Source organism: Mytilus californianus, unplaced genomic scaffold (assembly GCF_021869535.1).
Source record: "Mytilus californianus isolate M0D057914Y unplaced genomic scaffold, xbMytCali1.0.p SCAF_8, whole genome shotgun sequence".
NCBI lineage: Eukaryota > Metazoa > Mollusca > Bivalvia > Mytilida > Mytilidae > Mytilus > Mytilus californianus.
Genome location: NW_026262734.1, coordinates 43,799,973 through 43,921,868, shown reverse-complemented (window position 1 = coordinate 43,921,868; position 121,896 = coordinate 43,799,973). Strand labels below are relative to the sequence as shown.

The following is a 121,896-nucleotide window of genomic DNA, read 5'->3' as shown; positions in this document are numbered from 1 at the left end:
TGTCATCTGTAACATTTACATATAAATATTTAAGTAATTAAGTAAGTAAGTAAGTAATTTTTATTGAAATAAAGTCCAGACATTGGACTATCATCAAATACAACAATTAAAATGTATACATATAATAAGATCTAATCTTGCTGATTTCATGTTATGAAGATTTTATATGCAGTAAGGACCAATATACATACATAGGGAAAAGGTAGAAATCATGTGTAGAAGATAAATAATCATATCCCCAAAACGGGTTTATAAATTAAACAGATGAAGCAGCAATTAGATAAGAAAAGAATAAATAATAGAAAACAAAGTAGATGGGGTAAACTTGTTTGAAAATGTAAGACTTTAAGTGAACTAATGATTTCTAGATGCATCTTTGTTATTTTCTTTTGCTGGAACGCTGTCTCATTGAAGTATACCACAAGCCTAATTTTATCCATTGATAATTTGTAAATAATGTTGTATTAACTTGTATTTTATGGTCTATAAAACAGTTAGAATATGGTTAATTGGACATTATTAAAAGCAGAATGAATAGGGAAAACAGAACTAAATATCCGCTGAATAATCGCTAAGGCATCTTGACAATTTCTTTTCTTCCACCACACTTTTATGCAGACATTGAACGATTGGAAAATAATTTGATATAATGAGCTGATTTATCAGTTGCTGTGGTCTTTATTTGGTGCGAAATACTCAGACAAATCGCCACTTTGTATATAAACAAAAGAAAAACAATTATATCTTTTTTTTATAAAACAAATGAAAGAAATAACGAAACACCTAGATTTTCAAAAAAATATCTTTATTTTCTAACTTGATACATTTGTGAATGAAGAAACTGTTGTTAATGTGTAATTCGATGTCAGTGTAGCGTTGTTAAGTATGGGTTGACTGAATTCGTCATAAAGTAAACCTGAAACAATAAAAAATGTCAACTATTGAAAAGTGCTACCAATGAATACTAATAAAAAATTATGTTAAAATTGCACCAAACCTAAATTGTAGACGCTTTTATCAATTATTCAGATGGGAAGAGATCATATTTCATACACGGAATTCAATTGTTGGTTTCCTCCGCAGAATACATTCAAGAAAAGTCACTTAATCAAAAATCACAACGATAAAGCAATCCACATTGAAAGATTCCTTCTTCCCAAAGAATTGTGAGCGCAGATACCAGCTCTCTGTTCTATGTCAAGAAAACTTAATATTGGTACAATGTAAGAACCAATTTGATTCACAAATACATAGAAGAAGGTATTATCAAAATACATAACATTTTTCTCGATAAAATTTGGATTGATATTCCAAAGAAGTAGTACATACTTGTTTGATCCTGCTTTACGACATGCACTTGTATTCGTACGAAACGGATTATTCCAATACTGTATTAAAGAACGAATAAAATCGACCCTACATAAGATTTATGGTCACCATCAAGATATTGGTTGGTTGATATGTCTATGTCTCAACTCACATCCGGCATGTTGTCGCAGTCTTAGGTCTTTAGGTACCAGAAAAGTCGTCTTATCTTTAATATTACCGAGTTTGTCCTATTCCCAAATGTGACATTTTGACTGAAGTGTAGATTCGTATGGGGGACGATGTATGTATAGAAGGAGATGCTTATGCTGTCGACGCTTCCGGTCTCGCTCCGTTATGCGATTCCATCAGTTTGTTTGTTACCTTGCTTTGTCATCGTAACAGCTTAACCAAATAGTCGCATCGGATTTCACCTAGTGTGGAGTTTTACGAAATTTCAATGGTAATCACTCTCACACATGTATTTGTCTGTTTATACTTGGACTAATAATACATACTACGTAATAGTCGGTATAATACTTTTAAAAATTCTTTCTTTATATTTTTAAATACCATTAAGAGTACTTACCGGCAAAACACGCCGTCATAAAACATGCAATACACCCAGCTATCCATGTGCGTACTACAATTTCAGCCACCAGATTTTTTCTCTCCGGTATAAGTACACTCAATCCACCAACAATTACTCCCATAGTCATTGGATTAGAAAATCCACATAACGCATATGTAGCAATGACTTGGCTCTTGGTCTTAATAAAACATATAAGTTACAATCATTTATATGTTTTTAGAGTTCTTACAACTGAACTTTTTTCTGTATTGGAGTTTTTACCAGTGACTATACATTTGCACAAGTGTTTTTGTCTGCAAAGTGTTCTCTTCTGAAAAGGCAACTTCTAAATTATTTCCTTTTCGTGCATAAAGGGATATCTATTGATTGTAAATATTTATTTTTTAAAATGCCAAGAGATTTTTATACAATTTTCTGTACAAGCAATCAGTATCATAGAAGCCTAAACAACTTTGAAGAACTTTAGTATTTTTGTGAACAGAAAATTTACTAAAAATGATGTATCAATAATATTGCATGTCAGCGCTTATTTGCTGGCTACTGGGCTGTGATACACTCGGTGACGAAACGTCCAAAAGTAGTCTCTTCTACCCAGTGGTTGTTTCAACTCATTAATGATACCAGGCTTACAACTGTGTACGCAATACACGTGTTTCGTCTCAATAAGACACATCAGTGGGGCTCAAATCAACTGGAAAGTTAACGAGCACAAAAAAAAAAAAAAAAAAAATTCCAAAAAAGTGTCGCTTAAATGAGACAGAAAGAACATAAGTACTTAAAAAACGGATCCCACAACATTAATACTTATAGTCAACGAAGGTATGAAATAAATTTGTAATATTTAAACAAGAAATGTTTTTAAACTATATACTTTTAATTTTTTTTTCATCTTATGTAAATTTGGGCTACAGTAGTTAACCGTTGTTCAAATCTCGTAAATCGATTAAGAAGAGACAAATCAAGGCAACAAATAGTAACTGATGGACTAACATGAACTCCAAAAGAAGTGAGACCGGATGTGTACACAGGGTAAGCGTCTCCTGCTATGCCCGTGTAAAAATTGTTTTTAGTTTAATGTTTAACGTTCATGTCAAATTGACCCAAAACTGAAACAGGCGTCTTATCCGAATTTTCCAACGAATAGCAATCTTTATAATGTAATTATGTGACAAATGATTAAGGCACATTCTTTAAATGTACCACGCTCTTTCAACTGACCACTGGTTACTGACTGGTATATAACTATTTAGAACACTCTGCATATCCATATACCGGACGTTTCTTTAACTGAATCATTGCATTGACAGGGATTTATTTTACTGTACCAACTACTGTTTACGTGGACGGTAAAGTCTTACACTATGATTGTTGTTTAATTAGTATACTAGTAGTTGGTGGCAGCTCATCGGAAATTACCAAGACCTAATAGATAAATATTGAATGTCTTCTTCACAAATAGTACAAGATGATCTTGAGTTATAAATTCTAGGTGCTGAAATTATGTATCTTTTTATTTACTTAACATTTTTCCTTTATTTGCCTTTGAGCTATTATGTTCCTTTTAGATGAATGACTCTTGACATGACTCGGTATATATGCATCCAGCTATCGAGTTTTTGGCTTTGTGCGTTCCTTGTCCAGGTCGGACCAGAGATGCGTTTCAGACGCAGAGGTTTTACAGTGTTGTTTTCATTTTGTTAACCCTTGAATTTAATTTTTTTTTAAATTTGTACTTTATCGACAAATTTTATACTATATACTGTATGTATCAACTACAAAACTTTTTTGTTGTCGTCTTGGTCAGATTTACTATCAACTACAATAACTTTTTTGTTGGTGTCTTTGTTAGATTTATTAGGTTGTTTGAGATTTTTAGTCACTTGTATTGTATGTCTGTGATGAATGTTTACACAGTTTTGGCTGCTGGATCCCTATTATTGTCACATTAACTTATGATGTCTCTTTAAGTTGCTCGCCCAATATTTTTCAATATAACATTTAACCCACATTTTCTTCGGAAAATGCCTATATCAAGTCAGGAATATGACAGTTGTTTTCTCTTTATTATGTTGGTTGATAAAGTCTAACGTTTGAGTTTGTCAGTTTTTTATGGAAAATAATTTGAAATGCAAACTCCAAAAGCAACAGAAGACTTGCTTTCTATTGTGGAGACAATATTACTACCATGTACTTTATACTTTCGATTGAAATTCATAATTTCAATAGATTGTTATTGCACAAATACACCATACGCATAAATTAGAAGATAGTAATTGCACATTTATTTCCTAAAAAACCGACCTATTCATACTTTAAATTTGTGTAGTATATGTTTATTTATATACTTACTGATATAGCCTCGATCTTAATAAACTCGCCAAGTCTCGTATAACCTACAAACTCATTAACTACAGTTTTTAAACCAACAACTTCTCCGACAATTTGACAGTCTTCCCACGGTACACCCATCAAGAATACTAAGGGCATCATCACGTATGAAAGTATAAGCTACATAAGAAATAAAACAATCTGATCATATTATTTACAATATGATATAAGTGTTGTACATATTGAGCAAATACAAATTACTTACAGTGCATTTTGTTCCAAAAGTTCATTACTTTGTTATCTTTTGTGGATTATAGTTTTAAAAACAAATAATTCATTATTTTTAGACAAATATCAATTCGCTTATAATCTGAGATACGACTAAAATGTTTCTTTAATTTCCTCTGCATTTAAAATCTTTACATATCAATGTTGCCACTGTACATGATCGTCTCTTCTTTCACTGTTTATGGATGTTCTGTGTGAAATCTACTTCAAAGTAAAGTCACCGAAATTAGAGATTTGGCCGATATGATTTCATATCGGTAAGTTAATTACATTAAGCTTGCTTTTAACACTAGGCACATTCCTTGCTACGGTATTATTCCTAACTGATTTTTCAATTTTCAAAATGTTCTTCTATCTGCTTTGTGTTATTTTAATGATGGAGATTAAAAAGAGGATTCGGCGCTAAAAAAAAAGGTACTAAAGCCTCCGATCCAATGGTTTTAAAAACTCATGAGAGACACCAAAGGCTCCGATTCAGTGGTCTTATAAACGCGTCAAAGATACCACAATGTACCAGCTGCATCGAACAAGTGGTTTTGAAAACTTATCAAAGATAAAGGCTTATACTTTTGAACGCAGGACGTGCGTTTCATCTACACAAGACTCATCAGTGGCGCTCAATTCAAAACAGTTCGGAGGCCAAGTCAATTAGGAAGTTATAAAATGAAATTCCAAACAGTACCTATGCCTTGCGATAGAAAAAAAACTTAGTATCAGGGGTATTTTAAACCAGCAACATGTAAATTGACTGTCCCACATCAGGAATGTATTAAGTAATTATCATTAGTCCTATCATCATTGTTTGTCCTTTTGGAATCTATAATATTACTGTAACCCGGATGATTTTTAATTTAACATACTGTAGCTCATTGCCTATGTTGAACACCGTATAGCGACTCCTAGATGTCATTTGTTTTTTTTTGGGGCTACTGTTTCGTTGGCGTATAACCCATTTCCTTTCGTTCATTATACATATAACTGATGTGTATCATGAATTAAATGATGCATTTTGATTTTAAATTTCAGATTTTGAATAACATAATTGAGTTTAAGCTAAGCCTACAACTACCCAGGGCAAATTCGACTTAAGACGGGTTTGACTGTTCCTATATTTGACCTGTTGTTGGTTTTCCTCACAAAAGTTTTATGTATTTGCATTCCAAATACTTGGTTTCGAACGTATGTAAAGAAAGTTTATTCAGATAACCCTTCGTGCTCACTTAATCGGTATCAAACTGTTTTTTAACATATGCATTCTTAGTAAAATTCATCACACAAATTTTCTTAAAATGACAAGTTGTCACTATTGAATAAAGATAATATGTAACATTAGCGGAAAAATAAACTTACATTTAAACTGAGATCTGACAACCCTACCAGACTACCTAGATAAGCCAACACAGCATTTATAAAAGATATAATACTGAGAAATGATATGAGGCAAGCGATAACGGTTAATACAACAAACATGGCGTCTTGTGCACCTTTTGCTGCTGCTTCAATAACATTTGAAGATTCTGATCTGAAATGTAAAACTCTTTTTGTTTAAAAGTTCCCTTATTTTATTCATTAATGAATGATCAATATATTTTTGCAAGAAAGAGAACTCTTTCATATTTTGATCAAGGAATCACAAAAGGGCGTTCACGATACTGAAAACTATTATTATGCGCTACCGCGACGAAAATATTCAACTACCAACTATTTAACAAGTATTGCAGTACCTTTCTTGAAATAATTTATTGATCGATTGGAGCTGCTGAATGCCACATCAGCACACGAAAGCTAAATCACAGCAAATATTAAAAGGAAAGAACTTGTCAACTTAAGTTTTGAAAATGCATTGGATGTTCGTTTCTTAATTAGAGTGTTATCCATTGTTTTTTTTGTTTCATTGATATTGATATATGATATTTTAGTTATATCTTTTTTTGTGTATGATTAATATTTGTAATGTTAATTTTTCGAGGATTTGTATAGTGAGAAGGATAGTAATCTCGTGGACCATTTGCATAGCCTGTATTGAAATAAGTTGCGTATGCTGAGATTTTGCGAGATTTACCGTGATACATCTCGTTTGTCGTTTTCGTCCACCATTGCAAATTGAAGTTTTGTCACTTCAAGATAAACTCAGCATTTTGATAAAAATCAAACAAAATTACATGATGTAATACTTTTAAGTGCAATTTTATGACAGTTCTGATTCAAAAAACAGTTTATATCGTTACAATACACATCTGCATTTAAATATACTATGCATTTTATTTCTTGGTCATCCTAAGAATAACGCCCAAATGGGCGGTCCAAACCACAACATTAATCTGAATCTCCTCCTTCAAAATAAGGATTTGTGTTTAGAAACTTGAATTATATGAAATAAATGTGTTTGGTGCGTGAATATTATAAATTATATAGTGAAAGGTGTTTCTGTTGTTGTCATTTTAATTGTTATTTCAGACAAGGATGTGTATAGTACTATAAAAATCCTTGTCTTAATGAATAAATGATAATAAACCATCGTGACGTATGTTCCATAAGTCTATTTGTTTAAAAATATTGGAAGGTTGGTTTTACATCACAAGTTAAATTTACAAACGTTTTATAAATATAGTGATACAATTGTCGTATCAAAACATACAAGAGAAGCAAAACAAACAATACCACGACTAAAAGAAAGAAGAATAACAAATCCAACAAAACGCTATGCAGTAAAAAACTAAAGACTGAACAAAACGAATCACACAAAAACCGGGGTGAACTCAGGTTCTCCGGCAGGGTAAGCAGTTACTGCTTCAAAAGTGGTACTAATCGTGTTGATCATGGAAAATAAATATCTGGTGATACTTTAACCTGGATAAAATTGGATCAACAAGTTTATTGGGAACCAAATTTTACATGGAGGGTGGTGCATGCAAAGAAAGAGACAGCTTACCAAGTCGACGTGGTTCGTATTGTTCCGTTTTTGGAGTTGTTTTTCTCCTGGTGTGTTTTTTCAAAAATGGTTTAACGAATGTTTAAAATTGATAAACTTATGTTGCCCCTTATTTTCACTTGGTTTGTATATCCAAAACGGAGTTTAAAACATCGGTTAACTACTGTTGCCTGTTATTTGATGTGAATTTTTCGTTGTGTTCCATTTGAATTTTGAAAATGTGATTCCGGATTTAAAAACAAAGTTTCTTAGTGTGATACATAACTTCTAAACATGAACTAACAAAGGCAAATTGCACTTGTGAACACCTCATCCCGATGTCCCAAATGACATTTTCTTTTTGTGACCGACAAACATATTGTCTATCAACCGATGATTTGAAATTTGGTAATGTCTTCGGATTACAAGAGATATTTTCCAATACGCTGTTTGCTTTATTACAAAATCCTTTTCATTGACGAATTTCAACTGGAACTACAATACAGGGGTAACAAATGCAAACAAATGCTGACCTTTTCGTAGAATCCCTGAGGTTTTTTGTTGGTGTTGCTTAGTCTTTTATTATAAGGTGAGTGTTCCTAGCCTACACGCATGCATATTTCTTAAAGGGGCTTCATACTAATATACTAATGTATGCACTCCTCTAGGGTCGCAAACGAGACAGGAAATGCACCTGACACCCTTCCAGTTTTAAGTTGTCTTCGTACTAATCAAAGCTAAAGCTTTCTTTTGTATGTGTTTGTTAAAAGGTTGTTGATAAAAATACGGACCAAGAAAAATCAAAGCAACGGGACATGTGTACGACTGATAAAAACAATGAATACAAACAACATCTCCATACAAAGTTTAAATAAACCCACAATGTTTAGTATTTACACAATGCAAATATACATTAATCAAAATCAAAATTATTTGTATATTTGTGTTCTTTTATTGCCTACCTACTATGTATGTTTTGTATCTGGCGCCATGTTTTTGTCTGTGATTCTTCGGTTTCTGGACAGATTATTTTTGATACAGCTAAACCAGCAGGTGCCGACATCAACACTGCTGTTAAGATGTCTGATGACGATATCTAGACGAAACAAATATCATTAGAAAATAAATGCTAAATATATTTATAAACTGTCTACTACTGATTGTTTTCAGCCTTGAACGCTAATGCATGCAGAAAGTAAATTGACAATTTGCAATTCTAAAATTTCCAGTTGATATCGCTTTGAAGTTAAAACTGTCGAACATTACTATTCGAGAGCATTCCATTGGTTATAAACCACTTTTTACTTTTTTTAATAAGAACGCAAAAGCCACTTTTAAGCCGAACATCTTTTCTACGGTCATTTAATTTACAGACTCAGTTATGTAAGTGAGAGGTTTAGCTAGCTAAAACAAAGCAGGTTTAATCCACCAAATTCTACATAAGGAAATACCTGTACCAAGTCAGAATATGACAGTTGTTTTCCCTTCGTTTGATGTGTTTGAGCTTTTGATTTTGCCATTTGATAAGGAACTTTCCGTTTTGGATTTTCCTTGGAGTTCGGTATTTTTGTTTTTTTACTTTTAATTCAAGATGAGAAACTGAACGACGAAACAAATGAGAATTAACTCATAACAAATAAAGAATTATTTTTGTTATCATACAAGAGTTATTTAACTTTATGTATTTAAAAGTAAACAGCATCATTTTGAAGAAGATAACAGTGCTGTAAACTTAGTCTCGTGTTTGTTGTGTGTGTAGCCTATCCCAATCTGTAACTTGTGTTGTGTTTTTTGTGTGTTTTTTTTTTGTATTGCGTATTAAATAATTTCAAACTGAAAAGGCAAACTAACTATTCCAGACATACCTCATACTTTACAAACTTACCCCATACTTTACGAACAACCCGAAAATGTCCGCTGATACAGATGCAAAACCAGCTGTCATTATTGCAAACAGCTCTGATTTAGTTAAGAGTGAGAGGTACGGTTTGATAGCAAAACTTGCTTCGGGCTGTCAAGAAAAAAATGCATCAGTTAGGTTTAAGAAACAAACAGGTCAAATTCAGTACTATGTTGTGCTTCACTAGTTTCAAAATGTAATAAATTATACATATTAGACCATATAGGTTGCTGCCTTCATTGATATTGGATCCCCAAAAATTAACCTTAAATATGCTAAACCACGGACATATATACAAAAAATAAAGTTTTGCAAAAGTATATAGTTATTTAAATGTTGAATAAAACAGAGACAGCAAATATCTGAAAGCATTTTTCTTTTAAATCCGAAAGTAAACTGTGTTCTATTTTATTTAAGAAATACAAAATCAAGAATGTGAAAATACACAGTATGTCACTTTTTATTACCAGATAACCCCAGAAAAAAAAAACAAAAAATAAAAACACAAAAAACCCAACAACTTGATTTTTTTTTTTATAAAGAACAAATTAAAATTGCCCCGTATGAATTTGACTAACGCTAGAAATGAGTTAACAATAGTAAGATTTGTTTTTTAAACGCCAGTTGTGTTGTTCGAGTAATCGTAAATATTCGAGAGAAAAATTAGGCTGCATACGGCCAGATAGTAAAATCATAAGACGTACATTTCTTTATTATCGACGAACATACTATTATCTTTCTAAGAAAGAAACGATAGATTGAACAAACTGTGAAGTTATCTGTCCTTGAACAATACCAATTGAACAAACTGTGAAGTTACCATCTGTCCGTGAATACTCAGGTTGAACAAACTGTGTAGTTACCTGTCCAAGAAACATGCTAGCTGCCGTACATACAGTTTCTGCAGCTGTTGTTCCCATTGTGAAGTGCATTACTACTGCAAATTTCTCCACCAACATTTGCATTAGGCCGAAATGATACAACACAGACACTACAGAATTGATGAAAATTACTGTTGGCATCAGCTGAAAAAAAACCAACACACACAATAAAATAGATGATTAGCAGCTATGAGCGAGTTTTAATTTTAAGGACGCGTGCACAAAATGCATCCGAACTTTCTGACGTGAAAGTAATATCAATGTAATCAAAACAAAATAAACAGACATGCCATGAGAACATTTAATTGTTAAAGTGCTAGCAATTGATTATTGTGTAATGTTCATACCATTAGTGTCCCATTACTTTGGAAATACATATTTGAAAACCCAAAATTAAAGGGGTTTCATTTACAGGTTGTACTTTCGTTTATTATTGATTTTTCCGTTATGTTATATGGATCAAGGCGAAGGAAAACTAGACTTTCTGTAAGATTCACGAGATATTGTCTATATTTTGATAGATAACGACCAATTACTCTTGCTCTGTATAATTTAATAAATCTTCAATATTTAAAGAAGGCTGGTTTTAAGGACCTTAACATTGAATGAAAATTCAAACAAATCGGTTGAAGAAAAATTTGTAATAGTTGGCTTTTTAACGAGAAAGTCCATATAACTCATTAACAGCAAATATGAAAATTGTCAAAATCGGAAGAGGATTGTCAATATAGAACCAAAGATCGATAAAATAAATTGAGATATCATGAGACATGTTATGAATTGCTGTTTTTTTTCATTTAATCAAATAACCCTAAATTAAAAATGGTTAAAAATTAAAGTGAATAAACTCATCATATATACCAGGATTAAAATTTTGTAAGCCAGATGCGCGTTTTGTCTACAAAAGACTCATCAGTGACGCTCGGAGCAAACAAGTTAAAAAGGCCAAATAAAGTACGATGTTGAAGAGCATTGAGAACCCAAAATTCCGAACGTTTTGCCAAATACAACTAAGGTAATCTATTTCTGTGGTAGAAAATCCGTAGTATTTCGTAAAATTCCACGTTTTGTTAACAGTTAGTTCATAATTATGAGCATGCCAATGATACTTCATGTCAACACAAAAGTGCAGACTACTGGATGAAATTGTGTTCATGCAGCCGAGCATGTTTGCAAACATACATTACATCAAACTGGAGTGAAGGAGATTCCAGAAAAATGAACAATGTGTAACAATAACAATCAATATACAACAGTCAAAATGTAAGTTAATTTGTATTTCAATGTTTGTGTCAAAATTAGTTGCTTTTTTCCATTTTTGGCCAATTGCTCTCATTTTACACACTTTTTATATGTAGACTGAAAAACGTGTATTCTTCTCCTATTTTGCATTAGTTAATTTCATTTAAATGTGAAAATACCTTAAATATGAATTCAAAATCGCCATATTTTTCTCCAAATACAAAGTTGACTCCTGCTAAAACGTGGCTCTGGAAATGTTCTACTTGCTTTCCTAGAAAAGAAAAAGTTTTCCGCCCAGCTTCTGTCCTTAGGATGAGTAATCCCAATATCATCTGAAGCACGATACCCCATATTACTGGTCTCCAGTTTATCTTGGCAAAAAGAATATAAAGACATGATTTTGTACAAGATAAAATTCAATCAGTAACGTTGTTCAGAATGAGGTTGCGAGTTAACTGCACGCTAAAAATTGTTCGCATATTGAACAATTCTGGTTCGAAATTTTCAGTGTTAGTTTGATTTGAATTCATTTTGATTTCGGTATTACGATTGCGATGTAATGTATGTTATTAACTTTGGTACACACGACACGAATTTCTGGAACACTATCTTAGTAAGTCAAGACCAAAAGTTTCAAAAACCTAATTGAATTTCACAAAACGCTGAAAAGCACCAAAATGGTCTAAACTTTGGTGGATAGTTGTCTCATTGGCAATCATACCTCATATCCTTATTTTTATATAAACAGAATAGCCTATTCCATCTAAAATCAATTTTGGGTAATGGAGTTGTTACTTTAGTTAAGTAAAATTACACTTCTTTTTGGAAAAGCTGATATGCAATTACAAAGTTTCAATTAAGTCAGGCTAGTACAAAAAACATTATCCATTGGTTTGATGGTACCCACCGTCGTTAAGTTCAGAAGTTTAGGAAACTCATTTTTTGCATGTCATAAAAAATCAGTGAAGATCTAACGACAACAATAAGAAATCAGACAGGATGACTCAAAAAGCCCCCCCCCCCCCCCAAAAAAAAAAAATCCACAAATCCGGCTACAGATGCGAAGTTTGGAAGATTCGCTTATTGTGTATCATAAGAATAACTGTCAATGAGGCAATGTGGACGCTCATCCTCCCAAACCTGGTCAAGTCTGATCAAACCTGCCATAGATGTCAAGATTAGGCATGAGTGTCACCTGTGATCTGTTATAAGAAATCAACCACCAGGTTGCCCCTATAAGTACCATCAAACCTGCTATAGATGTCGAGATTATGCCTGAGACTAACCTGTCGTCTGTTATAAGAAATCAACCAGGATACCCCTATAAGTACCACCAATCCTGCTATAGATATTAAGTTCTCTGCGGTATCTAAGTTACTAATTACCAAATAACATATACAGGCCAGTACAACTACTATGTAGGAACCGCTGCAACGAAAACATATTTGTTAGTTTTTAATCATGGTTGTACATTTTTAAAATTAAAAATAGCGTAAAAAATAGTGCATTTTAGTCTGAAGCCTTACCTTAAAAATGTAGCGTTAAATTTTTGCTATAAAACGGATTTCATTAAGAAATTCATATCATTTCTATTATTGGTAATCATTTTGATCAACATTATTCAGTATACACTGGTACATAATATATGTTAGTATAGTAATCCCAGGTATACCACATACACTGGTTTCGCTAATTTTGACAATAAAACAGACATACTTACATACAAGAAAAGAAGCAAACAACTTTATTACTACACGGTATGAATTTTGCCATACCGTGTAGTAATGAAATTTGGTGTGATTTATTTTCATTTTTTAAGCAGCTGGTATCATAACAAATATGTAAACACAGTCAAAATGAAAATTTAAAACATATTTAACGATATTGAATATTTCAAAAGATTATAGATTTCGAAGATTAAGAGAGTATAGACATCGTTTCATACAAAAATTAAGAAATATGCATAGACTTTTCGTTTGCTGTTTAAAGTCTTTAAATAACTTATCTATGGAACTATTAAAACATTTTTCATTCTATATAATAAAACAGTGGAAAGAAACGTAATTTTTAACTTGGTGATTTTTGCTAAGTTAAACCTAACAATTGTACGGAAATCATTATCAGAAACGTTCACCAGTCTAAATTTCCAATGAACAATCGATACCAAGTAACTTTTCACTTAACAAGATGTTCCCATCCCTGAGAAACCAGGGCCCGTATGCATAAAGCTACCTAAATTAAGATTTGTTCCGAACGGACGAATTTTTCGATATGCTCTACGATAAATTAGTATTACGATTGTATATCTTAATTTAAGAAGCTTTATGCATACGGGCCCAGAGCTGTTGAAAAATCATAAACTATATAGAATTATATCTACTTACATAGAAAACTTTCTTGTTTTCATCCACTTCATTCGAGTAGAAATTTTAGAAATTTTTTCAGAAACTTGGTCTCCAAACTTCTTTTTGATATAGTGATAGCATAGACAGAATACGACAAAACATGTGATACATATAAACGGCAATGCCTGGTGGTAATCTGGGACTAACACTGCCACACATACTGTATATGAGGAAATCAATACAAGGGCTATAACTCTGTATGAAATCCTTAGTACTCGGGAACATTTGTCTTCGTCCATGACCTCATATATCTGTAATCAAAAAGGAAACCAAAATCAAATAATTACATTACATGTATGTTTCGTTATGATACGTAATTTTGATTGGCTAACAGTAATCTCGCGTCATTCTGAAATTAACCTTCATTTCAAAATGAAATGTAACATTCATGATGACACAAGCTTCCACAATAAAGTGCACATGTAAATAAAAGAAAAATTTGATAGAAATCGTGTTTTCATGATCCTAGTCAAAAAAATGTAATTATAAGTATTGAATGCTTTTTTTAGTGATTTTATAGGGTTGTAAAAGCGTTGACCGTGCGCACATTTTTAGGAAGCGCTTCATAGAAAATATACTTCGGTCAACGCTTTTACACCCCAATAAATTTACAAAAAGAAGCATTCAATTCTTAAGTAGTTTTCTTGTTATTTAAAGAGTTTGAGTTTTTATCACTTCGATGGGTCTCCTTACATATGAAATATACAAACAAAATTCGCGAATTTATGGAGCTTAGGAACGCTTGACTAATGTTCTGAATAATCACGAAAAAGGAATTAGTTTTATAAAGAACATAATAGGATATAAAAAACACAGACAAAAGGTTGAACGCGTTAGGAAGCAAGTCTACTTGAAATTTAACTATTCTTTATATTACATGCTTAATATATCATTTTCATGCACCGCCTATGTGGTCTCGTGGTACCGTTTTCACCAATAGTACGGAAGTTACGGAAGTTCGTGGGATCGATTTGCGACCGGGACAAACTAAAGGCTTAGAAAATGGTATTCCCTGCTTCTCCGCAAAAGGCACGTGGTCTTTAGGAGTAAGACCAAAGACGGGTCTCTTCGCGGTGTCACAATGATATGCCTCAGCGTGTCGGTCTAGTACAAACAGTGTTCATATTCATATCCATATCACGTCAACGTGGTCTCTTCAGGGTCTGGATTGGGGGTTAAAAGGGGGGGGGGGTGCTTCAATTGTGTATTCTTTATTTTTTTAAGCAATTTTTCTCTATTCTTCATAAATTTTGCTCATTATTCTCTACTCTTGATATTTTAGCAACCCATTATTCTCTATTCTTCATTTTTTTTTACCTATTTTTCTCTGTTCTTTAAATTTTTTGCCCTTTATTCTGCACATTTTGTCCATTATTTTCTTTTCTGTAAACCCCATCCAGACCCTCATGCATGTAATATTTGCACCTAGAAGTTCGACACCAAAACATCCTTTTATGCATACGCCATTTTACAAGATGTTACAATAAAATTACAGAAAAGGCAGTACTTAACTAATGAAAGAATAATGATAAATTACATATATACCTCGTATATAAATTAGATCAGCTATCTGTTAATCTTCAATGGCATTCACTGAACACAACTACCAAAATATTAGTAGGTCAAACAATAATTTGTAGTTTTGCTCATAGTTGTAAACATTATTGATTTTATTTGCCGTTTGAAGGCTTCATCCTAGTATTCTCATATGTGTATGTTAGGAAAAAAACGTTGGCTAGCTTTTAGTGGAATTTTAAGCGGTTTAGTTTTTTTTAGGGAAGGGGGGACTACACTTTTGGTAGAATTAAACCGCATAAAGGATGGAATAAGGAGAAAAGCAACAAAATTCACCAACTTTTAACATGTTTTCGCAATTGCTTTTATGACCTCAAAAAAATTATATACGATATAAATTCTTACTGTCATTGAACTAATAGAAAAAGCATTCATTTTAGGAAAATAAATCTAGTCCTTACCTCTTTTTTTCAAATAAGAAATAAAAAGAAAGAAGGAAATAAGATTTTTAAAAACTTTAAATAAGATTTTCATAGAAAGATGTAGGGGCAATTTAAACTGAAACCTCTCACACCTCACTCTCTGGTCAACACCCGAAAGTTATTATTACTACATCACACTAATATTTGTATCCATCATCTGTGAGTTGAAATACTTACAACAAAATACAAATTAAATGTTACATAATATATTTGTAATGTGGTAACATTATCTCCGCATGTAAAGTTGTTGGCCCGAGGCTTACACATAAGTAAAATAAGACTTTCGTCGAATATTACCTCACAGATTTTTACTTACTGTAATTTGGCAATGGTTTTTAAATACACTTCCAACATAAAGAAGTTGTCCAACAAGAAGGGACCATTCCAAGGCAGGGCTATTCCAGAAAATAATGTATATGACGGGATGGAAGGCAGTTTGTTTCAGCACCCGCCACCCAGACAATTGCAATTGAGATTCATAGTGCATTATATATGTGAAAAGTTGCTCTGGTACCCACTTACCCTTTTTCTGTAATAGCCCTCATATGTAGACATCTGATTGGGTTTAAAAGCATATCAATCAAACTTTACATAATGTCGTTCAAAAAGTATCACAGTTGCAATGTTTCATTAAATAGGATGCACACCAATGTTTATGGTTTTTATGTTTAATATGAATATATTTTTCTATGCAACAAAAACGTGTATCCGCTGAAAATCCTCTGAAATATTTTCATAAGCTTGTAATTCAGTGCTTGTCGTTGGTTGCTGTCTGTCAAATTTGTTTTTCGTTTATTGCTTTGTAATGAATCAGACCGTTGGTTTTTTCGTTTGAATTGTCTCACATTTTGTCATACATGGGCCTGCTATAACTGACTACTCGATATGCGTTTCGCTCATTATTGAAGTCCATCCGGTGACCTATACCTACTTAAATCTGCGTCATTTGGACTGTGTTGAATACTACAGTTGTCTCATTGGCAATCATACCACATCTAATTTTATTTTGATAAAAGAAACTATTTTGAAAATGTATGAATAATTCGGTTATTCTTTTAATAAATATTAGTTATTGTGCATAGGGACAGGAATTATGTATAAATGATGGCAATGACAAGGTTTCTCAATGCCAACATTTCTCAAACATTTAATATACTTCATGTATCCTACAATCAAAATACCATTTGGCATGTATGTCTATTAAATTATTAAATTATTAGAAAATTTGTCACAATCTATAATAAAATCATTCAGTTGTAGCAATCTTCATGCCTTGATAACTTTATTATTATATTTAATGTTCAGAAAGGCGACAAATAAAGTGGTCAGAACCTCAAAGTACTTACAGAGGCAATTTATAAATTACTACCTATCACCTTTTGCATGACAATTACCGCAGGACCGAATAGAGTGAAAAATAAAAAGGCAGGACAGAGATTACAACTAAAAAAAATGCAGGATGAAATTTGAAAAAAATAGGCAGGACAGGAGTTTTGAGTAAAAAAAAAAGGCAGGATGAGACACTTGCAAAAAAAAAGTCAGTATGACAATTTAGGTAAAAAAAAGTCCGGATAAACTTTTTTAAAAAAGGCAGGACCGAATAGAGTGAAAAATAAAAAGGCAGGACAGAGATTACAACTAAAAAAAATGCAGGATGAAATTTGAAAAAAATAGGCAGGACAGGAGTTTTGAGTAAAAAAAAAAGGCAGGATGAGACACTTGCAAAAAAAAAGTCAGTATGACAATTTAGGTAAAAAAAGGTCCGGATAAACTTTTTTTTAAAAAGGCAGGACCGAATAGAGTGAAAAATAAAAAGGTAGGACAGAGATTACAACTAAAAAAAAATGCAGGACAAATTTTTTCATCCTAGCCCCCCCCCCCCCCCCCCCCCCATAGAAATCAAATGGTAGCTCACTTATGATAAAACAACTAGATTGAGATATAAAAAGTACATCCAATAGACTGTTCTTAAAGATTGGTTCTGTCCCTGATTTTAAATCTCATAGCCTTTGAACCCGTAATCTTGTGATACTGCTTGATCTCGTTAGTGTAAACAATATTTAATATACTATATAATAAAATATTAATTTTCGCGAACCATTTAGGTCATAGAAATTCCAAAAAATGGCATCAGTAAGGAGAGTTGTATGGCATCAGTAAGGAGAGTTGTACAAATGATGTGAATACACAGAACCCGGATCCAAATTATCTTTTACTAAAAGTATTCATCATTTTCTATTTTGTATGTACTAACAACATTTCATTTTTCTACAATTTCGATTAAAATATTATAAAATCTGCAGTTCAATAGGTCACATGCCCCAAATAAACATTCCCCGATTGGTCGAACTACTGTGGCCTCGGTGTAAAGCAACGCAAGCCTCGATGTAAAGATCACGCTTCCAAAAATAGAGGTATGTCCCAACTTAACATACCCCGATTGGTTGAATTGCTGCTCGATGTAAAGTAACGGAAGCCTTGATGCAATGAAGAAAAGGGGTTGACAGGATAAACGTAATCGTTATAAATTTTAACTGCATGGTTCTTATGCAAGCAAATTTAATAAACAATGATTTTATACAGTTGTGTTATTGTTTTCACCTTACATAGGGCTTTATTTCTGATCTTATTTCTGTGTACACAATTCTGAATCTACATATTTCACCTATATCAATATTAGGAAATCCGTTTGGACGATTCCATGTACTATTATGTTTTAGGGTTTTTTAGCTTCAGTGTCGAGTTGGTAAATAGTATTGAGGGCTGTCTGCGAGAAATAAATCTTTTTTTTTCTGATAGATTAACTAAATTCAAAACCAATATAAAAATAGTTAACACATATATTTTATTTAACTGAGTAAATTGATCGGAATGTGAATGATACATAAACCTAAAATTCGTTTTGGTCTATCCCAGTGATGACATTTGCGCGGGAATTTAGTCCATTGACATCGTAATATAATTTACTTTGGATTATAATTATCTTTAGATGTAATGTTACAGGATTTAATGTGAAATCATTTGTCTCTTCTTTTATAGTACACGAGTTTGACGTCAGGTTTGTACACATGAAGTCTCTAGTCTAGTATAAAAAAAGCTAGTGACAGAACGATAAACAGATATTGAGATAAGCAACTGTCTAGGGCCAAGTAAGGGAGGTGAAAAAGCCAGTATTACGCAGAACGATAAACAGTTACATAGACGGATCCAGGGGGTGGGGAAAATTTGGTTGATTTTATAGGGAAGCAGGGGCGGATCGAGCCATTTTATAAAAGGGGGGTTCCCAACTCAGGACAAAGGGTGGGTGGGGTGTGTGTTACAACTATGTGTCCCCATTCAAATGCCTTGATCGTCCAAAAAAGGGGGTTCCAACCCTCGGAACCCTCCCCCGGAGGCCCGGATCCGCCACTGGGGAAGCATGACGGGAGTGGGCAACCCTTAGGTCAGTCAGCGGCCACCCCCCTTTTATGAAAAGTTGTGAATCCGCCACTGAGATTTATATAAGCAGGTTTTCTTTGTGTAGATACCTTAAGATATCACCAACTGTGACTGAGTACACAATTTGATTCATTTTAGCTCATTAGCTGGGCTCACTCACTAAAAAGGTTCATTGCGGGCCTGCTCACTGGCTAACATTTTACGATATTCATGACTCGTGTAGAAAAGCCGATAATCTATACATGTGTGTGAGGAGTAGTTATCAAGCTTGCTTTCGTCTGTAAAAACTGTCTTAGGCCAAGTTAGGGAGGTGAAATAGCCAGAAATAGAACGATAAACAGATGATCAGGTTTTCTTCATATAGATCCCTTAAAATATCCCCCACTGAGGACACAATTTGATTCATTTTAGCTCATTAGCTGCGCTCACTTGCCATAATAGGTTCATTGCGGCTTACTGGCTAATATGTGTAGAAAAGCTGATAACCTATACATACATGTACATGTATATGGTCAGATCATATGTTTTCGTACGTCATATGAATTTGTACTATGCATGCATTTTCAATGGAAATTATGACGACAGTATGCATTCTCAATAGCACGAAAAATGATGAGAAGAGGATACATATGTCAACCAAAATTTTTCAGCAACGTCAAAATATGTGAGGACACCCTATCAAGATCTATCAAGCTTGTGTTCATGTTGCATTAAATCTGTTTTAGGAAGGTGAAAAATACCAACAATATAACAATAAATAGATAATCGATATTGTAAAATATCAATGTGTTGAAAAGCCAATGATCTACATATATACTTAAATATGTCAACCATAAAATAAAACTGATTTAATTTACACCACAACTGTTGAAAAAACCTTTATGTTTATATAACTTATCTCATTCTAGTCCATTCAACTGACAGAATCGGTGTACATTTCATGAACTCTTTAATAACAAGAATCATCATGGACTATTCTTTATAGCAATATCTGTTAGCCATTTAGGGGTCTTTTGCATTCAAAGTTTAGTTTTAGTGGGTTTATTTTGCGAAAAAGAACTCAATTTCCAGATCAAAGTTAACATTTTCTATATATTTTGCTGTGTCAAAATGACCTAATATTATAAATATAAAGGACAGTACCCATATAGACCCAAAAATGGTATATCACATTCTACACATGACATTTTAGCAGGAAAGACTGCTATTGGAGTATATAAATTTTAACCTGTGTATATATACTTAAAATACGATAATAAACTTCATGTCTTTTTCAGGACTTCTGATCCAACCATGTAGTATGGCATGTTTGTGAGATATGGTTTTGGTGGATAGGATGTTCATGAAGGACCTGTAGTACAAAGTATATCACTGGATTGAGCTCTTTGTCTAAGTGTATTATTAAAGTGCTTTGCTTTGAGCTCAGTTCATTGTTATGCAATGCATTCTTTGTGAAATAAAGATTTGACAGACAACTCTCATGTACAAGGATTTGTCAGGGTAGTATCCATTCTATGTACAATGTAAGTAATAAGGAGATAAAAGCATTTTATTATGATTTGAACCAAACATTTTTTGTCCATTAACCAAATTTAAAAAAAAGAACAAATTTACCCGACAATGCTACACTCGCTACTAGCAATATGATGCTAGGTTGTTTTAATACATCTGTACTGCCTACTGATGACTCGGTCTTGAGTGTAAATTGTCATCCAGTATGTTAAAAAAAAAGGGCAAAATTTATAAGGCCTATCTGGCCTAATTGATTTCTAAAACTATATTTCATTGTACATGTTGAACATTTTTCATTCATTTGTTTATTTCTTAATTTGTGTGAATTAACATTGTTACAGTAAATGTAAATTACTACACTTTCATACCACAACAAATACTGTATTGGTATCATTTATATTTGTATCCATATAACAAAAAAAGTTGTAAAGAGAATAATTTTGCAATACCTTTTTCATATTGAATACTATAACTTTTTTTATATTTAGACATATTGAGTAGATTTTCATAATACCCACTTGACATGCTTGAAATTCTATCAGATTACTTTTGGAGCAGTTATGAGTCTTTGAAGCATGCTCACAACGGTTTTTTTTGTTGATATCATTTTCATATTGGTCAAAACTTTTTTTTGCTTCGGCCAGCTTTGGAGGAGATGTTATCAAAGAATTGATAAAAAACAACACAGAAGTTTACTTTCTAGCTCATCTAGCCCCAAGCATCATGTCAGGCATTTTCATTACTAAAAACCAACAAATGTCTTCTAATCTGAGAAACAATTTCGACATTTTAACAAAATATTTTACTAATGATACTGACAATCCACCACAAAGTAATATAAATAGAACCATACAAATAGTGAGCAAATACATATAAAAAAGATGTGGTATGATTGCCAATGAGACAATTCTTCACAACAGACCAAAATGACACAGAAATTAACAACTACGGGTCACCGTACAGCCTTCAACAATGAGCAAAGCCCATAACACATAGTCATTTATGTTATTTATATACACAAAATAAACGAAAAACAAATATTATGTAACACATAGACAAACGACAACCACTGAATTACAGCCTCCTGATATCATGTTCTCAGATATCATCTCCCATTTAAAAAAAATCAGATGAAAAAATGAACCTATTATGTGTTACTCTCCTAGCTACAAAAGTATCCAAAATCAAAGATGTGGAAAATATTCTATCATAATCATTTGGTAATTAATGCAATTAGTGTCTCTTCCATGCCCGTCTTGAACATAAAATCTAAATATTAAATAAACAACACCTCATGCTCAGGTTGGTTGTCATCGTGCAAAACAGTTAATAACAACATATAGGAAAAACATAGAACTCCTTTTGTCATATAAAACACTGTCAAACATCCAAACATACTATCCACATTCATCTGTGTCCACACTTGTTTATTTTAGAAAATAATAACGTAAACATTACAAAATGACAATTTTATTGGGATTGGAAAACAAGTGAATTTTCACTTTTACAAATTCCTCTCCCAAAATTAACTTGATCTCGTTATATACTAATGTCTTAATTGGTGTAAAACTTCAAGTTCTTTTCTTTTCAAACTAGCGTGGTTTTCAAGTAACAGGGTTTTAATGAAGGTTTATTAAATTATTTTTTAAGTGATGTTTTATATCTTATATCAAATATTGATATAGGAAAATTTTCATCTGTAATTACCTATACAGGCTGAACAATTTAATTAGATCAATTGAAACTTGACTCAAACATATTTAGCTTAAATGATATCATGGTTACGAAAGCACCTTACAAAAGAAAAGATTTGTCTATTTGTAATTTTAGTATATTTTATCTGATTTTGACTGCTATGACCTTCTCCCCTTTATTAAAAAAAGTCGGTGGGCTCCTATGTCATCCCTCTTTTTCATAATCTCGATCCCCCACTGTTCAGGAATATAACCATATTTCTCAGTTTTATAACTTATTGACAATTCTGTAAATTAACCTGCCTCTCGACAATTGAGTATTGAATGTACGACTATCGTCCTTACGACATTTCAAAAAACAAAAAGCAGAAATTAATTATTCATTCATGAATGGCGGGAAAAGGTAAACATTAAAGAGGGCTTCTTTTAATAACTCATATAGGAAATCGACAAGGTATTTAGGTAGTATGTCTTAGTATTATGCTACGACTGATTTAAAGTTCAATTGCGCCCAATAGTAATTTAGTATACTAAATATGGATATATTTATTATTAATCAATGAGATCTTCGGACCATATAAGTATTTTGTGTTCAAACAATGCAATGAATGATTATTGTAATCAATCTCAATCTGAACATCGCGGCCTTTCAAGTGCGACTACTTATTCTACACTTCATTGGTACTACCATAATGTTGTTTAAAAACTAAAAAATAAATAAAAAAACGTTAAATCCTTTAATTTTTAGATCAGGGACTACATTAAACACAATATTTATTTTGTCTGTCATGGATACAAGGATAGAATGTCATTGATACACAGAAAAAAAATCTGATAATGTCGTCGACTTATCAACTTGAGAAAATAGTTGGCACTGAGGACGATTTTGATATTGAACTTTCAGATAGTTATGTTGTATTTATATTGACCGGAGCAGCGTTTTATGGTATAAATGCTTTTCTACAGCGTTACGAGAACCAGAAAGCATCAGCCAACGATATAGACCCATGGCGGTGGAGAAAAATAGTGGTATCGTGGATTCACGGATTCATCATAGGAGTTTGGAGCTTCGTAGGGTAGGTATAATTTGTTGATTACCAAAATCATCGGAGCACCTTAGTTCGTATTGCTAATTTATCTTTCTATATTGAGTTGTTGTTTGACTTCGCTGCTGTATATGTGTATATATTGGCACTCATACCACATCTTCTTATTTATATATATTGATCTTTGTATTTTTTAGATTCAATTTTGTATCATTTACCCTCATTCCAGTGATAACTTATCTTAAAAATATACACTAACGAAGAGATATTTGCCAATACTCCATTGGCATGACTATTCTAGTCCATTTCGAATTATAGATAAAATTATCAGACGAAATCATAAATTTGAGGCCAAAGGGTTGACTGAGGTATAGAAATATGATCATCCCTTGGTCTTCTTCCGACCGGTAGTAAAACCCTTGTCAAAGTGGGGCGTCCCTTTAACTGTGCGTGATGTATAAATTCGCATCCACGTCCGCCCAGAATGGAGTCGTTAATTCTGGTGCATCGAGTAGAGAGAGTGCCACACTCTCTACACGGTAAAGAACCCTTGTAACAACTTTCTTAAAGGTCCGTATGTGGCCTGTTGCAAAAACGAAATTTCTGCCCTTATCCAACATACCCTCATTTTCCGGGTGGTAGTTCAATTTCCCGCTCTTCATTCCGGTCGACCCCTATATGGCAGAACCTACTTATTGTATTGATTGCTAATGTGTTCTTGTCCTGAACATATATGAAATATTTGCCCCTGGAGTAAAGAAAACAACAATCAATCAATCAATCATATGCATCTGTACTGGTAACTAAATTCGTGTTTATTCATTTGTATTATATAAAGGGGGAAACCTTCATTGTTGCTCAGTCTTTAGTTTTCTATGTTGTGTTTTGTGTACTATTGTTTGTCTGTTGATCTTTTTCTTTTTTTGCCACGGCGTTGTCAGTTTATTTTCGACTTATGAGTTTGAATGTCCCTCTGGTATCTTTCGCCTCTCTTTTTCAATAAACCGAATCAAATGAAGAAATTGATTGTTTCATTTGTGCATATGTTAACTTTTTGTAAGCAATTAATCTTTTAAAATGCTTTGTATAGACGTATACGTATATATAGATTATTGATAAGTATTTGAAATCATCGAACTATATAGATATATTCTTTAATCGTTGATCTATTTGTGTCTCTTGGATAAATTAATTGTTCATTTAGCTCGTTTCTTTTGATCATTTCTAATTAATAAATAGTCATATATATTTATGCAAAGTTTGCACATTTTTAACTGATTTTCTGTATCTGTTTTGTGTACGGTATGTGCAATTTCCTATAATCAATTTGAATCGATTTTATTCAAATCAAACTCCACCTGAAGAATCTGAACCTCTTGAGCTCAGTTTACTCTTTTCAATTAAATGCTTACTGGTAAAACATTGTAAGAAGAAAAGGAAGTATTGATTCATAACAATTTAACAGTAACATTTACTGTCAATCTACACTTTATTTTGGTTACCGTTTGTGTTCGTTTAAAAGACATTTATTAAGTCTAACGTTGCGAAAAAAGACTGTTTGACAGACGTGCACACACCTTGTAGGGTAACCAAATGAAAAGTTTTGTAACTATACGGAGTATCGATCTTTTCCTATTACACGTACAGCTGATGGGAGAAGATACCAAGGAAGCAATATAAAACAAAAATCGAGAAAAAACTGACGTCATAGTGACAAAAAAGAAGCTGAAAACCCCCTGGAGTAGACAAACTACAATCCACAAAACATTACACAGAAAACAAAAGAACACAAAAAAAACAACAGAAAACAAAGAACAAAGAACGCAGAAAACAAAAGACAGAGCCACAAGAACTTCAACAATGGAAGCCGAGGGGGGGGGGGGGGGGGTAGGTAGTGTTTTGTTGGGTTTGTTTTAGAGGGGCTCAGATGCTCCAACAAGCAGTAAGCAGTGTTATCAACACATGTGTAACCATCTAAACATTCATTCTGTTTAATTTTGAAACACTTTCTGTATTGCCTTTTATTAATTTTCAGATTGCTGTGTTACCCGGAACTTTTAGATGACCCGTTACTGTTTGTAAACACTTCGTCATATATGTTGATTCTAGTATCTACAGGTACGATACTTGAACTGTTATTAAACAGTTGCTCCTACCTTTTTAGCCATAAAAGTATTCAAAAACATGGTTAGATTTTAAAACATTTACAAAATACTAGATAGTAATCAAAGTTGAATTATACCAAACCGACTATAACTCTAGTAATTAGACCTGACTAGGCTTCGCCGAAAAGAGACTTTCTGTCAAAGGACAGCTAATACTGATTCTGACAAATGAAATGTAATATCGTAGCTACACTCGATCCCCAGTAACGCCGGAGTCATGAATAGATATAAAAAGATGTGGTATGAGTGCCAATGAGACCAGTGGCGGATCCAGAACTTTTCATAAAAAAGGGGGGGGGGGGGGGGGGGGGGGTGCTGACTGACCTAAGGGGTGGGGTGGGGCTCCAGTCATGCTTCAGTGATTCCCTATATAATCAACCAAATTTTTCCCACGAAATTTTACCTAATTTGCAACAGAATTATTCGTTAGACTTAAGAGCGCATTTGGTTCTTATTTTGTTTTGTAATGAAAAACAAAACAGTGCTAGTGGAATATTAATGTGTTTGGTTTTACAGAGTCCTTTTAATATCAAAGAAGAAATGTATACTTTATTGCGAACTACTTTTAAAATTGTGCGCACACTACAATATCTTAACGGCTTAAATTTTAAAACTTATAGTGCACACAATTTATTCTTTCTTAATTTTACTGATATCGTCAGTTGAAACGGAATTTAGGAAATATGCTCTTCCCTCAAATATATCTGGCCAATTCTAGCTGGTACCAGTAGACATATTTTCAAAGTATTAATCCCAGTTTTAAATGCCATTATATAATTATTGCTTGGTATATTTTTCGCAGGGTATTTCTTTTATGACGCATTAGATATCATTGTAAATAGCCGGATACAAGAGAAAATGGGCGTATTTCTTCATCATGTTGTTGTAAGTACAAAATGTATATATTAATGACATTTCAAAGAATAAAAAATCTACAGAGAAACAAAACAACACCAAGATTGAGACACTTGAACGTTGTACGGAACAGAAGCACAAACAACATAAAACCACTAGAACAACACATATCACTAAAAGAGAGGTGAAAGATACCAAAGGGACATTCAAACTCATAAGTCGAAAATAAACTGACGATGCCATGGCAAAAGAAGAAAAAAAGTCCAAAAAACAAACAACAGCACATAAAACACAACATAGAAATCTTAAGAATGAGCAACAGGAACCACCAAAAACCGGAGTGATCTCAGGTGCTTATTGTGTTTCCGACGATTGGAACATATACGTCATCATCTGTGAAACAGATATTCCATAACAGTCAACCAACTCGTGATAGCGTCCGTAAAATGTTCGAAGAGATGGCTTCAACTTCACCACGTGGACCTCTTGATTTGATAGCTTCCTATAGAGCAGCAACCCTCTATCATGAAAATTGTGATAGAAAACGCAAGTCCCGGAATATCGTATCATCTGGGAGATATAAATTCCATATGAAGTTGCTGCTGGAATGTAATCTTTTAATAACAACGTTCAAATTATTTTTATTATAAATATTTATAGATTATTGATGGTTTTTCAAACGAGAGGATTTTTCTCTGCTACAATCACTTCGAGGGGCAACGGCACGAGCGCCCTTAGTTTCTAGCAATAATTTTCTATCTCAAGCGACTACTGTAGCATGATATGAAAAATTATCACAAAAAACAAATCCAAGCAAAAATACACCAAATAGCAATAATCTTTTAAAACAACATTCAAATTATAAACTGATTTTTTTTAAATTTCATTTTGTTTGATTAAGTACCATTACACTTGGCTCTCATGAGTGAGTGTTGAGGCAGGGATGAATTGCACTTAACCATTTCAAAACATTCATATGAAATATATATATTTAGAGTCAAGTACCGGCTACCATCAGAAATTCACATGGCTTTCTTTAATATTCTTTAACAGAAAGACTGTTTGGATATATTATTTCAAAACCATTCAATAATTCCGTGGACTCGTACTTTTTATCCTCCTTTTTTTATAAACGGAATGAAGTTCCAGCGGACCAGTTACCGACCTTTTATGGATCTATCCACTAAAAGGTAGTCATTTTCACTAAATCTGATTTTAATGTCACATTTTCTAATTTCTTAGCACACAGAGAAGAAGAGACAGATACAACGAGCGCATTTTCATTTATGTCATAAATGTGGAAGATATATTCCTTTTCAAATTCTGAATTTTCTAGAATTCATTGAAATAAACAGCAAGCTCTGTACTGTACATGAGCAGAAACTAAAATTTCATAAAATCTTTATATATCAATTTTAATTGTTTTCAAAGAAATTTGTATTTTAAAGTAAGCTGTAATGTAAATTCTTCGAAACAAAATCAAACACAGGTATATTTGGTAAAGGTCACTGTCTTCGTTCCTATAAGATATGAAAGACGTTTTAATTTGCAATTGCATAAACACGGTGAGATTCTAAAATAAAATACTTATATATGATATTCATGTTTTCATATTAACACGATGCGTTAAAACAGAATTTGTCTATTATTCTCTATTCTGTAAACCCTATCAAGACCCTTATTCACTGTTCCTTTCCAAAGAAAAACAAGAATGTGTCCATAGTACACGGATGCCCCACTCGCACTATCATTTCTTTGTTCAGTGGACCGTGGAATTGGGGTCAAAGCTCGAATTTGGCATTAAAATTAGAAAGATAATATCATGGGGGACATGTGTACTAAGTTTCAAATTGATTGGACTTAAACTTCATCAAAAACTACCTTGACCAAAAACTTTAACCTGAAGCGGGACAGACGGACGGACGGGCGGACGGACGGACGAACGGACAAACGGACGAACGGACAAACGGACGAACGGACGAACGGACGCACAGACTGAAAAACATTATGCCACTAGGTGGGGCATAAAAAAAAAGAATATGAAAATGAGTAGAATACTTTATAAATGTTAGCGCTTTTTCTAGATTTACCTTCTTCAGGATCGATAGAACACAAAAATTCTCAAAATTTTGAAAGCCAAGGATGCATCAATACTTTTATACTTGAGGATTTATATGATAAAATAGGAAACAAAATTGTAAAATCCACTTAAGATCATCTTTGCCTGAATTAGTTTCTTAATAATTTCTAAATATCCATTGAGAATTTCAGAAAGTCATGTTATAAATCTTGTCAGTACCAAAGCACTGACTGCTGATATGGTCATACCCTAAAGGACTAACAGTCTACCAGTCACGGTGTCGTACCAGTGTTAAAAACGACAATAACACATTATAAATTTGGATTCACCTTAATCAGAAAAGCTGAAACACCAAAACTTTGAAAGCCAAGGATGAGGCCAAATGAAAGGTGTACGATAGAGGAATACAGAAACATGATTTAAGCATGTAAACAAAGGTTACTGATTGATGCAGTTGAGGACTATGCAAGAAAATGGGAAAAGCGCGAACCAGACGAACCAGAACTGGACACTTTGTCTGAATGGATCAAAGCTATTCGATCATGCATTCAGAAGCGCATTCAGAAACTACGATGAACTATGAGCACAAGAGTTACTAACCCTTTCAAGAATCCGGAGGTTGTGAATGCTCTATCCTCTTTGCATGACAAATATGTCGATATTCCAGCAGATAAAGCCTCCAATAATATTGTCTTCATATGTAAAAACCATAATTTGCAATGTACCACAACAGAGCTTGGAATAAATAGAACAACTGGTAATCCTACATATTCTTTAACATCATTTACCAAGGATGAAATTTTACAAAATCACAAATCTGTCCTTCTTTCTTTTGGTATCAACATCAAAGAAAACGAAGAAAATTTACCGTCATTATACTGGATACCAAAACTTCACAAAACTCCATATAAAGAACGATACATAGCTGGGTCATCAAAATGTTCGACTAAACATCTTTCTAAAGTACTGACTACTATTCTTTCTACAGTTAAAGATGGGCTTCAAAAATATTGTGATGAGATATATTCTACCAGTGGTGTTAACCAGATGTGGATTCTCAAAAATTCGGAAGATCTACTGCTTAATCTTCAATCACAATCTTTGCAATTTTGCAGCAACATAAAGACTTTTGATTTTTCTACGCTTTACACTACTATTCCCCATGCCCAGTTGAAAGATCTTTGCCTGAATTAGTTTCTTAATAATTTCTAAATATCCATTGAGAATTTCAGAAAGTCATGTTATAAATCTTGTCAGTACCAAAGCACTGACTGCTGATATGGTCATACCCTAAAGGACTAACAGTCTACCAGTCACGGTGTCGTACCAGTGTTAAAAACGACAATAACACATTATAAATTTGGATTCACCTTAATCAGAAAAGCTGAAACACCAAAACTTTGAAAGCCAAGGATGAGGCCAAATGAAAGGTGTACGATAGAGGAATACAGAAACATGATTTAAGCATGTAAACAAAGGTTACTGATTGATGCAGTTGAGGACTATGCAAGAAAATGGGTAAAGCGCAAACCAGACGAACCAGAACTGGACACTTTGTCTGAATGGATCAAAGCTATTCGATCATGCATTCAGAAGCGCATTCAGAAACTACGATGAACTATGAGCACAAGAGTTACTAACCCTTTCAAGAATCCGGAGGTTGTGAATGCTCTATCCTCTTTGCATGACAAATATGTCGATATTCCAGCAGATAAAGCCTCCAATAATATTGTCTTCATATGTAAAAACCATAATTTGCAATGTACCACAACAGAGCTTGGAATAAATAGAACAACTGGTAATCCTACATATTCTTTAACATCATTTACCAAGGATGAAATTTTACAAAATCACAAATCTGTCCTTCTTTCTTTTGGTATCAACATCAAAGAAAACGAAGAAAATTTACCGTCATTATACTGGATACCAAAACTTCACAAAACTCCATATAAAGAACGATACATAGCTGGGTCATCAAAATGTTCGACTAAACATCTTTCTAAAGTACTGACTACTATTCTTTCTACAGTTAAAGATGGGCTTCAAAAATATTGTGATGAGATATATTCTATCAGTGGTGTTAACCAGATGTGGATTCTCAAAAATTCGAAAGATCTACTGCTTAATCTTCAATCACAATCTTTGCAATTTTGCAGCAACATAAAGACTTTTGATTTTTCTACGCTTTACACTACTATTCCCCATGCCCAGTTGAAAGATTGACTTCACCATCTACTTAAACAGAGCTGTTTCTATAAAAATGGGAATCGTAGATACAAATTTCTTGTTTTGGGTTACAATAATTCATATTTTGTGAAAAACCAAACTGAATCTATCAGAAAATATACTGAAGATGATATTATCAAAATGCTGGACTTTTTGATCGACAATATATTTGTTGAATTTGGAGGATTGATATTTCAACAGACAGTCGGTATTCCAATGGGTACTAATTGTGCACCCCTACTGGCCAATTTGGTTTTGTACTCTTATGAAGCAGAATTCATTCAGAACTTTCTAAAAGACAAAAAGAAAAAACACCTTGCGAAATTCTTTAATTTTACTATCAGATATATTGATGATGTCCTATCATTGAATAACCCATATTTCAGCCAATACTTACATCTCATATATCCCAATGAACTTGAAATTAAGGATACTACTGATACTAGAAGGACTGCTTCATACCTTGATCTTTTCCTCAATATTGACACAGATGGACGACTTCACACGAAAATCTATGATAAACGGGACGATTTCAACTTCCCAATTATCAATTTCCCATTTCTCAGCAGTAACATACCCGCTGCCCCTTCGTATGGAGTTTACATATCTCAGTTAATACGTTATGTTCGTGCATGTTCACACTATACGGACTTCATATACAGGAGTGTACGCAGAAACTGCTCCAACAAAGTTATGAGGAGGACAGATTAAAAATGACACTCCGTAAATTTTATGGACACCATCACTAATTGGTTGATTCATACGATGTGACATTTTTACCACGTGTTAGGTTGTGGTTTACCATTACGTCGTCTGATCTTTTAAGTACCGAACGTGACTTATTCCCGATTGTGACTGTTTTGCCGAGTGTGAATTCGCATTGCTATAAGACGTTTCACGGTATTTTTCTATCCAAAATCCATGTATTTAGTTTTGATGTTATATTTGTTATTCTCATCGGATTTTGTCAAATGTCTTATCGTTTGTAGTTGTAAATCTTTTTTCTGTTCTATTTGTGTGTTACGGTAAAGATAATTAATCACCCAGTTCATTTATAAGATTTTAGTTTGGGTCAACTAAATTTATACGATGTATTTGGTTTACAGTTTGATTTAGAAGATATACCGACATAGCTTGATAATACAATTAATTATCTAATTACTACCACACTTGTATATTAATAAGTATTGTAATTTTCATTGTTATTAATACATGTTATATCAGTTTTACAAACCTAATCTTGAACTCTATCCTATTTTTTGGAAATTTATAGAAATTTATATGTGACGTCACATTGTGCGTCGATCTCTTCGGCTAACATATAATACGTTGTTCGGCTGTGCCTTTTTTATGTGCTGATTTAGGTTGTTTTACGTATACGTTTTTATTCTGTAGTTAGTCACCACTTCGGTGTTAACATGTATATCTATTATATAGTCATTTTTATAAATTTACTGTTTGCAAAAGTATGAATTTTTCTAAATACTAAGGATTTTCTTATCCCAGGCATATAACCTTAGTCTTATTTGGCACAACTTTTTGGAACTTTTGGTCCTCAATGCTCTTCAACTTTGTACTTGTTTTGGCTTTCGAACTTTTTTGATCTGAGCGTCACTGATGGGTCTTATGTAGACGAAACGCGCGTCTGACGTATTAAATTATAACCTGGTACCTTTTGATAGCTATTACTTGTGTGTGTCTCTGTCCTGTATGTTCTCCCATTTATTTGTATTGTAGTCCTGTCATGTAGTCTTGTCATTTTAATGTTATATTTAACATTGCCATAAAAGCGGGAGGTTTGGCTAGCCAAAAAACCAGGTTCAATCCACCATTTTTTCTTAAAATGTCCTGTACCATGTCAGGAAAATGGCCATTGTTATATTATAGTTCGTGTCTGTGTATTTTGCATTTTAGTGTTGTGTTTCTGTTGTGTCGTTGTTCTCCTCTTATATTTGATGTGTTTCCCTCAGTTTTAGTTTGTAACCCGGAATTGTTTTTTTCTCAATCGATTTACGAATTTCGAATAGCGGTTTACTACTGTTGCCTTTATTTAACTTGAATAATCTGAATAACGGCATTGAAACTCAGTGTTGTATGTGTATACTGTAATATCAATATTTTCATTTCAATTTGCTGGTTACAATGTAGAATTATTCATAGAATTTTGGGAACTCATTCGGTACGTCATAAAATGAAAATTCTGAAGAGAAAAACCTAAGACCATAGAACAACTATTTTGGAGTTGTCATATAGTCTCCAGTCTCTAGCATGCACTAAACAATTAGATGTTTGAAAAGACAAGTATTGAACTGCATTCGAATATCAAAATTATTTCATTTGGTAACTTCAAAATATATAATTTAATATTGCTAAAAATAAGATTATTTTCTTACAAACTACTATTTTTACCGAACAAAATTACAAAAAGTATTGCCACATTCAAATGCTTTGAAAACAATTTAACAGAAACATTTGAACTTAGAAAAATACATTTCATTTTAAAACCTCTTTGAAGATGAATATAACAAATACTTATATAGAATCACTGATTCCCATTTATAAACTAAATAAAAATTGGTGTTTTTTGTTTTATCAAATTTGATTGAAACACCACAAATATATATCCAAGAACGAAATAAGATTCCGTCTTTTTGTTATAATTATTTATTTTTAACCTAATGTTATATATATGGGAAATACATTTCCTAACTCATTCGGTATTCAAGAGCTTATAGCTGCTACTCAGACTTTATAAAACGTCACCAGTGTCTGAGCAGAAGGTTGATGAACCAGGGTTATGTCAAAGAACGCCTCGTCCTTTTTCTAAAAAAGTTCATCGGAAGATACCAAGACCTTTTTGATAAATATTCCGTATCAACTTCACAAATAATACATGATGGTCTTGAAGTATAGATTCTAGGTACTGACGTTGTTTATCATCTTAATTACATGTTATTGTGTTCTGTTATTTGTCTTTGTAAATTATCAACCTTTGTTTAGTCTATTTTTGGTAATATCCTTTTGGTGTGGCTCGGTACTTATGCATCCTGCCAATTGTTGTTGTGCTGTGGTCATTTTCTATATTCTTGTCTTTCATTTTTGCTTATGTGTTTTGTCCATATGCCATTTTGGTTTTTTTGTTGACGTATTTGTTGGTTTTTATAGTGATTAAGATTATAACACAATGTCGACTGCTGTACCCCTATTTTTGACATTTTTACCTATTATGTCTGTTTGTATTGTTCACGCATTGTTGTCAATATAATGGATTTTTATGCGACTGTCATACAAGTGACAGGTTTAGCTAGCTATAAAACCGGCCAGGTTTAATCCACCATTTTCTACATAAGAAAATGCCTGTACCAAGTCAGGAATATGACAGTTGTTTTCCATTCGTTTGATGTGTTTGATCTTTTGATTTTGCCATTTGATAAGGGACTTTCCGATTTGAATTTTCCTCAGAGTTCGGTATTTTTTTTTATTTTACTTTTTGTTATATATATTCCAATGTTGTTTTGATTTAAATTTCCTTGCTGTGAATATGCCATTCTGTATACCTTTGTTCATACATGGTGTGCAACCCTATTAGTTACAATAAAGCAAATTCATTATACAAAAAATATTTTCATTGTAGGTTATAGCAGCATTTGGATACATTTTACATGTCAAATTATGTGTTGGATATAGTCAAATAACACTATTGGCAGAATTCAACAGTATTTTCTTACATGGGAGAAAACTCTTACGAATGGCAAACTTTGGATTTGATACAAGTTTATATCGGATATTTTCATATCTTAATATTCTTACGTTTTTCGTTTTCCGTATAATACCTTTTAGTTATTGTTTATATGGCTGTTTTGCCGATCGACACCGAAGTTATGCGTTTATTTTCTACCTGCTGACATCTGTTAATATCGTTGTGGATGTCGTCAATGTTGTTTTGTTCTGGAGGATTATACAATCAGACTTGATTAAACCGTATTTGAAAAAGAAACACTAAATTTTGAAAGATTAGTAACTGTTATAACTATGGAAATTTTTCATATCAGTTCAAAACTGACTTTAGAAATAAGCCGTTACCACTACCCGATTGTTCGTTTGAGTACTATTTTCTTTTTAACATGGGAACGCTTTAAGACTATTCCGTCGAGAACAGAAAAAGACATAAAGTTTTCCAATCATTTTTCTGGAATGGGAGGTTACCGATTACCCATTTTCAATGTTTTGATCCGACTTGAAGATATAGAACAGTAACTTTTATTCCAAGGGCGTGAAATTTGATTTGAAAGGAAGTCTTCTACTGTGAAGTTTTCTCTGTTTGAAAAGAGAAATACCAGCATCACTTGCAACTCGTTTTTTCGTTTCTTCGATGTTTTTTTGACGTGAGAAAAAAAAAAAGAAATAATGGTGTTAGCCAGAAAGTTTTTCCATCAATATATAGGATTTTGCTAGTTTTTCTTCATCTTCTTATGTTTTTTAACAAGATGTTGTATACAAATTCTGATTCATATGAGTATTAGAACACATGTCGACTAGTTGAAGCGCACAGATAGCACCCATAGAAATACTGACTCTCTGCTGGAATCTTAATTCTAAAAACTCAACAAAATACGTTGTCGATCAAAAAAGTCCAGCATTCTAGCTACCCAATTTGAAGTAATGTTGGATTAAGCAATAATTTTTAAAAAGTGTTTCGGAGAAATTTTTTTCCTTTTGTGATGTTTGATTCGAATAGGATGATAAAGAAAATGTAATAATTTGTTTTTGATTTTGTTTTTGGTTTTTACCAAAAAATAGTCGTGATGAAAATTATTACGAACCAAGAAATTGTAAAAACAGACTTTGTAATACCATTCAAGTAAACTCTTTGTTGTGTGTTACGAATAGCTTTTCCTACCGGATCTCAAAAGAACTTTGTGTGCTTATGTTCTTTGTCAATTCTACTGAATGTAACACATACTTAAAACAATTTTATGGAATAACTACATGAATTATCTATGTATTGATAATCCAAGAATTTAATTCCTATCACTATTTTTGTGGTATTGTCACAAAATCTGACAAACTGAATAAGTGTGTAACACAAACTTATGAAATGCTTCCTATCGGTCCCGTTACAAAGTTCCAGAAATATAATAACATCATTTGTAATAAATTAGAAAGAAGCTTTTTTCAATTTTGTAAAATTAAGTTTCGAATCACACTTGCGGATTCAAAAGGTATTGTATAGTATCTTTCCCTTAATCAAACAAATCTTTGGGGAAGAAAAACCTTAGTGTTTCGGAGTTTTGAACATTTAATTTGCAGAAAATGAACATATCATTGATATTCAATGTCAACATAGAAATGCTGACTACTGGGCGGTGATGTTCTCGGGGACGAAACATCCACCAGCCAGTTACATCGAGCCAATGGTTGTAAAACTCATCAAAGATAACAGGCTTTAAATTGTAACCCCAGACGTGCATTTCGTCTACAAAAGAATCATCAGTGGCACTTGAATCCAAACGTTGGCGTATCCATTCAAATAAGAAGTTGAAAGGCAATGAAAACAAAAAATTCGAAGTTGTAGAATGCAATAACGCACTTTGTGTTCTATTCACGATTGTGACATTTTAACTGAACGTGGATTTGCAATACGTGTGATGCATAGCAGCAAACGATTACCCTGTCGAGGCAACCGGTCTCTATACTTTGGGAGTTTATTTGATTTCCGCAGTTTTTGTTTGTTAACATTGATTTGTCTCTTATTATTAAAACGATTAACGAGATTTGAACATCGGTAAAACACTGTAACAGTTGCCTTACTTATTTGTTATAAAGTCAAGAATAATCTGGTGTGTATTGTTTAAATCAGACAAACTTATTCCATGTTACAATTGCTGACTTCAAAAAATGCATTCTCAATTTTATTCGATAGTATGTTCTCTGATGTAAATGGGTTGAGTTTAAATTAATGACAAACAAGCTTTATTACAATGTTTTCAACCCATTTTGTAACAAAGTATCAGAAAGGTATAACGTCAAGAACAAACTATTGTATATTGTTGAAACTAAGATTTAGGTCGTATACCGCAATTTGTGACCCTAAAACAGGCAATGTATAGTATCTTTCTCTTACGCAAACAGATTAAGTTAACATAAATTTAATAAATAATGCAAACCGGATCAATATTTCAATTCCTCTTTGTATTAAAAAAAACTCATCCAAGATACCAGGCTTATAATTTGTGATTACACAATTATTAATAAAGATAAGAAGAAACTATTTTCTTTTATCAGAACCAAATTTAGTTTCTATACAACAATTACATGGTGTAAAAAAAATCTTCTGATAGCGTCTCCATTTAAGGTAGCACAATACAAAGATTTGTTCACCCCCAAACAGACAACATTAAACTGATGTAATTTCTTTCATCCAGCTCTAAATTTTATAAATGAGGTACCAAAAGAAAGAAAAAAGATTAATCTTTCAAATGGTGATTATTTCATTATGACATGATTATTACATAATTAATTATTATGTAATTAGTTGCTATATTGTGATGTCCACACTTGAATGAAATTATCTTCTTTGTTATTCATACCATCTCAAAATATTTTATAGATTCTTGTGCAACACAGTTTGACCTCCAAAAGGGTGTCTCAGATTTTTCCTATTGTATTTCATTCTCTCATAAACCTTCAATGAAGTTTGCAACCTCAATTCATAAGAGATCATTAAATTAAATTGGGTATAAAATTTGTTCTATTGATGTTTTTTTGGAAATCTGAGACACCCTTTTAAAGATAACTGGTCAAGGAACAACATGTGTGAAAATCAGGCATATAGGGGCACCGATCTAGGAGCTAATTTCATTTAAAACTACATTTTCATGACAAAAATGAATGTGTCACAACTGAATAAATAAGGATTTTCCTACTTGTACCCCCATTAACTTCAATATAATTCACACATGCATCATGGGGATTCTTCATGATTGGCATTTAATCTTAAATCAATTAGGTTTTGACCAGTAAGAAAGCATTCCAATTCAGCAATTCTAAATATATTAAAGAAAATGCACACCCTATGCATCAAAAATCAGATCTGGCGGGAGATGTTATATCATTATTGACCTTGCTGTAAGTCAGTTGCTACTGATATGGTCAAAACTCCGCCCATCAAGATAAACCTTTACTATTAATGATCTCAGAAGTTTAATTACACATTGCATTTACTTTTTTCAATATGGATTTTTTGTTTTTTGAATTGTTACAAAAATTAAGTTATGCATGTGTACACAAAATGATCAGTTGGTCAGTCTAGAGGATCCTTATGGGGGATTTCTAGAATTATAATTGTATACAATGACAATATTGTGTTTTACACAAAGTAGATTTTTTTCATTTTTTTCATTTTTTGCAGTTTGAAAATGAAATCTTTAATTTGTATTTTCTATTAAAAAGAATTCATATTTAAACATTCTCCTCAAGAAATTTTAGTATAAACATCAGCAACATTAATTGTTGTACAATTATATTTGTTTAATATTTATACAAATAAGTCATTCATATTTTGATTCCCTCTATAGCTCCAAATAGTTGTTTTGTTTTTTCTCCTAGCAGCTCCAATACAGAAATGTATTTTTATTAGGAATTCATTATCTTCATTTTTCCATAAATCCCTAATCCACCTCTTTTTCATAACTGTTATTTTTATTGCTGGTCAGTGGTCGTTAAGCTACCAAATGATTCTATTGATTAACCACATAGTACTGCCCACATGTTCTTGTATTGTATCAGTCAGACACGTGCATTTGTTTATAAAACTAATTATCACCAAAACTCATTAACAGTGCAAGATATGTAAATATTTTTTTCTTCTGTGGTTTTTGAATACTAAGAAGTAACAAAAACAGCTGAAATGAAATTTTGATAAAATTTAGTTGCTTTTGTATTGTGCTACCTTAAACAAACAGATTTAATATAAACATAAGGAAATGGAGTATGAAGACCAATGAAAAAAACAATTTACCAAAGACAAAGGGTCAGCTATGTCAGCAACTACCATGTCACAGCACAGCCTTCAAAAATAAGCGAAACCCATACCGTAAGGTAAGTTTTGAAAGGTCATGTACTATCAAAGGGTTAATCAATTGAACAGAGAAAACCCAATGGCTTAATTTAAGCTAATGATATATACAAAAACAATTTTATTTGACGGCAGGAGAATGTGGTGGGATTGAACGTGTTCTTGGGCGCTAAAATCAAAACAAACACTATTGGTTCGATTCATACGTATTCCCACGAGTACCAAGGCGAAAGTAAAAAATATGGGCGTATAGATAGGTGTTAGTACTTCCTCAATGCAGATAAGAGTTGGGATATGCCAGTAAATGAAAAAAATAAATAAAAAAGTGAAACGATATTTGCCTTATGTCTTTTCCCATTTGGAACTTTCCATTTTTTGTAGCAGCATCTGTATAAAGAGTATATATCGCACAGTAAATATCCCATGGCTGGACTTTATTTGAAAGAGAGTTGTTGTCCTTATCAAGAAGCTATTGCACCAAGGGTTTTAAATGGTAAATTTGAAGTCATATTTTGACATTTTACTTGTCAACGTATATTTGTTCCACCTAACAGAAGTAATATTTATTCAGGTGGAAATAATATTCCAGAATATTACTTCCACTTGGAACTTATATTATAAAAGAACTTCTATTTCGTGACATACCGACCCCATGATTTAGTAGACTATTATTAAGATAGCCAGGAGTATGTTTCAGTATGGGTTTTACTCATTGTTGAAGGCCGTACGGTGACCTATAGTTGTTAATTTCCGTGTGGTTTGGTCTCTTGTGGAGAGTTGTCTCATTGGAAATCCTACCACATCTTCTTATTTTTATATCCATTAGTCGTAGCAACATTACTATCCTCTTTACATCTTTATGATTGTCACCAAATGCGACTTATCATATATTTTTACATGTATAAGTGAATGAATTTGAGTCTTAAACAATCATTTTGATCTTAACATCAACTGAAAAGTCTTAACATTAAATTATTTAGGAATGATCAGTCTTAAAGTTAATTTTCAGATTTATCCACTGTGGCCAATTCAGTACTGTTCAGACAATTTGTCTTGTGGTCAATTCAGTTCTGTTCAGTAGCTTTTCAGACAATTCAGTATAGTGTTGATGTGTACAGGATTGATTGATGTTTGCTTTACGCCACCTCAGCACAAAAAGGCTATATGTTGATGTGTACAGGTAAGTAGCAACTACTTAATAGTCTGAACGTAGACTGAACGGATCTTAATTGACTGCAAGCAAGTTGTCTAAACAATACTGAACTTTCAGCAATGGATAAGTTCTAAAATTGGCAGAAAGACTGGAAATTACTTAATAATCTAGTGTTCAGTCTTTTGAGAGCTGTTCAGTTAAAAACTGATTTACTAATAATGACATCAACAACACAACAGGTTACTGGTATTACACCTTCACAGGTAGGTCTACAACAAACATGGGGATTTCAGTTCTGAAATAACTAATTTCCAAGATATCAACAGCAATAAACAGTGATCACTGTAAATGACCCAAGACCCTGATGGTGTGCATACTAGTCACAAATCAACATAGCTATACCAATACTATGACCTTTCCTATTTGATTTCTATTGATTTATTGGCTCTCAATTTATACATTTCTAGTCATTACCACTATTTAAAAACAAGTCACATCAGTTGCATGAGTGCTGTACATTACAGGAGTATTATCATTTAAGGAATGACTGTAATATTTGTTCTGTCTATGAAGAAATAACATCAAAAATGTGGTGCACACTGAATAACCCGTGTAGCATGTTATTTAAAAGTGTGTACCACACTTTTGAGGTTATTTCGAATAGACAAAAAAACATTACAGTCTGTCCTTACAATTTAATTCTAAATTCCATTTTAAAGGAGTAAATCATGAAAAAACGTTTATGACGTCACGGTCACATGACAAAATTATGTCTATGAGCTGATAGACAAAAAACTTTCAGCCAATCAGAAGACCTGTTACATTTAAAATTAAATTATTCAAATATGTTATTATGACAAAGTCCCACATGCACTTGACAAAATGGAAAGCAAAGGAAAAGAACTTTTATTGCTGTTTTTGATCTAAAGGTCACAATGAGGCCTTCAACATAAAGAAAAAGCTCATGCATCAGTTCAAAACAACCCCTGGTACTAGTTTGGTGTGCATTCTTTACTAGATCATGAAAATGGTATATATGTGCAATAAGGCAAATATGCTTGGCCATATCTACAAATTACAGACAAAAAGGGGGAAATAAATCAAACTCTATTTTTAATCTTTATACTTTAATTATATGTTTAAACAAAAGTAAATAACAATAAAACTATCATTAATCATACTCCTATACATTTATAAGAAAATAAATAATGGGTATAGCCATAAACTTTAAATAATTGTGGAATTTTATCAAATGCACTATTTCACGCTATGTCCTTGCTGTAAATTCTTTACAAAGAGCCCTTTGCTAAAATAGCACTTTGGAAAGAGTGACAAAGTAAGTACAGAATAAATCATATGATACAAAATAAAACAATAAAGTTATTCTTTGATATTCAATGTTCACCTTAAAACTGTACAAAAAATATTCTGGACGGATGCAGTAAAGACAAAACTAATACACTATTTAATTCCAAAAATACATATTCCTGGAATAACCTTGATCACACATGATTAATGATGAAAGTAGGGCATGCCAAAGATTGAAAAAATATGTGACATTTATAAAAGTATTATTAACATTTAAATAGAAAAATAAAAATATTGAATTTTACATAAATTCATCAGTTAAACTTTCTATTTTACTTTTTTTCATTCAAGAGAGTTAGAAAAAAAATCATTTTTTTTTAAATCTTAATATTTTTTCCATGTCAGATTTAAGCTTTATCCAGAAAAGTAATTAACATTGTGTCTGACTGTCTGTTCTTAATGAAAACCCTTCATGCATCAAAATAATTTCACAGTTTATGATGTCAACATATTTAACTATTACCAGGTGTTTATCAATCAAAAATTATTCTTAATTAATTATTCATAATCTCAGTGATGAATTATTCTATTTTCTAAATCATACAAAGATCAGCCAACATTATTTTTATGCACTTTGCTAATTGATTTTTTCATAACAATATAGACCTTCAGACCAATTATAAAGCGGTGTTATATTTCCTTTGATTATTTTCTCACATTCAATGCTGCTATGAGTAATCATATCTATCCTGCCAGTATTCATCATCTGCTATATTTTCTAAGTCTGTAAATTGTTTTAAATGGAATTTTGTGACTTGATAATTAACCATAGTCCTGATAGCAAAATAGCCACATATTGATTCAAACACAACAAACATGGCTTCTACAATATGTACAGCACGCTCAAATGGTAAAAGTAAAGGCTGAGTGTTGAAAAGTAGAAGTAATATCAGTGGTAACTGAATCAGTACTGTCAACAACCAGGAACCAGCCAGCTCTGGTACCTGTAAACAGCAAATTATGTTGTTAATATAAAAAGGTTTTTACTATAACAAGCTTTTTTATTTTGATCACAATTTCTAGTTATTTCAATGGACAACAGTTACAATTTTTATTGTTCCGGTTTCAGTTAACATGGTTAATGAAGGTTTTTCTCTTATATGGCATCCAGTCAGAAAAATTTCATAACAAGAAAGGCTTTGGGTTGTTGACACATTTATTGTCATCCAACATATTTAATTCATTTACAAATGTAACATATTATAGGTTTCTGAAAAGTTTATGACAAATGGGTGAAAAATTTTCACTAATGCCTCCCAAAGCAACGAAAGTGGTATGAGGTGTGATAGAAATTTGATCTTTGCAGACATCAAACTAACAATCTATCAAGAGAGATTTTGTCTAGGTTCTTACAGTACACTGAACATACAATGTTATTATGTAAAAAAAAAATCTTCCTGTATTATGTTCACCAACTAACTGTGAAAGGGGATATAATACCCTTCAAGACTAATTATCTACTGAATCACCTTCTAAGTACTGTATTTTCAAGATAATGTGGCTTATCATATGTTGTTTGGCTATGGTGGATGGCTGTCTCATTGATATTTATTTCACATATTTTAATCAAGTACAACAACAATAACAGAAGAAATCTTATAAAGACAAACAAATACAAAAAAAGATGATTAATGGAGTAATTACAAATATCTCTCTCTCTTAAAAAATATCTTACAACTTCATCAGACCATACCAGGGCTTCCAAAACGGTCATATATGCCGGACATTTGTATAATGTCCGGTAAAAGTCCGGCTGGGAAAAGCATGAAATGGTCATCTACTTTTTAGTTTTCAAGGCTTTCTTAAGAGACGGTCATTTTAACATAATTTACGATCTTTTTGACCCAACATTTTGCCTTTAACAGCCACACATTTCCGGTCATAAAAGTGACATGATCATTAAGTACTATCAAAACAACACCTACTTTAATACCTTCTCATTTTAATCAAGGCTAATTAGTTGTCGAACAGCTGAAATTTACCTGTTCAGGTGACAGGTAAACTATTTTGAACCGGACATTGATCGGTCTATTCAAAGTTATTTTCTTACATTTCAGCGGTTTGCATCTAAATTATTTAGTCAAAAAGATTGAAATTATCAGAAATACGTTTACAAATATGATTTGATGAAAAAATTAAAAAGGTGAAAATGAAAAATCGTCATAACCACGTTGTTTGAACCAGAGACATGTCTCTGTTTGAACTAGTACACGTGTGCCCATGTGCGCAGGTGTGACATTTAATTATGCATCCTAATTTCTTCAAAAAATGCTTAACTTGTCATTGATACCTTTATCTCACGTTTATTTCGAATATATTCTTGAAGAAAAAACGTAGAAAGAGTTCATACTTTGCAAACGTATACGGAATTTACTTATACGTCTCTGGTCCATGTTTTACCACTGTCAAGATAACATCCGGTATTACTTCAAAAAACGAAAGTAAAGTTTTTGACAACGTTATTTTGCACAAATAAAGAGTCTAAGGCAGATATAAGTACGCTGATGTTGCACACTTCGAATGATGCACTGCCAATTTAACAGTTTACGTCAGAACTTCAAATTTCAATCAAAGAAAGTTTAATATCGTTTTTTTTAATGTCAATCATTGGGATGGCCAACTCGGCAACTGATTACCATAATTGCCTTTTGTTTATTTTGTCTTTAGGGATTAAAATCGGGATAATATATAAAATGTCTGGCTGGCTAAAAATAATTTTGAAAGCCCTGGACCATACCTAAGTGACGACCCCTGTACCTTACAACTATGATTCTCCACTTTTAGAAAAAAAAATTGTGAAAATGGTCACTAGACTTCTCTTAAAATGCAGGGATGGCAACATTATTTTAATCTTTTTTTTTTTTCATTATGAAATTATTGTAATGCAGTTTTATACTGGCTACATAAATCTTACCCTTTCAGCTAAGTTGCCAACAAATCCAACATACAATCTGATGACCTCCATTATGGTAAACACTACATATATGGCTATCAGTAAAATCAGATATAATGTGGACAAGTAAGAAAACTGAAATAAAATATATATACCAATCATTGGTTGGTTACAAATATATCACAACAAAATATACAATCCAAGATTTTTTTAAACGGTATATGTCACCAAGTTCATTTTCAATAAAATAAGGATTATACATTATAATAAATTCAATAGTTCTTCTATCTAGATCCCAAGAAAAATATAGCAAAAAGAATAATGTCCCAATGAAGTGTTTCCTTATGAAAAATCTGGTATTCTTCATTGGTGAATACTATTTGCTTTATCACATAATAATGCATATTGATCTTTGAACAAGTTTATTACACTCGTTACTGTATTTCAAAATTCTTCTAATTAGTTATTCTTGATAAAAAAAAAAAGGTGCTGTTACACCACTGTTCCAGGTTAAGGAAGGGTTGAGCGATCACAAACATGTTTAACCCTGCCACATTCTGTATGTGCCTGTCCCAAGTCAGGAGCCTGTAGTTCAGTGATTGTCATTGGTTCATGTCTATCATATTTGTTTTTTTGTAAACTGTTTTGCTATAAATTAGGGTGTTAGTTTTCTAAATTGAATTGTTTCATATTTTTCATGTTTTGACCTTTTATAGCTGACTATACAGTATGGGTTTTTCTCATTGTTGAAGGCCATATGGTTGCCTATAATTGTTTACATACACTTCATTTGAACTTTGGGGGATAGTTGTCTCATTGGCAATTATACCACATCTACTTATTTTTAAATGTACAATTAAGAACATCCAATGAAATTCTGTTAGAAAAAAACACTTAACTTTATAATATCAGTATTACAAGCAACATAATCAGTACAAATAAAACAATACTGAATTATACCATATAATTTGTTCAAAATTCTTCATCTGCTAATATTAAAATCATGCCTTCATACACACTAATATCGGCTGCTGTACTTCCAAGAACTATGCCATGAATAATATAGGTAGACAAACAAGAAGAAAATAAAAAACAAAAACATTCATACATACCTCACATCTTCTTTTATTCAGAAAAAAAGTTATGTGCAAGTAGAATACCAAAATTACAAATACTTACTTTCACTTCAAATGTAACAAGTGTTGCTGTTAACCAGAATGGAGCAAAGAAAATGTTGAAGAATAAGGCCATCTGTAGGGGCAGGTTTGTAACATATTCATTTCCTGAAAATAAAACAATTAAATTACAAGTACTTTATTTACTGATTATGAGTATGTCCATAATACATAAATTGATAGAGAACATCAAGAATATAATAATATCATAATGACTGAATGTTGTTTCACTTGGAAATTATATCATGTATATATACATGTTGATTTTATTTAAACTATGTGCTGATTTATTCACATTTTATGCACCTGTCCCAAGTCAGGAGCCTGTTGTTCAGTGGTTGTCGTTTGTTGGTTTGGTGCATAAGTGTTTCTCGTTTTTTATATAGATTAGACCATTGGTTTTCCTGTTTGAATTGTTTTACATTAGTCTTTTTGGGACCCTTTATAGCTTGCTGTTCGGTGTGAGCCAAGGCTCTGTGTTGAAGGCTGTACTTTGACCTATAATTGTTTACTTTTTGCACATAGGGACTTGGATGGATAGTTGTCTCATTGGCACTCATACCACATCTTCTTATTTATATTTGTTTACATCATTGCCGTTTTGACTACTCAGTACTGCATCCTCACATTCATAAAATCCTTTTTTGTATTGTTTCTATATGTAACTTGCTTTATGTCAAATGGCTGCTATTTCATCATCATGCATATTCAAATACAATAACATGTGCCACAACTCTATAAATTATGATTTATTTTATAGAATAACTCTTATAAAATGTATCATTTCATGTATATTTTAATTTTAGTTGTGTGTGTGTAAAAAGGAAAATTGATACTGTTCTTTTCTTGTTTCATATATAGATGTTTAGACTGAATGGAAATAAAGATTAAATTTTAATATCATTGTCCAGTTAACATGTACCATGTTAAGTTTATTGGTTTCCAACCTCAATCATATTTACTCTTATGATTTTGAATAAAAGTTAGATAACTGTCAAATTATTCTGAACAACAGTGAACACTATATAAATTTCATGCGTCCGAAGCGCTTTTCTTGATTTACATTGTGTACCTTCACCAGGAACGCTCAAAGCCCAATATTTGAAAGCCAAGGAGGTATAGGAAAGAGAACCAGTTGAAGAGCTATATGACCAAAAAGGAATGAAATGGTAATTAGATATGCAAAGCTGAACATTTTGAAATCTTGAATAATTTTTTTTGTAATTCAGAACCTAGGTCTTAGTACTATATCTCCTCATTAAGTTATTTTCGGTAATTTTTTTTCACTGGAAACATATACTTTGATTATACTATACATCATACATGTAAAAAAAACTTTGAAAAATTCCGGTATTTTGCAGTATCCATGCAAACCACAATTGAGCTTACATCTGTGACACTTTGATCACAAATTTTGCATTGCTTGAACTATTATTTCTTCAAACAATTCTTGTTTGTGGCATGAGACATATATCTTGTGACTTTAATTTTACTGAAATATCTATGATGTTAACCCAAAAAATTCAGTCCTCTACTTGATTTACCTTCTCCCTCACAGGGTATCGGGTCCGTTCGCGCCCAATACACGTTCGCACCCCACACGTTCGCCCCTAGGTCCGTTCGCACCCTTTTTTTTATTCAAAAAACTGATAAATTTTTAGATGTTTTGTAGATGTTTATATCAAAATATTTTTATTTTCATAAATAAAAATTCGGGAATTTTTAAATGAAATATTGTTTTAAATTGATTTGATGATTAATTATTAAATGTTAATTATGTATGATTACTGCTAATTGGTATTTATACAGAGCCTAATATGGTGTTATTGTTGAGTGTTTAAAAATCATGATTGTTGTCATGGTTGCTTTAACTTGCTTTAAATGTAAATACTGCATGTATTTAGCTTGGTATGAGTAAAACTTTGAAGATTTTAAATGAAAAACATGAAAGATAATTGTTTTTAACAGCTTGGCTCCTTTGATCTCATGTGTGTCAGAATCTCACTTTATTCATAAACAATGAAAAAAAATATTTATAGCAATACACTATCCAAAACATGATTACGAATTATTCAACACATAAAAAAAGACGTTGTCAGAATCCCATTTCCTTTTGAAACAATAAAAAAGAAATATTTATAGCAATACACTAACCAAAACATGATTAAGATTTTATCAACACCTAAAAAGACGTTGTCAGAAACTCATTTTATTTAGAAACAAGGAAAAAAAAAAAATTATATATATGATTGCGTTGGATAAAAACCGCAATTTTTATACGTGTGCATGCAAAACAAATTTCTTGTTAGAGGGGTCTAAATACTGCACAAACAACATTTTCCAAAAGACCAAAAAAGTGAAAAAGTATATTTTAACAAAACGCATTTGACTAACAGGTCGAATATATATATATAGAGCAATACACTTACCTAAACATGATTAAAAATTATTCAACACATAAAATAAAATACTGGTCGTCAGAATCTCACTTTATTTAAAAACAATGAAAAAAAAAATGTTTATGGCAATACATTTACCATGACACAAAAAAAACCTTGTCTGAATCTCACTTTATTTAGAAACAATGAAAAAATATATATTTATAGCAATACACTTACCAAAACTCGTTTACAAATTATTAAACACAACACCAATAAAAATTGGGCGCGAACGTGTAGGGTGCGAACGGACTTTGGGTGCGAAAGTGAAAAGGGGGCGAATGTGCATGGGGGCGAACGTGATTGGGCGCGAACGGACCTGGATTCCCCTCACAGGGGCCTGAAGTCTTTATAGATAAAAATGTGTCAAGAATCCAGGATTTTGATTGACTCTTTCTCTGGATGAGAGAGCAAATCAGTTGGTACGTGTAGACTAAAGTTATCGAGTAGTAAATGCTGAGCTAATTCCAAATGCAAAATTGTCCATTTTTGATTGACTACATTGTATGTCTTTAAACGTTAATGAAGCCTTCATAGAGAAGTGGAAGTATATAACTGTTAAACAACTGAATTATTTTGGATAATGTGATGTTTGTTTACAATGGACAATTAGCAATAAGGTGTAAGATACTGGCTGGTAATATGGTAAGTCCTATAAGTCAGTTCATTGAACATTAAGTTTATGCAATGAACAGCCCTACCTGACGAAAAAAATTACCGTCTTGAAGTTAGGATATATATATATTTTAGAGCTGTATCGTAATGGTTTAAATAGAATAAATTGTTATTGTCTATTAAATGATCAGGAATAGTCTACAAGAATATAGGCTGAAAATGGAAAGGAGTAACTAGAAACAGTATTTAACTTTAAGGTAACTGCTGCTGAAATAAATCTGAGTGTTGTGTTTCAACATGATTTTCACAAGAAACAACTGCAAATAAGTAAATCTTCGTAAAATAACAGGATTAACACTGAGCTTATTCACCTGTCTTTTTCAGCTGGTATTGTTGTGGATCCTGTGCATCTTTTGATATGGGAAACAACACGTCAGTGAATGAAGTGACCGTTTTCCTTAAAGATCTCCCCAAAAGTGGAGAATCCATGTTTACCTTTTAGCGGGGTATGTCACGTGATGTAAACATCCGTTTTACATTTCATTATTTTATCCAGATACATTTTCATTTATAATTAACATTTATTAAGCTTTTTGCAATGAAATATGATTTAAAACTAATATGGATGACTTTGGAAGAAAAGTTTAATTTCAACAAAACTACGAGATTTTTCGGTCAACCAATCAAAATTCCGCACCAAATTTTAAACAAACGGAAACCTTCACACGAAAACATAAACAGATAAACAGGTCAATATTTAAAACATGCTGTGGTAAAATAAGAAACCCACCACAAAATAATTTAATGAAATGAATTCATTATGATAATGGAGAGTGATATAACCCTCCTTGTCAGATAGATACATGTAGTTGACAAAAAATAAGGATTGGGGGAAAAATCGGAAAATTCGACGTAACTTACGTAGGAACGGACATGAACCCCCTTTTTTCTAGTCTATGTTACAATTGTTTACTTATAATTTATTTCAGAAAATTATTCTTTATTTAACATGTTTGTGCTCATACCAAGATAATCCTACAAGGCATTTTAGCATTCTGATTGGCTGAAAGTTTTTTGTCTATCAGCTCATACTCATAGATTGCTGACCGATTTAATAGACTTATCCCTATTTGGGGATATGCGCCACTTGACCTGAGAATTTGTTCCACTTGAACTATTGACGTCATACAACAATCATTTTTCCTTTGTGGCATCGGACATTTTCTCTTGTGACATCAAAATTTTACGGGAACTTTTGTGATGTCCAGTAATGGCAGACAAATAGCAATAAGGTTTTAGCAGTCTTAGATCTTTAGATACCAGTATAGTCGTCTGATCTGTAATTTTACCCATTGTGTCCCTATTCTATATTTTGTAGGTGTTGCAATTGACACTAGCTAGATTGTTTCTCTTGTCAATATTAAAGTCTCGCATGTACAATTTTCTCTCTGGTAAACAACTCACTTGTACTTTGATTATACTTATAGGTGGCAACTGTATTAAAATATTTAGAAACAAAAAAGGAAAAAATATAAATTAACATTTATAGTAAAAAAAAATCACCCAACAATCGCATTAGTGTTTCTCTAGAGACGGAGGAGTTGTGGTTTTTTTCTATTGACAATAAAAGTTTTAAATCAATATGTACTGATCCCGTGTTAAAAAATCTCATGTATAAGTTCTTATTCCGGATTGTGACAACTTAACTGAGTGAATTCACATTCTATCTTCATGCAGATTAATCCTTTTCGTGATTCAGTGTCTAGAGTGATTTTCTGATTTTGCACTTATCAGTAAATTAATCTGACTCAGAATCCCAAAAGAGATTACCTGCTGGTCTGTTCTTAACCACCTGTAACCATAGGTCAGTCTCATAAGGCATTTTCCAATCATCGTAGATGTACTACTTATACATGTAGATGACATTCAAATTCATTCATTTTACTGTACATTTCAGTTGTTAGTATTAATGCTATATAAATGTTATTACATCAGAGTGGATTGTTCAATGAAGTCATTTTATCAAATTTATGCCAATTGACCTCAGGTCAACTGGCTTAACTCATTTATGAAAAAGAACTAATACTAATTTGTTTATTTAGCATATAAAGATTATTACCCAAGATTTATGTAATAATTTTAAGGCACCAACTTTCTAATATACCTCCAAAAGTAAATTTTGAATGAAATATTGAAACATTGTGTGTGTCCATTCATTTGTATTTTTCAATGGTACCAGATCCATGTGATCTAAAATCTGTAAAACAGAGTCTTTTCATCAAAACAAAAGGACTAAAGACTAAAGTTTAATGCAGTTCAAACATTCTAGAAAAATGAATTCCACCAGTCCACAGAATATCCTGAAGGTTATATAATAAATATTATAACATTTAAAATGTCGGCAAGTCTCGAGCTCCTGTTTTAAAAAGTCTCGAGTGGAGAAATATTGTATCACACTTAATGTAGTGGTAGAATCTATATTTTAGATATCAAACTTTATTGGAAAATCAGTTCAAATTGTATGTCATGTACATATAGTTTTGCTGAATTTTAAAATATTAAGTTATCAAATATTTTAATTCATGATGATGATGTTTTTTTCCAGGTTTTCACTTTACTCAAGGACTAGACCAAATGGCATGAAGTCAGGAATATAATGGAATTACAAAATAAAGAAAATGTCTGCCAGTTTGAAAAGGTACTCATATACATATACTTTCATATTTCAATGGTTCCATAAATAAAACTCTTAAATGACCTACAATCAACAGAATTCTGTTGCAATTTCCAATTTTTATGCATTGTGCATTTACATTCTGTGTGGAAAGTCAATATCAATATAACATTGTCGTTTAAACCTCATATTTTTAATATGAAAATACAGTAATTGTTTATTCCTGAAATTAGGCCACAGTTAAAAAAATGTTTGTTTCCCATCCCCCTGCCCTTATTATTAGAGCTGACCAGGCAGGCAGGGTATAATTTTTATGGCCCCGCCGTCGCAGATGGGCATTAAGTTTTACCCTTGTCCGTTTGTACGTATGTCCGTCCGTTCTCTAACTTTAAATTGCCTCAACCAAATGTTATGAAACTTATACACAATGCTTATTATCACAAAATAGAGATCAAGTTTGAATTTTGGTGGCGTCACTTTAATCGTTCTAGAGTTATGCCCCTTTACAAATTGAAAAATTGCTGAATTTTTCTTTTCCATTCTCTTAAGTTTGCCTCAACCAAATGCTATAAAAATTATACACAATGCTTATTACCACAAAATACAGATCAATTTTGAATTTTGGGGGTGTCACTTTTATTGTTCTTGAGTTATGCCCCTTTACAAATGGAAAAATTGCTGAATTTTTTGTTTCTGTTCTCCAACTTTAGTTTGCCTCAACCAACTATTATGAATGCTTATTACCACAAAATACGGATCTATCAAGTTTGAATTTTGGTGGTGTCACTTTAACTGTTCTAGAGTTATGCCCCTTTACAAATTGAAAATTGCTGAATTTTTTGTTTCCGTTCTCTAACTTAAGTTAGCTTCAAACTAATGTTATGAAACTTAAACATAATGCTTATTACCACAAAATACAGATCAATTTTGAATTTTGGGGGTGTCACTTTTATTGTTTTTGAGTTATGCCTATTTACAAATTGAAAAATTGCTGAATTTTTTTATATCGTTCTCTAACTTTAGTTTGCCTCAACCAAATGTTATGAAACTTATACACAATGCTTATTAGGCCAAAAAAAATATACGTCTGTTTAAGGTTACATACTTTAAAAAAATAGGGTAGGTAGGTCTGTATTTCCATTTTATTTTATTTTTTGTGACATGATTTTGATTCATGCCGTTTCATTTTGTCGTGGTCCGAGTTGATCATGGGCCGAGTTTACCCCTATTTTTAATGATTGGATTATTTCCCTTGGAAAAAAATGGCAGCAAAGTGTTTATTTCATCACACGAGTTGGGAATTTCCTTAAAACAGCTGTCATATTCACGATTGTGAACATTAGGATGTATTAGGCAATTGATTTATATTATTTGCAACACTAACTTTGCTTTTGACACGAGTTCAGTTTATTTTTCACTTTACGACGGAAATAAAATGACTTAGGGTCGGCGCTCAAAAGTAGGGACGGTCGGATAACCGTAAACAGACATATATTTTTTTTTGGCCTTACCACAAAATACAGATCAAGTTTGAATTTTGGTGGTGTCACTTTAACTGTTCTAGAGTTATGCCCCTTTACAAATTGAAAAGTTTCTGAATTTTTTGTTTCTGTTCTCTAACTTAAGTTAGCTTCAACCAACTATTATGAAACTTATACACAATGCTTATTACCACAAAATACAGATCAAGTTTGAATTTTGGGGGTGTCACTTTTATATTGTTCTAAAGTTATGCCCCTTTACAGATTGAAAAATTGCTGAATTTTTTGTTTCCATTCTCTTACTTAAGTTTGCCTCAACCAAATGCTATGAATCTTATACACAATGCTTAATACCACAAAATACAGATCAAGTCGGAATTTTGGTGGTGTCACTTAAACCGTTCTACAGTTATGCCCCTTTACCAAAGGAAAAATTGCTGATTTTTTCGTTTCCGTTATCTAACTTAAGTTAGCCTCAACCAAATGTTATGAAACTTATACACAATTGTTATTACTACAAAATACAGATCAAGTTTGTATTTTGAGGGCATCACTCTTATTGTTCTAGAGTAATGCCCCTTTACAAATGGAAAAATTGCTGAATTTTCGTTTCCGTTATCTAACTTAAGTTTGCCTCAACCGAATGTTATGAAACTTATACACAATTGTTATTACCACAAAACTCAAATCAAGTACAATTTTTGGTAGCGTCACTTTTACCGTTTTTGAGTTATGTCCCTTTATAACGTTATATGATAGACAAGTGGGGGCATCATCTGTGTCCCATAGACACATTCCCCATTTTTTTTTTCAGTATTCCACTTCAAATTGTTCTAGAATTGAAACGGATTGGAATGGCTATCTAAATATCAACAATTCATTATAAAAACTACATGTATATACTGGAAGAATACAATTGTTGTACTCAGTTTCTTTCACAATTCTGACAATCACAATAAAAATATATTTTGTGGATGTGTCATTAATGGCCTTTCCTAATATTTAATACTGGTAACTTTTCTGTTGATGTCAATCTGAAATCTCCGCTGGTTATGTCCTCAAGCACATCTTTCCAAGTATCCCTTTTGGGAAAAGAATATAATTTGTTGTTCACTATTTTTTTTATTTTACTGGTGTCTGAATATCGTATTATAACAGACGATAAGGTAATATTGCAATCCATCTTAAAATGGATTGAAGGAAAACAACCGAGGACTTCCGAGAAATACTTTTCATAAGGATCTATGTCGGACAATCTCCGATTTATTGCCGGAAATTAAAATTTTTTCTTTTTTTTTAAACTTTGCTAAAATATTTTGACTCAATAGCTTTTTTAAGACACGGCAGGGGTGAGGGGAAACAAACTTAATTTTAATTTTGGCCCTATGGAATATACATGTACTTAATGGATTAAAAATCATGGTTTTACTTCATTGAACAGAAATGCGTCAAATACAGTACACATTATTAAACATAGAATTTGGCATGAAAAGTGATTTATGTGAGCAACATTTTTGCATAGCCTGTGCCAAATACGACTTCTCATTGCCAAAAGCCAATCAATATTTTGTTCAATGTTGAATATAATTATACCTTTTCTCTCTTAGACTGTAATGGAAGTACAGAAAATAACGAGGACTCCACTGAGGACACCTCTTCATGATGTTAAAAATCAGGATGTCATTAACAGAAGTTTAAAGAAGACAGTTCTTAATCATGTGATAGCTGCAGAGCCTTCGTTGAGGACACCCACTAGAAAATCTTCCAAGTGTGTTTTTTAAATGCAATGTTAACAGTGTACCAAATGTGTCAATTTTCAAAAAGAATGCAAGGCATAAGGATGCTAATCAGACACAATGACAGTTTAAAATATTTGTATAAAGCTTTATATTTCAGAAGGTATGAGACCTTCCATCTGTCATAAATGTCAATTCTCCTTGACCTCATTTTCATGGTTCAGTGATTTTTTTTAGAAACTATACAATAATATAAAAAATGACGAAAAGACAAACAACAGTACACAAAACACAACATAGAAAACTAAAGACTGAGCAACATTATAAGAATATTTTTGAGAAAACAGCAAATGTTGTTTTAAATCAAAATAAAATGTACATGACTTACGTCCTTAAAAGGTTCATTCTCATTATGACTACATCTGTTTTACTTTAACTTTCTGCGATTGACAGGGTTGTTTCAAGCAGTTTATACTTCAACCTTTTACCACTTTTTCATATACATCTAATTTCACTCTTGATATATATTCATTTGCAATGTAACATTAAAATAAAAATATGCATTTTGAAATATTACATTTCAGGTTTATAATGATATTATTATAAAAGATGCTTCATTTCTTATTTTTGTAGAATTAGACGGTCAATTCTTGTGTACCAAGACAAAGAGAATCAGCCTGAGGAAGAAATAAAGAAATTAGCTTTTAAGGAAGTGTCAAAAGTTATCAACAATGCTCAGCATGTAAGTCATATAGGGCATTGATATGTAGGACTGGTACATCAAGGACTATTCAAGGAAATGTATAATGTGAGCTTGTAGTATTGCGTAAGGTGCAAAATATTAAGATTTACCCTTGCCATGTTATTGTTTCCTTTAGAAGCAAAAGATTAGCAATTTTTTAAAAGTTCATATCCATCTTTAAAAAAACATATTAAAGATTGTCATGACTTATATCTACGTAAAATTGAAAGGAAACTTATGTTTCTATAAAAAAGCCAATGTAGATAGTTTAAAAACATATAATGTCACGAACTGAATGTAAGCATGTTTATTTGACAAACTTGTTTTGCACTTAATTATTAACAAATTGAACCTTTAAAAACATGAGATACTATTTTTTATAACTTTTTCATATTTACTTGCAGTTAATTTGTCCGCCTGTTGTTAATGTGGTACCAGCAACACCAGTGTGTAATAAAACAGTGTCTTACAGTTCTGAAATTACTGACAATGTTAGAGATCTACAGTCTGATGATTGTGAAGTTACCAAAGGTCTCAAATCAGATATTGATCAGGAGACTTCCAGCAGAATCCAGATATCTATTAACACATCACAACCAGTGTGTCAATTGGTGAAAGATGAATTTGAGAAACTACAGTCAAAAAGTTTAATTAAATCAAAGATTGACAGTGATTTATATGCTGAAAACAAACATCAGATTATTGTTGACAGTGATATTTTTATTGGTCATGAAGAAATTTATGACGATGCCCACATTGACAGTTTGGGTGTATTATCTGAAGTTGTCAAGGACTTAAGTACCAATGAGTTATCTCCCTTGGAAAATTCTGTTACAGATCAGAATGGAAGTGTTATAGTTGGGAATGGAAGTGACCACACATATGCTGGGTTCACATGTCACATGTGTAGTGTTGATGACAGAAATGATGTCAATGAGTGTGGTACTTCTCCAATGACACCTGTATCTAAAACAAGTATCGAAACTTCAACTGAGTTGCCATCTCTTCAGGAGACAGCCTGTTCACCTCTTGTTACAGAAACCAAAGACATTGGTTCTATGGTGGAGATAATTACAAATGACATGGCATGTTCACCCTGTCACACCTGTAGTGTGGAGCAGGAAACAATGACAGAGCCTGTCACACCAGTCAAACTACCTGAGATGTGTGACATATCAGTCCAGCATTTGATTGACACTGTAACAGCAGCATGTTCTCCTATATCATGTGACATGACATCTACAGCATGTTCTCCCATAAAGGGGTTTACAGCTCAGTCTAATGACGACAGTTGTTCTGTTTTTAAATCTGCATCAACTATGACAAATGCTACACCTGTAAAACATGACATGGCATTACAGGTATTAATTGTCTGTAAAATAGAAGTTGTTCATAAAATAATGTATGAAAAATTAGGATATGCCTCCTTTTATCTTAATCATCATTTTTATCTTTTTAAGGAGTAAATATATTTATGTAAATAAAAACCAAAAAACAATGAAACAGCACTCTCTCCAACAAAAATAAAGAGAAAAAGAAGTGGAAAAAATTGCCAAAAGAACCCATTTATTTGCCTTTTAAGCATTTAACTAAAAAATATCATAAACTTGGTTTTCAAATATGTAAAATAACACCCTAATGTGAAAAGTGATACTTTTTCTAACCTTTATAATTGAATATAAATTTTTATATACATTTTTGCATTTTGTATGGAGCCTAGTTCTGTTTTCAGGCAGTACCAGATACAAAGTCTGTTTTATGTTCACCACGACACCCACTACAAACCAAGGACTGTGGAATATTGGCCACCTCAACACAGGCTGATGTTACGACCAACACGGTCATTGTGGAACAAATGGATCAAGGTGTGGATGTCCGTCCAATGATGAACACGGGATCTACGATGACAGAATACCTCTTAGTAAACAGTGAAACATCAATGACACCTGTTAAACTTCTCAATAAGAAGGGCCATAGGTAACAAATTATGAGTTAGCTAATAAGAATCTATTTTATAACTGGCAAACAGTAATATGTTCATGAAATCTATGACATTGAAGTGATAACACCATCTTTTATATCTCACATAAGATAGTCAGGGGTACTTTTTTTTTTTATTTATCTGAAGAAGTAAATAATAATATACTTATATAAGTAAATTTGTTATATTCATATTTTCTTATAAGGTTTGAATAATCTCCCCTTAATTTTTCTCTTTACTTGTATAAGTAATTTTTTTTTTACAATCCCTAAAATTCTCAAGTTTTGGGATGTAAAAACATGTCTTAAACCATTTGTCTCTGGTTAGCTCATAATTTTTTATTAGAGTTCAACGTTTCATCTCATTAATTCAACAAAGAAACTAATTGTTTAGATCTTAAGTAATTGCGCAAAGCCTTCAAAAATTGCCCCTTGGAGGCTTGTAAATGAGCAGTGTTTTGAAGATAACAGACAAATGAGATTTTCATTGTTGTATAAAACAATAGTATAAACATCTTGTATTGAAAAAAATTGTCTCTTAAAAACTGTTGAGTAACAGAATCTCAACTATTTTAATCATGGCTTTAAAAAAAGAAAAAAAAATTCTAGACTAACACTACAACTGTATTAAATAAAAATAACACACTCCATACTCATTTCAGAGGGGAAAAAAACAATGAGATGTTCTAAATATCTGGAAAACCAACGCACTGTATATAGCCGACATTTGATCAGTATTTTTTGCCAAATATGAAATTTGGGAAATCAGGGTCATTAAACTTGTAAACTTGAAATACTTGCATGTTGTATTTTTTATAGGTTTACAGCAGATGAGATTAGGAAGCAGCATCCAAGAATCTTGGCCAATAAACTGGACACTTATGCCCTGGAAGCTGAACGTTATAAATTTGATATAGGGAAAGTAGAAAAAGAAAGAGACCATTTTAAGTCCAGGATAACAGAACTAAAGGCAGTTATCAAAGAAAAACAGAAGATGATAAATGATAACCAAGGGAAAGTTGATCTGGAGAAAAGTAATTTGAAGGTATAAATACTTTATGTCTATACAATGGTGAATGTTTAACAGAATTTGCCAGTTTTCTATAGTAAGAGAACATCTCATGGTTATCAGTTATTTGTGGTTTGGGAAAAAAATTGCCTTTTCCAGCAATCTAGGTATATAGTAATTGTCTTGAAATGTTTCTACAATAATTATTTTCAAAATGTTATTTTGATCAAGCATATTTGTGGGTTTATTTTGCCTTGAAATCTTCAAAAAATAGTATCTGAGAAAATATCAATTAATCTACTGAATGAGATCAGTAAATGAAAATTACAAAGTACTGATATCTGGAAAAGGCTGCAAGGTAGATTACTGGTGACCAAGATATTTAAAATGATTAGGTTAGATAAACTTTGGGTTGTGTCTGAAAAATATTATGAATCTTGTGACAAAACTTTTCATACAGACTACATGATTGTGATAAAATTTACAATAAATGTAATAGTAATGCTTTTTAAAACTACATGTATGTGGCAATCTCAATGATTTAACGATAAGTGTCGAAGTTATTGTCCCATATTCATGATAGTGTTTTTTTTTTATAATTCTCCTTATTTACCTTTTCTAGGAAGAGTATGAAGAGAAAATAGAAAAATTAACCAACAGCCTCCAGGAAAGTGAAGAGAATGTTACATATCTTAAAGAAGAAATTATTCAGCTTAATGCCAGATCTTCAAAGGAAAAAGATCAGTTTGTGTCAGAGATTGAAAATCTGAAAATAAAGTGTAGTGAAATGGAAATACAATTAGCTGATTCTACGCAAACAAAAACCATTGAGGTATTAGCCAAAAAAATATCATTCCTCCATAATTTGTACTGTTGCTCTTTGATAGTTGTTTTGTACTTAAAATTAAATTATAAAGATTCAAACTTTTAAAAAGTCATGATTCATATATGTTTAAAATCTAAATGAACAAAATGATTTGTAGTTATCTCCATTTGCCTGGCTTGTTTATAATGATCATCAATTCAAACACAGATTAACTTTTTTGTCACATATCAAACAGTAGCTTATGTTGTAGTTAGACTTTCATCAATTGCCAAAAAATATATTTTTAGGGAAGGGAGATAATTCAGGGTATAAACTAAATATTTTTTAAATAAAACTATTTGAACAACTACTTGTATTAAAACAATGTTTATACGACCGTTTACGGGACGTATTATGGTATACCATTGTCCGTTCATCTGTCCGTCTGTTGTCAACATGTCGGACAATTACTCAAAAAGGCTTTAACCTATTTGCATGAAACTTTGGTGAATTGTTAATATATCTATTGACGTAAGCTCCCTTTTGATTTTTATAAATTTTAGATTTTATGTATATGAGTTATGGGATTTAATCCATTAAAAAAGGGGAATTTTCCAATTTTCGGACAATAACTCAAAAACACTTTTATCATTTATACCACTTTTATGGGTTATATCTATTGAAATAAGCTCCTTTTAGTTTTTTTTTTATAAATTTCTGATATGACATTGATGAGTTCTGGAACTTTATTCTTTGAAAAAGGGATGGTGTATCATGCGCGCTCATTTAATTCAATCTTTTGTGGTTTTTACATACTTTGATTTAAAAAATTTGCTGCAGTCATATGTAGAATAGCACATGTGCTTTTTTAGGTGGAATATTATTTGTGAGAGAAAAAATTACTGCAAATCCATATTTTAAAGGGAGATAATTTATAACTATTACATACAAAAGGAAATTTATTGTATAAATTAAAAACCAATTTACTGAATATTTATATGAAATTGGACAATAAAACAAAATAAACAATCTAAATAAATTTTGAAATATCAATAAAATATGTCAGCTTGTGGTTTAATGGAAGGTTACAGTGATCATAGGTATTAACCTTTTTTTGTGAAAATTTCACATTTAAATAGAATGTGTACACCATTCTAAAGAAAGGAGAAAACACTGCTGTTATTTTTCCCCAATTTTTATATTGAAAATGGTCATACATAAAAAAAACTAACAATTTTTGTACTATCAGAATATTAGTAAAACTAAAAGATAAGGAGATGTGACATGATTGCCAATTTAAGAGACAACTAAAATGTCATTTATTATTATGTTTTACTAAAAACAGCTGGTGACCTATTTGATTTTAATGTTGTTAGCTTCTATGGCTCTATTTATATGCATGATTTTAAGAGCTTCATATTATTAGAATATTGCAGTATTTCAGTAATTTATATAATTATAGATTGCCACTTTAAAAGAAGAACTAGAACAGAAACAAAATGATCATCAGATGAGAAGTGCACATAATCTGATCTTAGAATTACAGACAGAGTTAGTAGAGCATAAAGAACTAACTGACAGTCTCAAGTTAGCAGAACAATTACAGGTATCATATGGCTTTATAGGTCTTCCTGATAAATGATGGAAAATTCTGTCACCAATTTATAATCTGTTGTCTATTTGAATGATTTAATTAACACATAAAATTTATACAATGAATAATGTTAATTGGTTTTTCTGCAACCAGGTCTTAGAAGCTAATTTGTTTATACCTTGTGAGACTTTTTAAGCTGTTAGCCCAGTTCAGAATGTCTAATTAGTCAGAAAAATTAATATTTGCTATGGCTGTTTCCATGTGTATCCATTTGATGTGTATTATTCATTTTAATCAATATACAGGACTTTTAAAATTGGCAAAACATTTACTTGGGAGTCAAAAGCATTTTACAACACATCATATGAGATGGAAGACACTCTATTTCTTTATTACGGATAAACTCATCCCACCTGTTAGATCAAAAGAGATGATTTTTCACAAAGTTTTCTTTGAACATTAGTAGATGAGAATGTTTTTTTGTTTTAGAGTGAAATACAGAAAGTTGTGTCAGATAATTACAGGAAAGTCAGGGCAGCAGCTAACAGATTGATGAACATGAAGAGAGGAGTAGATGTACAGGTTTGTGTAGTAAACTTCTTGTATCCAGGTATAAGAAAGTGCTCTTCTTTCTAACACTAGTCAAAGAATGTTAAGTTCTGAGATGATGTGCAGAAAAAATATTTTCTCTAAATAAGTTGACCTTTGTTGGACATAACCATTATTGAAGGTATGAAAGTAATTTTTATGCCACCGCCACAGCGGAGGGGGCATTAAGTGTCACCCTTGTACGTCTACGTCCGTCCGTATGTCCCAAAATTGATTTCCATATCCTCACTTTAGTTTGCCTCAACCAAATGTTATGAATCTTATACACAATGCTTATTACCACAAAACACAGATCAAGTTTGAATTTGGGTGCTGGGGCATCATCTGTGTCCCATGGACACATTCTCCATTTATCTATAATGGATAGGCTGCTTATAAATGCTTTCAGGTTGTAATATATTTTTTAGATATAGATTTTTATCTCTGTTATGTCAGAAAAGGCTTTGATGCTTTCTTTTGTAGCATTTGCTTCTTAATAAACTTCTTTCTCCTTTAAAATCTGGATTGAAATCATAATTCAAAGTAAAAATTGCAGAATTGTTTTTATAATATTTACATGAATTCTTTACGTTAGAACTTCTATTGTTAGGGATATTCAATTTGCTTCATCTTCGAAAATATAAATATGATACATGTATAACTTTTTGATATTCATATATGCAGTTCATCATGCTCTTGTACCATCAAATTTCATAATGATCTGTGAGGTAGTCCATTTATGTACCAGTTGCCTATAATAAGCCATATAAACCTAAAATGAGGAAATGTGATGAACTTAAAATGAAATCGTAAAAATTATAGAGAACTCATAAAAATCTGATTTTTTTAAAGAGACTTGAAGTTATGCAAAAACAATGTGAAAATGAGAAAGAATGTGAGAGATTTGCTACAGAGAAGAAAGAAATGGCTGAAAATTATGACAGTCTGAAGAATACTCTAGAAACATCTAGGTCTAGTATGATGCAGGTAAAAAATAGCTGAAAAAACTCTTGAATTGGGACTTTATTGTAATCTAAAATTAGGCCTTTTTATCTATAAATCCTAGAAATTTTTAAATCAAGATAAAGAGAAAGTTTGTGAGAATTAAATTTTTCAGATTAAAGAGAAAATGTTATAATTGTTGAATTTTAAAAATACCATAAAGAATATATTTTAACTCTTCTTTAGGGGAGGGGAAGGTTGGCACTTCAATCCTTTTGTGGTAGGGATGAGCCGCTGAAACATTCAGTACCTAACCCCTTTCATATACTTTGAATATTAAAAAAATCCAACCCTATTATAAATATATAAAATATAAAACAAACCTTTCAGATACTTATGATGTAATTAGAAACCTTATTGTATATTTAATCTAAATTTCTTAACTTTATATATTATGAATCTTGAAATAGTGACCTATTCCAGTGGCTCATCCATACCGCCCCAACTGTCTGTTTATTCTGACATGGACATTAATTTTTATACCTAGTTAGCTAGTACATCTCTGCCATTTTGTTCATTTGATAAATGTTTATTCTTTAAGCTTCGCATATTTTATGAAAACCTAAGTAGAATAGTAATAAATAATGCCACAAATATATTTTTAGCTTCTTAGGCACAGCTACATAATCTAAATATCCTAGATGCAAGATTCATTAAATCTGTAATGCATGGAAAATTGCTTTCCCCCTTCTGATACAAATTTTGTATGCCTAGTATTGAGTGAAGTTTTATGACCAAAAGGCCTGTCCAAAGGGAATTTTGTAAGTGTTCAACAAAATACTTTTTTCTCAAGACTTAAAACAAGAATTTATAAAAGCCACAAAATCAAGTTGCCAGGGAAACTCAAATACATACATGTATATACAAGATACAGTATAATATATCATCAATTTATTTTCAGATTGAATCATTATATGAGAGTACATCATCTGATCTGCTAAGTGCCACAAACCAAGTACAGATCCTGAGTAGAGAGTTAATGACCACAAGATCAGGTAGGTGTACTTTGAAATCAGACTAAGGTTAACAACCCCTTAATGAATGAAGGTAGTTGTCCTGGATTTGTATAAAAACATATCTTTTATTCATGTAATTAAAGGTGAGTCATTATAAATCTTATAATGCAAAGGTTATTTGAAATTAAATGAATTTTCAGTACATTCATTCCTTCATTCCTTATGCCTGTATAACAAGTATAAAGAGAAAACTTCACGTTCATCTTGCACTGGTACATAACCAAGCATATATCTTGCTTAACGATATTTATGTTGTGTTTATTAATGACAGCAATAGAAGAAGCCAACCTGGTAAAACATTCACTAGTACAACAGGTAGATGACTTACAAGAGAACGACAAGGCAGCAGTCCAGGAAATATCCAATCTTAGGCACATCACTGAAGCCAAAGAAAACGAATATCAAGACTTCAAGAAATGGTTTGTTTTCTTGCTCTTAATTGGTTTTAAGTGCATTCATTCATATAGGGAAAAAACCTGTATTCTCAAAATGAGAACCAATATATATGGATACAATAGACAAGTGAATATACATTCTACCAATATATCTAAATCAAAGATTTGAATTTGAATTTGAAGTTTCTATTTTTCACTTTTACAAACCTTTTTTTTGTATTATATACAAAGAAATTATCTTTATGATAAGGGCTATTCCATTAAAATGTATGTGGGAGGGTAGGAAGGGACTTGCAAATTATCCCAACAACCAAGAACCATTTTTTAGATAATTTTGCATAATGGTAATAGACGCATACTGAAAAAAGACCCATGACCCACATTCAATAGTTAACCTCCCTTCCTACCCTCCCACATACATTTTAATGGAATAGCCCTAATAAATGTTTGACGAAAACACCCATTTTTATATTTATAAAAATAAGAAGATATGGTATGATTGCCAATGAGCCAACTCTCCACCACTGCCACCAGAGACCAAATGACATATAAGTAAGCAACTGTATGCATGTTATAATCTGAAACAAAGTCTGCCAACACAACCAAAGTTACTCCAAACTACAAAACTGGACTTGCGGTCATTAAACTGTACTCAGTACTCAGATTACAAAAAGTGTGTTTGAAACACCAAATAGAGTGATTTGATTAGTTGAATTTTGAGTCTCAATATAATAAGTGTACTAGAAAATTAAATGATAATTTGCTCAATTGGCCTTTAAATCTGCAGAATAGAATAATTAATTTTGGACCAATGGACCAATTTGAGTATACATACTTTGTCAGTCCCAGAAAATGTGGTGAATCTGCTATCTGTTGATCAGCAACAGACATTCTGGCTTCTGACAGGTTTATGTGAACAAATGCTGCATCACCATGGCATTTTGAAAATGACTTACATTTATATTGAGAGCAGTCATTAATACATGTATTATAATGCCTGTTTGAATTTCTTACTGTAGATTAAAGAATGACACATGATTACTTTACACAATGAAAAAGTTGAATATAGATTTGATATGACATAATATATTATGTTTTGTAGGTCAAGTGACAATGAAAGGAAATTAGCTAGTACATTAGTAATATTCCAAGAAGAAAAAGAGAGGTAAGATAAATGTTAGTCATGAGGGTAATAAATGGAAAATAAGCAACAACAGTCACCTTTGCAAACAATGTAATTTGATTTCATTTGATAATCTGATGTTCAACATTTCTTAATTCTACATCCTATAGCATTGGTAAACAGTTTTCAAAGTAAGAATATTTTTAGATTTCTGACAAAACATGTGTACATGGACTTTCTTTTAAAATCTTTTATCTGATCAAAATCTTCAGATATGTGCTGTTGTAGAATTATTGATTTCCAATACTCTTATTCGACAACATTTTTCCATATGCTATGACCTTAACAACAAGACCTCTTGTTAGAACTTTGGCCATTGAACAGCGCAAGGGAAAAATTATGATGAAAGAACAAACATGCACCAGAAGGTTAATAGTAATAACGCATTTTTTGCTTTCATATGTTATCATCGCATGCATTCTACCAAATCTAATTTCAAAACATCTGTTAATGAAATAATTTGGAATAGATACAAAGATTTAACAGAAATAATAAGGATACATTAAAGCACTAGAATCTTCAAAAGTTACATATGTGACATTGTGATTGTTGTCTATAAATATATCTCTATATAGATATAAGAAGATGTGGTATGAGTGCCAATGAGACAACTCTCCATCCAAGTCAAAATTTATAAAAGTAAACCATTATAGGTCACAGTACGGTCTTCAACACGGAGCCTTGGCTCGCACCGAACAGTAAGCTATAAAGGGCCCCAAAAAATTACTAGTGTAAAACCATTCCAACGGGAAAACCAACGGTCTAATCTATATAAAAAACGAGAAACACTTATGAACCACATCAACAAACGACAACTACTGAACATCAGATTCCTGACTTAGGACAGGTGCAAACAAATGCAGCGGGTTTAAACGTTTTAATGGTACCAAACCTTCACCCCTTTTCCGAAACAATAGTGTAACATCACATTATAGAAAGACACACTATAAAATATCAACTGAAATAGCTTAACTCAGTCAAAGGACATATTAACACCATTGAACATACACTGAACAAATAAATTTGACCTATGACACAATGTAAATACAAAATAAATAAACTAAGGGAAGAATAATAAAAGTAACATGTTATATCGGTAAGAAATGTTAAACAATTAAAGAAAAACAATATGCTATATTCATTTCTGCTTGTTCATAAAATTATACACACACTATTTAGTCTTCTTTCCCCCCAAAAAATCATACTTTTATTGTTTGACTAAATCGTTGCTAATGCCCCTTTTCAACTGTTCTTGTAATTGTAAGCTGTAGATTACTGGATTTAAACATTGCCAGTTGTAGTGTACACATTTGAATAAAAGCTTAATATAGGATACCAGTTATTGAATCATGTGAGGTAAATGATTTTTATGCCCCACCTACGACAGTAGAGGGGAATTATGTTTTTCGGTCTGTGCGTCCGTTCGTCCGTCTGTCCTGCTTCAGGTTAAAGTTTTTGGTCAAAGTAATTTTTTGATGAAGTTGAAATCCAATCAACTTGAAACTTAGTAGACATGTTCCCTATGATATGATCTTTCTAATTTTAATGCCAAATTAGAGTCTGGACCCCAATTTTAGGGCCCACTGAACATAGAAATGATAGTCCGAGTGGGGCATCCATTTACTGGACACATTCTTGTTAGTTTGTAGAATATGGTTGGTTGAATAAGACAGAAATCTTAGCCTGATGGGTCTTCACTATCCATTACAAGTGTGTTTTGATATTAATATTCAACAATGATTATACACATGAACTAAAGTCTTACTTGTAAATGATTTTTGTTCTTCTCTGTGAACTTGTGTATCAGGTCATCCACGACAGTAAGATAAACATTAATTTAGATTGTCTGTAGTGTGAAATTTTCATGTAGTGCACATTTGTTTTAAGTTCCATAAGAGATTCCCCAAAATTAATAGTTCAGACTGTGTTTTACAGGACTTATATTTAGTAATTGACTTCACTAATAGTAATTTGTATATTTTTTCATTTGATAGATTAGAATTGTTATCAGTAAATCTCCAGCGGACTGTGGACTCATTAAACGAGGACATAGATACTTTAGAGAATGATCTGTTTTCCACCAGAGAATTTTCATCAGAACAAGCCTCCAGGCTAGTCAAACTTGATGAAGATTTATCCCTGGCTAACCAAGAACTGAGTCATACCAGACTGGAAAATATGGAGCTTAGAGTAAGTATTTATGACAGGTATTATTGTATTTTAAAAGTAAATTAAGTAATGGAAGTACAGATATCATAATGACCATACTGAAAGAAATTATGGTCAACTTGTAGGTGACTATATGGAAATAAGGAAATGTGGTAGAATTGCCAATGAGACAACTTTCCACCAGAGACCAAATAACATGGATGTAAAGCAATATCTGTTTCACTGCAATGTAAAATCCCCTTTAAAATACCAGTATAAATATAAAATTAGGTGTAATTGCTAATGGGACAGTCATTTTATACCACTGATCACTTGTTAACTTGATCATCTTAGTCTCCCTGTACTGTTTATAACATTGCTGTATTAATACATCTACTCCAAAGTACAGTCAACAATTTTAGATTGTAGGACGGTATTATTTCATATCAACAGATAAAATACTTTGAATTTAATTATAGTAACTGCAGGCATTCTTTAGTATGGTATTATTTCTTATAGTGTAATTTGGGCATGTCCTATAGACACAAATTATTATACCCTGCTCCAAAGGACACACATGCTTTATTGTGTAATATGTTTTCAGAATCATCGCTCATTAACTTCCTGTATACAAAATTCTTAAAGGGTGGGCGATGGTGGGTGGTATCATTAGTGACAGTTTTACTTGTTGTTTCTGTATGCTTTTATTAACATTTTAATATTCCACTGATCAAAATTAAAAGGTGGAAGGTTGCAATCTCCAAATCTAGTTTAAAAAGACTAAGTGTCTATGTGGCTTAAGTCAGAACCCTGGAAGTGTTTTTTTTTTTTTTGCTTTTCTTTTTTATATTTTTTTAATAATGTTTTTGTCATTTAAGGAATATAGTTTTGATAACAGTCATTGCTAGTCTTAGTTAATTATAATCACAACTTTTCTTGATTTAGAGCTTGACATATTGTATAGGCACTTGTGTAATAATGAATACCATAATTATGTTGGACTAAAGATGTCTTTTGTATAGGCACTTGTGGAGTAATGAATACTATAATTATGTTGGACTTAAGATGTCTTTTGTTTTTTTGTGTATTTGGATGGCTATCTCATTAACTTGCTTTTATACCCCTGCTATAAAAAGTGGGGGTATACTGTTTTACCTCTGTCTGTCCATTTACCTCTGTCTGTCCATCCATCTGTCCCATGAATATTTTTCGTCGCATCTTTCTCAGGATTGCATTACAAGGATTTCTGAAATTTGGTTTCAGGGTTTATATGAGTCAGCTATACCGTGTGATGCGTTTTCAGATTCATCACTCAACAACTTCCTGTTTACCTTATACTTTTAGCGGGGGCAGGGATATCATTAGTGAGCAGTAGCTCACAAATTCACTTGTTTTAATTATTTTGAAATATTTTTCTTTAGGATAGTTTAGCTGTATTCAGAGGAAATCAGGACTATTTACAGTAAGTTTAAATAAATATTGGAGGGTTTATCATGTGTGCAATTTGTGTAAGATTGTGAAACGTCACTTATCATTGGTTATTTACAAATGTCCTCTTCATGGTGTATAATTTCATAAACAATGCAATTTTCACTTAATCTTATTACCTCCTTTATATAGCTTTGTTACTGACTAATTTCTTTGCTATTGTGATTTTACAAAAACAGAGACAAACATAAACATACCTTAACAGGATCCTATAATATTAACACTTATCAGTCACTTGTCATACTTCCTTTGATCTTGTCGACTAATGTTATTTACATCACTGTACAGGTGAATTGTGCAACAAAAAAAATCAGACATTATAAAAATGAGGAGATTCAGTATGACAACCAACAACAACAAAAAAACAACAAAAAAACCAAAAGAACAACAACCACTGTACAGGGTCCTGAAAGGTACTTGATGAATATGGTGAGTTAAACATTTTTGTGGGCGCCCAACCCTCCTCAATTGGCTAACATGGGACAAGGGTGTAACAGCACATCAGAATAAATCAAAAATCAGTTGGAAAGGGCTTAACTCATAAGATCGGCACTAACCATTAAAAAACATACCAAAGGACAAAAAACTTTTATGGATAGTAGAGACAACTACTAAAGAATCTTAGAAAGACAATTGAGCACTTTATTAGAGTAATTTAATAAAGAGTTAACCATGAAGTGCAGAAAGTTTGACTTTCTTATATCTAAGTAAAAAAAATCTGGATGATTAGGGGTGATCACACTATCTACAAAGTTGAATAGCAATACCAGTAAAAAAAATTATGTATAACCCTTGACTGACATTGGTATTCAAACAACCAACAATTTAGAAGTGGTCAATAGCTGTAGAAGCAAATAAAAATATTTTTGAAGACTATATAGTTTTTGAATATTATTCATTGGAAGTTGTATATAGATTAACTAATTTTTTTAACTGTATTGTCTAGTAAAATCAAATTTTCTTAATTTAAAAATCAATCTCGTATGTCTGTTCAAAAAAGAATTCATACTATATGAATTTAAGATGTAAAATGTTTACTATTAAAATCTTATTCTAGTCTGTACTTTGGTGTCGTTGTAGACAGGGTGTTGATCTAGCAGAGAGCGAGCTCCAGAGAAAGTCCTCAGAACTTGAGACACGGAAGGCTGAGTTAAGGGAAAGCACTTTCTTATTAGTGGAGTTAGAAAACAAAATGGCTAGTTTGTTACAAGGTTTAAGGAGCAGAGCAGGACTTGAGCATGTACATGTAAAGGTATAAGATTGATGATATGGGTTTTAATGGTACATAAGCTAAGTTATTCACATCTTATCATTAACATTACGTTGTAAGAAGAAAAAGCAAATTAAGCAAAAAAGTGTCTATGCATTTTTTCCAGTTCAAAGTTTATAGTATGGTTACTGTTGATGTAAGCTGAAACATATAGATTCCACCACTGCATCAAATGTGTTACAGTATTTCTCCACTTGAGACCGTTGAATTTTAAAATTTAAAAAATGATGCTTGCCGAGATTTTTGAATATTTAAAATTTAACTGTTGAGAGTGGAGAAGTGTCCTAATACACAAGATATAGTAGTGGAATCTGGTTCTCTAATGATTTTTAGACGATATCTAAACAAGGTTTATCCTTTCTTTTCAAAGATTTGAAGAAAGTTGTGTTCTTTATATATGAAGTATCAGGCATGATCACCTTTTTTCATGAGTCACAATAGAAAATTCAGTAGAAATCAAGACAATTTGATGTCATCATTGAGTTTTGACCAATCATTTGCTGAGATCAAAGTTTTCTCTAGAGATGAGAAATATTTTTCTCACACTGATTGAGAAATGTGAAAATGGCATGAAAATTAAAGAAACCTAATTTAACAAGAAGATCACTGTTTTTTTTTTAAATTTACCTGATCTACTTAAAATGAAATTTCCAGAAATACATGTGGACTTTTGAAATAAGCTAGATTTTTTATTTTTAGTCAGAGCTGTCGAGTCCACAAACCAGCTGTATGAAACCAAGGTTAAAACCATCAGCTAAGAAGTCTGCAAGGAAGACACTAACAAACAATATTTCAGACTCTTGTCGTAAAGTGCAGGATCGATCATTCCTTTCTATGGTAATTAAAGCAGCGGAAGGCCAGAGTGACAGTGAATATGAATCATGTAAATCTAGTCCAAGTGACAAATCATCAAGGAGTACCTCACCCTACATAGAGGGTGTCACACCGTTTGATGAAATGTCCACTATTTGTGAAAAACGGAAAGACAGAGACTCTATCGAGGAAAGTCCCAGTGCCCTCAGTAGGAATAAATTAGGATTTTCCCGGAGAAATAGTGCCTTTGCCCCAGTGAGGACTGGAACTAGTGTAATCAAATCCAAGCCTGGACCATTAGATTCTACTATGAAAAATATGAGTGTTATGTCTCAGTCACAGTTAGAGGACACTAATCTAAGGCTGGCTGAACAGATAGAATGTATTGGTGAAACATTTAGTGAAATAATTAGATGTGCTGGTATCATAGAAAAAGCTTCCAGGCTTTCAATCGATGATTTACAATTAGAAAAGTAAGTTCAACTTTCACATGTTTTTATGAGAAGCATGTTATGTCAGTCTTAAAGTTGTATTAACAGTTTTTACCTGTACCAGTTGTATTTTTTGCAATGTATTTTGAATATGAAGATATTTGAAGATAAAACAACATATTCAAACATTGTTCAATCAGAAATCGTTCTATAGAAAAGTAAGATTGAGGGATGGTCACAAATTGGAAATTGAAATAGAAGTAATGAGTAGCAAAATTACTTACCGACATTTACCTACTATCTCATTATTTTTGAAACTTGAAACATTTCTGAAGAATTCTAAAAATTGAATCTGTCATTTCTGAATAAAGAAATGGTGAGTGCATTTAAGTATCTCATGTTTGGAGACATTTTTGCACGCTTAACATTGATGCCCATGAAGATGAATATCATCTTGTTAGTTTTTTCCATATATATGACAAAAATTACAAGATCATTGAGAATTATAATGTAATCTTTCCTTGGTACCCACTACTCACACCATCCACTACACTCATCGATCACCCATGTGAATGTTATAATTTTCAATATGTATCACTTAAAGAATTGCGCTTTTTCAGATAGTGTTCATGCTTTTCTAAAAAAAAATTAGTTAGCATTCAGAAAATGATTCAGTAAACGGAGAGTAAAGGTTATACAATAATAAGGAGATGTGGTCTGATTGGCAATGAGATAACTTTTCACCAAAGATCAGAGGATAGGAATGTGAATAACTTGAGGTCACCATATGGCCTTAAAATGATGAGGAAAAGTATACACTATAGTAAGCTATAAATGGCCAAGGGGGTAGGGAAAATAAGAAACAATTCAAAAGAGAACAAAAAAATCAGTTTGGTCAGATTGATTCAAAATTATTATAAAAAAAACCTGCATGCTAAAAATATTGTTTTGCCTTTATTTTTCTCTCTTCAGCTTTTCTCTTTTTGTATTTTACAGTAAAGAATTGTGTGAACAATTAGATATATGCCAAATATCAGAAAAGAGAACAAAAGAAGAATTGTCCATGAAGATAAGTCATCTTTCTGAATCAGAGGCAAACATATCCACACTGACAGAAAATATTACAAGTCTGTCTGACAAGATAGGTTTCTATGTAAAGCAGGAGGCAGAAATGAGTGTAGGTGTTAACCTCATATTGAAGGGGTTATATAAAAAACAATTTGAAAAATGACAAATATTAACATGTCGTAACTTTATCTCTTACTCTGACCTATATGAATCTTATAAATAACGTTTTACGTTTCGTTGAATTATATAAAGTTTTACATTTGTAGGTCATTTTTCAGATTTTAAATGACCCACAATCATAGAACTTAGTGTAAGGATGAATTCCAGATCCAGAGAGAGTAACAACTCCCACAAAAAGTAGTCATACTGGAATTTAAGTCTTCATTCATTTCTAATGAGTTAAACATGCTATTTCATCTCTCAGATATGGTTTACCTATTATAAAATGAGACTTATAATTTGAAAAAGAATATAATGTTGTATGTAAGCAGCTTCCCTATGAATTTAAATTTTGTCAGATAATATAAGTATATATAATGTAAAATAAGAAGATGTTGTATGATTGCCAAGTAAACTGTCCACCAGAGACCAAATGACATAGATGTTAGCAATTATAGGCCACTTTATGGCCTTCAACAATAAGCAAAACCCATACAGCATAGCAAGCTATAAAAGGCCCCAACATAATAAAATGTAAAACAATTCAAACCAAAAACCAAAAACCTGATTTGTACAATACAACAAATGAAAAACAAATATAAAACAATTTATTTTATAGTATTTGAAATCCAACCTGTCCACAACCAAGTCACAGATAGAACAGTTAGAGGCAGAAAAACAGATCTTATCTACTCAGTTGAAGGCTGTACTGGCAGGTGACACAGGAGAACCTACAGGCAACTTTGCTAAATACCACAACGATATAACTACACTTAAACTGAAGGTAATCATAAATAATCAGTAGCTAAATACCACAACGATATAACTACACTTAAACTGAAGGTAATCATAAATAATCAGTAGCTAGATACCACAACTATATAACTACACTTAAACTGGAGGTAATCATAAATAATCAGTAGCTAAATACCACAACAATATAACTACACATAAACTGGAGGTAATCATAAATAATCAGTAGCTAAATACCACAACGATATAACTACACATAAACTGGAGGTAATCATAAATAATCAGTAGCTAAATACCACAACGATATAACTACACTTAAACTGAAGGTAATCATAAATAATCAGAAGCTAGATACCACAACGATATAACTACTCTTAAACTGAAGGTAATCATAAATAATCAGTAGCTAGATACCACAACGATATAACTACACTTAAACTGAAGGTAATCATAAATAATCAGTAGCTAGATACCACAACGATATAACTACTCTTAAACTGAAGGTATTCATAAATAATCAGTAGCTAAATACCACAACGATATAACTACTCTTAAACTGAAGGTAATCATAAATAATCAGTAGCTAAATACCACAACGATATAACTACACATAAACTGGAGGTAATCATAAATAATCAGTAGCTAGATACCACAACGATATAACTACACTTAAACTGAAGGTAATCATAAATAATCAGTAGCTAGATACCACAACGATATAACTACTCTTCAACTGAAGGTAATCATAAATAATCAGTAGCTTAATACCACAACGATATAACTACACATAAACTGGAGGTAATCATAAATAATCAGTAGATAAATACCACAACGATATAACTACACATAAACTGGAGGTAATCATAAATAATCAGTAGCTAGATACCACAACGATATAACTACTCTTAAACTGAAGGTAATCATAAATAATCAGTAGCTAGATACCACAACGATAGAACTACACATAAACTGAAGGTAATCATAAATAATCAGTAGCTAAATACCACAACTATATAACTACACTTAAACTGAAGGTAATCATAAATAATCAGTAGCTAAATACCACAACGATATAAGAAGGTAATCATAAATAATCAGTAGCTAAATACCACAACGATATAACTACACATAAACTGAAGGTAATCATAAATAATCAGTAGCTAGATACCACAGCGATATAACTACACTTAATATGAAGGTAATCATAAATAATCAGTAGCTAGATACACTTAAACTGAAGGTAATCATAAATAATCAGTAGCTAAATACCACAACGATATAACTACACATAAACTGGAGGTAATCATAAATAATCAGTAGCTAAATACCACAACTATATAACTACACTTAAACTGAAGGTAATCATAAATAATCAGTAGCTAGATACCACAATGATATAACTACTCTTAAACTGAAGGTAATCATAAATAATCAGTAGCTAAATACCTCAACGATATAACTACTCTTAAACTGAAGGTAATCATAAATAATCAGTAGCTAGATACCACAACGATATAACTACTCTTAAACTGAAGGTAATCATAAATAATCAGTAGCTAAATACCACAACAATATAACTACTCTTAAACTGAAGGTAATCATAAATAATCAGTAGCTAAATACCACAACGATATAACTACTCTTAAACTGAAGGTAATCATAAATAATCAGTAGCTAGATACCACAACGATATAACTACACATAAACTGAAGGTAATCATAAATAATCAGTAGCTAAATACCACAACTATATAACTACACATAAACTGGAGGTAATCATAAATATTCAGTAGCTAAATACCACTGGAAGTAAACAAAAATATCTAGTAGCTACTGATTTGGTTAGGATGAATCTGGGGATTAACTTGTAATCAGTGATTAATTAAGCAAGCTCCAATCTTATGTACATGCTGACAATATTGTAGTAAATTTGAATATAAATATGTGTTATGCTTGCCAATGAGACATTTATTCACCAGAGACAATAGGACAGGGGTGTAAAGAACTACAGGTCACCCCATACCATATTGTAACCTATAAAAGACACTAGTAATTGCCAATTATAACATGATTTCATATTTATATTCATGATATTATAAATAAACAGAAGAAGGGTAGTTTTGAAGGTTCAACATAAAAATAGCTTATCCTGTCCAGCTGTATTTACTGTCATACGATATTTCACTACAACTATTCACTTGAGGATCACTAAAGTTTAACCACAGGCAAATGTTGTCAACGTTGCAAAATATTAGAAGCATTAAAACTTAAAAAGATTGTATTAGAACAATTGAACACTGTTGTTTGTGTATGAGCAGTATGCTGGTTTATATAAACGGAAAAGATCAAATTCTTTATTAAAATGGAAATAAAAATATTGTAGTTGAACACTTTTGCCAAATATGAAATTAAAGTATTTGTTTATGATTGTAAAGGAAAAAACTATCCAAAAAAGAAAGAAGATAATATCCATACATCCATCACATGTTAGGTTAAAGAAGAGGAACAACACTATCTATATCTAAGTAGAAACCCAAACTGTATCAGAACTCAATAATGCTTGGCATTGATTTTTGCAAACGAATATTCTAAGATGATAGACAATGAAATAATTATTATTTAAATAAAGATAAAAATTATATGTAAGTTTTTAAACAATTATTTCAGATTCAGAAATTAAAAGAAAAGGTGAAACAAAGGGAAGAATACCATGAAACATTAGCTGTAAAGGCTTCTAAGAGGGTAAGGAGAAACGGAAAATATCATTCATCTGCTTTCTGTTTGCAGCATAAATGTATAAAATGTATTTCCTTTTAGTCAAAAGTGACCAGAACATATAAACCCAGTGAGAGGTATATATTTCAATGAAGTTGTGTGTCTATTCATATTTTTTGTCTCATATTTCTCAGCCTTTTGTCAAGCCTGTGACATTTATGTCACAATAGCGAGACATAGCGATCCTAGATTCCGTTGGCAGCGTCAACATTTAGGTTCAGTTTGTGGTTAAAGTTTTTTAGACATCATTAACTTTGTTTTTATGAAATTTGTACAGAAGCTTGTTTATGACCAAAAGACAGTATTCAGAGCAAAATTTAGAAAATATTTATTTTCATTTTCCGTATACAATTTTTTTTACATGATAAATTTGTAAACATTCATGGATTGTCATGAAACTTGGACAAGCTGATCTTCAAGACCAAGAAATAGCATCTGAAGAAAAAGTTTGATTATTTTTTAAATTCTGTATTTTACTGATAAATGGACTCACTTTTTAAGTCAACATTACACTTATACACTGACAGCAGCAATTGCAGGCGAGGCACAGGGTTCCGTGAACCCCTTACAAATTTTTATATTATGGAATGATTTGGTATTTGGTCTGCATCTGTATTTTTAATTGTACCATGTAAGCAATTTTCAGATCTGTCAGACCTTCACTTCCTTTGATAGTTTAGATTTTTATTATACCCACTAGGCATGCAACTGTTTGTAAATGTCTAATAAGATATGGGTGAATACTTTGTACAACATCACATGCAACTACTGTTTAGTATGAAATTCATATGTTTGTAGATAAAAACATTAGATGAGAATTGGAAGAAAGCTGAAGAGGAAGTGTACAAATTTGATCAGTTAGTGGATACAATCAGGGAGGTAAGTCAAAATAGGAAGTGTACAAGTGTGGCCAGTTAGTGGATACAATCAGGGAGGTAAGTCAAAATAGAAAGTGTACAAGTGTGACCAGTTAGTGGATACAATCAGGGAGGTAAGTCAAAATAGAAAGTGTACAAGTGTGACCAGTTAGTGGATACAATCAGGGAGGTATGTCAAAATAGGAAGTGTAAAAGTGTGACCAGTTAGTGGATACAATCGGGGAGGTAAGTCAAAATAGGAAGTGTACAAGTGTGACCAGTTAGTGGATACAATCAGGGAGGTAAGTAAAAATAGGAAGTGTACAAGTGTGATCAGTTAGCGGATACAATCGGGGAGGTAAGTCAAAATAGGAAGTGTACAAGTGTGACCAGTAAGTGGATACAATCAGGGAGGTTAGTAAAAATAAGAAGTGTAAAAGTGTGACCAGTTAGTGGATACAATCGGGGAGGTAAGTCAAAATAGGAAGTGTACAAGTGTGACCAGTAAGTGGATACAATCGGGGAGGTAAGTCAAAATAGGAAGTGTACAAGTTTGATCAGGTAGTGGATACAATAAGGGAGATAAGTCTAAAGAGGAAGTGTACATGTTTGATCAGTTGGTGGATTCAAGCAGAGAGGCAAGTCAAACAGGAATTGTTCAAGTTTGATCACTTGGTGCATTTGGAATTCCCATACCAAAACACTGACTTTCCATTTTCTGCTTAAAAATATCAGCTTGTTAATGCACTACCTTTAGAAAACAGCTTGACAGATTCAACAAAATTTGCACAGGTTTTCCACAGAACATGAAGTTGAGCAGCTGCTATTTTATTTTTGTGTCTTTATGTTGTTTGGGGTTTCCAATTCTTTCTACTTGGAAGACTCACACATTTAAAAAAAAAAAGTGTATAATTTCCAACAAAGTAGGTTTATTGTATATAACATTGATATGTATGTTTATAGGTCATTTTTTATTTCTTGGCTACAAAATATTGTCAAGAAATTTAATAGATGTAGTCTTTTTTACCATTTCCTCAATATTTCATTGAAATGAAGTAATTTTTTTATGTTTTTATTTTCCAGACGTTAATAAATTCAGGGTTGATACCAAAACACAAGGAATCATTAGCACGTATTATAAGAATGATTGATGGATTTGAAAGTGTACAACCAAAACCAGGACCACTGAAGCCAGTAAAGACAGCTCTCTGGTAGTACAGCTATTAAAAGACCTGGTATCCATAATATAGATGTCAACACTTACCTCAGAACTATTATTTTTACTTCATCAATATAGCTTTTGTAATTCCGAAATGTTTTGAGTGTTATTGTGTAAAGTTCTTATTTGATAATTGCATGAAATTGATTTATCAGATGGATTTGTGTTGAAGCAATCATTTTTTCTAGGATAGTTTTGTTGTTTTGTCACTGAACTGAACATTAAGATAATCCGTTATTTTAGAATTATTATCATTATTTTAATTTCAAAATGTAAATATCTGCTAAGGGTATCTTATATTATATATTAAATGACTTTTTAATCTCATTAGTGGAAACAATTGCAAACATTTCATGAGTACCGCGGTACATTAATTGTGGGATACATTTTTTGCATATTTCAAGGGAATTACATTGTTTTATAACAAATGAACAAGATTCAGCTATATTATAGAAATGCTTGTAACTGTTCAAACTTTCAATTTTTAAGAGTTAAGGGAAACAAGTATTTGCTTTGTGTCATGCAAGAAATTTAATCAAGTTGTCATATAAAAAAAAAGAGTTTTATAAAAATAACAGTGATCTGAAAAAATGGCACATCAAAAATACTGCAATGTTATGTAATTATTTAAGCCAGATTTAATATTAAAAAAAAACCATAGGACTGATACATGGAACCCAGGGAAGGCACTTCAATAATAGAGTAACTATCTATACTATAGAAGCAATTTTGGAGACCTGCATACATTTTAAAATAGAACAACCCACCCATAGTAGCAAGTTGTCTTCCCTTGGTCCCATGTGTTTTTTTATGGAACAGCCCTTATATATTTTTGAAGTTGCTGACTTCTATTTCAATATACATATACATGTACTTGAAGCTGAAAATGAATGTAGTATAATATTTATTAACAAGATCCAGCCCCAGAACCACATGCATATTTATTTCTGCGATAACCCTCGTTATTTCATGTAAATATTTGAATACTACATGTATCTATGCATTTCTTCAACTTTCAGGCAGTATTGTTCACATAAATGTAAAGATCCTACCGGTAATTTAAAAATAGTGTGTTGTTATATTTTGAATTGTTATTTTTAGGTACTCCCTTTGTCAAATAACTTAATTAAACATATTTTTAAAGGTATTTATTACAAAGCGTACATCATGTTAACGTTTACCATCAACATTTTTACATCAATGCACATACTACTTGTACAATCGATCATGATGTCAATATTTATTTTTACTGTGTCACAATCTGTCTTGTTATTATATCGAGATAACCTGTTGTAACTTATAGAAATAAAAAATCTGCATTGTAGTCAAGAATCTGTTTTATTTAAAGAAAGTGGCCTCTGTGGCTGAGTGGTCTTAAGTAGTTCATCTAGGGTAATTACTAGCCTGGCAACACTGTCACTAAGGTTGTGATTTCAAAGCGTGATTGTGGCAAGATGTGTTTGACTCTGATATTAATTAAGGATGTTTGCTCCTCAATTTTAAAATAACAAGCTTTTTAAAAGACTGTTATAAATTGATAATATATAAATAACAGAATTTAAAAAACTGAAAAAATTATAGATCCATGTCATTGTTTATGAGATATAATCAATTGAAATTTGTGTGGGAAATCATTCTCACTAGATTTTTCATACATTTAACATTGGCACCTCTTTCCTTTCAAAAAATGTATGAAAAAAATAACGGATTTTATAAGATTTTCAAAAATGGCTTTTTATTAAAACAATATGTAATAAAATAATAAAAGAATAGTAGGGGTTAGCAGCCAAAATTTTATATTGGCACTACATGGATAAAACTAGAGTATTCCAAAAATCTGACAAAAAGTCTATCTCATTAGAATCAGCTGTTAGTTTTCGCTACAACACTCCATCCCTTAGAGGGAGTGTAGCGTATCACAACATAGGATTGTAATCAGATTGACAAAAAGTAAAAAAACAAGAGTAGCAAACATCCTTAATTGACTAGGCTTGACAGTTTTCCAGTACATTTTTACTTTGAAACCTCTTCACTTGCAATTGACTTCCACTCTAACTTTAGAATTGGATTGTCTATTAAATGCAGTACTGCTTGTAGATGATACTTGGCTAAAATGTATTAAACAACAATAAACCAGTTGTGACACACTTCCATTTTGTTTTTCTTAACTATCTTGTAACTGTCTGCATATACATGTATTACCAAATAATGACATGACCTTTTTATATATTTGACCTATTGGAATTGTCCAGAGAGAATATTCACAGTGGGAGTGGCAGTACTTGTTTATTGTTTAATTCAATGTGGTTTGGAATATTTGCTCACATGAAGAGTGACAGGTCCCAGGACATTTTTGCAGTCTCGTGAGAAGTTTTCAAATTTGCAAGTGTAAATGGCTGTTAACATATTATATTAATCTTTGCTTAATTTCTATGTATGAAGAAAAGGAGATGTGTAGTATAAGTAAATAAGACAGCAACCCAAGTTAAACGACACACACAACCTATATTACTGTACATCTTTAGTTCAACATAAAATGGACTTTTCCTTACAATATTTTGAGTTCTTAACCCTTTCATGTCTAGAATAATTGTGTAAAAATGTAACAGACTATCTAAGCTAGTCATCAACTCCAAATTTCCTTAATGGCAAAAATAAGAATATTAAAGATATAACTAACAAGAGTGCACACGCTGAAATGTCTCACCTTCTTTACTAACCATTGATTTTATGTTGATAGTCCTAAATATAAAGCTTTACTACAAGTAACACATAAACTTAACATGATCCAAGAAAATGAGGTCAAGGTCAGATAAACCAAACGAGAAATACATGTACCCCTTACAATCATTCAATAAACCAAACATAGTTGACCTATTGCTTATAGTTTCTAAGAAACAGTCTTAACCAAGAAAACTTAACATTGACCAATGAACCATGAAAATGAGGTCAAGGTCAGATGAACCATGCCAGACAGTGACGTACACCTTACAATCAATTGATGCATTAAATATAGTTTACCTATTGCTTATAGTATCTAAGAAACAAACTTAACCCTGAAAACTTAACATTGACCAATGAACCATGAAAATGAGGTCAAGGTCAGATGATACCTGCCAGACAGACATATACACCTTACAATCCTTCCATACAACAAATATAGTTGATCTATTTCTTATAGTTGAAGAAAAACAGACCAAAACACAAAACTTAACACTGAGAAATGAACTGTGAAAATAAGGTCAAGGTCAAATAAAACCTGCGAGACTGACATGTACATCATAAATATTTCCATACACCAAATATAGTTGACCTATTGCATATAGTATTAGAAAAAAAGACCAAAACTCAAAAACTTAACTTTGACCACTGAACCATGAAAATGAGGTCAAGGTCAGATGACACCTACCAGTTGGACATGTACACCTTACAATCATTCCATATACCAAATATAGTAGACCTACTGCTTATAGTATCTGATATATGGACTTGACCACGAAAACTTAACCTTGTTCACTGATCCATGAAATGAGGTCGAGGTCAAATGAAAATTGTCTGACGGGCATGAGGACCTTGCAAGGTACGCACATACTAAATATAGTTATCCTATTACTCATAATAAGAAAGAAATTAACATTACAAAAAATGTTGAATTTTTTCAAGTAGTCACTGAACCATGAAAATGAGGTCAAGGACAATTGACATATGACAGACGGAAACTTCGTAACATAAGGCATCTATATACAAAGTATGAAGCATCCAGGACTTCTAGCTTCTAAAATATAAAGCTTTTAAGAAGTTAGCTAACGCCGCCGCCGGATCACTATCCCTATGTCGAGCTTTCTGCGACAAAAACTATGAACATAAACAAAAGTTCTTATTTTTGTATCGGAGTTATTGACTGAACTATTCGCAAGAAAGAGGAAGAAAAGAAATCTACATTTATACAAGATGAAAATAATGTAAGCATTCCAAAAGATTATAAGAAACTGGTTGTTTTTTTAGAAGAAAAAATCCCATGTATACACAGGCAAATTCTATGATCATATAACCAACATGTGTACGGTCTTTAATAAAAGACATGTCACTTCAGTGTTGAGGTTAAAATTAATCAGGTCTTAAAACATTTATGAGTTGAAGATAATTCTCAAATACATCGCTGTATTATTGGCTTGCAAGTCAATAATTCAACTTCATTTGAACCTGTATTCATGTTTCTTTGATTTGACCCTTAGCTAGAGATGGGTTATGCATGTGATAAGCATGTTCAGTTATTAAAAAGAAAAGAATGTCAACATTGAAAAGTGATACAAGAGAGGAACCAGAAAATAGCAATTAGACTAAGTCGACCCACAAAAATTCATTCTTATATAGGTAAAACAATGATTTACATATTCTTTAATCTTTCACATGAATTCAAACAGACTTAGAAAAATTGTCATTATACGATTGCACTAGCTGCTTGTCTGTTTATTTATATTCATGTTAACATTGGATCATATGACCATCGGCAGTCTCCAAGGTCATCTCATGGTTAATTAGATGGTGCCTAGTCTAAAAAATATAAAATAACAAAAATACGGAACTCCAAGGAAAATTCAAATCGGAAAGTCCCTTATAAAATGGCAAAATTAAAACCTCAAACACATCAAACAAATGGAAAACAACTGTCATATTCCTGACTTGGTACAGGCATTTCCTTATGTAGAGGGGGTATTCAATTCCTGCTTCCCTCCCCCTGACTCCCGCTTCCCTCCCCTTCGACTCCCGCTTTCCTCCCCTCGACTCGACTCCCGCTTCGCTCCTTTAACTTTCATTTCGTTCACACAAGAAAATCTAGAACTGTGAACATACCTCCATGCATTTCTCCAACCAGTCCTTGCTGGTGAAGGGGCTGATCTCAATGATCCTCAATGGACATGAACATCGTCACATGCACACGAGTATCTAGGAGGGGGGCAAGGGGGGGTCCAATAACAGCAAAACAGCAAATTGATTTGGCTTAAAACAGATAACAAGGAATTGAAAAAGGATAATAACAGATAACAGTAAATGAAATATCAGTCGGGTCCGAATCAGATAAATCCCAGTATATTTTATTATAACCCTTCCATTTTCTATGAACATGTATTTTGAATTTACTAGGTTTACTCAATGTATGATAATAAATATTTTTGTTATCTAAAACTAGCATAATCAACCCTTGGATCACTATCTTTTGCAGATGGTTTACTTTTGATATCAGAGAGTAAAGAAGGTATACAGAACAGTAAACATAAATTTAGTAGTATCTGTGAAAATTGTCAACTAACTCTATACATAAATATTATAAAATTAAAATCATGATGTTACAACCACATAGTGCCAAAAGTGTAGTTTAATTTCTTAACTACATGTACAATGGTAATATGATAAAAAAAAAATTGAATATAAATTCCTAGGAACTCTTATAATGACAATGGTAACAGTACCTTATTTCAAGTTTAGAAGACCTAACATAAAAAGCACGAAAAGTCATATTTTTGGTTAAAACTATAAGATAGCTTCAATGGGAAATCTCCCAATAGAATTTTCTAGTATATTTTTTGATAAATTGGTTTAACCAGTTTAAACTTATAGCTCAGAGATCTCCTCTATGGATAGCTGTTAAACAAGAAACAGATCTAAGATAAGAGCTGATTGAAATCATAAAAACTTTGATAAAATTTCATTTATTGGTAAAACTCCATTCGAAAAAGTTTACATTAATTTTTGTAAATTTTTGCTGGGCACCAGAAAAACCACATCAAACATAGCATTCTGAGCAGAACAAGGAAGACTCCCCTTGAACATTTTATTTTCTCATAGTCTATCTTTATGTAACCTAGCAAGACCGAATTCTGAAAATATAGATCCTTAACTTAAAGGAGCATTTATATTGTCAAAACAGACTCCCATGGTACTTATTCTTGGTATAAATATGCAATGAATATTTCTCCCCACCAAGACATTTTAGATAAAGTTAATAGTTGTAGGGACTTCAATAAAATAAAATCTTTAACGTCCTTGATTAAAAATAAATTTAAAGAAAAATTTAAAATAGATTTTTGAAAATAAAATAAATAGTTATGAAGAAAATAGTAAACTGTCAATTTATGAAAATTTATAACTTAGGTTAAATAGGGAATTTTATTTAGCTTCCAATGACTTTACTATTAGTAAATGCATAACTAAGTTGAGAATTAGTTACCATAACTTAGAAATAGAAAAGGGTCGCTATTATAAAATTCATAGAAAGGATAGAATATGTAAACTGTTCCACTTGTTGGAGGGAAAAAAGCACTTCCTCCTTAAATGTAAAATTAACAAAAAGCTAAGAGATAATCTATTTGAAAAAATGCTTACCTCCTCATAATTTTATGTCCATAATTAATACCCAAAAACAAAAAGTGAAAGAAATGCTAAATCCCTGTACCATGGAACATGTAAACGATATAAAACAGTCATTGGAACTGAGGGCAAAAGTCTTATATAATTTTTTTTTATATGACTGTGTTCATTTATTGAAAAATTGTTATTTCTATGCTATACTATGTTTTTGTTTTTGTCACAAACTAATTGGGTTTCTATGACAATAAAGATATGTATGATATAGTGGTCATATGTTTTCCTTTTTGTAATATTAAGAATTGTTAGAATCTAATATTTACGAATGGGGATACAAGGAAATTAACCCCATATATACGTGAAAAAATCAAGTTCAAACAATTATTAATGTTATAAAAAGGAAAACATGGTCAAGGATACATGATGAGGATAAACCTATGTCCATACAACCTTAACTCAAACACCGCTGTGGTTCTTTTCTAAGAATACACAAACTATTTGAATTACAAGCGCGTGTGAGTTTCTTTAAACGCTCAAAAAATAAAGCTGAAAAAAGTATTCCATAACAAAAAAATTATTATCATACATTGAGTAAAACCAATTCTAGGTAACTCTAAATACATGTTCATAGAAAATTACACGTGGTGTGTATGTTACTGGAATCCTTCTCTGAACAAGGGACCACCATATTACCAGTGGTAAGACCCCAATTTCTAATAATTTTCAATAACAGTTAACAGCAAATACATTCTCACAATAACAGATACCAAAAAAATAAGAGTCCTATAACAGCTAACAAAGAATAAGACAATAACAGCTAACAGCAAATGTTTTTTTTAGAATAACAGATAACAAAGAACTAAATTGCCCCAAAACAGCATAACAGTTAAACCCCTTGCCCCTCCTTCATCTAGATACCATACCGGAGGAGTGACTATGACAAGATGCACAGGGATATAAAAAAATAATCTAAGTTTAAGGGTTATAACTTTGGGAAAACTCGATGGATCGGGACATTCTATCGAAAAAATCTACTATTTTTCAATTGTATCCAAAAAACCCTGTCAATGGAGTTACGATGTCAACATAGATCAAGGTGCATACTGGATAAGCTCAAAATTATTGTCCAAATGGGTATAACTCGGGGAAAACTACATCCAGGCACATCACGAAGTTCTAACAACCTACTGGATTTTATGTCTTCTTCTTCTTCCAAGTACTGCCCACATTCAACATGATGAATATTATGTGTACCCAGAAAGCCATGTCAGAGGAGTTGCGATCACAAGGTGCAGTGGCGGATCCAGAAATTTTCGTAAGCGGGGGGGGGGGGGGGGGGGGGGGCACTGACTGCCTAAGAGGGGACCCGCTCCAGTCATGCTTCAGTGATTCCCTATATAATCAACAAAATTTTTCCCACAAAAGGGGGGCCCGGGCCCCCTAAAAACCCTCTAAATCCTCCTCTGAGGTGCATACTTGATAGGGTCAAACTTTCTTAGTTCAAATGTCCATAACTGTGGGAAAACTAATTGAACCAGAACATCTTATCTACACTGAAGTTTGCATGTCATGGTCAGCAGAAACATATAATGCAAGATATTGGAAAGTCCACTATACGGCTTGTTTTTTTCACAATAAACAAGGTACGATTCCCTCCTTACCTTTGAAACTTCTTTTTATTCATTTAACATATTTCTGAACCAATAAGTGAATTATTTTTCTTAACAATTTTCTGATATAGTTTAAAAATTGAAAAACAAAAAAGATATTAGGGGAAAAGTTGAGACTTGACATGAAAATATTGGAAGTTTAAAACTACGAACTTGTTTGCCTTTGGAACTCCTTTTTATTTTTTTATTTCTGTGAGCACAACTTTCTGCTTTTAAAAACAATTAACACCAATAAAAAATAAAGATAACTTTAAAATCTAAACGTAATAATCTACTGTACTGACAGATTTATATATAAATACATACTAGATTGATTTTCATATTTCCGAATGTAGAACTGAAAACTTTAAAAAGAAATAACAATTTCATTTCAGACAATTATTTTTAAGAAGATATTGAACTTTGTATTTCGATTTGAAACAAATTTCCTCACAAGTTAAGACATAATAATTAAGCTACTGTCCTAGCAGATTTGTTTTTACTTTAAAAGTGAAAAGTATTCTTGATTTTTTTTTTTATTATTGTGTCTGTAATATATAATAATATCAAAATAGTGTATATCAGACAACCGTATTAGGGGAAATAAAGAAACTATTTCATTTATAGTTAAAAATTACGTTGTTTATTTCCGCCATTTATACAGAAATTTAACGTTATAGGCTACTGTCCTAGAAGACTTTTTTTGTGTTAACGAAATAAAAGTCCATAAAATTTTATATTTTCATAAAGCTTATACTTTAAACTTTCCAGTGAACAAAAATTTGCTTACCAGACATTCATTTTGAAGAATATATTCAACTTTATATTTTGATTTTGAGCGAATTTCAAAAAAAATTTCTACAATGTAATGTAATAGGCTACTGTCCTAATTATTAACATACACTATCATAAAATATTATTTCCATCGATCATCGCGCGCGGAAGTCGTCAAGAACATAGTTTTATTTTATTTAGGGGGTTCTCTCGATACACGTAATCGTTATTAGTCTTAACTTCAAGGTTAATCAAGCAAATTTATTAAACAATGATTTTATACTTTTTTTAAACTTTACACAGGGCTTATAAAGGTCTTATCTCTGATCTTTTTTCTGTGTCCACAATTATGATTGTACGTATTTCACCTGTATCTGTTTGGACAATTCCGTGGACGATTCCATACACCATTATGCTTAATATAAAAATTAAAAATATTAAATTATAAATTTTTGAAATGATTATTCCCTAAACTTTATAATAGTACAAAATTTTTATGCCAGACAGTTGTTTTTGAGAAATTATTTCAATTGTAAGTAAACTTTTCTCGGCATTTTCCGCCATATTTTTCTTAAAATTTAACTGTGCCGTCCTGGTATAATTTTTTAACTTATAAATTTTTTATTTTTAAAAACAAATAATGTAAGTAATTATCCTGTTCTTTATCATACAGTTTAAATTTTAACAATATGATGAGTAAAACGAAAATTACAGATGAAAACGTATCGAAAATAACTGTCCTGGTTTTTAGACCTGCCCGTTGGATACAGATATACATACGGTACGGAAAGTCCGGAAACGATCTTTTTCGCATGCAATCTTCTGCAAAAAATCTCCAAACGCAATAAGATTGTCATAAAGAATAACAACACCTTTTGTCGTGTAAGATTTTTGTTTAATACAGCACTGAATCGGTTTCCTTGTTTCCTCGAATTCTTCATGTTCCGCCCCGCTTGCTCCCGGTTCCCACCCCCTTACTCCCGGTTCCCGTCCCCTTTACACCCGGTTCCCGTCCCCGTCCCCTTTACTCCTGGTTCCCACCCCCTTACTCCCGGGTTCCCGCCCCCTTACTCCCGGCCCCCTGTCCATTTCTCATGGTATGTGTAAATTTCTACTTTTCAGCCATGCGCGGTTGTAATATTAGTTATAAAAAAATAGAAAATACGTCAATTTTTTAATAAAGATACCACGAAAGGAAAGCGTGTCTATTCTTTTATTTACGGACATTTTATAAATATTTTGCTTTAAATTTTAATTCCATATATATACATCATTTACGAAGCAATTCTGGTCGGTTGAGTCGTTCGTCTTGCAGATGCAGAATATTTCTAGATGATCAAATTATTTTTCGAGCTCCAACACTTAGGCATCCGGTGTGTATTTTTCAATCGCCTGGGATCCTGACAAAACCTTCACTTCTCGCAAGTAATACTGTATATATACTGTCGAGAATTGAGCCATGATCTCAGGCTTATTTTGTAAAATCTCGGTCGGTTTTTATAACACTTTGGGTGTTTCCGTACTTACTCGGATGTGTAATTAGGACAAAGTCTCCCTCTGCGACCGAATCGATCAGACAAATATTTATTTTAATCCTTTTTGTCCATAATTTGATTTCCTTTCTTTCATATTTAAGCACCATTTTAAATCTCTATTCTTTTTAGTTTAAAATAATTTCAGGGCATGTTTCTGCATTCTGTAAACCTCACTCAGACTCTCATATTCTAGGAATTATTCTCACACAAAATTAATAATTTACCGGCTCGTGAAATGGATCATCATCTATTCTACTGATTTTGCTTGGGGTAGGATTAAAAATTTTCAGCTTCAATTGTGTCGATTTCTTTTGACTCTGACATATTTAGAAAACTACCGCAAAGGGGTCGGGATTTCCAGAGGGAAATCTTTCCACAAGTCTTGCATAACTCCCAAACGGTATGAATCAATAACGGCAACAAGACGATATACAAGTTAGTTTAGTAGCGAGTCTGCTGTATTTTGTGAAAAAAAACATTTTTTTATTTTTTTTTAAATTATTTTTTACCGAGGCAACTGCCTCGGTTGCCTCAACGTGAGCTACTCCAATGGATCTCAACTAACTAACACCAACTTACAGAAAAAGGCGGTAACATTTTATGTGTAATTAGCGTATTTCGTCCTCTCTTCTTCTCATACCTCCTTGGTCTGACGAACAAAATTTTAAGCCTGGTATTCTGTTCATAGTATTCAGAGTAAGATTTTGTCTTACATATTTTCACGAGGACATTAAACTTATCGTATAAAGTGCCCCCATAAAAGACAATATATAACCACATTTGAGTTCGTTTCGTCAATATCAAATTTGTGCCAAAGCTTACCCCAAAAATCATTTTGTATAAGATGCATTTTACAAAGATGTTAACGAATGGAATTTCTGGGTAAGGCCTTGGCTCGTGTAAATATTGTCTAAAAGGTATGTGTAAAATGGCCAATTTTGATCAAACCGTGTCAATTTCAAGAGTTTTATGATACCAAATTGACATCACAAGTAACGGTTAACCTTTCTACACAAAAGTGTCCATATTATACCAACCTGTTAATCTAATGATAAAATTATAATAATTATAAAAGGCTTGAATAATTCTATGATTTTTTTTCAATTCAATTTCAGGAGCCAAAACAAACAAAAAAAGACGAGCATTCAATTCTATAGTGATAGTACAGAAAACCGTATTACACTAATTTATAATCTTAAAATCACTTTAATCATTGCGAGAACAATCAAAGTACTGAAGTACTGAACATCGGATGACCACAAGTTCTTGAGGATGGTCAAAAGCACTTGTCTCAGAAAAAAAACAACATATCTCTTTACCTGAAACTGAGGTTAATGTACAGAGATATATTTTTTTCTAGACAAGTGCGTGCGAGTACGATGAATAAATGACAGGAAATTCAACTTCACCGTAATAACTATTATATTGTAGTGATACAAATCAGTATACACTGATTTGTTGTTATATATTATATTAAAATAACAGTTACATATATATATGATTTGCATCCGTTTGTATATCATTCTATTCTACTGTTCTAATAATAGTGCAATGCAAGTGCATGGTGGACACTTTTCTGTAAAAATTCGATTTTTCTAAGATTGGATACGAGTAGGCATTCATATTTTCCCGCAAAAACAATTACAGAGTTACCGGTCCTGTCGCAAAACGTTCTGTGAGATATTCTTCCGCATGCTTTAACACAATTTTTCGGTACGTGTGCATTGATATTATCAATGATTTTTTACTTATATATATATATCCAACTACAAAACATTTTCACATTATTAATTTATGTTGTAAACAAAAATATTTTTATCAGTATTCATTGAAGAGATGTATTTATATCAAATGACAAGGAATGTTATTTTGCACTCGTTTATGTGCGCATATTTATCATGTTTATAGATCGGTTACAAACCCAAAACTAATTTACATAATGGAAATCTAGGCGATAGCAATACATCGGAGTGACCTCAAGGTCATCGCGATGTAAAAATCAAATCATGTATAAATAACACCTTTCAATCAAATCAAATCAAATCAAATGTCTTTATTCCTAATTAATGGGCCCATATAGAGCATATAAATCAATACAAATCACAAAGTTTGTACAATATCCACACAAGCAACACATGCAATCTAACATACTTCTTGATTGGTAATAATTAAAAAATGATTAAAAACAAATATAGAACTTATATACATGGATGGAGAGAGCCACTACAAAGAGGGATGACTCCATTTGTTTACCTTAACTTGTGTCTCTTTTTTCCTGTAGACCTCATCTTACCTGGAAATTGTTTTTTAGATACAGACTAAAAACTTTATTAAAATCTAAATCTTCGTTTGTTATGATCTAGATAAAAAGACTTTCTAAATTTATGTTTCTCATATTTGGAAACTTTTGAAATAAATTTTGTAAGAATTCTAATCTTGGTGAACTATATAGAGGGCACTCTAAAAAAAATGCAGTTCATTTTCTATCAAGTTATGCGAACAATGTTGACAAAGCCTTCACATCTGAGCAGAAGCTCAAGTTTTCCTAAAATTGTATTTAGTTTTCGTTCATCCCAGTTTCTATTCTCAAAATGTGGTTACTCAGCCTAAATTTTGAGAAATAAAATTGAGAATGCAAACAGGGAATGTGTCAAAGAGACAACAACCCAACCAAAGAGCAGAAAACAGCATAAGGCCACCAATGGGTCTTCAACACAGCGAGAGAATCTCGCACCCGGAGGCGGCTTCAGCTGGCCCCTAAACAAAAATTTGTACTAGTTCAGCGGAAATGGAATCACACTAAACTCCGAAACATGTAAGTGAACCAGATTTAAAAAAAAACCCATACAAGACTAACAAAGGCCAGAGGTTCCTGACTCGGGACAGGCGCAAAAATGCGACGGGATTAAACATGTTTTTGTGAGATCTCAACCCTCCCCCTATACCTCTAGCCAATGTAGAACAAACAAACACACAGTAAAACTCAGTTAAAAAGAAGTCCGAGTCGGATGTTAGAATAGGTAACAGAAGAAAGCAAAATGACAATGATCAACATAAATTAACAAAGGTCTACTAGCAGTTACTGACATGCCAGCTCCAGACCTCAATTAAACTGATTGAAAGATTATTCTTCAAGTTCTTTTTCTGTTAAAAAGGTAATTGACCAAAATTTAAGCAGATTAAAGATTTTTTATCTTACGATTTGAGACCTAAATAATGCCAATGCTAAATATAATGTCCGAGTCAGCCTTTACCCGCCATTTTAAAAAAGAAATACATATATCGAAAAGGAGTTCCATAAACTATCAATATTTTTAGCTTATTTTGTTCCTAAACTAATGCTCTTTTGATTTATAATATCAACTTTAAATTCCAGATTTTTTTTTAGTTTCACCTGACTACATCCTTAGATGTTACATGTCGTACATTAAATTTAACTATGATTATTGTTCATTTAGTAGTATTTTTCACATGGAGTATACATCATACTGCCGAGAAAATATATTTTCAACCCTCAATTCAAGGATACATGTTCAAATGGAACAGAAAAGAAATTATGACATTTTACGTAATATTTAAGTTACTACTGAAATTAACACGTTTTATGAAAATGTTCAAATTTCGTTTATCAAATAAGTGGCATAATTTTAACATACATTCTGAATTTCTGTATAGCAAACCCTGTAAACATTCTCCCTTTCTTTTATAAGTCCGTTTAATATTTTGTCAACAAAAAAACACTATAAATTAAACAACAACCCATCCATCATTATTTACTCATCCTTTTTGGAAAATTCATGGTCAAAATGATCTTTATCGAAATATCTGTCATATTTCCTTTTAAGTATAACACTGATAATGTTTTCTCGTAAACACCAATTAATAGGGTGAACAATCTTGTAAAAGCATATACTTATACTATAGGTTACAGATGTTTTTATTCCAAAAATGAACTAATAGTCGAAATACTTGAAGTGCAACAACCATTATATCTCAAGATATAATCACAGTAAGACGCTTTATTACCATTCATTCTATGTGCGTGTGTGTGTGTGTGTGTGTTTCTTGTACTGCTATTTCATTGACGTGTACCGCAATTTTTTTCCATTAATATTTTTTAATTTGCTATACTATTCAACTTTCCAATACAACCACTTAAGATGTACATTTTCCAATTACATAAAAAAACTTGACCCCCTACATTTCTACATCTTGACCCCCCCTTTCCCAGGTAAAAAATGATATACAGGGATACTATGTAATTTGACTGTTTACGCACATATAAACTTAAACATTACATATTATATAACGTATAAAGACTTGCGATGTACAATTTCGTATCCTTTAGGGGTACTAAAGGTTCGAACCATAACCCATAACCCAGTTTTTGGTTGGATTCGTGTTGCTTAATCTTTAAATATTTTTGCGAAGTGTTTTGTTCTTTCTTTTATAAATCCATTTGAAATTTTGTCACTAACAAATTAAAAAAATAATAATATCTTGTATTCTTGTAGTCAGCCAAGAGCGTTCCGTCAAGGACACTTCAAATGGTGACATTATGAAACGTGTTAAACACCAAAATACACACTCTGTATAAGAAATTAAATTACAAAAAAAAAAATAATTCATCCATTAGTATTTACACATCCTTTTTGGAAAATTCATGAACAAACGAATCTTTATCTAAATATCTGCCAACTTTGCTTTTAAGTAAAACGCTGACGATCGTTTCACCTAATAAAGACAAATTAGTGGAGTTAGCAATCTTGCAAAACACATAATACAGGTTACAAATGTTAGTATTTCAAAGTGAATAAATCGCCGAAATAACTGAAATGCAACGACCATATAGATATAATCACCTTGTACGCGCATACTTAGCTCTAAAAGTCCCATTAATTTTGGACATTATAGAAGTTTAAGTGTTGTCCTTTCAATATAAAACCGTCATACGTCTTTCTCTTCTGGTACAGAGAAACACCAGTTCTTGATATCTGATGAAAGTATTTTCAGTCTCTCATTTACGACAGATATGAAATAAAAATGAACTGGTACAAACAAACAAATTAAAGCAAAACTCAAAAAATATTATGACACTTTGTAGATTTTACAACAATTTCACACGTTGTCATGAAATCTAATATTCATTCAGAGCCATGCATTTCTGTATCTTGCATTTTTATTTCAAGAATTCAAATTCTAAATGATGCATTGTACAATGCAGAAAATGTAATAACAAAAATACAAAACTCCAAGGTATATTAAACAGAAGTATATTACGACATTAACAGTATAGAAAATATTTGACTTAAACGTCTTAAATAGTATATAACTACATAATTATTCGTTTTACACATAGTGAAATGTTTGGTTATTTGAACCCATTTAATTTCTTCATCTTAGCAATTAAGCACACCCAAATTGCAATACTGCTATCGGTAACAGGATAGACAAAACGGGTAACAGGATAAACTTAATATGGCGATGTGTAGTTAACGTACGTTCCTGTTACCAAAAACAAAATGAAAAAAGTCAAACAATATGCATTTATTACTTCTGAGGATATTGACAAGATTTAATTTTTTTTAAACAATCTGAAATTAAGTAAAAGGGATACACTTATTTATATTTGAGTACTAACAATATAAAAACGCACACATTATTGTCAATAATATAAACAAAATGCTTACTATGATCTTATTTCAAACAACGATAATAAAACTGATAAAGCCCGTAAAATGAACATGTATTTCTTTCTTCCTAAAATACTCATATTGCCAAGAAGTAACTATTTGCTATAAGTTGTTAAAAAAATTAATTTTTTAGAAAACATATTTTTTTTCAAATTAAACTGAAGTTAGAAATACACTTGATTGTAAACATTTTGACTTTTACGGAAAAGGAAAATTACGATTTAAAAAAAATATATGTATAAAGATCCGGAGAGCTGAGAAGCATTTTTTCACAAGGTTATACAACACAAAATTTAATAACAAATACTTTATAATAATATAACCTTTTAGACGCACTTGGTAAAACGCGATGTAACGTTATAGCCTCAATGGGTTATAAGAGTTGACATGTTTAGTACGCACTAAGCACTAACTTGCTAAGTAACAAGAGATGTAACGTAAAAGTCTCTCTAGGTTACAAGGGTGGACACGGTTTAGACACACTAAGTAATAAGCGATGTAACGTTATAGCCTCACTACATTACAAGGGTGGACACATTTTAGACGCACTAAGTAATAAGCGATGTACCATTATAGCCTCACTAGGTTACAAGGGTGGGCACGTTTTAGACACACTAAGTAACAAGCGATGTAACGTTATAGCCTCACTAGGTTACAAGGGTGGACACGTTTTAGACACACTAAGTAACAAGCGATATATAATAAATAATAAAAGATGACCTTATTATCTATTTAAACTTGGTTAATTGAAAAAAAAGTAATTTTATTAACTCGATAAGTTTAATCAAGATAAGCGTTATGACAAGAAAATCATGCTTTCAACGTATTGTCTTTCCAAAACGATGAATGGTCGTTCAGATACATATTTTTTTTCCATTTTGGTAAAGAATGTGTTTGATTATTGACACTTATGTATTTAGAAAAGGATTGTTCCAATAAAACAGATATATATATACAACTGTCTTACAAGTGGGAGGTTTAGCTACTCGAAAAACCAGGTTTAACTAACCATTTTCAGCCAGTACCAAGTCATGAGTATGACAGTTGTTTCCAGTCGTTCCGTTGGTAAATATAGTCGAGCATTTGCTTTTGCCAATGTAATGGACTCAATGGACTCTCCCTTCTGTTTAATATACCTTGGGAAATCAACCACTGTGTCCCCAACAAATTATACCACCCAAGTTACGCAACATGAAAAAATAGATGTTAAGAGATTTCATGGAGCTTTAGTGAGATCTAGGATTGGTTGAATATTCACAAAACGTGCCAGCTAGTAACCCCAGTTTGATCTGAAATATTCCTTTTGATCTGAACAGCTCTTAAAAGTCAATGTTCAGAACTTTGCATTGTTAAATTCAGCATTGTTCAGACAATTCGCTTACGGTTAAATAAGATCTGTACAGACTGTTTAGAGGTCGTTATTTACCTGGACGCATAAAGATTATGCTTAATTACATGAAAAATGTTTGAACAGTACTGAATTAAATGCAAGCAGATTGTCTGAACAGTACTTAATTTACCACAGCGGATAAGTCTGGAAATTGACTGAAAGACTGAACATTATTGAATAATTTATTATTCAGACTTTTCAGATGTTAAGATCAAAATGACAGTTTAAGCCTTAAACTCATTACTAGTGCCTGAACAGAAAACCCAAAGATCTTACAATAGTAACTGTCTTTTTTTTAAATTGGCAAACAATCCTTTCAACGTATGATATGATTATGAACTGCGATTCAGAAGAGCATTTTTATCAAAGTTTATATTATCAATGACAGACTTAGAAAAACGAAAGGGGAGAGGCAAAAAGAACCAAAGAAAAAATATTTTGAAAGGAAAACGGTGAAAATGGGAAGTGCTTTTTGTGATGTATATATTTGAAATTCAAATAATATATATCATTATTCCTCTGTTTTCTTCAGTGTAAGTTTTTGCCTTTTTATTGTAAAACACTAATTTCATAACTTCAACCTCATGACGGCCATTTTATAGAAGTGACATATGTATAGAAATAGAAATATAACCTTCTTTGCTACAACATATCTTATACAAAGATGTTATTGAGGGTAAAATCTTTCCTTGAGTAAAACCTTGGCTTATATTTGAACAACATATGTAAAGTAACAATTTTGAACCAATATATCAATATATATCGACATGTTTATGACATCATGGTTAAATTACAAATGAAAGAACTATACTGGTATTGTCACGATTATTTTGTCCTATTCATTTATCATGTTTATCAACGAAATGAGTAGTTTTTAAAGGTTTGAAAAGTTAACTGTTTTACCATTTGATGCAAATTGGTATAATGCAAATGATCTCGGCTTGAACCGAATATCTACAATTGTAGTGCCAGGCTTACTAGGTATGCACTCTCTTAATTTTTTCCAGGGTTTTTAAGAATACATTCACCATTCAGTTTATGCCTCGGGAGAGATTCAAACAATCTTTGTTTTGTAAGGTGTTTTGTAAGGGCTATCTTTTATGATATGAAATACATGCAATAATCCATTTCTCGAGTTCCAATACTTATTCTATACAATCACAAAAATAATGTACTATTTTACCAAATATAATCATTGGAGTACATTCCGGTCATTATGTTCAATGCTACCTGTTAATTTTCCCCAGTTATATATGTTAGCGGCAATAAGTGAAATTAGGCATTAAGCTTAAATCCTAGGCAATAAGCTAACGCCTAGGCAATAAGTCTATTGCCTAAATAATATTAGGCATTACTCTTAAACCCTGAAAATTATGTCAGGCATTAATGTTAATCCTTGAAATGAAAATGGGAGTAAATAAAAAGAAATGTATTCAAAGTAAATTTTGTGCATAATAAAGAACTGAAGTTTGAATTAAATGAAATAAAATCATAAGTAAATAAACTCATCATAGATACCAGGACTAAATTTTGTATATACGCCAGACGCGCGTTTCGTCTACAAAATACTCATCAGAGACGCTCGAATCCCAAAAAATTAAAAAGGCCAAATAAAGTACGATGTTGAAGAGCATTGAGGACCAACATTCCTTAAAGTTTTGTCAAATACAGCTAAGGTAATCTATTCCTGAGGTAGAAAAGCCTTAGTATTTCAAAAATTCAAAAGTTTAAATATTGAAGTTAAAACTCATTGAATAAACCTTTAATTTAAATTGACCACTGTTAATTCGTTGTTCCCCATCCATGCAGTAAACTTGTCATGAATATTTCCGTTTGACCAATCAATATTACCCTGTAATTGGAGACGTATTAGCTTCCCGTGAACAATAACTAGTTCTGGCCACATTAGCATAAATTCAGATATAACCTTAGCTGTAAAATCACAACCTTTGTCACCTTGCTGTTTTTGTGGCACACCAAATATTGTGAAAACAAAAACTAAATTAGAAGTCACCTTTTGACGTAAGAGCTCTAGTAATATATTTTTTAGGTGATCCTGGTACATAAGAAAATATAGTTTCCATCTTACTTTGATTGGAAAACGATTAAATCAACCTGTCCTCTTCTATAAAACTCTTTAGATAAAACGGGTTTTACTACTACTCCCTTCCCTATGCACATTTTATCATGTTACAATTTTCAGAAAATGGAAGAAATAGTACAATTGAATCATGGAAAATGTTTGCGAAGCCATTATTTGGTTGTTTAATTCTACGGTCTAAAATAACAATAGCCCGACATACTTCTTTATTTGACCCCCCCCCCCCCCCCCCAAAAAAAAACAAAAAAAAATACCACACAGGGCCTCTAGAAAAACATAAACTTTTTCAAATTTTCCTCATCATTCTCTTATACTTGAGTTACCAGTCTTTCAAACCTCCAACGGTAAAAAATGTCATACCATTTTAGATTTTAATAGTCTATAACTGCCTTATTTTCTGATTTTGAAAGTTTAATAAATGCCAAATGATCATTGTACTTTTGCACTGTGTATATGATCTTTGTTTTCCCTGAATCAGATTTATATTCCGCAAAAATTCGAGCAATTTGTTCTTGCTTAAATGTTTATTATCCAGATATTAAGAAGTAAAAAGACAAGATGGGTATCTAAGAAAACTTATATGTACAATAAAACCGATGGAAAGCTGATATGACTGGCAAAATTTCATATCTCAATTGTCTATTATTGACAAGCCCAAACCGGCTCGATCATTGAGCAAAACCACAAAGAAATCCGAGTATGTTCTGTTTTGAATACGAAAAAATACTAAAAATTTAAGATCTTTAGAATCAGTTTATATTAATTTTTGGCATAAAATTTTTATAAATATTATTCATCAGAATATTTCACCAAATGTACATGTATTTGGAAGATAAACAAAAATCTCAAAGTTAACTTATTGCTTGAAATGATGTTTGGCAATACGTTGAATAATCATCATCAGATTTGAGGAAATAAGCTTAATGCCTGAAAATTTTAAGCAATAACTTAATGCCTAGGCGTTACCTTATTGCCTAGGATTTAAGCTTATTGCCTAATTTCACTTATTGCCGCTAACATATATATATAATATTGGTACAGTGTAGGAAAATATAAAATTTATTTTACGTGCTAAAGAAACAGTGCTTTTCTCCTCTTTCGTAGCGAGTAAAAATACATTTTATATTTTCCTTCACTGTACGAATATTGTTTTTATCCTGCATTTTAACATTGAACTTAAACGTATACATGTAGTCTTTTTTTCATCTAAATCGTTGAATTTGTTTTTGAATGAAATCGACATGACTTAAACGTGGACCGCTATAAGGACCCCAAATTGAACTATTGTGTGAACATTAATTTGATAATAACCGTTCCATCACAACCGACGCAAGATACCAGGAGACTATAAACGTGCACTATACGTTTATCGTATGCTGTCTGTCAACCTGCATTTGTATATTAGGGAGGCCAATTGGAGGATTAATATAAATATTACATGCATTCTCAAGGGAATCTATCTTACAATGTATTCTATGGTGGTAGTGTCCAACATAATTATATAGGATAATCATGTCATATTACATAACACACCCTCCTTTCACATTCAAAGGAAAGTGTAAATTTTCCATTATGAATTTTCCTTGGAGTTCGGTATTTTTGATATTTTACTGTTTTCTAAAATAACCACAACGTTTTATGTTCACTGCTCGAATCTCGTAAATTCGTTTAGAATATACAAATCGCCTTTCGAATCCAAACTCAGTCAAAATGTCAGAATAATGTCGACATGACATACACAGGGAGTTAACAGATCAGACTAAAATACAATATCTACATATTTAAGACCGCAAAAACATGTTGCTTGTGAGTAGAAACACCGACACATTAGATAAAAGATAATATTGAGAATGGAAACGGGAAATGTGTCAAAGAGACAACAACTCGACCAAAGAGCAGAAAAAAGGCTATTCGTTTCTATTTTGACATAGTAATGAATCATGTGTACATTTATCCCATCTAACTCGAAATAAAGGATACAACAAATATATTTAAGTCTGCTTCATATCTTGACTTACATCTAGAAATTGACATTAAGGGTTGTTTGAGAACAAAACTTTACAATAAAAAAGATGATTTCAGCTTTCCAATTGTAAACTTTCAATTTCTATGTAGCAACATTCCATCAGCTCCTGCATATTGAGTATATATCTCCCAGTTGATACGATATTCCAGGGCTTGTGCTTCCTATTAAGATTTCCTTAATAGAGGGTTGCTGCTCACAAGGAAAAGTTTAAAGTTGTGAAGTTAAAATCATTCCTTCGAAAATTTTGCGGACGCCATCATGAGCTGATTGACCCATTATGGAATATCTGTTTTACAGCTGACGATGGATATGTTCCAACCGTCGTAACCAGAATTCCGTCCTTCTTTTCCCAAAATGTGATCTACTGAATTAGACTTATCACAGGGTTTGAACTTACTTAAGCAACACGACGAGTGCCACATGTGAGGCAGGATCTCCCTACCCTTTCGGGGTATTTGTGATCACCAACGAGTTTTGGTTGCACAGTCTTTAGTTTTCTATGTTGTGGTTTCTTTTTTTGGCATGGCGTTGTCAGTTTATTTACGCCTCTCTTTTTCAATGCTACCTCTTAACTGTCCTGCTTATATATATATTTCATGGACTGTTAAGGGAATCTGTCTTACGAGGTATTTCATGATCGTAGTGTCCAACATATAAATATAGGACATTCATGACATATTACATAACGCACCCTCAGTTCACCCTTAACTGCAACTTTGAAAATTTTTGACACATTTTGAGTTTTTAAGCAAGACACTGATAAGGATATGTTTAACCCCCGGCCAAAATTTTATCGGATGTAGCTTCGATTGTCTTTCAAAGAAATGATTTCATTTTCCTTAAGATGTCTTTAAATGCAAAATAATTTAAACATATTATAGGCATGAACATACGGATTTTGTGTAATTGAAATTTGATGTTACAAAATTTTGGAAAAAAATTTAAAATTAAGGAATATATCTCCCTCATGCAAAGCTCCGATTCTTTGCCCAGCTTTGGCTATACTTTTTTGTCCTTTTTGGTTTTTTCTCTTGATCTTTTTTATACGCTTTGGATTTGCAAATATATTTGACCTCGAGCATCACTGAAGAGACATTGATTGTCGAAATGCGCATCTGGTGCAGACAAATTGGTATCGTTTATAGTATAGCTACCACTATGCCGATGCCTCTGCTGGTGGACTGATAGTCCCGAGGGTACCACCAGCCCAGTAGCCAGTACCTTGGTACTGGCATGAAAATACGGACTTTGTGTTTTAAAATTGCCTGTTACAAAATATTTCGAAATTTATTTTAGATAAAGGAATATTTCTCCGTCACGGAAAGCTCTGATTTCTTGCCCGGCTTTGGCTTTACATTTTTTGTCCTTTTTAGTTTATAGCTCTTCATCGTTTTTATACGCTAAGGATTTGCAAATATTTTGGCACTGGGCATCACTGAAGAGACATTGATTGTCGAAATGCGCATCTGGTGCAGACAAATTGGTACGTTTTTGTTGTTCAAATAGTATATCAAAATTTTCTTCAATAGCAACGTATAGCGCAATAACACTTTTGTTTCATTAAGACAGTTCAGTTTGAGGTTTCATCAACTGTCTTATTTGACCTGGTAACTGGAACAAAACCAGGGGAAATTAACCATACTTATTTGAATGGTAATCACCGATGAGGAAGTGGAAGCGTGCCTTTCGATTCTACATGAAACTTTTTCTTTCTGAAAATGAATTTTAAAAAATACTTTCAAATATATTTTAAGTGATTTTGTCTGAGATGAAAAAAAATAAGTGATCTATGAAATTTTAAATACTTCTATCTTTTTGATCTTACCCATTTTAACAAAAATTATAGTGGTTTAATACGAGGTTGTACGCTACAGAAATCGATTTTATTTCCTTCATTTTCATTGGCTAAAGATCAGCATGTGCTTTCATAAATATCCAGGACATAAAGTTTTCTTGCCAGTGAGTTTAGCCATAGTCGTACTGAGTCTTCATTTGCAGGAGAGCGTATAGCAAGGTAAGTTTTAAAATTATTTCAAATGGATTTGCATCGAGAAATCATTTGATCTTATATTGATTTGTGTTTAGCGCCACTGTTAGCACTATTTGCTATTCCGTGGCGGTAAGTTTTCATTGGTCGAGGAAACCGGAGTGCCCGGTCATATTCAGGTGAATTAATAATCATTTTGATAACTACGAGGGAATGTGACTCAACCACAAATAGTTCAGCATTATAATGTTAGAACGGTAATACGAATATTTACAAATGTTTGCTAATAAGCTACTAAATGAAATCTACTCTTAAATACAGTCACTGATGTCATATCAGCAGATGAAGTATGTTGAGCTTGCTCTCCGTAACTGAGCATTCCTTCATATGATATTGTTTACTATTTTATTCGTGTTTCTGTTTAGTACTTCTCCGTTACTGTATGGTTATATAGAGATGTATAAATACTCTACCACGACTTGTCTGTGTTTTTGTTACTTGTCTATCTGCTTTGTATTAACCTGATGAGTAAAGCCCTATTCAATTGATTTTTATATTTTGTTCGTATGTTGTTCTGTAACACTACTATCCAAGGTTAGGGATAGGCCAAACATGTTTAACCCCACCACATTCTATATTTTTTACTTTAGGTTTGGATTTTACTAATTTTTGAAGCCGCCCGGTTGCCTATAATTGCTTACCATCAGTGCATTTGAACTCTGGTGGATAGTTAACGTTGTCTCATTGGCAATCATATCATATCTCCATATTTCTTTTATAAAGAATGCAGTGTTGTTTGGGCACTTATCATCTTGAAGGCCGTGCGGTGACCTATTGTTTTTAACTTCTATGTCATTTGGTCTCTGATGGAAAGTTGTCTCATTGGCAATTATGCCACATCTTCTTATTTTCATATATGATATGCAGAAACAAACGACAACCACTGAAGTACAGGCTCCTCATTTTGAAAAGGCACATTCAATATGTTTTTTAAGGTTTTGGATTTTAAAGGACTAGATATCATCATCATAGAGTATGCTTTAATGAAACGGCAACTAAATATGAAGGTCTGGTTTAGATTTACAGAATGATTAAAAGAATAATAGGCAAAATTGATAAAGAACAGAGAAAAATGGCTTAAAAACTTTTAGAATACATAATTGAAGGATCCCCATCCAGAACCTTAGATATATTTTTGTATTCTCATATAGTTTTTTGGATTTCTGTGTCAAGGACTAAAATGAATTGTCATGGAATTCAAGATCCAATATTGACTATATGTGTACCTTCTTGTTTTGCTCACACAATTTACTATATTACTTCTCCGCTACATAGTATGTCCCCCATCACAACAGTTTAATTTGATGCAGACTTGAGTACTAAAATATATTTTATGATTAAAAGGAAAATTTGCGATTTTTGACTAGTTACCAAAATATATTCATTACAACATAGAGTACAATCATATTCTTCCAAGTTTTATCGATATACATGATATATGCGCAGTTATAATGAAGACAATCAATATTCATAAGCTCGCCGGTGACTGATTTATTTAGTTAATAACCACACAACAGTAAGAAAATAAAACGAACAGACATACAAGTTTTACAATCATGAGTAAAAATTATCTTTGTTTAAGGAATGTGTTTCGGTGTTAATATTTCAACAACTTTCTTAGCAATTGGGGCGACGAAGAGCTAGACATATTGCACATACTTGTCTATTGTTGAATATCCTTCGTCAACCTTTTAGAATAAAAAATTCAAATTGCAGAGAGAGATAAAATAAAGTCGGACGGACGGACGGATAGACGGACAGACGGACGGACGGACAACGGTATACCATAATACGGCCTGTAAACGGGCGTATAAAAACGAAACTTAAAGAAAGTCTAGATCCATGATTTCCATTCAAACTAAATCTGTAAATAATGTTAAGTGTATGGTGGTGTGATTTTATAATTGCTTGAAAATTGCTTGAAAATGACCTTGCAACAGACTACCTAAGAACCCCTCTGGGATGGCCCTTTAACATGTTTAATGTACATCAAGCGTGCCATTAACTGATCCTCCAGGAGGCATCACATTTAACTTCCAAATATAAGGACAAGGCGTGGCTGCGTATTTATACATGTAGCACAGCCAGAAGAAATACTCAAATTTGGCATGGGTTTTACTGTCGGGTGGGATAAGTCCAGGGGCTTTTTTTAATACGTCTATTTTACAGTCAACTCCCGGGATGGATAGGTCCAGGGGCTATCATACGTCTATTTTACAGTCAACTACCGGGATGGATAGGTCCAAGGGCTATCATATGTCTATTTTACAGTCAACTCCCGGGATGGATAGGTCCAGGGGCTATCATACGTCTATTTTACAGTCAACTACCGGGATGGATAAGTCCAGGGATTACCGTATGTCTATTCCTTTGTCATAGAGTAAGTTTGATTTTAATCTACTGTAAAAAAAAAAAAAAAACTTTAAACGAAAACGTGATAAAATTGCAATTGAAAAGTAAAAACAACTTTTCCACGCACAGCACTTTCTTTTTGAAATAGTTAAGACTAGTACTGTTATGGGTGAAATTGATACATATTTTCGTTATAATTTTGTCTCAAACAAATCATGTAACATTTGAATGCTATAGGTCGTTGAATTGTGAACAGTTACAACGAGTTGACGAATATCGTATTTAACTTTTCCTTTTATGAAACAATCACCAACTTCAACAAGACACAAAGTTTGCTATATACAACATTTACTTTATTGTAGAATAATGTTTTATCTTGCAATCAGTCAACTATTGTACATATAACATATATACAAATATTTGTTTGATGTATATGTATTTGTACAGTTATCCTGCTTCCATCTTTAGCGAACGGTAATGTTAATATCACCTTCAGGTATCAGTTTGTTTAAAGGGGCATTAACTGTCAAATTAATTGTCTCACCGATTTGACTCAAATTCTCATATTTGATTTATAACGTACTAAAACGTATCTCCAAATTATAAAAAGTCAAAAAAAAACAATTTACGATGCATGGACTCGATAATATATGTATCAGCATTTCGTATGTATTTTAGTCTAGACGCCATCTTATCAACCATCGAGGTAACCTCCGAAGACTGTCGACGGTCATATAATCCGATATAAACATAAATTTAGATATAAATAGATAGCGAACACGTGCAATTCAATTTTTCTAGGGCTGTTTGAATTCATATTTATTTTAAAGGTTAAATAAGTATGTTAATCATCGTTTTTATCTGTGTAAGAATTTGTGGATTGAATCAGTCAGATGAATGGTTTACCATTGTTTCACTTTCAATGTTGACATTTTTCCTTTTAACAGCCGAACACGCCTAGTTTATGAGTGACACATCTCTAGCGAAGGGTTAAATTGAAGGTCTCAGTGAGGTCGAATTATTTACTTGTAAGTGAATAATTCATCAGCGATGTTTCTTAGCTTATTTTGACAAAATTGAACCAAACTGGTTGCTAAAAGCGAATGATTATTTCACCAATTCACTTTCATTAATGATATAAGAAAAAAATCATTTTTATTTTTTATTTTATATCTGTATTTGCATATGTATTGAAGCAGAATCTTCCGATAGATTTGATTTGCAATAGTTCAAATGGTGAAATATAATCTCTTGTTGGTGTAAGCATGGCAGCAATCTGCATTTATTTGATACAAAATAATGCAAAAAAGGGGGCGGCAGATGTCATAAATGTTCCCAAAATTTGGACTTAAGTAGAATTTCAATCCGTTTGAGTGATACATTTTCTGAAATCATTGACATTTACCTATCAAAGGATCAAATAAAAAAACAAACAAAAAACATGCAGTTCATCTTAATTTTTCATTAAACTGCAGCAAAAAGTTCGAGCGAACAAAATTGTTGTACCTATGGCTGGTACGGATTTGAAAATACAAACTGTCTAACAGGACATGGCCTATGAAACATGCAAAATAAAGACACTGTTGATGTTCATATAGACCCACTTTGAAGGCTACATTATTCTTCAGCTATCTAAAAATTAATTTTATTGCACATTCTGTTTCATATTTGAAAAATCCGGAGCAAAAATGCGAAACCAAGCTCCTAACTGTCTTTCCTGGAGTTTAAGCGGTCGCACCTCTGAATTCATTTTTATAATAACAAATTAACATCTTATTCAAGTTTCGATATATTTTCAGCATGATGCTGCAGTTAACTCTCGTATTCTGTTTCATATTGGGATGTATCTATGCTAAGAGTCCTGCCGATCATTTTTCCAGTGCGACAGCTTCAATAATGGGGAAAAGCGATAATGATATCAGAAATGACTTAGATTCGTGTGCTGAAATGGATTATCCAGACCTGAATGACATTTCTGCTGAAACTGGTATGGTGAAATGCATTATTGATGTTGTCAATGACCTCTGTCCTGAAGGCACATGTTCTCCAGCATCAAGAGTTTCACTTATTTATATTGGCTGGTATAAGGTAGAAGAGAAGAAGGAATGTGTAGATCTTGATGAGGATGCAGCATACGATCCTTCTTGTCATATTCGTATAAAGGTGAAATATGCTTCTGCATCTCCGGACCATTTTGATCTGCTTTTTTGGTTTTTGTATGACCCAGAGGTAGCAGAGACGACAGGATGCAACGATGATCGATCTTTGCAGTCACCAGTATCACAGAGAAGGAAAAAGAATTTGAGGGCCCGTGGAGATCCACCACCACCACCCCCACCTCCAAAAGATGTACCGTTGCACAAAAAAGGAGCGATGGATGTCAAGAAAATTAATGAAGCTATCATGAAATCTAGAGATGCTGGAATGTTTTCAAACTTGAAACGAAAAATCAGAAGGTTTAATACTTATTGAAATTCATAAGGAGACAAAAATTCCTTACAACCAATGGACCGAATATGGACTTTGATTATGATTAGCAGTTTTATATGTATATGCTCACTTACAGAAACTCTGTATAATAAAAAAAGAAAGCATAATGGGACAAAAACTCCTTACAACCAATGGACCGAATATGGACTTCGATTATGATGTTTTGAATGAATATGCTCATTTATAAAGTATTCTAATAAAAATCAAAGAATAGACATAATAAGTATCAACTTAGATAAATAGTTTAATGGTGAAAAACAGGGGGGATTGGGTCAAAATGGGAGTGATATTTTATTGTTTAATTTTGGCACTAAGATTCAATTAATAAAATTGAGAATGGAAATGGGGAACGTGTCAAAGAGACAACAATCCGACCAAAGATCAGAAAACAGCCGAAGGCCACCAATGGGTCTTCAATTCATCGAGAAAATCTCGCACCCGGAGGCGGGCTTCAGCTTGCCCCTAAACAAAAATGTGTACTAGTTCAGCGAAAAATGGACGTCACACTAAACTCCAAAACATAAACGCTTTAATGAAATGTTTTCAAATTTTGATATGTTGTTTCCTGTGACTAAATGAAGGTCAAGTTCAATTTTCACGACTTTAGCTTTTCTCGTTCTTGAATTTTGGACCCTTTTAGAAACCAGAAATTTACTTATTATGTGATTGAGTTATTTCCCTTTGAATAGAAATTAATAAGTTTATGTATAGCTGAGATGTATAGATAGTCTATCAATGATTGTATCAGTTCAATTGATTAGTCAGGAGTTATCAAAAATTTCTTTATAACTATTTTTTTTTAAGTCATGTGTGTTTTGAAGGTAGATGTCACAGTTGTTATGTGGTATTTTATTTTTGTTGTGTGTGTTAATGTTAAATTATTACTTGATCCTGTTTGGGTGTCCAGATTTGCAAATATCATTTTCATCAGATAATAATCTATTTTTATTAATGGATATATTTCATTACATTACATTGTGTTGATAAAGTTGTTGACATTGATAGATAAGTTGCAGATAAGATATTAGTTTGTGACAAATGAAAGAAAAAATATTGGGAACTATTAATTATATTTGATTATAATTTGAAAACATCATTATCTAATTGTTATTTTCTTCTTTGCAACCATATTTACAATATATACAATCATTTTCTCTCTCTCTATTTTAAAAACATTGTTTTCGGGAATAACTTAACACATAATAAAAACGAAGTGTTTACGTTTGCAACTTTTGTTCATGCAATTTTACACTTATTTAACCAGATTCTCAGAGAGATTATAAAACCAAAAGTAATGAATCATCCCCGTCTGTTATTGCAGACGACTATAGTTTGAACTCTAGACAAACCTTTTGTCATAAAATTTTGGAATCCCATGAAGTTTGATTGTTAATTTTCCGCACTATAAATTAGTAAGTCTTGTATGTTTTTTTTTTATTTTGGTTAATTTATATGTTTCGGAGTTTAGTGTGACGTCCATTTTCGCTGAACTAGTATACATTTTTGCTTAGGGTCCAGCTTAAGCCCGCATCTGTGTGCGGGAATTTCTCGCTGTGTTGAAGACCCTTTGGTGGCTTTCGGCTGTTTTCTGCTGATTGGTCGGGTTGTTGTCTCTTTGGCGCAAATACAAAATTTCAATCCTGGTATATATGATGAGTTTATTTGACACATTCCCCGTTTCCATTCTCCATTTTATTCTTGTTTACAGAAGTGTACACACACCAAAATCTGATACAGTCCATAGGTACACTATAACAACGTAAACTTTCTTTTCTAAATTGATTTTGGAAATACAAATTACACTTGATTGGGATTAGTATGTAACGATAAATGATAATTCGCAATTTAATCGGTGAGTTTATTAATTCACTCCGATAAATTTCAATATACAAAATTTCATTTAAATAAAAATAAGAATGGAATAAAATTGAAAATGGAAATGGGGAATGTGTCAATGAGACAACAACCCGACCAAAGAGCAGAAAACAGCCGAAGGCCACCAATGGGTCTTCAGTTCAGCGAGAAAATCTCGCACCCGGAGGCGGGCTTCAACTGGCCCCTTAACAAAAATGTGTACTAGTTCAGTGAAAAATGGACGTCACACTAAACTCCGAAACATATAAATGAACTGAAATTAAAAAAAAACATACAAGACTAGCATAGGCCAGAGGCTCCTGACTTGGGACAGGCACAAAAATGCGGCGGGGTTAGACATGTTTTGTGAGATCTCAACCCTCCCCCTATACCTCTAGCCAATGTAGAATAAACAAACACACAGCAATACTCACAGTAAAACACTGTTTAAAAGAAGTCCGAGTCCGATGTCAGAATATGTAACAGAAGAAACTAAGCAAAATGACAATGATACATAAATTAACAAAGGACTTCTAGCAGTTACTGACATGCCAGCTCCAGACCTCAATTAAACTGATTGAAAGATTATGTCTTCATCATATGAAAACCAGGCATAATCCCTACCGTTAGGGGTTTAGTATCATACCATCATAATTTAATGACCTGACAACAGTATCGTAAGTATATCCCTTCTGAATAAGTTTATTTAAGGGTTTAGTTAGCTTTTGAGGTGAATGATGACATTTTTGTGCTTTGTATAGAATATTACCATAAAAGATTGGATGTGAAATACCTGAACGTATAAGATGTCTGCATGTAGATTTATACTTACGAATGATGTCCTTGTATCGATGATAACATTTAGTAAATGTTTTGACTAGTTTGTGATATCGAAAACCCTGGTGTAATAATTTTTCAGTAATACAGAGATTTCTTTCGTTAAAATCAAATACGTTGTTACATACACGAGCGAATCGAACAAGTTGAGATATATAAACACCATAAGATGGTGACAAGGGAACGTCACCATCTAAAAATGAATAATTAACAATAGGAAATGAAAAATCATCTCTTTTATCATAAATTTTTGTATTAAGCTTCCCGTTAAAGATAAAAAGATATCAAGATCCAGGAAAGGGCAGTGTTCATTGTTTGTATAAGCTTTATTTAAAGTCAGTTCAACAGGATAAATCTCTTTAGTGTACATACTGAAGTCGTCATTATTGAGAGCCAATATATCATCCAAAATTATATCTAAAAGTGTGATTAAATTTTTGTATCAGATGTTGTTTCGATGGGTCTTTGTTGCTTTAAGTCATAAATTGCAACTCATAACAATACAGAAACAGGTCCGCAATAAGTGGTGCACAGTTAGACCCCATTGGAATTCCGATAACTTGACGATATACGGAATCTCCATAGCGAACAAAAATGTTATCTAGTAAAAATTCAAGGGCAGTTATCGTATCAAAGCAGGTCCAATTGACATATAGTTCTTTTGTTTGTTGTTACTAAAAAATGACCTAAAAGAGTTTGAACATATATATTCCATTCTGACTTTTTAAATGCCCATTTAATTGGGTGTGTGAGTTTTTTCTTAATAAGATTATGAGACAAAGTGGTATATAGGGTAGAAAGGTAAAAAATTTGAACAGATGTTCATTTAAAAGGCTATCTATTTAGGATGTGTTTCATTTAATCGTAGTCTTTCAGATACATATTAATCTATTTTTCGATTGAGCTATTAGAAAAGATGCAGCTTGATATTTTTCAAATGAGAAATTTTCTTTCAGCATAATTCTGTCTATAAATACCTGAAAGTGCAGTCTAAAAGTTTACAGGCATATATGGTTGTTTTAAATGTGAATTATTTGCCAACATTTAGGAGGATTTTTTCAGAGTAAAAGGACAAAAAAAAATCCATACCTAATTATGTTCAGCTACACATCTTTATTCATACTGTTTGATAACAAAATGTCAGGTAAATTCAAGAAAAATTGCCATACAGGTACATCTGACCAGTTCCTAAGTATTATCATGGAAGTATTATATTGTCAATATAATACTTCCATGGTATTATCAAGGAGGTTATATGAGAAGGAGAGTGAATACTCTGCTTGACATAAAAGTAGCATACCCAGGATAACAATTCGAACAGAGGAAAATGATAAAATTATAAAGAAACCGACATGTTTATCACCCACTTGATATGGCCCTCTGATGTACCAGGCTGTTACCGCGAACAGTCAGTGTGATTAGGAGAAGCGATAATGTCACGTGATTCTAATCGGTGACTGGGTCATTAAAATACAGGTATAATTATCTATACTAATCAGTTTAAATGTGTTTTTATTGTGCAATATCGTTTGACGCGAAATTCGAAAGTATATAGTCTAACTACGATGAAAATCGACTAAGAAATGACAAAGTTATGAGGGTGTAAAGAAATTTAAGAAATGCAATTTCTATTGAACCCCACCTTCCTTTAATCAAAAATTTTCGCGTGCCTTCACCTGTATGGCGCTGCCCATAATAAATGGTAGGTAATATTATAGAAAATAGAGGAATATGTGAGGTACTTTCGTTACGGTGACCGATTGCGACCGGAGGGAATGTTTGTAATTGAAACAAAGAGAAATTTATCGAGAGCTAGCGAATTTTTATTTTTGAAAATTACTCAATGTGACCAAACCAAATCAATACCTTGTTATACACTGAGTTTAATTAAGATTTTGTTAAAACCAGTACTTCATTGGCTTAATAAAACGGTAAAATTTCAGTAAATTAACACATGCATTTTGTACACTAATAATAGAATTGCCAGGCATGTAGATTGGTACCTCTCTATAATTTATTATGTGATTTTCCCCCCGACAATACACATGGTACGATCTATATAAGAAATGGTGGATTAAACCTGGTTTTATAGCTAGCCAAACCTCTCACTTGTATGACAGTCGCATTAAATTCCATTATATTGACAACAACATCTAAAAATAGCTTGTTTTCATAAATGGAGAGGAATCTTGAAATGCCAAGGATTTGTGTACTCATAGATGTATAAGTATGGGTACATACATCTATGGTATACTATACAAATCCTTGGAAATGCTAATACATTATAATGAGGCCACACATTGTTAATTGTTTTTTTTTCCAAAGTTTAGTCATTTGGATATATGTTTTAGTGTCTTATTAATCAAAATAAAAAGAAACCACAAACACGGGTGACTATCATTTCCCCTTTCCAATGTTAATACATTTCCCTCAATAAGAAATTCCCACTACTATTATAATAAAACACCAAGAAATGCCTTTTTTGAACACATGATATGACAATGCACTGAAAATAATAACTTTAATAAATTAAATTTAAATGAAGAGGAAAAAGTTCATTATTTACTAAATCCATGAGACGGGTCTAAATCACTCACCTGCTGATACGGCACCTGCTGATTTTGCACCATTAACCTGCCAATTTTGCCCCTATGTAGAACAACTAAAGTTTATGTTTTAATTAAAGAAATAGTCAATAGAGACAATTTCAATGATGCCTATAGGAAGGGGTCATATCAGCAGGGGTTGTTATAAGTAAAGAAAGGGTCAATAGAGACACTTTCTATTGTGCCTATAGGAAGGGGTCATATCAGCAGGTGATGTTATAAGTAAAGAAAGGGTCAATAGAGACACTTTCTATGGTGCCTAGAGAAAGGGGTCATATCAGCAGGTGATTTTATAAGTAACAAAAGGGTCTATAGAGACACTTTCTATGGTGCCTTTAGGAAGGAGTCATATCAGCAGGTGATGTTTTAAGTAAAAAAATGGTCAATAGAGACACTTTCTATTGTGCCAATAAGAAGGGTTCATATCAGCAGGTGATGTTTTAAGTAAAGAAATGGTCAATAGAGACACTTTCTACTGTCCCTATAAGAAGGGGTCATATCAGCAGGTGATGTTATAAGTAAAGAAAGGGTCAATAGAGACACTTTCTTTTGTGCCTATAGGAAGGGGTCATATCAGCAGGTGGTGTTATAAGTAAAGACAGGGTCAATAGAGACACTTTCTATTGTGCCTATAGGAAGGGGTCATATCAGCAGGTGATGTTATAAGTAAAGAAAGGGTCAATAGAGACACTTTCTATTGTGCCTATAGGAAGGGGTCATATCAGCAGGTGATGTTATAAGTAAAGAAAGGGCCAATAGAGACACTTTCTATTGTGCCTATAGGTCGGGGTCATATCGGCAGGTTATGTTTTAATTAAAGAAATAGTCAATAGAGACAATTTCTATGATGCCTATAGGAAGGGGTCATATCAGCAGGGGATGTTATAAGAAAAGAAAGGATCAATAGAGACACTTTCTATTGTGCCTATAGGAAGGGGTCATAACAGCAGGTGATGTTATAAGTGAAGAAAGGATCAATAGAGACACTTTCTATTGTGCCTATAAGAAGGGGTCATATCAGCAGGTGATGTTATAAGAAAAGAAAGGGTGAATACAGACACTTTCTACTGTACCTATAAGAAGGGGTCATATCAGCAGGTGATGTAATAAGTAAAGAAAGGGTCAATAGAGACACTTTCTATGGTGCCTATAGGAAGGGGTCATATCAGCAGGTGATGTTATAAGTAAAGAAAGGGTCAATAAAGACACTTTCTATGGTGCCTATAGAAAGGAATCATATCAGCAGGTGATGTTTTAAGAAAAGAAATGGCCAATAGAGACACTTTCTACTGTCCCTATAAGAAGGGGTAACATAAGCAGGTGATGTTATAAGTAAAGAAAGGGGCAATAGAGACTCTTTCTATCGTGCCTTAAAGAAGGGGTCATATAAGCAAGAGATGTTATAAGTAAAGAAAGGGTCAATAGAGACACTTTCTATTGTGCCTATAGGAAGGGGTCATAACAGCAGGTGATGTTATAAGTGAAGAAAGGGTCTATAGAGACACTTTCCATGGTGCCTATAACAAGGGGTCATATCAGTAGGTGATGTTTAAAGTAGAGAAACGGTCAATAGAGACACTTTCTATTGTGCCCATAGAAAGGGGTCATATCAGCAGGTGATGTTATAAGTAAAGAAAGGATCAATAGAGACACTTTCTATTGTGCCTATAGGAAGGGGTCATATCAGCAGGTGATGTTATAAGTAAAGAAAGGGTCAATAGAGACACTTTCTTTTGTGCCTATAGGAAGGGGTCATAACAGCAGGTGATGTTATAAGTGAAGAAAGGGTCTATAGAGACACTTTCCATGGTGCCTATAACAAGGGGTCATATCAGTAGGTGATGTTTAAAGTAAAGAAACGGTCAATAGAGACACTTTCTATTGTGCCCATAGAAAGGGGTCATATCAGCAGGTGACGTTATAAGTAACGAAAGGATCAATAGAGACACTTTCTATTGTGCCTATAGGAAGGGGTCATATCAGCAGGTGATGTTATAAGTAAAGAAAGGGTCAATAGAGACACTTTCTATGGTGCCTAGAGAAAGGGGTCATATCAGCAGGTGATTTTATAGGTAACAAAAGGGTCTATAGAGACACTTTCTATGGTGCCTTTAGGAAGGAGTCATATCAGCAGGTGATGTTTTAAGTAAAGAAATGGTCAATAGAGACACTTTCTATGGTGCCAATCAGAAGGGGTCATATCAGCAGGTGATGTTTTAAGTAAAGAAAGGATCAATAGAGACACTTTCTATTGTGCATATAGGAAGGGGTCATATCAGCAGGTGATGTTATAAGTAAAGAAAGGGCCAATAGAGACACTTTCTATTGTGCCTATAGGAAGGGATCATATCAGCAGGTGATGTTATAAGTAAAGAAAGGGTCAATAGAGACACTTTCTATTGTGTCTATAGGAAGGGGTCATATCAGCAGGTGATGTTATAAGTAAAGAAAGGGTCTATAGAGACACTTTCCATGGTGCCTATAACAAGGGGTCATATCAGTAGGTGATGTTTAAAGTAAAGAAACGGTCAATAGAGACACTTTCTATTGTGCCCATAGAAAGGGGTCATATCAGCAGGTGATGTTATAAGTAAAGAAAGGATCAATAGAGACACTTTCTATTGTGCCTATAGGATAGGGTCATATCAGCAGGTGATGTTATAAGTAAAGAAAGGGTCAATAGAGACACTTTCTATGGTGCCTAGAGAAAGGGGTCATATCAGCAGGTGATTTTATAGGTAACAAAAGGGTCTATAGAGACACTTTCTATGGTGCCTTTAGGAAGGAGTCATATCAGCAGGTGATGTTATAAGTAAAGAAAGGGTCAATAGAGACACTTTCTATTGTGCCTATAGGAAAGGGTCATATCAGCAGGTGATGTTAAAGGTAAAGAAAGGGTCTATAGAGACACTTTCTATGGTGCCTTAAGGAAGGGGTCATATCAGCAGGTGATGTTTTAAGTAAAGAAATGGTCAATAGAGACACTATCTACTGTGTCTATAGGAAGGGGTCATATCAGCAGGTGATGTTATAAGTAAAGAAAGGGTCTATAGAGGCACTTTCCATGGTGCCTATAACAAGGGATCATATCAGCAGGTGATGTTTTAAGTAAAGAAAGGGTAAATAGAGACACTTTCTATTGTGTCTATTTGAAGGGGTCATATCAGCAGGTGATGTTTTAAGTCAAGAAATGGTCAATAGAGACACTTTCTACTGTGCCTATCAGAAGGGGTCATATCAGCAGGTGATGTTATAAGTAAAGAAATGTTCTAAAGAGACACTTTCTATGATGCCTATAGAAAGGGGTCATATCAGCAGGTGATGTTTTAAGTAAAGAAAGGGTCTATAGAGACACTTTCTATTGTGTCTATAGGAAGGGGTCATATCAGCAGGTTATGTTATAAGTAAAGAAAAGGTCTATAGAGACACTTTCTATTGTGTCTATAGGAAGGGGTCATATCAGCAGGTGATGTTATAAGTAAAGAAAAGGTCTATAGTGAAACTTTCTATTGTGCCTATAAGAAGGGGTCATTTCGGCAGGTGATGTTTTAAGTAAAGAAATGGTTAATAGAGACACTTTCTACTGTCCCTATGTCCCTATAAGAAGGGGTCATATCAACAGGTGATGTTATAAGTAAAGAATTGATATATAGAGACACTTTCTATGGTGCCTTTAGGAAGGGGTCATATCGGCATGTGATGTTATAAGTAATGAAAGGGTCAGTAGAGACACTTTCTATTGTGTCTATAAGAAGGGGTCATATCAGAAGGTGATGTTATAAGTAAAGAAAGGTACTATAGAGACACTTTCTATTGTACCTATAGGAAGAAGTCATATCAGCAGGTGATGTTATAAGTAAAGAAAGGATCAATAGAGACACTTTCTATGGTGCCTTTAGGAAGGGGTCATATCGGCAGGTGATGTTATAAGTAACGAAAGGGTCAGTAGAGACACGTTCTATTGTGTCTATAAGAAGGGGTCATATCAGAAAGTGATGTTATAAGTAAAGAAAGGTACTATAGAGACACTTTCCATGGTGCCTATAACAAGGGGTCATATCAGCACGTGATGTTATAAGTAAAGAAAGGATCAATCTCATTTCTTTACTGATAACATTACCTGCTGATACGACTCCTTCCTATAGACACAATAGAAAGTGTCGCTATTGACCCTTACTTACTATCAACATCATCTGCCGATATGACCCCTTCCTATAGGCATCATAGAAAGTGTCTCTATTCACCCTTTCTTTACTTAAAACATCACCTGCTGATATGACCCCTTCCTATAGGCACCATAGAAAGTGTTTCTATTCACCCTTTCTTTACTTAAAACATCACCTGCTGATATGACCCCTCCCTATAGGCACAATAGAAAGTGTCTCTTTTGACCTTTACTTACTAATAACATCACCTCCCGATATGACCCCTTCCTATAGTGATCATAGAAAGTTTCTCTATTGACCCTTTCTTTACTTATAACATCACCTGCTGATATGACCCCTTCCTATAGGCACAATAGAAAGTGTCTCTTTTGACTCTTACTTACTAATAACATCACCTCCCGATATGACCCCTTCCTATAGTCATCATGGAAAGTGTCTCTATTGACCCTTTCTTTTCTTATAACATCACCTGCTGATATGACCCCTTTCTATAGACACAATAGAAAGTGTCTCTATTGACCCTTTCTTTACTTATAACATCATCTGCTGATATGACCCCTTCCTTAAGGCATCATAGAAAGTGTCTCTATTGACCCCTTCTTTACTTAAAACATCACCTGCTGATATGACCCCTTCCTATAGGCATCATAGAAAGTGCCTCTATTGACCATTTCTTTACATAAAACATCTCTTGCTGATATGACCCCCTTCTAAAAGGCCTCAAAGAAAGTGTCTCTATTGCCCTTTTCTTTACTTATAACATCTCTTGCTAATATGACCCCTTCTTTAAGGCACCATAGAAAGTGTCTCTATTGCCCCTTTCTTTACTTATAACATCACCTGCTGATATGAACTCTTCTTATAGGGACAGTAGAAAGTGTTTCTATTGACCATTTCTTTACTTAAAACATCGCCTGCTGATATAACCCCTTCCTACAGGCACCAAAGAAAGTGTCTCTATAGTCCATTTCTTTACTTAAAACATCACCTGCTGAAATGACCCTTTCTATAGGCACCATAGAAAGTGTCTATATTAACTCTTTCTTTCCTTATAACATCACCTGCTGATATGACCTCTTTCTATAGGCACATAAGAAAGTGTCTCTTTTGACCCTTTCTTTACTTCAAACATCACCTGCTGATATGATCCCTTCTTATAGACACAATAGAAAGTGTCTTTATTGACCCTTTCTTTACTTAAAACATCACCTGCTGATATGACCCCTTTCTATAGGCACAATAGAAAGCGTCTCTATTGACCCTTACTTACTAATAACATCATCTGCCGATATGACCCCTTCCTATAGGCATCATAGAAAGTGTTTCTATTGACCCTTTCTTTACTTAAAACATCACCTGCTGATATGACCCCTTGTTATAGGCACCATAGAAAGTGTCTCTGTAAACCCTTTCTTAACTTAGGACATCACCTGCTGATATGACCCCTTTCTAAAGGCACAATAGAAAGCGTCTCCATTGACCCTTACTTACTAAAAACATCATCTGCCGATATGACCCCTTCCTATGGGCATCATAGAAAGTGTCTCTATTGACCCTTTCGTTACTTAAAACATCACCTGGTGATATGACCCCTTGTTATAGGCACCATGGAAATTGTCTCTATAAACCCTTTCTTTACTTATAACATCACCTGCCGATATGAACCCTTCCTATAGACACAATAGAAAGAGTCTCTATTGATCCTTTCATTACTCATAACATCACCTGCCGATATGACCCCTTCCTAAAGGCAACATAGAAAGTGTCTCCATTGACCCTTTCTTTACTTATAACATCACCTGCTGATATGACCCCTTCCTATAGGCATCATAGAAAGTGTCTCTGTTGACCATTTCTTTACTTTAAACATCTCTTGCTGATATAACCCCTTCTTATAAGCATCACAGAAAGTGTCTCTATTGCCCCTTTCTTTACTTATAAGATCTCTTGCTTATATGACTCCTTCTTTAAGGCACGATAGAAAGAGTCTCTATTGCCCCTTTCTTTACTTATAACATCACCTGCTTATGTTACCCCTTCTTATAGGGACAGTAGAAAGTGTCTCTATTGACCATTTCTTTTCTTAAAACATCACCTGCTGATATGATTCCTTTCTATAGGCACCATAGAAAGTGTCTTTATTGACCCTTTCTTTACTTATAACATCACCTGCTGATATGACCCCTTCCTATAGGCACCATAGAAAGTGTCTCTATTGACCCTTTCTTTACTTATTACATCACCTGCTGATATGACCCCTTCTTATAGGTACAGTAGAAAGTGTCTGTATTCACCCTTTCTTTTCTTATAACATCACCTGCTGATATGACCCCTTCTTATAGGGACAGTAGAAAATGTCTCTATTGACCATTTCTTTACTTAAAACATTACCTACTGATATGACCCCTTCCTATAGGCACCACAGAAAGTGTCTCTATTGACCCTTTCTTTACTTATAACATCACCTGCTGATATGACCCCATCCTAAAGGCATCATAGAAAGTGTCAATAGACCCTTTCTTTACTTATAACATCATCTGCTGATATGACCCTTCATAAAGGCACAATAGAAAGCGTTTCTATTGATCCTTTCTTTACTTATAACATCACCTGCTGATATGACCCCTTGTAATAGGCACCATGGAAAGTGTCTCTATAGACCCTTTCTTTACTTATAACATCCCCTGCTGATATGATATGACTTCTTCTTAAAGGCACAATTGAAAGTTTCTCTGTTGACCATTTCTTTACTTAAAACATCACCTGCTGATATGACCCCTTCCTAAAGGCACCATAGAAAGAGTCTCTAAAGACCCTTTCTTTGCTTATAACATCACCTGCTGATATGACCCCTTCCTACTGGCACAATAGAAAGTGTCTCTATTGAGACCCTTTCTTTACTTATAACATCACCTGCTGATATGACCCTTCCTAAAGGCACAATAGAAAGCGTCACTATTGGTCCTTTCTTTACTTATAACATCACCTGCTGATATGACCCCTTGTTATAGGCACCTTGGAAAGTTTCTCTATAGACTCTTTCCTTACTTATAACATCACCTGCTGATATGACTACTTCTTAAAGGCACAATAGAAAGTGTCACTGTTGACCATTTCTTGACTTAAAACATCACCTGCTGATATGTCCCCTTCATAAAGGCACCATAGAAAGTGTCTCTATAGATCCTTTCCTTACTTATAACATCACCTGCTGATATGACCCTTTCCTATAGGCACTACAGAAATTGTCTCTATTGACCCTTTCTTTACTTAAAACATCACCTGCTGATATGATCCCTTCCTATAGGCACAAAAGAAAGCGTCTCTATTGATCCTTTCATTACTTATAACATCACCTGCCGATATGACCCCTTCCTAAAGGCACCAAAGAAAGTGTCTATATAGACCAATTCTTTACTTATAACATCACCTGCTGATATAACCCTTCTTATAGGGACAGTAGAAAGTGTCTCTATTGCCCCTTTCTTTACTTATAACATCACCGGCTGATATGACCCCTTCCTATAGGCATCAGAGGAAGTGTCTCTATTGACCATTTCTTTACTTAAAACATCTCTTGCTTATATGACCCCTTCTTAAAGGCACAATAGAAAGTGTCTCTATTGCCCCTTTCTTTACTTATAACATCACCTGCTGATATGACCCCTTGTTATAGGCACCATGGAAACAGTCTCTTTTTACCCTTTCTTGACCTATAACATCGCCTGCTGATATGAATGACCCCTTCCTATAGGCATCATAGAAAGTGTCTCTATTGATCATTTCTTTACTTAAAACATCTCTTGGTGATATGACCCCTTCTAATAGGCATCAAAGAAAGTGTCTCTATTGCCCCTTTCTTTACTTATAACATCTCTTACTGATATGACCCTTTCTTTAAGGCACCATAGAAAGTGTCTCTATTGTCCCTTTCTTTACTTATAACATCACCTGCTGATATGACCCCTTCTTATAGGAACAGTAGAAAGTGTCTCTATTGACTATTTCTTTACTTAAAACATCACCTGCTGATATGACCCCTTTCTATAGGCACCATAGAAAGTGTCTCTATTAACTCTTTCTTTCCTTATATCATCTGCTGATATGACCCCTTCCTATAGGCACCATAGAAAGTATCTCTATACACCCTTTCGTTACTTATAGCATCACCTGCTGATATGACCCCTTTCTATAGGCACCATAGAAAGTGTCTCTATTGACCCTTTCTTTACTTATAACATCACCTGCTGATATGACCCCTTCCTAAAGGCACAATAGAAAGTGTCTCTATTGATCCTTTCTTTACTTATAACATCAGCTGCTGATACGACCCCTTCCTAGAGACACAATTGAAAGTGTCTCTATTGATCCTTTCTTTACTTAAAACATCACCTGCTGATACGACCCCTTCCTATAGACACAATAGAAAGTGTCTCTATTGACCCTTTCTTTACTTAAAACATCATCTGCCGATATGACCCCTTGTTATAGGCTCCATGGAAAGTGTCTGTATGGACCCTTACTTACTAAGAATGTAGGACAGAAAGTCAGAGGACAAAAAGTCACGGACAAAAAGTCACGGCCGAAAAGTCACAAGACAAAAAGTCACAATTTGGTTTTGAGATTATTTTTCTCTGAACAAGAAAACACTAATTTTTAAAAATAAATTTTTGATTTTTTCTTGAACTATTATATATGAAGCAACTTTGTAATTAAAATTTATTCAATAAATATCAATGATGATCAAATAATTGTTATGATAACAAAATGTCAAAGTGGTTTGGCACTTAAATGACTTCATGGTGCCAAGAAATATATCATTTGCATGATTAAAATTTAATAATTTTTCACTTATCAAGGCTTATGAACAATTTCCTAAATTTAAAAATTAATAAATGTAAAAAAAGAAATTATTTGAAGATCTGTCTCTTATATATTCAAACAATTGTCAACAAATTATTTGTGACTTTTTGTCCTGTGACTTTTTGTCCTATCCAATTTGTGACTTTATGTCCTGTGACTTTTTGTCCTGTGACTTTCTGTCCGTTTACCACTTACTAATAACATCATCTGCCGATATGACCCCTTCCTATACACTATAGGCATCATTGAAAGTGTCTCTATTGACCCTTTCTTTACTTAAAACATCACCTGCTGATATGACCCCTTGTTATAGGCACCATGGACAGTGTCTGTATAGACCCTTTCTTTATTTATAACATCACCTGCACTTTAACTTCAAATGAGGTATATCCATATCTTTTACAATATCGCAATATAAAGGAATTCTTCCTAATCCATCTAAACAGCTATATGTGTTGCTTTTGGTGGGTACTAAGAATAAATTTACAAATGCTTTTTTTTCTGCAAAACTTTTGTCATACATTCGGTAAAAGGACATCAAACCATTCCTTAATTTAGATTTGAACGCGAGTTAAACATTCTCCACACTTAATTATCATGTAACGGTGTAGGTTTAACTGTATGGTCAAGCACGCATTTAGTTTAAATTTTTAACACATAAATAATGTAGACTTTTCATTTCTATGTCATTTGGTGTCTTGTGGAGAGTTGTCTCATTGGAAATCATACCACATCTTCTTATTTTTATATCAACTGCACAATCAGGTAGCTTCTCTGATGTCAGCAAAATCTAGGGAATTTAAATCAGATCATAATTATACGCAATGGAACCAAGATATTTATGATGATAATGCATGTATACGCGATGCTTATCATAGCGGTCAGAGATGAGCACCTGTTACAGTTGTCAGCCCATGAAGAGATTGCTTCAATGACATCTTTATTGCATTCGTGTCATTTGATATTAACAGTATTAGACATTAGATTGCATTTTATTTACATTTAATTGCTTTATTGAGATATTTATTTCATGGAATCTTCACAGATAATTAACCGTCAGTGAAGTTATCCTATCATGTTATAAGACAATATAACGATTATTCACCAATATTTTCCCCTCTGATAGAATAACTGTATATATTTAATCCGTGCAATCTTATAAGAAATAGAAAAAAAATCAAAAATAGTTGGGACACCAACTGATAATCTATTTATATTTTGTTTTAAATTGATATCTCAGCCAGTCATGTCAAACGATATTTGAGTTGTTAATTAAAGAATGACAAAAATAAAAATAAAATATATAGATTATATCAAATTCTAGGCTATATAAACTTTATATGCAGCACTTTTACATTTTTTTAAAACAAAACAAAAC

At 32.6% G+C, this 121,896-nt stretch overlaps 4 protein-coding genes across 4 annotated transcripts; 2 read left to right on the top strand and 2 right to left on the bottom strand.

The window, feature by feature from the left end:
• Nucleotides 1–812: 812 nt before the first annotated feature.
• LOC127712038 (solute carrier family 28 member 3-like) lies at nt 813–16,404 on the bottom strand. The gene is made up of 11 exons (XM_052218204.1): nt 16,372–16,404; nt 13,832–14,103; nt 12,734–12,875; nt 11,627–11,818; nt 10,188–10,349; nt 9,310–9,435; nt 8,387–8,520; nt 5,864–6,035; nt 4,247–4,405; nt 1,895–2,075; nt 813–916 (listed from the first exon to the last, which is right to left on the bottom strand). The coding sequence occupies exons 1-11, from the start codon at nt 16,402–16,404 to the stop codon at nt 813–815; spliced, it is 1,677 nt and encodes a 558-aa protein (XP_052074164.1).
• A 6,704-nt stretch (nt 16,405–23,108) lies between these two features.
• LOC127712385 (TLC domain-containing protein 2-like) lies at nt 23,109–35,652 on the top strand. The gene is made up of 4 exons (XM_052218782.1): nt 23,109–23,569; nt 25,575–25,657; nt 26,507–26,589; nt 34,500–35,652. Exons 1-4 carry the CDS (start codon nt 23,331–23,333, stop codon nt 34,866–34,868), a joined length of 774 nt encoding a protein of 257 aa, XP_052074742.1. The 5' UTR covers nt 23,109–23,330; the 3' UTR covers nt 34,869–35,652.
• Nucleotides 35,653–41,462: 5,810 nt separating this feature from the next.
• On the bottom strand, nt 41,463–49,089 carry LOC127712387 (transmembrane protein 17-like). The gene is made up of 4 exons (XM_052218785.1): nt 48,956–49,089; nt 45,536–45,639; nt 44,378–44,491; nt 41,463–42,407 (listed from the first exon to the last, which is right to left on the bottom strand). Exons 1-4 carry the CDS (start codon nt 49,071–49,073, stop codon nt 42,132–42,134), a joined length of 612 nt encoding a protein of 203 aa, XP_052074745.1. The 5' UTR covers nt 49,074–49,089; the 3' UTR covers nt 41,463–42,131.
• Nucleotides 49,090–51,186: 2,097 nt separating this feature from the next.
• On the top strand, nt 51,187–79,915 carry LOC127712362 (centriolin-like). The gene is made up of 22 exons (XM_052218749.1): nt 51,187–51,282; nt 54,347–54,507; nt 55,109–55,217; nt 55,622–56,578; nt 56,950–57,194; nt 58,017–58,242; nt 58,829–59,038; nt 60,474–60,617; nt 61,095–61,187; nt 62,046–62,180; nt 63,097–63,190; nt 63,483–63,630; nt 64,709–64,771; nt 66,784–66,979; nt 68,359–68,399; nt 69,506–69,677; nt 70,395–70,981; nt 71,936–72,116; nt 72,786–72,950; nt 75,586–75,660; nt 76,492–76,572; nt 77,634–79,915. Exons 1-22 carry the CDS (start codon nt 51,241–51,243, stop codon nt 77,763–77,765), a joined length of 4,257 nt encoding a protein of 1,418 aa, XP_052074709.1. The 5' UTR covers nt 51,187–51,240; the 3' UTR covers nt 77,766–79,915.
• Nucleotides 79,916–121,896: the final 41,981 nt, after the last annotated feature.

Bases quoted from the DNA above. Each gene is read 5' to 3' on its own strand.
- LOC127712038 (XM_052218204.1), bottom strand. From the start codon at position 16,404: ATGTCTACATATGAGGGCTATTACAGAAAAAGG. The intron at 6,036-8,386 runs GTAGGCAATAAA...TTTACATTTCAG, and splicing joins ATACAAAACATACATAGTAG to ATCAGAATCTTCAAATGTTA. The intron at 917-1,894 runs GTAAGTACTCTT...TTATTGTTTCAG, and splicing joins TATGACGGCGTGTTTTGCCG to GTTTACTTTATGACGAATTC.
- LOC127712385 (XM_052218782.1), top strand. From the start codon at position 23,331: ATGTCGTCGACTTATCAACTTGAGAAAATAGTTGGCACTGAGGACGAT. The intron at 23,570-25,574 runs GTAGGTATAATT...ATTAATTTTCAG, and splicing joins GGAGTTTGGAGCTTCGTAGG to ATTGCTGTGTTACCCGGAAC. The intron at 25,658-26,506 runs GTACGATACTTG...TATTTTTCGCAG, and splicing joins GTTGATTCTAGTATCTACAG to GGTATTTCTTTTATGACGCA.
- LOC127712387 (XM_052218785.1), bottom strand. From the start codon at position 49,073: ATGGATTCTCCACTTTTGGGGAGATCTTTAAGGAAAACGGTCACTTCA. The intron at 45,640-48,955 runs GTGAATAAGCTC...TTTTATTTTCAG, and splicing joins ATACCAGCTGAAAAAGACAG to GAAATGAATATGTTACAAAC. The intron at 44,492-45,535 runs GTAAGTATTTGT...ATTTTATTTCAG, and splicing joins TTGTTACATTTGAAGTGAAA to TTTTCTTACTTGTCCACATT.
- LOC127712362 (XM_052218749.1), top strand. From the start codon at position 51,241: ATGGAATTACAAAATAAAGAAAATGTCTGCCAGTTTGAAAAG. The intron at 56,579-56,949 runs GTATTAATTGTC...TTCTGTTTTCAG, and splicing joins AACATGACATGGCATTACAG to GCAGTACCAGATACAAAGTC. The intron at 58,243-58,828 runs GTATAAATACTT...TACCTTTTCTAG, and splicing joins TGGAGAAAAGTAATTTGAAG to GAAGAGTATGAAGAGAAAAT.